This window comes from Podarcis raffonei, chromosome 9 (genome assembly GCF_027172205.1).
Source record: "Podarcis raffonei isolate rPodRaf1 chromosome 9, rPodRaf1.pri, whole genome shotgun sequence".
Taxonomy (NCBI): domain Eukaryota; kingdom Metazoa; phylum Chordata; class Lepidosauria; order Squamata; family Lacertidae; genus Podarcis; species Podarcis raffonei.
The window spans coordinates 76,468,119-76,601,975 of record NC_070610.1 but is presented as its reverse complement, the minus strand read 5'-3'; the positions used below and the strand labels follow the sequence as shown (position 1 = coordinate 76,601,975).

The 133,857-nt window shown below is 47.5% G+C and overlaps 1 protein-coding gene and 1 long non-coding RNA gene across 2 annotated transcripts; both read left to right on the top strand.

The window, feature by feature from the left end:
* Positions 1-17,746: 17,746 nt before the first annotated feature.
* Positions 17,747-115,527, top strand: ADAM33 (ADAM metallopeptidase domain 33). Its single transcript, XM_053402307.1, has 24 exons — positions 17,747-17,858; positions 27,839-27,921; positions 40,413-40,489; positions 58,930-59,008; positions 63,621-63,697; positions 71,489-71,678; positions 72,707-72,772; positions 74,520-74,591; positions 77,149-77,315; positions 78,224-78,308; positions 79,926-80,068; positions 82,786-82,963; positions 83,907-83,996; positions 84,539-84,734; positions 90,264-90,372; positions 92,990-93,194; positions 98,897-98,974; positions 99,524-99,632; positions 102,580-102,727; positions 103,675-103,792; positions 105,800-106,051; positions 107,769-107,932; positions 109,520-109,537; positions 112,198-115,527. The coding sequence occupies exons 1-24, from the start codon at positions 17,747-17,749 to the stop codon at positions 112,247-112,249; spliced, it is 2,868 nt and encodes a 955-aa protein (XP_053258282.1). The 3' UTR covers positions 112,250-115,527.
* LOC128420529 (uncharacterized) lies at positions 49,061-49,602 on the top strand. The gene is made up of 2 exons (XR_008332060.1): positions 49,061-49,378; positions 49,433-49,602. It is a non-coding gene; the product is annotated as an uncharacterized LOC128420529 (long non-coding RNA).
* Positions 115,528-133,857: the final 18,330 nt, after the last annotated feature.

Below are 133,857 nucleotides of genomic sequence, written 5' to 3'. Positions count from 1 at the left end.
TATTTGTTGGATGTCAAACTCAGCCAAGAGCATAAGGTCAAACAGATTCCTCACTGGCCTTGCAGACAACTTCATTGTCCAGAAAGTGGGAGAAGCAACAAGAGGAACAGCCATTTTAGATCTGGTCCTAACCCATGTTGATGACCTGGTTAGTGGGGTAGAAGTGGAAGGATCATTAGGCGCGAGTGATCATGCTCTTCTGAAGTTTACTATACAGCGGAAAGGAGCAGCCAAGCATACTAGGACTCAATTTCTCGACTTTAAGAAAGCCGACTTCATAAAACTTAGGGAAGTGCTGGGTGAGATCCCATGGACAGTAATACTAAAAGGAAAGGGAGTTCATGATGGCTGGGAGTTTGTTAAGAGGGAGATAGTAAAAGCACAACTTCAGGCAATACCAATGAGACGGAAACATGGAAGGTGCCTAAAGAAGCCAGGGTGGCTATCTAAAGAACTTTTAACTAAGATTAAAAAAGGATGTGTACAAAAAATGGAAAAGGGGGGAAACCACCAAAGAGGAATTCAAACAAATAGCCAGCACGTGTAGACACAAAGTCAGAAAAGCTAAAGCACAGAATGAACTCAGGCTTGCTAGAGAGATTAAAAGCAACAAAAAAGGCTTTTATGGGTATGTTCGTAGCAAAAGGAAGAACAAAGAAACAGTGGGGTCACTCAGAGGAGAAGATGGTGAAATGCAAACAGGGGACACAGAAAGGGCTGAACTCCTCAATGCGTTCTTTGCCTCAGTCTTCTCCGATAAAGAAAACAATGCCCAACCTGAAGAATTTGGAGCAAATGATTCAGCAGAGGAAACACAGCCCAGAATAACTAAGGAGATAGTACAAGAATACTTTAGCCAATGATTCTATGATTCATCGTGCAAAACTAAGTACATAGAATCATAGAATCATAGAGTTGGAAGAGACCACAAGGGCCATCGAGTCCAACCCCCTGCCAAGCAGGAAACACCATCAGAGCACTCCTGACATATGGTTGTCAAGCCTCCATGTTTAATCCACACAGGAAATTTCTATATTCCTGCAAACAATAGGCAGAACTGCATATAAATCTTAATTTAATTGTAAATGCTGACCTCTTATTAGGTTGGCTAAACCAGGTGAGGGTAGCCGATGGGTCTTAAATCCCCAGTGAGTTAGGAACTTGTCTATTCCCTGCATACAAAGACAGACTGGCAGATTGAGCGGATGAGACTAATAGTGGGTCAAGAAGGCGGTTTCTGCACCTGCTGTAGCGGGAAATGGAGGGGATAAACCCTGAGGAACAATCCATACCCCCTAAGGCTAAGGAGTTAACCCTGTACAAATCTGGAGTCCCTAAGATGGTTGGGTGACGTCTTCTGTTCCTCCTTCCGGCAACTTCTGCAGCCAAGTTGGTTCCAGATGTATTCTTTTGCTTTCATTGGGACGACACCAGCAAGGCCAAAAAGGGGGTGGGGTGGAGGATCTTGCCGTCCAGACAGCCCAGGACCTCCAGACACACTTCTCAGGTTTGCACCCTGCAGAAGTCACTTGGGTGCTGCATCCCAAGTCTGCATTTCCAGCATGTTCACACTGTGGGATGTGAAACACAGGAGCAGTCAATTACAACATTCCTAGAGTGTACATGTGTAGACATGGGGAGGAATGTTTGTCCAGCCAGCAGGTAAACTTCCTGGGACAGACTTCCTACGCATGTGACTAGAGGTGGGTGTGGCCTCACCTGTGCAGGTAATGATAAAAGCACAGGGCAGGGGCAGCCATCTCTCTCTTGGCTCTCTTCTCTTCCTTCGAAGAAGCAACATCTGCTAAGCTAAAGATGCCCTCTTGGCTCCCAGCCAAGAGAGGAGAAAGGGACTATCTTCTTATAAGATAGGATCCAAATGTATATTACTTCACTAAGTTTACGTCTGCCTTCTGGGATCTGATGTGAACAGAATGTGAGTAAACTCTTTTTATACTTTTGTAAAGGACTGTGTCGTGTCTTCTATTTTAAGAGGGAATAAAGGATAAATTACCAGAGTGATTATTATAGAGGCTTAAGCGAGCTTGAGCACACGCTGCCGTTGCAAACTTAAATTAAGGGGAATGTTTTACTCTGCTGATATTGGGAACTTGTTAACACAAATTGGATAAGGATATAATCAGTCAATATATCCTCTCCTGCATCCCTGAACATTCCCACACACACTCATCTCTCGGCAATGTCTACACTGGCTTGGCCATGTCCACAGCATGGAAGATGGCAGGATCCCCAAGGACGCGCTCTATGGGGAGCTGGCTTCAGGCTTTGGCAGACCGACTCTGCATTACAAAGATGTCTGCAAATGTTACATGAAGGCCGGTAACACCAACTCTGCCGTGCGAGAATCCCTTGCCGGCGACCGCAGTGCCTGGAGACAAGACAGCAATGACCAGAGGAGCTCAGAGAGAAGAAAGGTCATGGTGCATCAGCAGCACAACCAGACACCTTAATCTGCCCCAGCTGCAACAAAACATGTCTCTCCTGTATCAGTCTACTCTCCAACAGTTTAGCTTCACCACAGAGGCACACTGCATTGTCTCTTGAGAGATGGGTGCCAACAGAACCATAAATCATCCAGAGTGCGATATTTCCAGTTCATCCCCTTGCACAGCACAAGTGATCTAGTCTTCTAACTGCTTTGCTCTTTCGCAGCAGGGGACTACTGGCCTGCTGAAACATGACAAAAGTGGAAAGCAAGATACTTGAAGAAAGGCGGGCGTTTTCCTTTAACTGAGAAGTCTTTCTGTTTTCTGAACTCGGATGCACGAAGTGAGATATCTGACTCTTATCTAAAGACATCTTGAAAGAGGGAGGAGGAGGGAGAAACTGCACTAGGGCTCTCTTTACACCCATATGAAGTTGGAATGCTTGCTTACCCGCAGAGAACGCAGCCTGAATCTGTAAACAGGAAAAACATCTGAAGGCATGTCAGCTGAATTAGCACATGCAACCCGTGAGCGAGTGGTCTAGTCTGCCAGATACTTCTGGCCTAAACTCCCTTGAGTTTGCAAGTTGTACTTGCGAGTAATCTTTTATAGGGGATTTCATCTGTCACACTGAAACCCCTGTTCTCTTGCCCCGGCGATAGGATTTTATGCTGCAAAAGCGGAATTGCATAAAAGAGCGTTGGGAGTTCACCAGCGGTTCAGTAGCACGATCCATGAAGTTTGCTGCCTGCAAAGTCTTCAAAGATGGCAGTGCGGTAGTACAGTGGTACCGCGGGTTACAGACTCCACTAACCCAGAAATAGTACCTCGGGTTAAGAACTTTGCTTCAGGATGAGAACAGAAATCATGCGGCGGCAGCAGGGGGCCCCATTAGCTAAAGTGGTGCTTCAGGTTAAGAACAGTTTCAGGTTAAGAACGGACCTCCAGAACGAATTCAGTTCTTAACCCGAGGTACCACTGTACTAGTTTGAGACACCAGCTTTGAACGACAAAGGCCTTCCTCATGTGGTGTGACTGATGTGAGATCTTTCTGCGCCATTGTTTGGTGGTTTAATTCTAAACCAGAAGTGTTGTGCACTGTACACTCTAAGAGCCTTCCAGAGAGGAGGAAGGGGCAGAGAGTATGGACCTAGGATCATGGTGGTTTGAGACGGGACACAGCCCAGAAGAAGAAAGAAACTGGGAAATAATGGATGATGAAGAACCAGGAGCAAGATAGCAGTGAACAGAGACAGGAGTCTGATGTGTTAGAAACAGCAGCCAAGTGACCTGGTGTTTCTGGAGAGCCCAGGCGTGCCCTTCGCGTCTCGGAGCAGAAAGCCAAACAGAGACAGAGAGATTTCCTTAGCAGCCACCGTAGGTCGCAGGAGGCATTTGAGCCCTAGGAAGTAACCGCCAGGGGGGGTGCAGCGGCAATCTGAGCAACATGGACTCAAGTGTGAGGCTGTAATTCCACATCTTCCTGTGTTTCTGAATAATAATAATAAGAAGAATAATAAGAATTTATTTATACCCTGCCCATCTGGCTGGGTTTCCCCAGCCACTCTGGGCGGCTTCCAACAAAAAATTAAAATACAGTGGTCTGTTAAACATTAAAAGCTTCCCTAAACAGGGCTGCCTTCAGATGTCTTCTAAAAGTCTGGTAGTTGTTGTTCTCTTTGACATCTGGCGGGAGGGTGTTCCACAGGGCGGGCGCCACCACCGAGAAGGCCCTCTGCCTGGTTCCCTGCAACTTCGCTTCTCGCAGGGAGGGAATCGCCAGAAGGCCCTCGGAGCTGGACCTCAGTGTCCGGGCTGGAGGATGGGGGTGGAGACACTCCTTCAGGTATCCTGGGCCGAGGCCATGTAGGGCTTTCAAGGTCAGCACCAACACTGTAGATGAAAAAGCTCTCCCCGAGTCTCCGATGTTCACTAGGCAGATAGCCAGTGAGCTCTTGACAGCACCTCCTGACAGCCTATCAAAGCTCACAATTCTGTTTAAGGGATTCTTCTAATCTAATGATGGGGAACCGGTGGCCCTTCAGGTACTGGACTACAATATCCATCATCCCTGAAACTTCCAGGCTGGGGCAGATGGGAGTTGTAATCCAACAGCGTCTTGAGGGCCACAGAGCCCAACCCTGTGCAAAGCACAGCCTACTCCCAGAATCTCAGGAGAGATTTGCACCTTCCTTCTAAGTGATGCAGTCTTTCAGCTGGGCATGGAATAGATCAAGGGGACAGCAAGCCTGGGTTTAATTTTAAGTGATGCCCAGGACCTGGTGCAAGGTGTTAAGTGTTGTCGAATCCGTTGGCAACTGTGACCATAGTGCTATTAAATTACCGTATTTTTTGCTCTATAAGACTCACTTTTTCCCTCCTAAAAAGTAAGGGGAAATGTGTGTGCATCTTATGGAGCGAATGCAGGCTGTGCAGCTATCCCAGAATCCAGAACAGCAAGAGGGATTGCTGCTTTCACTGCGCAGCGATCCCTCTTGCTGTTCTGGCTTCTGAGATTCAGAATATTTTTTTTCTTGTTTTCCTCCTCCAAAAACTAGGTGCGTCTTGTGGTCTGGTGCGTCTTATAGAGCGAAAAATACGGTAAATTAAGTGGCCAACTGCCGAGAAAATCAGGCACGGTCACGTTTGATTTCAAAACAGGAAACTTCCTCAAAATGGGGATTGGCAGAAAACGGAAGTTGCAAAAGCAAAGCCAAGAGAGTCACTCCAAAATGCTTGAGAATTGTTTGAAGATGCAATATGAGGAGCTCAGTTGGGGGTTTGTACCACAGATCATGGCAGGTACCACAAGGGCCAAGACAAGGCTGACATGGTTCAGAAGCGGAATCAAAGGAGCTATTAGATGCAAGAAGGTTTCCGGGGGCGGCGGGAATGGAAGTCTTGTCCAAATAAGGAACGTAAACATTGGCCAAAAAAATTGCAAGCAGACAAAAAGGGATGCTAAAAAAAGAATTTGAGGAGCATGTTGCTAAAAACATAAGTACCAAACAATTCTTTAAATGCGTTAGGGCTAGGAGACTGGCTAGGGAAGTGTTTGGACCCTTGGATGACGAGGGAATCAAAGTAGATATGGAGATTGCAGAGAAGCTGAATGAATTATTTGCATCTGTCTCCACAGCAGAAGAAACAGGGCAGACCCTGGTGGCAGAAGTTAACTTTTGCCAGAATACTTGTGCACATTCAGAATGCCAGAATACTATGTATACACACACACACACACACACACACACACACACACACACAATTGTTATTGAATTTTCTGTTTTACAATTTAGAATACTCATTTAAACATCCTTAACATATCAATGACTTCCCTTCTTCTCTTTCCGTGGTTCATCTTGCATATCATAAATCCCTGCATATTTTACATAAACTAAACCATTCAGAGTTCCATTATTACATCCATCAAGACTCATTTACACTGTTGGAATTTATCTTAATGCTGCCCACGTTTTCAAGGGTACACAATTCCCCCCCCCCATATGTTCAATAAAAAAAAATCCAGTCTTCTCTAAATGTACGTTGTGGCTCGAGGACCCGATCCCCGTGTAGTGGAATGAAAACACAAGGACACGTAATATAAGGTTAATGGGCAAGAAAAGGCCACAACTTTATTGATTACAGCAAGTGAAAAGGTACTGGCTTAGGCATTGGATTACGTCAGTTGACTCCACCCACTCGAGGGGTGAGCCTGAAAGGGGGGGGTTTATTCACCAGTAAGTGGAGCCTGTTGATGCTAATCCAACAATAAGCTCTCCCCTGATGTCACCGAGGGTCGTGCCATGGCCCCCCGCCACGCAGAATACACGACCGCCAGATTCCTTTAACGGAATACCCATAAATTGAAGGCGTAGGCGATGGCCACACCTAGCCCTTCCACACACCACAACACTTTATTCCAATGCCTAACCTACCCACCAATACCATAAAAGTTGTGACGATTGCTACGAGGTAGGCAAAAAAACCACAAAGCCTAATGCCAAATGGAAAAATTCCTACCAGGCCCCCCGGACAACCAGGGCGACCAACCTAAGGTCCATAGCAAGGCCAAAAGAAAACAAGACCCTGAGCTCTAAGGGAGTGGAGGGTGGGTGACTCGCGATGGGACGACGAAGAATGAGGCCGCATGGCTGGCACAGCAGCGATTTACGCTGCCATCCACGCCCCCTCGCAGGCACCTGGTTGGGTGCCTGCCCGTGGGCATGGTGCCAGCCAGGCGAGTGGTGAGGCAGGGGGCTAACGCCCCCTGCTTGAGGCGGAGACTGGCTCCCGCCCACAACCACTCCCCTCTTTTGCAGGAGGAGAGTCTTTCTTCTTGTTCTCTTATTCTATATGTTAAGCTGATGGAATATGTGCAGCCTGCAGACTTAAGTTCCCATTCTTCTTTAAGTTGGGACCTTGCTCATTTTCCGTTTGGGGGCTAACAAAACACATGGGCCCATGACACTATAATGGCTTGGTTTCTCATGGTTGGGAAGCGAGCCTCACCAACTCGGGGAATGCAGATCATGTCGGTGACTGAGCTGGGCTCAGGTGTTCAAGGCTTTGTAAATAATAATAATAATAATAATAATAATAATAATAATAATAATAATAATAAATTTTATTATTTATACCCCGCCCATCCAGCTGGGCTTCCCCAGCCACTCTGGGTGGCTTCCAACAAAATATCAAAATACCGTAATACATCAAACATTAAAAGCTTCCCTAAACAGGGCTGCCTTCAGATGTCTTCTAAAAGTCTTCTACAGTGATACCTCGGGTTAAGAACTTAATTCATTCCGGAGGTCCGTTCTTAACCTGAAACTGTTCTTAACCTGAAGCACCACTTTAGCTAATGGGGCCTCCTGCTGCCGCCGCACCACTGGAGCACATTTTCTGTTCTCATCCTGAAGCAAGGTTCTTAACCCAACGTACTATTTCTGGGTTAGAGGAGTCTGTAACCTAAAGCGTATGTAACCCGAGGTACCACTGTAGTTGTTGTTCTCTTTGATATCTGGTGGGAGGGCATTCCACAGGGCAGGTGCCACTACCAAGAAGGCCCTCTGCCTGGTTCCCTGTAACTTGGCTTCTCTGAGTGAGGGAACCACCAGAAGGCCCTCAGCGCTGGACCTCAGTGTCCGGGCAGAACAATGGGGTTGGAGACGCTCCTTCAGGTATACTGGACCGAGGCCATTTAGGGCTTTAAAGGTCAGCACCAACACTTTGAATTGTGCTCAGAAACATACAAGGGCCTTGAACCTGTCTCAGGAGCAAGTGGGCACACATTCTCAGGTAACCACTGAATTCTCCTTCTATTAGCTCTGCTTGCAGGTATCTGCTACCTGGGGTCCTTCTGTGAATTGCCTGCACCCTAAATGAGTCTATAGTTTGCATTCCTTAATTTATTATAGCATTGCTGGGCCTGCCCAGCAGCATGGAGGAAACCCACCTGTATCATCAAAAGCTTATGCAGCTATTTCAAAACTCAGCCTGAAGAAGAAATTGACCTCTTTTCTGGAGATAACCACTTCCCTTCTGGTGGTGATGAGCCATTGACTCACCAGTTTTCTGAAAATATGTCAGTGTTTCTTCTTTTCATCTGCATCATCCCTCTTTCCGTTCTCTAGCTGCTGCTGTTTTTCATCATACTTGCAGGATGTCCACTTCCGAGGGTGGGGTTGAGAGAAACCGTGAAAGGGTAACTTCTGCCCTGAGAACCAAAAAATAAAGAAATTGAATTTTCCATCAAACGTTTCTGTGGCCCTTAAAGTGGTAATACGGGAGACCGCACGCATCTATCTCGGCTGCTCTCCCCACCCCACAAATCTCCCCAAATGGCTTCTGTGCTACACAACACATGCATGGGGTTTGGCTTCAGCAAAATTTAGCACCTTGCAGAATCTTTTTAATATTCCTTTTATTTATTTTTTAAAAATATCTAATTTCTAGCCCTTATGGGCAGGGGCCAGGAGATATCTAAGACTGCATCTTGAGCAGTGGTTCTCTTAAGTTATCTCCTGCTTGGACTACTGCAATGTGCTCTATGTGGGGCTACCTTTGAAGGTGACTTGGAAACTGCAACTAATCCAGAACGCGGCAGCCAGACTGGTGACTGGGAGTGGCCGTCGAGACCACATAACACCGGTCCTGAAAGATCTTCATTGGCTCCCAGTATGTTTCCAAGCACAATTCAAAGTGTTGGTGCTGACCTTGAAAGCCCTAAATGGCCTCAGTCCAGTATACCTGAAGGAGCATCTTCACCCCCATCGTTCAGCCCAGACACTGAGGTCCAGCTCTGAGGGCCTTCTGGCGGTTCCCTCACTGCGAGAAGAGAAGTTACAGGGAACCAGGCAGAAGGCTTTCTCGGTGGTGGCACCCACCCTGTGGAACACCCTCCCACCAGATGTCAAGGAAATAAACAACTATCTGACTTTTAGAAGACATCTGAAGGCAGCCCTGTTTAGGGAAGTTTTTAATGTTTAATGTTGTTTCATGTTTTTAATATTTGGTTGGAAGCCGCCCAGAGTGGCTGGGGAAACCCAGCCAGACGGGCGGGGTATAAATAATAAAGTATTATTATTATTAACAACTTCTTTTCCGCCAGAAAAATCGGGTGGATTGCTTAATGATTTTTCTGTCTCTGGTGGTAATTGTAATGCACGACACTAGGTGCTGCATGCTTTTCAATTGAACAAAGATTAAGCATCTTAATTCTTTAAACTGAAGCCCATGGAGGGACTTTGGGCCAGTTGCTCACTCTCAACCTATCGTACCTCACAAAGTTGTTGTGGGAATGAACAGAGGAGGGGGGAAACAATGTGTGCCATCTTGGAGAACGAGGGTGAGATATAAATGCAATTATTATTATTATTATTATTATTATTATTATTATTATTATTATTATTTAGCCACCCATCTGACGGGGTTGCCCCAGCAAATTAAAACACAATGAGACATCGAAAACTTCCCTGTACAGCGCTGCCTTCTGATGTCTTTTAAAAGTAAAATAGTTGTTTATTGCCTTGACATCTGTTGGGAGGGTGTTCCACAGGACAGGCGCCACTACCAAGAAGGCCCTCTGCCTGGTTCCCTGTAGCGTAGCTTCACTTCTTGCAGGGAAGGAACTACCAGAAGGCCCTCTGAAAATCAAAACAAGGGAGCGACACCAAGAAATGTGCAGATCGGTGCAGAAGTGAGGCTTACAAATGGGGCTTGTTCCCAGGTAAATGTGCTTAGGAAACCACTTGGGCTTTGAAGGAGAACCTTCCCCCTGGCGGTGTGAAATATCACAGCGGAAACGCCAAACAGAAGAATGTGAGGTTTTGGCAGCTTTCGGGCCTTTGTGACTATTGGCTGGAACTACACCTGAGAAAAATGAATTGAGCGGAAAACTGGGAGCGTGCGAATGCACAAGCCCAGGAAATAAATAGATCTGGGAAGGCACACAGTGCAATTCCGTACATCTTGACATTTCTCTCTCTTGGCAAAGCTGCTGAACTTGCTGCCTGCTAATCTCCTTTCTCTCCTTGGCAAGGTAAACATGGCTTGATTCCCCCACCAGGAATCACAAGTCTCTCCATCGTTTGGTCCATCAGCTCAGTTAACAGGAAACAAAAATTACCGTATTTTTCGCTCTATAAGACGCACCAGACCATAAGACGCACCTAGTTTTTGCAGGGGGAAAACAAGAAAAAAAATATTCTGAATCTCAGAAGCCAGAACAGCAAGAGGGATCGCTTCGCAGCGAAAAGAGCGATCCCTCTTGCTGTTCTGGCTTCTGGGATAGCTGCGCAGCCTGCGTTCGCTCCATAAGACGCACACACATTTCCCCTTACTTTTTAGGAGGGAAAAAGTGAGACTTATAGAGCAAAAAATACGGTAGTACAGTTGTACCTCAGAAGTTGAACGGAATCCGTTCCGGAAGTCCGTTCGACTTCTGAAATGTTTGGAAACCGAAGCACATCTTCTGATTGGCTGCAGGAAGCTCATGCAGCCAATCAGAAGCCCCGTCGGACATTCGGCTTCCAAAAGAACGTTCAAAAACTGGAACACTCACTTCCGGTTTTAGATTGTTCAGGAGCTGGAACCTCTAACTCCCAAGGTATTCAGGAGCCGAGGTACAATTGTACATGATTTACCCAGTGCTTTTTTTCTGGGGGTACACATACCCCTAAACATTTTGTGAATCTTTGTTGTTGTTGTTTAGTCATTTAGTCATTTAGTCATGTCCGACTCTTCGTGACTCCATGGACCAGAGCACACCAGGCACTCCTGTCTTCTACTGCTTTAATTATACGGACCTTTGTTGGCAAGGTGATGTCTCTGCTTTTTAAGATGCTGTCTAGGTTTGTCATTGCTTTTCTCCCAAGAAAAGCAATGACAAACCTAGACAGCATACTTTTGCCCATTTACTGTATTTATTTTTCCCAATATGAACTCTAAAATGGTGATTTTTCTCGAATCAAAATGAGAGTACCCTCAAACATTTTTAAAAGAAAAATAGCACTGGATTTACCCATGCATGCTGGGGGCAATTTTCCTGCCCTTTCACAATGGGTGGGTGCTTCTGAAGAACTCTGAGCCAATGGTTGCGGCCTCTTCTCGGCCAGTTAAACAGAGCAGTGTAGTGTTCTTGTTCCTTGTGGCTTTTTTTTGTGTGTGTGCAAAGGTCTGTTTCTTTGTGCTGATCCCAGATCTGGTGCTGAGAAAGCCGCACGTGTGATGAGCTTCCCAGAGGCATCTGACCCACTGGGTTAGAAACAGGATACTGGGTGGGCCGGGCAGACCAACTGTTTGGGTCTGATCCTGCCGAGTGCTCCATACACTTTTTTTTTTGTACAGTGAGATGAGATCATTGTAACAGCCGCTGAATCACTGTTCTGACCATCAGTGTATCAGCTCAGGAAATGGGTGGGGTTGCGTGGTACGAACTGCCTTTCCATTCTCCATCTCTCAGCAAAAAACGGTCGATAATAACTCAGGCTGCTTGTTTCTACATTAGCACTTTCCCCCTTTTTTGCATTTAAGGTTTTGTGGTGGCGTGTTCGTTTATTTCTGGTCCACTGACTGCAATAAAGAGATGATGATAATGATGGTTTGCGAGGAAGTAAGAATTGCAACCCCGCCTGAAAGGTCGGCTTGCTTGTGGCAAGGAAGGAGCTGGCAAAGGCGATGTGTGTTTTTTGGACGGCACACTTGGAAAGGAAAATAGGGCACTGGTTTAAATGCTTCCTGAAACCTCTTCTAGACGTACACACCCCCTGGCACCAGCTGGGAGAGGCACGGAGCAGGACTTTGACCCAGGCTGCAGGAATCACATACAGTGGTACCTCGGGTTACAGACGCTTCAGGTTACATACGCTTCAGGTTACAGACTCTGCTAACCCAGAAATAGTACCTCGGGTTAAGAACTTTGCTTCAGGATGAGAACAGAAATCGTGCTCTGGCGGCGCAGCGGCAGCAGGAGGCCCCATTAGCTAAAGTGGTGCTTCAGGTTAAGAACAGTTTCATGTTAAGAATGGACCTCCGGAACAAATTAAGTACTTAACCTGAGGTACCACTGTATTGGGGGGGGGGAAGTGGCCAGGATGTATTTTAAGCTTCCCTTCCCCTTCTGCAGAAGTACAGCAGCTTTGGCCGCCCCCAGAAATTCTTGCAACTGAAAGAACACAAAGAAGAGAAAAGAATGGGCAGGCAGGAAGTGATGAAAAAATAGCAGTGAAAGAAGGAAATTCAGGAGATTTTAGAAAAGGAGAAAGACAGCGAAGGAGCAGGAAATAGAGGTGGCTTGAAAAGAATGGGAGAGTAAAGGGTGCTCCCCCCCCCAATTATTTGTGCGAATAAATTACCGTATTTTTTGCTCTATAAGGCTCACTTTTTCCCTCCTAAAAAGTAAGGGGAAATGTGTGTGCGTCTTATGGAGCGAATGCAGGCTGCGCAGCTATCCCAGAAGCCAGAACAGCAAGAGGGATTGCTCCTTTCACAGCGCAGCGATCCTTCTTGCTGTTCTGGCTTCTGAGATTCAGAAATTTTTTTTTCTTGTTTTCCTCCTCCAAAAACTAGGTGTGTCTTGTGGTCTGGTGCGTCTTATAGAGCGAAAAATATGGTATGTTCCTTCTTTAAAAGACGATTGGAGATATTAATGGAGGAGAGGGTTTTCGATAGCTACTAACACTTGAGAGTGGGGGTTAGTCCAAGTGTGGGGAATCTTTGACCCTCCAGATGTTGCTGAACATAGCCAGGGATGAAGGAAGTTGGAGTACAGCAACACCTGGAGGGTCAAATGTTCCCCACAGCTGATTTAGCCAGTCCAACTGCTGTTGCTGGCACCTATGAACATAACCATTTGTCCACAAAGTACTTCAGCTATTAGGAAGAAGTAGAAGATTTAGACTGCAATCCTTTAAAAAAGTCTGCAACCCGGCATTGTGGACCTAATTAAAATTACAGGCTTTTGATACCAGCCTTTAGGGGGGGAAAACTATAATACATTGTTGCTTTCCTCATTTACCCCCAATGCACCCCAGGGATTGCTTTTTCTGAGGGCGCTGAAACCTGCTGAGGAACCAGAGGTATCTAATTTGTTACAGAGTTAGAAATAAGAGTTAGAAATCACTAACATGGTCTTATCTCTACTCATAAACTCTTATTTCTAATTCTGTAACGAATAATTGTGTTATACATATCTTTATGAGTTTGAGTTTGTAATCTGTTAGAGTTTGTAATCTCTATTTGAGTTTGTAATCCTTGTCAGAATACATACTTTTGAATGGATTAGTTTTTGTTACAATTAACTGTTGATTTGCGAGTAGGGACCACTCCCACTATTGAAACTTACATTGGCCTGACTTCTTGGTGTGCTTTTTTCTTGGTATGTTTAATAACAAGAAGGCCAACTTATTTAATGTCTCTGTGTGCAGGCATGTTTGTAGTGCAGCCACACAGCACCTTGGGATTTGTAGTCTTAATGACTGTGGCTGGTACCCATAGAGACTACTAGGGCAGAAGGCATGGATGCCAGCAATAAGTAGAGCAAGAACCAGTGATGGGCAGAGCCATTCCCTGGCTGATTTTAGGGAGGAAGGCGGGCAGGTGGGGACTGGCTGTGGGCAGATGGGGGTCGGTAAGGCAGTGCCCCCCTTGCTCCCGCGGACCACTCCCTATTGCTGGTTCTTCGTCGGCCTGAACACTTGATGTCTTACGCTTTCCGTTCAGGGCTGCAGCAGAGCAAGGGTTAAGACAGCATGAGAAGCAAAAAGGTCTTGCCTCCCGAAGGTTAAATGATCGTGGGAAAAGGAGGCGAATCGGCATGGGAAGGTCCAAACGGCATTGCAAGAATAAGGATATTGCAAGGATCTACGATGCTCATTCGCGAAAGCTTCGGAGCTGAGGCACATCGTCCGAGAACCCAGTGGAACGAGAATGAGGAAGTGAGGGAACACCGAATTTCGGTTTAAATTCTGCTCTAAATCTTTTCCGGGGGGAAGGCCAGTGCTGACTTCAAAGCTCACGCAGTCAAACCTTTCTCCACAACAGAGAAAGAGCAAAAAGTGAGGCATTGCAATGTTGCTATTAGGATTATTACACTTAATAACAACATTATTGTCTTAGTAATAATAAGGCATCCTTAGTTATCATATTTTTACTTCACAATAATATTTATTTAGTGGTAATAATAATAAAGCATTATCTGTAATAATATTAGTAATAATATTTACCTTCTAACCACCGTTTCAAGGTGATTTGTACATGAGATAATTAAAAACTGTTAAGTACACACACATAAACAGACAAGCAATACACCAGAAGCAAAACTGAAACACTAACAGGCGGATATTCGTCATGAAGACCCATTTACCCAGCTGGGAAAGCCTGAGAGAACAAAAACATCTTCAACTGTTTCTGGAAAGTTTAATGGTTTTATTAGGTTGTGTTTTTTAATTTAAAAATCCTGTTGTTTTACCAGTAACCCATCAGGGCCACACTCACACCAAGCATTTAAAGTCACGGCTTTTTTAAGAGTCATGGCTTCCCTCAAAGCATCATGGGAACTGTAGTTTGCTAAGGAGGCAGAGTGTCCTCAGGAGGCCCCCTCACACGGCTGCACCATAACAAACTACAGTTCCCATGATTCTTTGAGGAAACACACATGGTTGTTAAAAGTGGTGTTTAAGACTGCTTGAAATTTATGGTGTGGGTGTGGCTTCTATGTTTATGAAAAGCAGGATGGAGTCATAGAATTGTAGAGTTGGAAGGGATCCCGAGGGTCATCTAGTCCAACCCTCGGTAATGCAGGAATCTCAACTAAATCATACAGTCGTACTTTGGATCTCAAACCCCTCGGCTCCCAAACAATTTGGCTCCCGAACGATCGAAACTGGGGAGTGTTCCGGTTTTTGAATGATTTTTGGAAGCTGAACGTCCGGCGTGGCTTCCGATTGGCTGCAGGAGGCTCCAGTATGAGAGCCAGTATGGTGTAGTGGTTAGGAGCGGTAGTCTCGTAATCTGGGGAACCGGGTTCGCGTCTCCGCTCCTCCACATGCAGCTGCTGGGTGACCTTGGGCTAGTCACACTTCTCTGAAGTCTCTCAGCCCCACTCACCTCACAGAGTGTTTGTTGTGGGGAGGAAGGGAAAGGAGAATGTTAGCCGCTTTGAGACTCCTTCGGGTAGTGATAAAGCGGGATATCAAATCCAAACTCTTCCTCTTCTTCTTCTTCTTCCTGCAGCCAATCGGAAGCCACACCTTGGTTTTCAAATGGTTCCAGGAGTCGAACGGAACTCCCAAAACACATGCTGTTCGAGAACCAAGGTACAACTGTACGTGAAAGTTGGCCATCCGATCTCTGCTTAAATATCTCCAAGGAAGAAGAGCCTCTTTGGGAGTCTGTATCAGCTTATTAGGTTAAATGTATCAGTTTATTACATCTGGTTTTATAAGTGGCAGTATGGTGTAACGGTTAATGCTCTAACCCAGGCATAGGCAAATGCGGCCCTCCAGATGTTTTGGGACTACAACTCCCATCATCCCCAGCTAACAGGACCAGTGATCTGGGATGATGGGAATCGTAGTTTCAAAACATCTGGAGGGCCAAGTTTGCCTATGCCTGCTCTAACCACTGCCTAGGATATGGGTAGGCAAACTAAAACCCAGGGGCCAGATGCGGCCCAATTGCCTTCTAAATCCGGCCCGCGAACGGTCCAGGAATCAGCGTGTTTTTACATGAGTAGAATGTGTGCTTTTATTTAAAATGCATCTCTGTGTTATTTATGGGGCATAGGAATTTGTTCACCCCCCCTCAAAATATAATCGGGCCCCCCACAAGGTCTGAATTCGTTCATTCCCCCCCCTCAAAATATAGTCTGGCCCCCCACAAGGTCTGAGGGACAGTGGACCGGCCCCCTGCTGAAAAGGTGTGCTGACCCCTGTACGCTACAGCAGCAGCAAGAATACTCATTGCAAAGTATTGGAAGACACAAGAATTACCCACCTTGGAAGAATGGCAGATGCAAGTAATCGACTATATGGAAATGGCTGAGATGACTGGCAGAATCCGAGACCAGGGAGAAGAGTTGGTGGAAGAAGATTGGAGGAAATTTAAAACTTATTTACAGAAGTATTGTAAAATGTATGAATGCTGATGACATTGAATTAAAATGAAGGGGTTCTAGTAATAAGAGATAAAAATTAGAAATTTGGGAGGTAAAATAAATAAGGATAAAGTAGTAGGATACGAATTTGCTGAACTAATTGTTAAAAAGGGATATAAAAAAGGGAGGCGTGAGGAAGTCAGGAAAATAAGTTAATTGAAGATGAATAATTGGAAAAGAGTGATTTGTGTTTTTCTTATTCTACTTTTTGAGTGTTGATTGTCTTTTTTTTTGTTTTCTTGTTAAATGTTTGTATTTTATGTATCATGAAAGTTTGTATTGTTGTGTTTTATATTTTCTTTGTTTTTATTGTTTTACTTTTCTATTGTTAAACTTAATAAAATATTATTTAAAAAAAAATGGTTTGCTGACCCCTGGCCTAGGAGAACAGGTTTCAAATCCCTGCTTGGCCATTATGGTAAGTTCACTGGGTGACCATGCAGCAGTCAATGTCTCTAATCCTACTCTACATTGCAGGGCTGCTCTGTGGATTAAATGAGGGTGGGGGAGAAAACCACGCAAGACACCTTGAGATTCTTGGAGAAAAGGTGCGATATACATGCAACAAATAGAACCAAGCTTGATTTTACTTCCCTTCTTTGTTGCTTAGGGTGGCAAGAAAAACTCATTCAATTATACCAAGTGCAAACTTTAAATACAAAAAGCAGAATTAGGCATGCTTAAGCCCATTCAGTCCCAGAGACATTGAACGGAGTTTTGCTTTATATTGAACTGTGTCCAAAATGTAAACTTAGGAATGTTTTTTTTTTTGCAGGGGTGGGATGACAAATGCTGGCTTAGTTTATTCCTGAAGCCTTGTCCTTCTGCTAGCTAGGGACCAGACGAGAGAAAAGAACTCTGTGTGAGCTCAGAGGGTGGGTTTTTATTATGTTTCGGTTGTGCTGGCGCTGGATCATGGGCTTTGTAGTGGCAGGGCTGCACAAACAGCCACCCTCACGCGGGCCCCTTACGCCACGCTGCACGAAGGATTTCAAAAACAAAACGGAACAGGAGAAACAAACAGCCTATTGATTTGTTAAATATGTCGGGCCTTGGGGCATGTGTGGGTTCGCGCCCTGAGACCCGGCGTTTCGCAGCTGCTTCTGGGGCTGAGCCAGAGCTCTCTGCGCTTTGCAACAGCTGCCTGTCTCTATCCAAGAGCTTTGGCCACCTTCGCTTTGAACTTTTGTCCTGCCAAGATCGCCGGGGCGCGTCGGGCTTCGCGGGGACCAGGGTGTTGCCTGCGTGCGCCTGGACAGGCGCGCGTTCTTGGAAAGCGCACGCCTGCGTCTGCAAGGGAGAGAAAGGATCCCGGAGCTGAGATCTCCTTGCAGGGTGGGGTTGTTGGGGCAGGCGAGGAGGAGGAGGAGGAGGAGGAGGAGGAGGAGGAGGGCTCCTCTAAGCGAGGTGGGCTCTTCCCAGCCCATGTGGTTCTCATTAGAGTCGGCAGCCAAGGAACTCCGAGCTGGAGAGACCAAACCAGAGAGCGCGCGCGCGAGAGAGAGAGACAGAGGCTTCTGCAGGAGGGGAAGAGGGGAGCGAGAGGGCAGCAGAGAGAGGGATGTGATGACTGAGCGGAGGGAAGGAGAGGAAGAGAGTTGAGAGGGCAGGGGAGGCTCGAAGGAGACGGACCGGGGAGCCGTCTGGCATGGAGACGGGAGCGCGGAGACGGAGCTGGGCGCGCGGGGCGCTCCGGGGTCTTTTCAGCCTCCCTCTGCTGCTTCTTCTGTCCAGCAACGTTGACATCTCCAAAGTGCAAGGTAAAAAGAACAGCTGGTGGGTGGGTTGGGGGGTTAGTATGGGGCTTCCCCCTCTTCCTTCCCCACCCCGGTTAAAGAAAGGGGGGATTTCAGCCGGTTGTCTCCGCGGTAGGAGAAGGTTAGCAGGCGCTGGTGGCTTAAAAGGACAACGTTTAGCCGAGGTTGGAGGAGAAACAAGAGAGCCGAGAGATTTCTGGTTGTGGGGGAGCGGGTGCCCCTCACCCTGGCATCTGGGAGGGGGCGAAAGAAGGAGCTTCCACGCTGCCGTTGCGCGTTGGGATTATGGATCCGTCATATTAAGGGATAATTTTGGGCATGTGGGTTTTTTTCCGGGGTGTTGGCTGTGCAGGGTGAGTCTTCCTGGCTGGGCATGGAAACAGGTCTTCGCTCTTGTTTTGTTTCGTTTTGTGGCGCGGGTGGGGTGTGAGGTTGAGGGATTTGGGATGAATAGGCACCCCTCACCCCGACATCTGAGTTGGGACGGATATGAGCTCTTTGGGGTGAACGTGAGAACAGGAGGAAGGCTTAACAGGTCTGGTTGTTTTGGGAAAGAGGGGGTAGAGAGACCCCTGGCTTCTGTAGGGAGAAGCTGGGTGGGTATTATTATCTGCTGGGTGCAGATAATAATAATAAATTTTATTTATATCCCACCCTCCCCAGCCAAGACCGGGCTCAGGGCGGCTAACAGCAGATATAAAACAATTGGTTGAAATGCAACTTAAAATGCAAGATTAAAATACAACGTTAAAATGCAGCCTCATTTCAGCAGAAACTCAAAAACTTTTTTGGGGATGAAAATGTCACGTCTTCACCAAGGCTAACTATCCAGATGGATCTAGTGAGGGGCTATTTCTGGGTTTGGAGAGAGAGCCCCCACCTCTGTATCTGGGCACTACGAACAGTGAGCAGGAAGGAATTACACCCCAAATTACCAGTGTGCAGAATCAGTCCCATTCACCACCAGGCTTCAAGTTTGGGTGCCGTGTTTTAAGAGTTCAGACAAAACTTCGGCAATTCTAGCTGGGAGCCTTGAAATGTACCCCCACTCCTATGTGCTCCTGAATTCAGAGTAGCTCCATGGTTTGGAGCTGGTAGGGAGGGTGCAATCTTCAGTTCGTCTCGGGAGCCCCTCCACTCGGAGGTGCATTGGAGAATTGGTTACCTCTCTGCGCCTGTTGGCAGATTAGGTGGCTTGAATGATGGCAAAAGGTGGCGCATAAGAACCAGAGAAAAGCTTGGCTGCTGGATGACTCCAAAGGGGGCCATTCTAGTCCAGGACTGTCTAACAACAACAACAACAATTTATTACTTATACCCCGCCCATCTGGCTGGGCCTCCCCAGCCACTCTGGGCAGCTCCCAACAGAATATTAAAAACATGATAAAACATTAAAAACTTCCCTGTACACGGCTGCCTTAAGATGTCTTCTAAAAGTCAGGTAGTTGTTTATTTCCTTGACATCTGATGGGAGGGTGTTCCACAGGGCGGGCACCACCACCGAGAAGGCCCTCTGCCTGGTTCTCTGTAACCTCACTTCTCATAGAGAGGGAACCGCCAGAAGGCTCTTGGAGGTGGACCTCAGTGTCCGGGCAGAACGATGGGGGTGGAGATGCTCCTTCAGGTATACTGGGCTGAGGCCATTTAGGGCTTTAAAGATCAGCACTAACACTTTGAATTGTGCCTGGAAATGTACAGTGGGCCAATGTAGGTCTTTTAAGACAGGTGTTATATGGTCTTGGCAGCTACACTCAGTCACCAGTCTAGCTGCCGCATTCTGGATTAGTTGTAGTTTCCGGGTCACCTTCAAAGGTAGCCCCACATAGAGCGCATTGCAGTAGTCCAAGCGGGAGATAACCAGAGCATGCACCACTCTGGCGAGGCAGTCTGCAGGCAGGGAGGGTCTCAGCCTGCGTACCAGATAGAGCTGGCAGACAGATGCCCTGGACACAGTGTTCTTACAGTGATCAAGGGGGCGCCACAATGGGAAGCCCACAAACAGAACCTGAGTCCAATTTTGGATAGCGGTTCTCCAGAGTTCCATTTTGTATAAGGATTTGTCAGTGGGAACAGCTCAGAGGAAGGATTTGCCCAAAGAGGGAAAACACCAGGGGCACATTCAGCGTTCGAAATTCACCAGGTGCCGGCCACATTTTGCACCTGGCTATTAACCTCTTGTGACCAAGTGAAGATGACCGGGTATCAGGATGGCACCTGATGTCTCCACCATCTGGAGGCACATGCCTGGGGATCCTTGGATCTTGACTGTTTCCACACACTAGCAACACTTTCTGAAGAATTCTATCCGTTATATTTTATCTGCACAGTCACAATTAATTTTCGGGAAGCAAAAAGTTGTACAGTGGTACCTCGGGTTAAGAACTTAATTCGTTCTGGAGGTCCATTCTTAACCTGAAACTGTTCTTAACCTGAAGCACCACTTTAGCTAATGGGGCCTCCTGCTACCACTGTACCGCCGCTGCACGATTTCTGTTCTCATCCTGAAGCAAAGTTCTTAACCCGAGGTAATATTTCTGGGTTAGTGGAGTCTGTAACCTGAAGCGTATGTAACCCGAGGTACCACTGTACCTCTGTACCACTGTATAGTGGTACCTCTGGTTGTGAATGGGATCCGTTCTGGAGGCCCATTCCAACATGAAAAGCTTTCAACCTGCGCAGGTGTGTGGCGAGATTTAGCGCTTCTGCGCATGCGTGAGCGGTGAAACCCGGAAGTAACCATTTCCGGTACTTCTGGGTTGCCACGGGACACAACCTGAAAAAACGCAATGTGAAGCAAACGTAACTTGAGGTATGACTGTACTGAAAAATACGACTTTCGATCCGCCTTGCCCCAAACTGGCAACTAGACATTCAGTTTTCGCAGCTGTAATCCTGGTTTAAAGAGCCGCTCAGTGCCTAGCTGACATATCTGAGTTTCTAACACTTGGCACATTCACACAGTGCATCTAAAGTCCAGCATTATCACTTTAAGCAAAATCTGGAAGATAGCTACTAGCCATGAGGCAGCGATCCTTCTGAACACCAGTTCCTGGAAATCACAGATTTGCAGAGTGCTCTTGTGGCCGAATCCTGCTTGTGGGTTTCCTGCAGGCAGGTAAGGTAAAAAGGTGATGGGGCTCATCTGCTTGGCCACTATGAGAACACAATGCTGGACTAGATGGGCAAACTGGCCTGATCCAGCGGCTCCTCTTATGTCCCTTTGGGAGCTGTAGTTTGTTAAGGGTGCCGGTTCCCAGAGTGTTTTAACAATCAACCCTCTTTCCCAGGGAGCTCTGGGAACTGTAGTCCTCCGGGGGGGGGGTCTCGTATCAGCTCTTAGCTCCCTTAGGAAACCACAGCTCCCAATATGCGGAAGAGGGAACCACAACTGTTTAAAGTGGTACCACGCCGCTTTACGCGCATGGTGCAAATGTGGTTTGGGCCAGTTCTTACACGAAGAGCATTGGGTGTCCTTGGGGGACAAGGACAGGCGCCCATGCGCTGGTGTGCCTTGTTGGCTGTGATGCTGTGCAGCTGCTGATGTTTCAGCTTCCGTAGATGTGTTTCTGGGGGAAATTCCTTTCTTCTGGCTTGGGATTGCCAGAGTTTAGTTACGCTCCATTATGACTCTATATGGTCTAGTCTGGGACCGATTCAGAAGTGTCTGTCCAGCCCAGAGTCTCCTTCTCTGTCTTTGTGATGTTGGACAGGGAAGTCGCTTAGATCTTTGGACAGGCAAAACAAGGCAGAGAACTTTGCTAGAGTTTTTTTACTGTATTGAGATATTTGTAGAATAAATTTGGAAGAAACTCTTCCAACTTCTTTTCTTCTTGTTCTCCTTATTTTTTCTTTTTCTTTTTTCTTTTCTTCCTTTCCACTTTATTGTTCTTTTTCACCTATGTGTGCATATCTGAAATATATATGAATGTGTTTGCAATATTTTGCTTAAATTTTGTAATAATTAAGTTAAATAAAATTAAAAAAAGCTTTCCTACCTCTCTCACAATGCCTGAGCTCCTGGACACTCAATGAAGCTAAATATTGGAAGATTCAGGACACGTAAAAGACTAATAATAATAATAATTTATTATTTGTACCCACCCAACTGGCTAGGTTTCCCCAGCCACTCTGGGCGGCTTTCAACAAAACACTAAAATACAATAACCTATTAAATATTAAAAACTTCCCTGAACAAGGCTGCCTTCAGATGTCTTCTAAAAGTCTGGTAGCTGCTGTTCTCTTTGACATCTGATGGGAGGGTGTTCCACAGGGTGGGTGCCACTACCGAGAAGGCCCTCTGCCTGGTTCCCTGTAGCGTTGCTTCTTGCAGTGAGGGAACCTCCAGAAGGCCTTCGGAGCTGGACCTCCGTTTCCGGGCTGAACGATGGTGGTGGAGACACTCCTTCAGGTATACTGGGCCGATTTATTATTGCAGCACACAGTTAAACGGTGGAACTACCTGCCACAAGAGGCAGTGATGGCCACCAACCTGGAAGGTTTTCAAAAGAGGATGAGACAAATTCGTGGAGGAGAAGGCTATGGATTGCCACAGTTAGAGGCAGCAATGCGTCTGAATCCCAGGACTCAGCTAGACCAGTAAAGAAAAAGTGATTTACTGTCTATGTGTTGTATGTGTGATATAACATTGTGCCACCAGATGGCAACATGGAGTCCCGTTTTTCTCTCTACCGGTTTTCCCAATTTAAATTTACAACGCTTTGAACTGAAATCCTTCTCAGATGTTTCAGACTCTTCTTATGTTCTTATAATCTTATCATGAAGCGGTGTCAGCACCATGCAAGGAAATAAAGATGACAGCCAAACAGACGCTCATTGTCATATAAACCTCCCTTGCACAGAAATCGGAACAGATGCTCAGTAAGGGCTGGATATAATGGAACAACTGTATCAGCTTTGTGCCAGCAAAGCAGGATGGATGCTGAATGAACAGGTGTTTCGGAAGAGCCTCCTCTCTCTCTTCCCTTCCTTTTTGAACGAGATCTGTTTGTTGTCTTACCCGAGCCTTCAGTATGTGCTCCCTGAGGCTGATGGGAGTTGTAGTCCGAAGCTTCTGGAAGAGACCAGTCTGGCAGAGGCTGGACTAAGCTCTTTTCTCTCCTCCTCTTCCCTGCTTCCCCTTTCCTCTTCCAATCAGCAATTTGTGAGGAGCTGCAGGCTCAGCTTGGTGCCGATTATGAAGTGTGTTGCAATGGCATTTCTTTACCTGCAAATGAATCAGACTAAATGAGCCTGGATAGCTCGGTTGTTGAGAGCTGATCACGCCAAGGTTGCAGGTTCGATCCCCGTCCGGGACAACTGCATTGCAGGGGGGTTGAACCAGATAATAATAATAATAATAATAATAATAATAATAATAATAATAATTTATTTGTACCCCGCCCATCTGGCTGGGTCTCCCCAGATGATTCTCAAGGTCCCTTCCAACTCTACAATGCTATGATTCCAAATTCTTAATAAATACTAGATACAGTGGATGCTCGGGTTGCAGATGCGATCTGTGCAGGATGGACGTTCGCAACCCGCAGGGTTCGCAACCTGCAGCGGCACATCTGCACATGCATGAGTTGCGATTCGGTGCATGTGCGAAGCACGATTTAGCGCTTATGCGCGACCACCGAAACCCAGAAGTAACCTGTTGTGGTACTTCCGGGTTTTAGCGGTCCGTAACCTGAAAAAACACAACCTGAAGCGTCTGTAATCCGAGGTATGACTGTATAATCACCGGAACCTAAGAAAAGCCATGTAACTGGATTGGGCCAATGGCCCCTCTAGTCCAGCATCCTGTTCTCACAGTGGCCAACCAGATACCTGTGAAACCCACAAGCAGGATCCGAGCCCAAGAGCCCTCTCTCCTCCTGTGGTTTCTAGAAGGTAAGGTAAAAGGTCAAGGACCCCTGGATGGTTAGGTCCAGTCAAAGGCAACTATGGGGTGTGGCACTCATCTCATTTTTCAGGCCGAGGGATCTGGTGTTTGTCCACAGACAGCTTTCTGGGTCATGCACATTTCTGGTGCAACGGGACACCGTGACGGAAACCAGAGTGCATGGAAACGTTGTTTACCTTCCCGCCACAGCAATACCTATTTATCTACTTGCACTGGTGTGCTTTCAAACAGCTAGGTTGGCAGGAGCTGGGACAGAGCAACGGGAGCTCACTCCGTCATGGTGATTCGAACTGCCGACCTTCCGATCAGCAAGCCCAAGAGGCTCAGTGGCTTAGACCTTTTTTAAAAATAAAACACTGATAGGCATCAGGCCAATGGCCCATCTAGTCCAGAGTCCCGTTCTCACTGTGGCCAATCAGATGCCCATTATGGGAAAGCAGCAAACATGGTCCAAGCCCCAAAGCAACTCTCTGCTCCTGTGATTTCCAGTCGGTGGCATTCAGAAGCACTGCTGTCTCTGCTCATGCAGGCAGAGCTTCATGGACAGCAGTCATTGTGGGATGTGAAACACAAGAGCAGTCAAGTACAACATTCCTAGAGTGAACATGTTTACACATGGGGAGGAATGTTTGTCCAGCCAGCAGGTCAACTTCCTGTTTCCTTCTGGGCTGGGACAGACTTCCTCTGCATGTGACTAGAGGTGGGCGTGGCCTCACCTGCGCAAGTAACGACAAAAGCACAGGGCAGGACAGCCATCTCTCTCTTTTTGACTACATACATCAAAGAAGCAACATCTGCTTAGCCAAAGATGCTCTCTTGGCCTCCTGTCCAGAGAGGACAAAGGGACTGTCTCCTTATGAGATAGTTTCTAGGTGTATGTTACTTTTCTAAGCTAAGTCTGCCTTCTGAGATCCTATTGTGAACAGAATGATGTGTGAGTAAACCTTTTTATACTTTTATAGAAGACTGTGTCGTGTCTTTTCTTTTATGAGGGAATAAGGGGAAAATACCAGAACAGTTATTATAGAGGCTTTAGCGAGCCTGAGCAAACGCATCCGCCAAGTTTAAAAAGGGGAATGTTACTCTGCTAAATTGTGAACTTGTTAACACAAGTTGGAAAGGCTGTTATCAGACAATATATCCTCTCCTGCATCCCTGAACATTCCCACAGTCATCAATAGCTTTTTCTCCTCCATCAATATACCGATATAGATACAGATCTAGTCTAACCACTGCAAGAGCTTTGTGGAAGCAAATCAGGACAAATGCTTGGTAAATGAGTTGTCTGAAGGTAGCAAAAATGGGGCACTTTAAACAAACTTTTAGGAAGAGCGTTGTGGCCATGTGGGCAAAAGCTGCCTTGGTAGTGTGGCAGGCCATTGCGTACAATATTTGTTATTTCACAGAATCATAGAATTGTAGAGGTGGAAGGGACCCTGAGGGTCATCTAGTCCAACCCCCTGCAATTTGCAGCTGTCCCATATGCAGGGATCGAACCTGCAACCTTGCCGTTATCGACACCACGCTCAAACCAACTGAGCTGTTATGCATAAAATTTACACAAGGCTTGAATCTCAGGGGGTAGCTCAGTTGGTAGAGCAGGAGTCTCTTAATCCCAGGGTTGTGGGTTCGAATCCCATATTGGGCAAAAGATCCCTGCATTGCAGGGGGTTGCAGGTGACCTTGGAGGTCCCTTCCAACTCTACAAGTCTATGATTATAAAAACAAACAAACCCCCAAAGCAGCTTACGAAGGATAGACAGTAAAATCAAGAAATAATTACAAGTCTACCTTGCAGCATTCAAATGTTAAAATACTAGAACGGATTAAAATTATAAGATGATACACTGTGGGGTGAGTCCCAGGCATGTCTCTCCCCCCCCAAACTTCCTTTCTCTGGTTAAATTAACCAGTGCATGACCTCTTGCAAATCTTACTCATTTAAGTAGAGCTTGCAAAGGAAAATGTCTCCCGTGGGATCCTGAACAAGGTACAGCGTAGCCGTTTGAACCGACGTCTGGGCTCGTGTGCTTTGGTGCTTATGATCCTTTGAGATCTACTTATCCTTAATAGGCTTTTCAAGTCACCGAGAGAATATTTAATTGAGCGGTGGCAGGAAATTGGGGAGGCGGTGGCGGTGGCCAGGGAGATACATTTCTTAAGCCTATTTTTAAAAAGCCCTTTAGCAAGTTATCCCATTGAATTTCACAGTGGCTGTGTATTCACTTTCTGTCCTCCTGACCACAGATGTGAGGTTGATGGGCTGCCTGTTCTATTTCGGGGGACCAATCCCAGACTAATTTCCTTGGCACTTGGCTTCTTTTAGGATGCTGGGCCAGTCAAGGTTAATGGGGTCTCAAGATTTTGTCTGCCTTTCTGTTCAGGACAGAGCTGGTTTTTTTTGGAAACATGGGATGGCAGAGTTGGGAGGGATCCTGAGGAACATCTAGTCCAGCCCCCTGCAATGCAGGAATTTGCAGCTCTCCCTTGCGGGGAACTAACCTGCAGCCTTGGCATCATCAGCACCACACTCTAGCCAACTGAGCTATCTAGAAATGATACAAGAGGGACTGGTTGTTAAACACTCTGGGTCTTTTCCAGGGAGTCTTCTCTTCTCATGAGGTGGCCAAAGTATTGGAGCCTCAGCTTCAGGATCTGTCCTTCCATTGAGCACTCAGGGCTGATTTCCTTCAGAATGGAGAGGTTTGATCTTCTTGCAGTCCATGGGACTCTCAAGAGTCTCCTCCAGCACCATAATTCAAAAACATCCATTCTTTGGCGATCAGTCTTCTTTGTGGTCCAGCTCTCACTTCCATACATCACTACTGGGAAAACCATAGCTTTAACTATACAGACCTTTGTTGGCAAGGTGATGTCTCTCTTATCTTCTTACCACATACCAAAGAATGTGCATAATACAGAAGAGGACCACGCGCTGCATGAAGGTGCTCAGAGAGTCCTTTGTTTGCTTGCTTAATTAATATGCAATTAACCAGAGTCCTTATATGGAATCATAGTAGGGCGTTATCCCAAATGATTGGAAGGTACTTCATGCATATGTATAGTCTTAACTGATAAGGGGAAAGCATATTACAAAGCCCCCTTCTTTGGGAGCGTGCTCAGTCCTTTGGATTTTTTTTTAAAAAATAAATTTTATTAAGAATTTCAACATAACAAATTATCAAAACATATCATCTTCATCCCCCCCATTTCCCCCCTCTCCAAGAAAAACCCTCCCTCAGCTCCTCTCTCTGATTTTTCAACACCTGTTATTCTCTGCATATTGTAGAATTGTAAAGATCCTTAAATTATCTGTCTATTATGTTAACAATCAATAAATTTGTGTATGTTTATTCAAAACCTGATAAGGAGTCCAATTCATTTTGGGGGGGGGTTTAAAGTAATTTGTAAAAAGTTCCCATTCTTCTTTAAAGTCACACTTGTCCTTGTCTCGCAATTTGTGTGTCAGTTTCGCCAATTCTGCATAGTCCATCAACTTCTCTTCGACTCGCAAGGTGTTCAGGATCCAAGGTAAAACTATTTAAGAGTTTTCATCATGTCTCAAAGCACCCTGCTCTCCCATCCGCTCTGCCATTGAGTAATCCAAGTTGTTTTCTGGTTGTTTTGGAGACTTCTCAAGTCGGTGCTTCATGGCAGCTTTCCGAGTTCCCTTTAACTGTTTCAGCTTCTGCTATCTGGAAGACAGATCTAGATGCTATCGCTCTGCCACAAGAACAGTTTTCTTTCCTGCTTTCGGTCCCCTTCCTCTGTTTTTCTTGTGGGTATTTTCCCCCTGCAGGTATTTCGCAGAAAAAAACAACCCCAAAGGGGAAGTGAGCGGAGTTTTGAGTTTGCCTTCGGTTTCCAGATAAATCTCTGTTCCTGCTCTGCTCCCCAAACTACTTTTTTGGGAGGGGCCCTTCCTGCTGGTTTTCCTGTAGCTCAGTTTTGCCGTCCCTAAAATGGGCCATTTTCTCTCTGGGCAGGTGCAGAGGTTTAAATGATTCTGGCAAGGGATCGGGGTGGAAGATTTTGTTTCACTTAACTGGGTGTTTGAGTGTCTGTTTTCTACCCTCAGGACTGTCACCGCAGGGAGAGTTTGTCCGGCCGCGATGGATCTCAGGAGGACGGAATCGGCGGGATGTTGGCGAGGCGGAAAAGGTCGGATCTTGCCTTCCTCTGTTTCAATTCCTGCCGATTCCCTATTTCTTTTCTTTGTTGCCTTGATCGGTGTTTTATTGTTTTATAATTGTTTCTGCTTTTGGTGTTATAGGGGGTTTATTATGTTTTATTGCACTTTGTGACTGTTGAGTTTATTGTGTGCTGCCCTCAGATCCGTCCAGATGAAGGGAATTTTAGCATTTTTAATAGATAATAATAAATAGCATCTTGGACTTTGGAGGGGGACCAAGGATATCCTGTTCCAGTGAAGAAGACGTAAGTTCTCTCGGGATATGACAAGCAGGTCTTGATAAAGTTGCTAGGGTCACTTGTGTAGCGTACATCACAATTTCTTTTTTTCTTTCTTAAATTTGTATACTGCGCTTCATCCGTAGAACTCAGGGCAGTTCGCAACATTCAAAATACAGTGGTACCTCTGGTTGTGAACGGGATCCGTTCCGGAGGCCCGTTCGCAACATGAAAAGAGCGCAACCCGCAGCAGCGTGTCTGCGCATGCGCGGGTTGCGATTCACCGCTTCTGCTCAAGCACGTGACGTCATTTTGCGCTTCTGCGCATGCGCGAGTGATGAATCCCGGAAGTAACCCTTTCCGGTACTTCCGGGTCACCGTGGGACGTAACCTGAAAGAATGTAACCTGAAGCAAACGTAACATGAGGTATGACTGTACAAGATGAAAACACAAAATTCATAATAAAGGCGAGTGGGGGGGGAGCACAAACCAATACCCCCCCTCCCACAAACACATTTAAAAGGCATTCTGTTTATTTATTAAATTAAAGCACCCTTGGATCACTTTAAGAGTGGTGCCTTACCTCAAAGGATCATGGGAACTGTAGTTTGTTCAGGGCGCATGACCTTAGCAAACCACGGTTTCTTGGATTCTGCATGACTGTTAAAACGATGCAAGAGTCAGACTATGGAACTCCCTGCTACAGGAGGCAGCAATGGCCAGCAACCTGGAAGGCTTTAAAAGAGGACGCGACAAATTCATGGAGCCATTTCCAGTGGCTTCCAGCAACTGGTATCGAGAAGCATTTCTCTCTCTCCACTCTCTGTATGCAAAGTTTAATTTTATAAACCTCTCTCTAGCTATCTCTTGCTCAAAACAAGAATCGATGTGCATTTGCGAATATAGTCCAAGGGTGCAGCGCCTCTGAAACCAGCTGCTTTGTTCCTGCCGAACAGTAGTGATTTTCTCTAAAATGATATTTATGACAACTACGATGATTCGTCTGGCGCCGGAAAACATCAGGCACTTGCGTAAAACTCATAACAAGGCAAACGCTGCCCTGTGGGGCTCACAATCTTATTTAGAAGAGGAACAAGAATAAATGGAACTGATTTCTGTGTGTGTGTGTGGCGAAAGCTAAAAGCAATTAGGCATAAATGAGCTTTTTCCCTTTTCTTTTTTTTAAGAGCGAGGAAAGCAGGATGAGTATTGGCTGTTGAAGAGTTCCATTAATAAGTCTAAAAGCGCCGTGCAAGAAAGAGGGGCAGGTGGGAAATCAGAGGGCTTGAGAAAAGAGACAGAGAAGCAGGCGAATGTGAAAACCGATTTGGAGAAATGTATTTATTTGTTGCATGATGACATGCTTTTGGTATCTCGTGTGCATGTTGGTGCAATGTGAAGAACGGGTTAAATTGCACAGCGCTTGGGCTCAGGTCTTGAAGACCACATCCCCGTGCCTGAATGCTCAGAGATAAGGATGCCAGGTGCAGGGGGTTACCATAGCAACACCAGCAACATCGTGCATCGCTTGCTGTGTCATTCACCCTGCCATGGGCTCAGGAAACGATTAAAGCCGTTTCTGCACTTAGGCGTATTGCTTTCATTATTGCCCTGATTCATGTCCTGTTTGCTGTCAGGGTCTGACTCTGAATCGGTAATTTGCCATGTAGTGCCTGGATTTCTGAGGTAGAAATCCCCTGAACATGGAAGCTCTACTTAGGGGTAATCGTCGGGGACGGATGCATGTTTCTTTTAAAAAGTTTTTTATTGACTGTTTTTACACAACAAATTATTCCAACAATTGTATTTTCCCCCATTTCCCCCCTCCCATCTCCCCCTCATACCCCTCCCCTCCCCCATACGACTTCCCTCAGTTCCTCTTTCTGATTTATTAACACATATTATTCTCTGCATGTTATAAAAATGTATAAATCTCTCAGTTATCCATCTATTATATTAACAAATAAATTTGTGTATGTTTATTCAAAACCTGCCGAGGAGTCCAATTCATCTTGTTGTTTCTTTAAATACTTTGTAAAAGGTTCCTATTCTTCTTTAAAGTCACAGTTGTCCTTATCGCGCAGTTTGTGTGTCAGTTTTGCCAGTTCCGCATAGTCCATCAATTTCCCTTGCCACTGTTCTTTTGTCGGAGTTTCTTCATTCTTCCATCCTTGTGCTATTATGACTCTTTCTGCCGTTGTTGCGTACATAAATATGTTCTTCATCTTCCTTGGCAGGTCTTTTCCTACAATCCTTAACAAAAATGCTTCTGGCCTTTTTACAAATGTTATTTTGAACATTTTCTTCAACTCATTATATATCATTTCCCAGAATTTTTTTGATTTCTCTACCATCCCACCACATATGATAAAAAGTCCCTTCTTTTTCCTTACATTTCCAACAAATATTTGAGCCGGTTTATGCATGTTTCTAACTCTCTTTTAATACTGCCCAGGTTGCTGACAGCCCTGGTGAAACCATTTTGACCTGGGCAGTCTCTTAAAATGTGTGTCACAAGAACATAAAGAGAGATTGCTGCCATTTTCAGCAACTGAGAAGCATTGCTGCTTCTGATTGTGGCCTAGTAGCCATCAATAGCCCTCCTCTCCCCAAATTTGCCTGGTTCTCTTTCGAAATAATTTTTATTTGATTTTACAAGTATAAGTTTATAACAGTACCAATTACATATCTGTACAAAGAGATTTCTTTGAATCTCGCCACTTCCCCCTCCATCTCTTCCATGGGTTCTATTGTGAACATTTTCAACTACATATTATTTCGTAATCTATATTTTGTATTCATCCGTATTATCCACAATACCTGTTGCATTTTTTCATCTGCTTTCAGTGGCCTCCCAAGTAAATTATATATTTTCCCCCATATTTTTTTTTTACTAACAAAAAGTTTTATTTATAAAGAACTACAATTCAACACCAACGTAGAAAAGTTATGGGAAATTATGCAAGCACAAATTAAGTAACTGGCTTCATTCTTCACCCTTCAGACACCAATGGTAGAATTGGGAGCGATACCATTAAACCATTGCATATCTTCTTCTATAGGTTTAAAGATTAAAATAATAAGCAAAACAGACTCAATAGCTATTTCTAGTTAGAAACACTCTGTAGAAGAGTAATATTGTCTCCTTTTAATGATTCGACCCAGCTGTTTCCTTGATTTTGTCTCTGCCTCTGCCTGGTTCCCTGTAACTTGGCTTCTCATAGCGAGAGAACCGCCAGAAGGCCCTCGGCGCTGGACCTCAGTGTCTGGGCTGAACGATGGGGGTGGAGACGCTCCTTCAGGTATCCTGGGCCAAGGCCGTTTAGGACTTTCAGGGTCAGCACCAACACTTTGAATTGTGCTCAGAAACGTACTGGGAGCCAGTGTAGGTCTTTCAAGACTGGTGTTATGTGGTCTTGGCGGTCGCTCCCAGTCACCAGTCTAGCTGCCACATTCTGGATTAGTTGTAGTTTCCGGGTCACCTTCAAAGGTAGCCCCACGTAGAGCGCATTGCAGTAATCCAAGCGGGAAATAACCAGAGCATGCACTACTCTGGCAAGACAGTCTGCGGGCAGGGAGGGTCTCAGCCTGCGTACCAGATGGAGCTGGTAAACAGCTGCCCTGGACACAGAATTGACCCGCACCTCTATGGACAGCTGTGAGTCCAGAATGACTCCCAGGCTGCGCACCTGGACCAGGGAGTCTTCCACACCTGCCCGCCCCCTCTCCCCCAAAAACAGTATTTCTGTCTTGTCAGGATTCAACCTCAATCTGTTAGCCGCCATCCATCCTCCAGCCACCTCCAGACACTCACACAGGACCTTCACCGCCTTCACTGGTTCTGATTTGAAAGAAAACACCCAGCCCAAACCCCCTGATGATCTCTCTTCTGGCCTTGTCCGGCAGCTGGGCTGGGAATGACCCCCGACAGGACAAGCCGACTTAGGCGGGACCAGGCAGCCCTTTTCCCCATTCTTTTAAAAAGTTTTTGTCTTCGTGGTTCCTGAGCTTTCCGGTCAGCTTTGGCGTTTTGGCGTAGTCCATCAGCTTAGTTTGCCGTTTCTCTCTGGTTCCTTGTCTTTTGCCTGGTCGTATTTTGAAGCTGGCCAAGCTGGTGGCCCTCGCTGCCTCATGTGGCAGGGAGTCCCACAGTCCCACAAACTTCTAACATGTCTGATGTGACTGAGACACACACATACAGAGCAGAAAAACCTCAAAAACAACCCGTTGATGTGTCTTTTATTGCCCTGCTCTGTCCTCTGTCCGTTTCAGTCATGACACGGAGAGAGGCTCTTGGTTTCCGCAGCTATATATAGTCCCAAGTGCGGTTGCCAGAGGGGAATGTAGGCCAAGCATCTCCAGGTTTTTTTAAATTTTTATTTTCACCCTCTCCTCCTCCCCCGGGACTTGGCATTCTTTGGGAAGGCCGCAGCGAGGGTATAATTTTGGGACGAATATTCTTGCGGCCGTGTTGTTCTTACTCGCAGTGCCCAAAGGCCGGTTGCAAATCCTTCAGCCGCTCAGAGGAATTACAACGAAGGAGGGTCAGGCCCCTGGTTCCTTTCTAGGAATCTGATCGGCCTCCAGCTGCGCAGGGCAGCCTTTGCCAAGCTGGTGCCCTCCAGAGGCTTTGAACTACAACTCCCAACCATTGGACTACAATTCCCATCGTCCAAAGCCTCTGGAGCTGCCGGGTTAGCAAAGGCTGCCCTAAGCTATTCTGTAACCCTAGTATCCTTGCAGCTGTTAAATCCCTGTAGGTGAAATTGCATGCGCTGAATGTTTAGCACCTGTGAGGGGCGGTTTCAGCAAGACAAAGAAGGGAGAAGGAGGGCTGAGGTCAGGCCTAGACCTGATTTCTTCTTCTGGATTTTAGAAAGAATTTGATTTCTGCAGATATTTGTTGGTGCTGCATTGTTTATTCATTTGCAAAAATAATTGCATGCCACTGTGTCATTAAAAAAATATACTAAAGTGGCTTACGGCATAAAATATAAGACAATAAATACCACAAGAAAGTTAAAAACGGGCCTCAGTTAACCATTGTGGATAGATGTATTTGTAACTGCCTGGCATAAGAGAAACATTTTTAGCAGGAGTTTTCAAGTTGGCATCGAAGGCACCTGCAGGATTTCTAGTGGCAGGGGGGTCCACAGGACCAGGCCAATGGTGCTAAAAGCTTGGTTTCTCATTGTTGTTTCTCGTTGTTCATGGTTTTTGTTCTTGACAGTAAGAGCTGTTGGGCAGGGGAACAGATTCCCTGAATGGCCATCTGTTGGGGATTCCTTAGCTGCAATTCCTGCGTTGCAGGGGGTTGGACTAGATGTCCCTTGGGGTCCCTTCCATCTTTGCAGCGCTGTGATTCTGTGATTCTTTCCTGTAATGCCTGGGCTCCCAGCACAGTGAGAACTCAGCCACTTATCTGAGCTGGCAGTGCAGACAACACAGTGCTATTCTTTTCTCTATTTCTACCATTCTGACATACACACATTTCCCCCTAATACTTGTTTTGTATACATTTTTATTTTTATTTTTGCCTGGAAGACTGCATCACAAAATTCAGAGAAGGGCAAATTTTGAGGGTTGGCTGAGTTCCCCCCAAAGTGTGTGAATCATGGAGGGCAAATGAGCTTCGCTTGAAAATGTGAACTGAACACATTTCTCCCTGCATCTCAAAGCGCAGGCCCAGAGAATGCATTGCCCTGAAGGTGGTGATTGGTTTGCTGTACAGTTTAGCAAGGCCTTGGGGTTTCCGAGTCTGTCTGTCTGTCTGTCTGTCTGTCTGTCTGTCTCTCTCTCTCTCTCTCTCTTTCTCCCTCCCTCCTTCTCCTCCTCCTCTTCTTTCTTTCTTTCTTTCTTTCTTTCTTGAATAGAGAGTTCTTTCTTTCTTTCTCTTTCTTTCTTTCTTTCTTTCTTTCTTTCTTCCCCCTCCCCTCCCCCTCCTCCTTTTTACTCTCTCTGTCCCCCTCTCTCTTTCATCTCTCTCTCCCTTTTTTTCTCTTTCTCCCTCCCCCTCCCTCCCTCCTCCTCCTCCATCATCTTTTTCTTTTCTCTCTCTGTCCCCCCCTCCTCCTCCTCCTCCTCTTCTTCTTCTCCTTCTCTTTCTCTCTCTCTGTTCACAAAACCAGATGAGGAAGTGGTGAGATTGTGGAGGAAGCTGCCACCTCATTTTTCACAGCAGCTCAACCACCACACAGGTGTGACAGGAAGGGAAACTGAGTCAGTCCATGGGCAGGATCTGCTAGGTGGGTGAGTCTTTTAAAGCCCCCATTAGCATTTCCTTGCCATTTTTAGCCCTTTCAACAGAAGAGCCTGCAATTCACACTTGTTCAACTTTTGCACTACAGTTTTCAGTTCAAAAAGATGTACCAAGACATTAAATTATGCCATTTGCATCTCTCCTCAGAGGAGCTCGAGATACCGTACAAACAGTCCTCCACACACCATCCACACAACAGTCCTGTGAGGTAGGCTGGCTCAGACACTGTGGCCAGCCCCAGGTCACTCAGTGAGTTTCATGGCTTAATGGGAAGATTTGAACCCTGGTCTCTCAGGCCCTAGTTAGACATTCTAAGCCAGGGGCCAGCAAAATTTTTCAGCAGGGGGCCGGTCCACTGTCCCTCAGACCTTGTGGGGGGCCGGACTATATTTTGGGGGAACAAATGAACAAATTCCTCTGCCCCACAAATAACCCAGAGATGCATTTTAAATGAAAGCACACATTCTACTCATGTCAAAACATGCTGATTCCCAGACCATCTGTGGGCTAGATTTAGAAGGCGATTGAGCCAGATCTGGCCCCCGGGCCTTAGTTTGCCTACCCATGTTCTAAGCACTGCACCCTGCTATCTCTAGATGTGTTAAAAATGAGTCAGTTGTCTTTGAATATTTTAGGATAAAGCACACTTAGAGAGTGGGACGTGGGTGGCGCTGTGGGTTAAACCACAGAGCCTAGGACTTGCAGATCAGAAGGTCGGTGGTTCGAATTCCTGCGACGGGGTAAGCTCCTGTTGCTCTGTCCCAGCTCCTGCCAACCTAGCAGTTCGAAAGCACGTCAAAGTGCAAGTAGATAAATAGGTACCACTCCGGCGGGAAGGTAACCGGCGTTTCCGTGCGCTGCTCTGGTTCGCCAGAAGCGGCTTAGTCCTGCTGGCCACATGACCCGGAAGCTGTACGCCGGCTCCCTCAGCCAGTAAAGCGAGATGAGAGCCGCAACCCCAGAGTCGGCCACGACTGGACCTAATGGTCAGGGGTCCCTTTACCTTTACACTTAGAGGTACATACACTGAGATGAAATACATATTTCTCATGTGATAAATAAGATGTTTGGTGCATATTTTCATAGAACCATAGAATTGTAGAGTGGCAAGGAACCCCAAGGGTCATCTAGTCCAACCCCCTGCAATGCAGGAATCCAGCATCCTGTTCTCACAGTGGCCAACCAGATGCCCCAGTCAGAAACCCGTGAGCAGAATTTGAACACAGGAGCCATCTCCCCTCCCGCAACTAGTATTCAGAAACATCGCTGCCTTCGACTGTGGAGGCAGAGCAAAGCCATCATGTCTAGTCGCCATCAATAGCTCCGTCCCCCATGAATTTTCTTTTAAAGCCATCCAAGTTGATGGTCGTCACTGCCTCCAGTGGGAGGAAGTTCTGTAGTTTAACTCAGGCCTAGGCAACCTTCGGCCCTCCAGATATTTTGGCCTACAATTCCCATCATCCCTGACCAGTGGTCCTGTTAGCTAGGGATCATGGGAGTTGTAGTCCAAAACATCTGGAGGGCCGAAGGTTGCCTAGGCCTGCTTTAACTCATAGTTTAAGTCTCCTGAATATTTCAATGATCAGCTTTACCAAGGGTGGATCTACATGCAGGAAAAACACACACGCTGTAAATAAGTCAGAAATTAAACCTTTATAACAAAAGAAGAAAAAAACCGATATGGAAAAATTGCACATTTTTTTTGCTCTCCAGCGCCATCTGCTGTTGCATGTTTACAATGCATTTAAAACACCTTTTTGACTAATGTAGCTGAGTCCCGAGGGTCCACAAGTTGTAGCATTAAGAGAGAAGGAGGGAAACCTTTCACTCTCTGTTTTTCCACGCCGTGGAAAACTTTATATACATTGACCTTGTCGTCTCTTCCTTGCCTTTTTCTCTAAACGAAAAAGTCCCGAACGCTGCAGCCGGTCGGCTTCCTTGTCCATCGCCGTTTCCCTAGGCTCTCTGCTGTTCACGTCTCGGAGAGTGAGAGCCCAGAGGATTCTGGGAAATCAGTGTGCGCGCACAAGTGATACTGTGCGAGTGTGTGTGTGTGCAAATGCTTCCCTCTCCCTTGCAGTCTCAAGGTCAGCTTGGCTTGGCCTTGAGCTCAGGGCTTAGATAAGTGACCGATAATTGCTTCCTTTTTTGCTTTTCTTTGGCTTGACCCTGCAGCAAAGGGGCCGCCTTCTGCCAGGGACGGATTTAACTCTTGGAGGCGTGAAAAATCCCCAGCGTTGGGGGCGGAGATCTAGGGTGGTTGCAGGACTCGCACTGCCGTAAGGGACAGGAGTGGAACATTGCCAGCAGGGCTAAATGCCAAGTGTGACATGAAGGGCTCTGTTATGCCAGGAATGGGGTGGCGAGAACGAATTCAGTGTCGTTTTCTGAGGCACATCTGATTCCGATGGGCAGGGCTCAGTGGCTTTCTCCCTGTCTCTCTCTGTGTGTTTGTGCAATGTGTATTTGTGTGCACGCATTTTGAAGCCTTGGCAAGCCCATCCTTACCGAGTGGCTGGCATTTTGAGAGGCAGCGCCGCGCAGTGGTTGGAGTGTCCGACTTGAACCTGGGAAAGACCAGGGTCTGGAACATGGGTAGGCAAACTAAGGCCTGGGGGCTGGATCCAGCCCAATCGCCTTCTAAATCTGGCCCGCGGACATTCCGGGAATCAGCGTGTTTTTACATGAGTAGAATGTGTCCTTTTATTTAAAAGGCACCTCTGGGTTATTTGTGGGGCCTGCCTGGTGTATTTACATGAGTAGAATGTGTGCTTTTATTTGAAATGCATCTCTGGGTTATTTATGGGGCATAGGAATTCATTCTTATTTTTATTTTCAAAATATAGTCCAGCCCCCACAAGATCTGAGGGACAGTGGACCGGCCCCCTGCTGAAAAAGTTTGCTGGCCCGTGGTCTGGAACCTCACTCAGCCATGGGGTTGACCTTGAGCTCAGTCATTGCCTCTCAGCCCCTCCTCCTCCTGCTAAGATTTCCAGCAATTGGTAATTGGAATATTGCTGTCTTCGGCTAGGGAGGCAGAGCCGAGCCGTCATGACTGATAGCCATCAATAACCATCAATTGATCGAATCCCCTTGTAAAACCACCTAACTTGGTAGCCGTCATTGCCTCCGTAGTTCCGTAGTTTAACCGTGCTACATGAAGAAGGGCTTTCTTCGCAAGAGATGCAAATAATAATAATAATAATAATAATAATAATAATAATAATAATAATTTTATTTATACCCCGCCTTCCCCAGCCAAGACTGGGCTCAGGGCGGCCAACACCCGATATAAAAACAATTGATTGAAATACAACTTGAAAACAAGATCAAAATACAACATTAAAATGCAGCCTCATTTCAGCAGAAACTCCAATCAAATACTTTTGGGGGATGAAAACGTCAAATCTTCACCAAGGCCAACTATCCAGACTGGTCCTACGTGGGCCAGAAAAAAGCCAGGGAAGTCCCCAAATAGGAGTTCCATCACAGAAGGAGAAACGAAAAAGGAAAAGAGGGGAAGGGGATCAAGTTGATTCCAAGCCAAAGGCCAGGCGGAACAACTCCATCTTACAGGCTCTGCGGAAAGAAATCAGATCCTGCAGGGCCCTGGTGTCATGAGATAGAGCGTTCCACCAGGCCGGGGCCAGTGTTGAAAAGGCCCTGCCTCTGGTTGAGGCTAATCTGACTTCCTTAGGGCCCGGGACCTCTAGGGTGTTCCTATTTGTGGACCTTAAGGTCTTCCGCAGGGCACACCGGGAGAGGCGGTCCCGGAACTTCGAGGGTCCTAGGCCATGATAAAACCACAGTGGCTGTTTCTCCGCACTGCAAAAACCTTCCTCCTGGGCCTTCTCCCTCTCCCCCTCTCTCTCTTTCCTGTGAAAACTCTTCCGCAGGCCAGCCTGGGCTGCCAGACGCTTGGCGTGCCTTGCGAGGCTGACTCAGTCCTTTCTCCTCTCGCAGTTATTTTTTATTTTTAAACACCTGTTTGTCATCTGGTGCCTGGAAGCCGAAGGGCCTGTTTTCAGTCTCGGCTGGGGTGATGCATTCTGCAGTCACCCGGAGGTAGCGCAGGAAGCCGCGAAGGGTTGGGCACCCCTTTCATTAGAGAAGTGTGCGGGTGCACAAGAGAGAGAGACTAGCTTGTTTCTTTCCAACACACTGACCTTGCGCGACCTTCGACAAGTAGCTCCTGTTGATCTTCAGTGAAAAACATAGGAATGCATCTTCTCTCCCCAAATTGCAGCATGCTGGATCTGCATGGCGACCCGTTAGGTGCACGGCAGCCCCTCTGTCCCAAGAGTGACTAGTGGGGTGCCACAGGGTTCTGTCTTGGGCCCGGTCTTATTCAACATCTTTATCAACGACTTGGATGATGGACTCAAGGGCATCCTGATCCAATTTGCAGATGACACCAAACTGGGAGGGGTGGCTAACACCCCAGAGGACAGGATCACACTTCAAAACGACCTTGACAGATTAGAGAACTGGGCCAAAACAAACAAGATGAATTTTAACAGGGAGAAATGTAAAGTATTGCACTTGGGCAAAAAAAGAGAGAGGCACAAATACAAGATGGGTGAAACCTGGCTTGAGAGCAGTACATGTGAAAAGGATCTAGGAGTCTTGGTTGACCACAAACTAGACATGAGCCAACAGTGTGACGCGGCAGCTAAAAAAGCCAATGCAATTCTGGGCTGCATCAATAGGAGTATAGCATCTAGATCAAGGGAAGTAATAGTGCCACTGTATTCTGCTCTGGTCAGACCTCACCTGGAGTACTGTGTCCAGTTCTGGGCACCACAGTTCAAGAAGGACACTGACAAACTGAAACGTGTCCAGAGGAGGGCAACCAAAATGGTCAAAGGCCTGGAAACAATGCCTTATGAGGAATGGCTAAGGGAGCTGGGCATGTTTAGCCTGGAGAAGAGGAGGTTAAGGGGTGATATGATAGCCATGTTCAAATATATAAAAGGATGTCACATAGAGGAGGGAGAAAGGTTGCTTTCTGCTGCTCCAGAGAAGCGGACAGGGAGCAATGGATCCAAACTACAAGAAAGAAGATTCCACCTAAACATTAGGAAGAACTTCCTGACAGTAAGAGCTGTTCGACGGTGGAATTTGCTGCCAAGGAGTGTGGTGGAGTCTCCTTCTTTGGAGGTCTTTAAGCAGAGGCTTGACAACCATATGTCAGGAGTGCTCTGATGGTGTTTCATGCTTGGCAGGGGGTTGGACTCGATGGCCCTTGTGGTCTCTTCCAACTCTATGATTCTATGATTCTATGAAATCCGGGTCTTTTAAAGCAACATGCAATAAACATGCATGCCACTGAGTCGTCATACCTCGTGTTATGTTTGTTTCAGGTTGTGCATTTTCAGGTTGCGTCCCGCAGCGACCCGGAAGTACTGGAAAGGGTTACTTCCGGGTTTCGCCGCTCGCGCATGCGCAGAGGCGCAAAATGATGTCACGCGCATGTGCAGAAGCTGCGAATTGCGACCAGCGCGTGAGCAGACGCGGGTTGCGTTCTGTTCAGTTTGTGAACGGGCCTCCGGAACTGATCCCTGCAAGGATGCTTTAGCTGAGATTCCTTCATTGCAGGGGGTTCGACTAGATAACTCTGGGGGTCTCTCCCAACTCTACAGTTCTTTGATTCATTGTACCTGGGTGCCAGTGGACTGATATTCTTTGCGGCAGGAATTATCTCTTTGGGTATAATGAGATTCTGCCTTACCTCCTGTGACATTTTGCCTCTTGTGTCATTGCTAGGGGAGGTCATCTAGAGATCTGGGGCACACTGTCTGTTCCCGGCAGCTGGCACCCAAATCTCCTCCTCCTTTCTTTCTGTGTTAGGTGTGCTGGCATCAGGGGGCTACCTGGCTGGCAGAGGTTTCCCATCCTTTGCCCAGAATTGGGGAACTTGCTGGAATCTGGCATCAGAAAAGGTGTTCGGTGTGAGCTGATATCTCTCCTTCTCTTCTGCAGACTCCATTTCCTGCCCGTGGAGAGGTAGCAGTGACAGTAGAAGGCAAGGGTCTCATTTTGGTGCTGGAAAGAAACCAGTAAGTATTACGTGCCTGTCGAAGAGCCCACTTACTAGGAACTCCCAGAGGGTCAAGATCGTGCACCCAGAAATGCCGGAGCTCTGAATACAGTGCGCCAACGGGAGAGGAGTTGTGTCCCTTGCGGAGTTTGTTCTGCTCCTTGCCGGGGATGACAGGGGCCGAGGGCAGAGTGCTCCTGTGTTCGAATCCTGCTTGCAGACATCTGGATGGCCACTGTGAGAACAGGATGCTGGACTAGGTGGGCCATTGGCCTGATCCAGCAAAGGCCCTTCTTGCAGTCTTAAAAATGTGCTGTCGAGGGTGTGTTTCGGGGAATGCAAATATTCTTTAAAAGTTGGTATTTTTTTAAAAAGTGTTCCGGCCCAGGACGTGACACCAGAGCTTCCAGAAATGGCTGGCTCGCCCAACATACCTTGCTGTAACACCCTGTTGCAAAAACACCGGCTCCTTTTGATTTGAGCCATGGCTCAGAGCTCTCAGTAGGAGCATGCATGTTCCTTGCGGAAAGCTGAGCCCTCGGCTGGAGCAGAGATGAATTCCTGCTGAGTCTGGGCTGGGACATTGGTGGGCTTTGCCAGGGCAGTTTCTCTGACTTCCTGAAAGGATAAGATCAGACCAAGGGCCCACCTGGTCCCGAATCCTGTTCTCACAGTGGCCAAAGGGAAACCAACATGCAGGATTCGAGCACAAGACCCCATTCTCCTCCTGTGGCTTCTAGCAGCTGTTATTCAGAAGCATTCCTGCCTCCTCTCTTCCATAAATCTGTCAAATGCTTTTTCCAGCCCTCCAGCCTGGTGCCCATCACTGCATCCTGTGGCAGGCAGTTCCACAGTTTAACCCCTGACAAATTCACAGGTGGTAGACATGCCCATTTTCCATCAGCAATGTCTAGGCAACACGATGACCATGTACATACACAACAGACAATCTTTATAGAATTCTTTCAGACCATAAGAAGTACAAAATGAAATCTTTAGTCCCAAAGTCTCTGAAAATCTTTAAATGAAGCGAGGCACCAGACTTTGTACGATGATAGACAAGCTGTGAAGCTTTGTGTATTCAGCAAATACAGTGGTGCCCCGCAAGACGAAATTAATTCGTTCCGCGAGTTTTTTCTTCTTGCGAGTTTTTTGTCTTGCGAAGCACGGTTTCCCATAGGAATGCATTGAAAATCAATTAATGCGTTCCTATGGAGACCACCTTCAGACCAGGTCCGGGGACAGTCTGTCCCCGGACCTCTTCTGAAGGCAGGCCAGGGGAGAACGGCAAGCTCCAGGGACAGAGGTGAAGGGGCAGCGCTCCTTCGCCTCTTTCCTCGAACCTCTTCTGTGGGCAGGCGGGGGGAGAACGGCTTTTCTTCCCACCGCCAGCCTTCAGAAGGCTGTTCTGAAGGCTGGCGGTGGGAAGAAAAGCCCTTCTCCCCACACCGGACTTCAAAAGAGCTGCGTGAAGTCCGGCGGGGGTCCAAAGGATTCCCTCCCAGCCCGCCCCGCTCCGCTAAAGTTTAGAGGGAGCCTGTGGGGAAAAACTCAAAAAAAAATTCGTTTTGCGAGAAAGGCCCATAGGAAAATTTGTCTTGCGAAGCAGCTAAAAAATCAGAAAACCCTTTCGTCTTGCGCGTTTTTCGTTTAGCGAGGCATTCGTCTTGCGGGGTACCACTGTATGATGTCCAACACTGAACAGTGATTCCGGATATTGACTACTGTTTTGTAGAATTCTTCGTCAGCGTGGTGGGAGGATATAGAATTGCTTCATAAACCCATCTTATTTTGAATGAATGTATGTAAATGAAAATATCAAATGCTGTGGAACAGTGCTCATGTAATATTGTAGTCAATGCCCATTTTCCAAACTGAGGATGGGAGTCCTTTTCGCCCCGACGGATCCAATTCCTCATGGACTAACTTCTCAGGGGCTTCCGCCATGGGTTTAAATTTTTTAAAAACATCTTTATTGAAAGTTCAAAAAGTACATAACTATGTGTGCACTAAACATTTTGCAACGTAAACAAAAAGAGAGAAAAAAAAGGAGAAACAGAACCCGTGTAGAAGGGAAAATGAAAGGGGAAGGGGGAAAACCCCCAAAACTGTATATTTTACAAGATTGTTATTGTACTTCACCAGATCTTAAACCATTACTGTATTTGTAAGAATGGATTCCAAATATCATTGAATTTGTCCATGGCAAGTCTGGGTTTCTATGCAAGTTGTTTGTATGTTGTGAGTTTGTATGTCTTCAAAACAACTGCAAAAGGGTGCCGCATTTTTATTTTTCCAATTCATCACTATCCGTCTTTTTGCTGTGGTAAGGGCATGGAGAGTCCACTCATATTGCCATATTGTCCTTTGCTGCGCCATGTTGGTTTTGGGCAGGGCTAGAGAGAAACGAGGGCAGAGCCATGGGTTGCGTTGCTGCAGCAGATGGAGCGAATCCACTTTGAGGAAAGCACTGAAGCGTTGGGGCCCTTTTAAGTTTAGAGCAGGTGTCGGCAACCTAAGGCCCGTGGGCCACAAGAGGCCTATGGGGGTCGTTTAACCGGCCCACGGACCCTCTCTGCCTGCTTGGTTGGCTAAACCGGCGAGGAGCAGAGTGGGGACCGCCTTCCTCGACGCTGGCTGGCTTTCCATTGGCTGCAGGAAGCTCCTGCAGCCAATGAGAAGCTGCGCACGCCTCCTCCGCGCCGGAAATAGCGTTTGCGCATGCGTGAGTCTGCGGGACCGTGAACCGGCCCAAGCCACAAAAACTTTGCCAACCCCTGGTTTAGAGAAACGGCAAGTTAAGAGGAAAATTCTAGAACTATCGTGGTAGAAGAAACTCTGAGGGTGATCTCAACTTGATCTCGACTAAAGTGTGATAGAAGCTTGCAAAATGATGGATAAGGAGAAGTTTTTCTCCCTTCTGTTGTAACACTCTTGAATTTTGGAGTTTCCGGGGCAGACGACACAAACTTTGCCCCCGTAATGCAGCGGGTTTTTTGTGTTTTTTTGTTTAATTATTTTTTATTAAAGATTTTCTTGATTTACAAAAGTGTTTGCAATGTCTCTCTCTCGTATTCCCTCCCCCCCATGTAACATTTTTACAAATCAGTTTCATTTGTTGAGACATTAGGAAGAAAAAGGGGAAAGAGGTGGGGGGGTGGAAGATGGGTGGGGGTGGGGTCGGGTGGCGATGTTTCTATTTTCCTTAATATATGTAGGGTTTGGTGTCAGCGTTGCTTGGGCAGGTTCTCTGCTGTGTGCTTGTGTTCCTTTGGTGGTGAGAGAGGTTGGGGTTGGCCTAGGGTGTGGTTGTTCACTTGTGGTTGGCTGTGGTGGTCTTTGTTTTCATGTGTTTTGGATCAGGTTAGCCATAATGATCTGTATGCTGTTGGTGGATTCTTTTCATTGTCTTGTTGGGCTGTGTGTGTGATGAAGGGGAGCCATACCGGGGTGAAGGCGTCTTCTTCTATCTGTCCCCGTGTCAGTTTCAGTTTATTGGTTAATTTTTCTAGTAGGGCTGTTTCCTGTACTATTTGGCACCATTGGTCCATGCTTGTTCCTGACAGGTCTCTCCAGTGTCTGGCTATGATGCTTCTGGCTGCTGAAAGTAGGTGGGTTATGAGTTCTTTGTGGTGCAAGTGGGCATTATTGTCTTCCCATAATGCAGCGTTAAACTGTGGGATCTTCTCTCAAAGGAAGCTGAAATATACTTGGCGTCGAGAGAGGATTTCATGCTCTTTATTCAGCTCATAGTGGTGAGAAGGAATGAAACTTCCCCCAAAACATCTAGCTATATATACATTATTTACACAATGGGCTACACGTGATTGGCTAATTCTGGGATTCTCCTGTAGGCCAATCAGGTTGTGGATTCACTTCCATCTGGAGCTGGATTGGGTGGCTCCTGCAGACCAATCATACTGCTGCATTGTTCTAGGACCAATCAGACTGCTGCATTTTGGATCCTATTCAACTCAGTACATAACAGAAGCAGAGGTTGGATGGCTTTAGAAGATCAAACAAATTCATGGAGGATGAGTCTCTCGATGGCTACAAGCCATTGTGGCTCAGCTGTGGCTCCACAATCCGAGGCAGCAGTGTTTCTGAATGCCAGGGACTGGAAGTCACAGGAGCAGAGAGTTGCTTTGGGGCTTGGACCACGTTTGCTGCTTTCCCATAATGGCCGTCTGATTGGCCACAGTGAGAACAGGACCCTGGACTAGATGGGCCATTTGGGCCTGATGCATATCGGTGTTTTCAAAAAGAAAAAGTTCTCTTCTTATAACTCCCGGGAGTGTCTTGCCAAGGACATCAGAGCATCACTCAGCACCTAAAAGACTACTGTCCATGAAGCTCTGCCTCTATAGTCACAAGCAGCAATGCTGAGGGATGCAGGAAGCTCTGTGGTCTAAACGACTGAGCCTCTTGGGCTTGCCGATCAGAAGGTTGGCGGTTCGAATCCCTGCGACGGGGTGAGCTCCTGTTGCTCTGTCCTAGCTCCTGCCAACCTAATAATAAAAAATAATAATAACTTTTATTTATACCTCACCCTCCCCAGCCAAGACCGGGCTCAGGGCGGCTAACACCAGGTATAAAAACAATTGATTGAAATACAACTTAAAAAACAATATTAAAATACAGCATTAAAATACAGCCTCATTTCAGTAGAAACTCAAATCAAATCAAACCTAGCAGTTCGAAAGCACGCCAGTGCAAGTAGATAAATAGGTACCACTCCGGTGGGAAGGTAAACAGCGTTTCCGTGCGCTCTGGTTTCCGTCACAGTGTCCCTTTGCGCCAGAAGTGGTTTTGCCATGCTGGCCACATGACCCAGAAAGCTGTCTGTGGACAAACACCAGATCCCTCGGCCTGAAAAATGAGCGCTGCCTTTGACTGGACTTAACCGTCCAGGGGTCCTTGACCTTTTACCTTACCTGCTGGAAACTGCAGGAGCAGAGAGTTGCTTTTGTGCTTGTATCCTGCTTGCTGGTTTCCTATAGTGGACATCTAGTTGGCCGCAGTGAGAACAGGACCCGGGACTAGATGGGTCATTTGGGCCTGATGCATATTGGTGTTTTCAAAAAGAAAAAGTTCCTCTTATAACTCCCGGGAGTGTCTTGCCAAGGCAGTTACCAGGACATAAGAGCATCGCTGGGCACTTAAAAGACGTAACAGATTACAGTGGTACCTCGGGTTGCATATGCTTCAGGTTACAGACTCAGGTAACCCAGAAATAGTGCATTGGGTTAAGAACTTTGCTTCAGGATGAGAACAGAAATCGTGCTCTGGCGGCGCGGCAGCAGGAGGTCCCATTAGCTGAAGTGGTGCTTCAGGTTAAGAACAGTTTCAGGTTAAGAATGGACCTCCGGAACGAATTAAGTACTTAACCTGAGGTACCACTGTAATCACTAGGGTGTGAAATGAAGAGAGACATTGCAGTTGCCTCCCCCAACTTGCAGCCCTGCAGATCTGGAGGGCGCCGGGTTGGCAAAGCCTGATTTGCAAGATTAGCCGTTTGAACTGGAATCTGCCCGGAACCCGCCTTGCCACTGCCACCCCGGATCACCTTCCCTTTTGGCCGCCAACTGCAGCCCCGTCGAAATGCACGGTTGTGAAAACATACAAGAATGGAGCTGGTTTTGATTTGGGGGGGAAGTTGAGCTCACAAGGAGAGAGAGAGTTTGACAGGCTCGCTTGAGTTTCTGCCGTCAGGGCACGGCCAGGTCCTGCAAACTGAGGGGAATTTGCAGCCAGGGAAATGGGGGGGGGGGTTCTCTTGGGTGGGGGGGAGAGAACCAGGACCAGGTGGAACTTGAAGAAGTGGCAGTATGTGCCACTGGAAAAGAATGTGGTTTTCTCTTCTGAGGAAAGGAAGGAGCAATGAGTCAACTTGTTGCTTTGCTGTGGTCAGTCTGCATCTGTGCTTCGACGATATCCATGCTAGCGGGAGCTGACAGGAGCTGTATTGCAGAAACGTTGGACCGCATGTGACTCGGATACTTCTGGAGCACGGACTGGACACAGGAAGGCAAACGCCAATTCAGGTTTAAAGCAGTTTTTTTTTTTGGTTCGCATATGCAAATCAAATGGTGCAGAGCAATACATTGCAATCTGCACACCCCAATCAGGGTGCACCCACTTTTTATAGGCTATGCAAATAACCAGAGAGTGAAACTGAAATACCGTATTTTTTGCACCATAGCACTCACTTTTTTCCTCCTAGAAAGTAAGGGGAAATGTCTGTGCGTGTTATGGAGTGAATGCCTGGGGGTGGCGGGGGGGATCTGCTGCAGTCGTGAGCAGAGGATCCATGGTTCCCCTTCCTTCCCTCCTCTGTGGTTACAAAGCATGGATCCACATGGATCCTCAGGATTTTTGCATTGGGCTACTCCAAACTCACTGTCAGATCACATGTCTGTGGCCACAGCATGAACCACAAAAATCATATATCACTATTTCGTTTAGAATATTTTTTTTCTTGTTTTCCTCCTCTAAAAAGTATGTGCGTGTTATGGTCTGGTGCGTGTAATAGAGCGAAAAATACGGTATACTCAGAGTCGCAAAGTGATTTCATGCTCTTTATTCAGCTCATAGTGGTGAGGAGGAATGAATGAAAGTCCCCTCAAAGTATCTGCTTTATATACATTATTTACACAATAGGCTGCACATGATTGGCTAATTCCGGAATTCTACTGTAAGCCAATCAGGTTGTGGATTCACTTCTATCTGGAGCATGATTGGGTAGTTCCTGCCAACCAATCATACTGCTGCATTGTTCTAGGACCAATCAGACTGCTGCATTCTGAATCCTATTGTCTAGGACCAATCAGACTGCTGCCTTTTGGATCCTATTGTTCTAGGACCAATCAGACTGCTGCAGTTTGGATCCTATTCAACTCAGTACATAACAGAAACTCTACATTCTTATCCAATCAGGCTCTAAGATTCCATGTTTCTCCTTTTGAAGGTTTCTTTGTTTGTCTGTCTACTATGGCCTCACTTTCTTGTAACAGTTGCTTTGTTTGTTTGCTTACTATGGCCTTGCTCGTTTTGCAACAGTAGCATGATAACTGCATGCTGGAATTTCTATTTCTGAGGCCCTTCAAATCAAGGGGACCCCCAGGTAGGGCTTGAGGGTTTTTTTTAAGAATGCTCCCTTTCAACAAATTTTCGGATGTCGGCTCCTAAGATGAAGAACAGTGGGGCTCGCTATGGAAATCGTAACCAATGTATGATCAAGCTCAGTTGGATAGATCATTTGGTTCAAGCACGATGCTGATTATGCCAAGGTTGCAGGTTCGAACCCTGTAGGCAGTGCTTGGATTTAAGGTAAAGGTAAAGGGACCCCTGACCGTTAGGTCCAGTTGCAGATGACTCTGGGGTTGCGGCGCTCATCTCGCTTTATTGGCCGAGGGAGCCGGCGTACGGCTTCCGGGTCATGTGGCCAGCATGACTGAGCCACTTCTGGCGAACCAGAGCAGCACACGGAAACGCCGTTTACCTTCCCGCTGGAGTGGTACCTATTTATCTATTTGCACTTTGAGGTGCTTTCGAACTGCTAGGTTGGCAGCAGCAGGGACCGAGCAACGGGAGCTCACCCCGTCGTGGGGATTCAAACCGCCGACCTTCTGATTGGCAAGCCCTAGGCGTTCCATTGCTGGATTTAGGTATAAGCTAAACAAGCTGTAGCTTGGGGCCCCACTCTCTTGGTGCCCCCCCAAAAAATGAAAAGGAAAAAACCTGGATGTACATTTCCAAAATATAAGTTAAAAAAATAATAAAATAATACCTACATACAGCAACAGTGTTTTGTGTTGTATAGGCTCCTATGATGTATGTAATGGGCCCTGCCTGCTAGCCTGCTCCCTAAAATATCACTGGTTTGCTTATTTCTAGATATAGGGTGCCTACATTCTGCATGGACTGGTTGCAGGGCAATGTGTTGCAGGGCAATAGGCTTTAGATACCTATTGCCGCAGGTCCATAAATTACTATACACAGTCATACCTCTTGTTATGTTCGGTTCAGGTTGCATCCCGTGACGACCTGGAAGTACTAGAAAGGGTTACGCCGCTCGCGCATGCGCAGACGTGCAAAATGACGTCATGTGCATGCACAGAAGTGGAGAATCGTGACCCGTGCATGCGCAGACGTGGGTTGCGTTCCTCTCAGGTTGTGAAGTGGCTTCGAAAGGATCCCATTCACAACCAGAGGTACCAACCACTGTAGCATATATTCAACACAGAAAACAGTGACTATTTCTTGTTGACAAAGGACAGCTGGACATATAAACGTCTCTACTTCTCAAGATGCTGTCTAGGCCTGTCATTGCTTTTCTCCCAAGAAGCAGGCGTCTTTTAATTTTGTGGCTGCTGTCACCATCTGCAGTGATCATGGAGACCAAGAAAGTGAAATCTCTCAATGCCTCCATTTCTTCCCCTTCTATTTGCCAGGAGGTGATGGGCCCAGTGGCAATGATCTTCGTTTTTTTCATGTTGAGCTTCAGACTATATATATATATATATATATATATATATATATATGTTTATAAATGTACCAACCAAGCACATACATAGATATGTGGACCACATGTCTGGAGCAGCAGAGGAGGACCTCCCTGAAACCATTTTGACTCCCAAACTGACCAAATGTTTTCTCTGCAAGGTCAAGGAAAATGGAAAAGCCTCCCCATTGTCTTTTCCTTCACAAATCCTGTCTTAAGGGTATGTCTGTGTATGAATAGGGTGAGCCTGTGGCCTGGCTCAGGAACTAAGTATTTGTCACTACAAAAGACTGGCTAGGCTCCCCAGGGTATCCAATCAAGTAAGCATTAACAGGTAACCTGCCAGACAGGAGATAAACAATGCACTCAGATTTCTGTTGTAGACCACCCCTTTCTGTGATGTAGGTATGATGTTTCTTGGGGTGGTGGTCTTGAGCTACATCCCTTTCTGTGATGTAGGTATGATGTATCTGGGGGTGGTCTTGGACTCCAGGGCGGGCAATTTAAAATGTCTATATAAGGGCAGGCACACCTTTGTTTGGGGTCCTCCTCCTTTCCTGCGTGTGAGGGGAGCACCCTGTTGCAGCAGTTCAATAAAGATCAGGCTTATGAGCTGCTTTGCTTCCCAATATTCTCTGGTTGGCATCTGTTATTTTCTCCAACCGATGGAGAACCTGCAAAGGACTCTGTAAGGGCTTTTGTGTCCCCCATAAGGGAATAAGGGCAGATTTTTGTTTATTACACTTGGCATGGGGCGTCTCTTATGAGAGCTTTTTTCAAAATGGCTGCCGCTGACTGTGGGCGCCAGTTCGCTCCCGGTGTTCCCTCGAATGGCTTCCCTCCATGCACCCGGGCATTTGGGTTCCTGCTTTCGTTACAGAGGGGCTGGCGGGAATTCTTTTCTCAAATCTAAGGGCGGCTTGTGCAACCTCTGCTGTTTGGGTCCTAAGGGGCTTAGAAGGGACGAAACGTGCCAAGAGTTAAAGTAAACACATTTTCTTGAGCTGGAGTCATAATCAGACTAAACACCAGCAGTTGAGCTGGAAACACCAGCAACGCAGTTCTTGCTTTGCAAACATTGTGGTCAGCTTGTCCGAGCTTTTCTTTGCAAACAGGACAACCACAGCAAACAGCTTTGGCAACACAGCAAAGGGCAGGTCTTAAAATCTGCAGATCGAACGACGCAACCCTGTAATCGCAGCACCATTGCAACAAAGACCAGATGAGCAAGAACAGATTCGCCATCCTTTTGCCAACTTAAATATGCATTAATAATAATAATAATATCCTGCCCATCGGCTTCCAACAAAAGATTAAAAATACAACAAAACATCAAACATTAAAAGCTTCCTTAAACAGGGCTGCCTTCAAATGCCTTCTAAAAGTCAGTTAGTTGTTTATTTCCTTGACATCTGATGGGAGGGTGTTCCACAGAGCGGGCGCCACCACTGAGAAGGCCCTCTGCCTGGTTCCCTGTAACTTCACTTCTCGCAGGGAGGGAACCACCAGAAGGCCCTCAGAGCTGGACCTCAGTTTCCGGGCAGAACGATGGGGGTGGAGACGCTCCTTCAGGTATTTGTTGTTGTTTAGTCGTTTAGTCATGTCCGCCTCTTTGTGAACCCATGGACCAGAGCACACCAGGCACTCCCGTCTTCCACTGCCTCCCGCAGTTTGGTCAAACTCATGCTGGTAGCTTCGAGAACACTGTCCCACCATCTCGTCCTCTGTCGTCCCCTTCTCCTTGTGCCCTCCATCTTTCCCAACATCAGGGTCTTTTCCAGGGAGTCTTCTCTTCTCACGAGGTGGCCAAAGTCTTGGAGCCTCAGCTTCAGGATCTGTCCTTCCAGTGAGCACTGAGGGCTGATTTCCTTCAGAATGGAGAGGTTTGATCTTCTTGCAGTCCATGGGACTCTCAAGAGTCTCCTCCAGCACCATAATTCAAAAGCATCAATTCTTCGGCGATCAGCCTTCTTTATGGTCCAGCTCTCACTTCCATACTGGGCTATTATGCATAGCTTTGATCTCTCTTGTGCAAAGTGCTAACAGCCCAGGAATACTGTTCAGCTTCCCAATAGAACAATTGTGCATCTCCTTCCTTTCCTTTCTCCCCGCTGGATGACTCTGCCCTGCTCGCTGCCCTTTGCAAGACCTTAGCTCTCTGCTATCTGAGAAGGAGCTGCCAAACTCAAAGAGTGGTTCATCTCACCATTTTCTTAGTTTTTGGGCTAAAACTAGGCACTGATGTTTGCCCCTCCACTTTCCCCTGGGGGAACCCGCGGTGGAGTGCTGAATCGGAACAAACGGCAGAGTGGATTGCTGTTTGTTCCGATTTAGTGTAAAGAGCGGATTTCGTCTTTGCTCTCCCGCTTTCCCCTAGAAAACCTGCTCTTTAGCACTAAATCGGAACAACAGCAATCCAAGGAAAACCCCTGCTGTTTGTTCCAATTCAGCACTCCACCACGGCTTCCCCCAGGGGAAAGCGACAGAGCAAAGGCGAAACCGCTTTGACCCCATGCTTTTCTAGGCACAGGGCAAGCAGGAATGTGGATGAAAACCTTGATTTCTGGGCTCCATTCAAAGTGCTGGCTTTGACCTCTGAAGCCTTTGGCGGACCAGGACCCCAATATTTCAAGGACTGCCTTTTCCCCCAGGAATTGACCCGGACCCTGCACTTGTCCCCTGAGGCCCTTCTCTGTGTGCCCAGAGGCTGGCAACACAAGAACAGGGCCTTTTCAGTGGTAGCTCTCTGCTTATGGAATGCTTTCCCCATAGAGGATATCTTTCCCTCTCTTTTTGGTGCAAGGGAAAAGCTCTCCTTTTTACACAGGATTTTGGCTTTTCACTTGAAGGGTTTCAGGTATTGGTGGCCTCTTTTAGAGATCTGTGTTTTGTTTGTATGGGTGTGGGGTTTTTTCCAGCGGTTTTTATTGGATGGATTTGTTGCAATTGCTTGTGGTGTTTCAGTGGTGTGTGTTTTTGATCGCTTTTGTGAGGACTAATAATCATCATAATTTGTAACTGAGCTTTCTAGGCCAGTTTCCAGTAACCATCAATACGAATGTTTAGGAAAAACATTACCAGGGAGGTGAAATTAATAGCAACAAAATTCTAAGCCTAAACTTCTGTTTCCAAACCTAGCACCTTCTGATCCGAGTGAGGTCTTTGCGCAGTTTTCACGCTTGTGATCACTTCTGTCCCTCTGAAACAATTTCTGGAGGTGTTTTGGGTCTTGCCCTGCAGCCAAAGACGCTGCTCTCTCCTGGACCGCAGTGTCCTTTGCTTCCCGACAACCTCCACTCGCTGCACATTCTGGAATGTTATTTCATTTCTTTTATACATAAATGGATTTGTAGACGGGCTGGGTGGGGGGGCGGTTTGTCACGGAGGGAGAGGCGAGGAGGAAAGCAGAGAAAAACAAACAGAGTCGAGACTCTGCTAATGCTCAAGGCGGCTGCCAGCACCCCTGCTGAAAAACCTCGCTTAGCTTGGAGATCAGCCGAGGCAGGAAGTGTTTGGGAGATAGACTTGAGCTTAGAAAGCACTGCCAAGGTTGGAGAGTTTGTTGCGGCTCTATCTCTCGCTCTCTCCAAAGCAGCCAGGAGAAGACGAGAGAGGAAGGAGAACCATAGAATCGCAGGACCACTAGATGACCCCTGTTTCTGAGCTTACCACTCTGCAAGCTGGACGGGGAAGGGTGTGGGGTGCAAGCTTGCCAAAGATGCCTCAGAGATTTGGTCCGCTCCACAGCTCCCTCTTCCCACACAAACACCCCAGAATAGGAGGCTGGTCCCTGAGGGCAGTGCCTTGACTTAAACCTCTATCAGTGGGGGGCTCTACCTGTCGTTGGCTCTGGCGCCCCCTACTGCTGGTCTCCACTCCTCTTGCCCAACCGGTCTATGCGCCAGGATTGCATTGCCCCAGTTCAACTCTAGATGGTGATGTTTAAGCTGCTGGGAAGGTGGGCTTTGGAGAGCCCACAACCCTGCAAAGTTGTCCGTTCTGCAGTCAAGCAGTGTCACAGAGGCAACAAGCTAACTCTCTCCCTTCCATCCCACGGACCCAATCTAAATTGCCACAAACACCCTTCTGGTTTTTGAGAAAGAAATATAGATGAGGAGCACTGCATCCGAAGCTCTCCTCCCACCAACACGGCACATCTGATGCCTGCCAATTGAGACCAGGCACCCTTGAAAATCCTGCGAACCTAGCAGTTCGAAAGCATGTTAAAGTGCAAGTAGATAAATAGGTACTGCTCTGGCGGGAAGGTAAACGGCGTTTCCGTGCGCTGCTCTGGTTCGCCAGAAGTGACTTAGTTATGCTGGAAACATGACCCAGAAGCTGTACGCCGGCTCCCTCGGCCAGTAAAGCGAGATGAGCGCCCCAACCCCAGAGTCGGTCACGACTGGACCTAATGGTCAGGGGTCCCTTTACCTTTACCTTTATCTCCACATAGGGCCAGGAATGACCCGTACCTGAAACCCTCAGGGTAAGGCAGCTTCCTATATTACCGGGATTTCAAAGGCAGAATTGATCAGCTTTGGCTGGTGGCCCAGCTATGCCCCTATCAGGACAGGGATAGCCTGACTACTGTTGTCTATGCTCTGGTAACCTCAAGGTTAGTTTACTGCAATGCGTTATATGTAGAGCTGCCTCTGAAGATGGTTTGGAAACTTCAGCTAGTGCAGAATTCATTGGCCAGGTTGCTCACCGGACTTCAAGACGGTTTGAGCATCTTACACCAATTGTGGTCCGACTCCACTGGCTACCAATTGGTTTCCGGGCTCAATTCAAAGTGCGGGTTTTGACCTATAGAGCCTTAAATGGCTGAGGTCTGCAATACCTCAAGGACCACCTCTTTCCATATGAACCTACCCAGACCCTGAGATCGTCTTCTGAGGTCCTTCTTCATGTGCCTGCTCCTCGAGAGGTGTGGAGGGTGGCAACACGAGAACAGGGCCTTCTCTGCAGTGGCTCCCCGTCTGTGGAATGCTCTCCCTAGGGAAGTTCACCTGGTGCTTCATTATATACCTCTAGGCGCCAGGCAAAAAGGTTCCTTTTTAACCAGACCTTTGGTTGATCTTATTGACACCCAACACCCTTTAAGAATGTGGCTTTTTGGGTGTGGGGGTTATTGGGTTATTGCTTTTGGTTTGATTTTATATGTTGTGGTTTTCTTGTGAACGGCCTGAGACCTCCTGGTATAGGGCGGTGTATAAGTTGAAAGGTCCGTATAGTGAAAGCTCTGGTTTTCCCAGTAGTGAGGTATGGAAGTGAGAGCTGGACCATAAAGAAGGCTGATCGCCGAAGAATTGATGCTTTTGAATTCTGGTGCTGGAGGAGACTCTTGAGAGTCCCATGGACTGCAAGAAGATCCAACCTCTCCATTCTGAAGGAAATGAGCCCTGAGTGCTCACTGGAAGGACAGATCATGAAGCTGAGGCTCCAATACTTTGGCCACCTCATGAGAAGAGAAGACTCCCTGGAAAAGACCCTGATGTTGGGAAAGATTGAGGGCACAAGGAGAAGGGGACGAGAGAAGACGAGATGGTTGGACAGTGTTCTCGAAGCTACCAGCATGAGTTTGACCAAACTGCGGGAGGCAGTGGAAGACAGGAGTGCCTGGCGTGCTCTGGTCCAGGGGGTCACGAAGAGTCGGACACGACTAAGCGACTAAACAACAAAATAAGTTGAATGAATGAATAATAATAGTACAGTGGACGCTCAGGTTGCGAACGTGATCCATGCAGGATGCACGTCCGCAACCCGCAGCACCAGAAACCCACAGTGGCACGTCTGCGCACGCTCAGGTTGCGATTCAGCTCTTCTGCGCATGCACGACTGCCGAAACCCGGAAGTAACCCGTTCTGGTACTTCTGGGTTTCAACGGTCTGTAACCCCCAAAAATGCAACCTGAAGCATCTGTAACCTGAGGTATGACTGTAATAATAATAGGTGTCTGGGGGATCCAGGCGCTTTGACCTTGATCTTAGGGAAGTCAATTGAAAAATCACGTTTTTTGGTGGGGTTTTTTTTGGGGGGGGGTCTTCCTAAAAAAGAGCTCAGCAGCTTTTGGGGTGTCCTGGTTTTTTTACTTCTTGAAATCTGGCAGCCCTATAAGGTACTGTATGAAGAAAGACTTTGTTTGGTTTGCCCTGCCGTTATCGGCCCTGGAAGAAAAGTAAATTTTCTCTGCTCAGATTTGTAAGTCTCCTTCATGTCTTTTCCCTTGGAAGTCTTTCCTCCGGCTAAGCTGAAAAGCCCCGAACGCTTTACCCTTTCCTTGCGGAAAAGGCAGCGCCAATCCCACCCCAGTTGTCTAGGGAGCCCTCGTCGGAGAGCAAAGCCATCTTGACTTTTGCGTCTCAAAAGAGCCTGGGAAAAAAGAGCAGGCCTTGCTGTTATCTGCTGGGTCTCCCCCACCCACTGCCCGCCCCATGGCAGCCCCCCACCCCCCAAAAAAGCTTGCAGTGAATCCCATCGCTGCCTTTTTCCCACAGCTGTCCGCCGTCTCTCAACAGCCGTGCTGGGAGGCTCAGGGAATGACATCCAGCCTAGCTTTGCCGCTGACAAATCACTTCCCGATGTTGGAGAGGATGATAAAAAGCCAGGAATGGAGACAAGAGCATTAATCAAAAGCAGAGGCCGGGATGAATTCTGAGTCTCTGCCTCCCTTGCCTGGCTCCCCACTTTCCCTTCAGATCATCAATGGTGGGAGAAAACAGGCCCTTTGGAGAGGCGCTCGTGGGATCAACTTTGCTACTTGATCCGATAAAGGGAGGCGCCGAGCCGCTGGGAATTGTCAAAGTGGCCGGAGAAAGGTTTTTTTTTTATCCCTCTCTCATCATGCTAGATCTCATGGACATTCAGTGAAGCTGAAGGTTGAGAGATTGAGGACAGAAGGAAGTCCTTCATGCAGCATATAGTTAACCTGTGGAACTCCCTGCCACAGGGATGTCCACCAATTTGAGCTGCTTTAAAAAGAGGATTGGACAAATTCATGGAGGAGAGAGAGGTTCAGGGGCTATTATCCATAATGGTAATTCCAAATGCGGATGTGGAGAGGGCTCTTGTGTTCGAATCCTGCTCGAGGGTTTTGCACTGGCATCTGGTTGGCCATTGTGAGAACAGGATGCTGGGATAGCTCAGTGGGTAGAGGGTGAAACTTAATTTCAGGGCCATGGGTTCGAAAGATTCCTGCATTGCAGGGGGCTGGACTAGATGTCCCTCATGGTCCCTTCCAGCTCTATGATTCTATGACTAGGCGGGTCACTGGCCTTATGTTCTTATGGTTTCTCTGGGGCTTGCCCTAGATATTTAGGGGCTAGAAGTGGAAATCCAAGAGGCAGCTGCAGAAAGCAGAGAGATGTTCTTCAGAAGTTCTGAATACGGCCCTCCGCTTCTCCCTGCCTGGCCCTTTGAATTCTCATCACGCCTCTCTTTGCACTCTTCTTGAGTGTATTCATTCAATTTTATTTATGCATTTTTGATCACATTTGGATACACTTGTTTTCATGCATTTATCCTCTCCTATCTGATTGTTTGTGGACTTCCCAACCTAACTTTCCTCGACATCCAAGCTTGCCCTCTTTTTCTCTCTGTTCTGAACTCTATATTTTGTTTGGTGGTGCTCACAGATTTATCCCTACTTGTAGGTTTATATTTATACCCAGCGCTTTTTTCCTGCGGGTACGCTCAAAGTCCAAGGAATATTGTTTTATTGGTTGTCGTTTTTTTGCACTTGTAGCCCACCTTTTTGTCCAAGGAGCCTTATAGGGTTCTCCCCTTCCTCACTTAACCCTCATAGCAACCCGGGGAGGAAGGTGAGGCCAAGAGTCAGGGAGGAACCCCGAAGTTCACCCAGCGAGCTTCACAGCAATTCGAACCCTGGTCTCTCCCAGGTCCTGTTTATTTTTTCCTTTTCTATTTATTTATTACATTTTTTATTGTTTACTTAACATAATTGTCACAAAATATAAGCAAAATATTGCAAATACATACATACATATAGATTTCAAATAAGCACGTATACATGAAAAAAGGAACAAAATAAAAAGAAAAAAGAAGAAAAGAAAAAAGAAGAAAAGAAGAAAAGTTGGAAAAAATTCTCCCAAGTTTATTCTACAAATATCTCAATACGAAAATAATAATAAAAGTTCATTGATTGACTTCCACCGCTTACACTGCACTTCCTATATACATTTTAAGCAAGACTGTATCTGTTACTCCATATTTTCCCTATACAATCTCACACAAATATTCTAATCAATAAGTTTTCTAAACCTATTTATGTATTACATTTGTAACCCACCACTTAGTTCACAGCGTATTCTGATGCTCTAACCACTAAACCCCACTTCCTGCGCCCAATCCTCTGCAGACCGACTCGCGCAGTGAATCAGGCAAATGGTCCCATCCTGCCCACTCTGAGCAACTCCCTGTCTCCAAGTTCTGGGGCTGTGATGCCCGGAATTGCGCCACATCATCCGACGTTACTCACATCTCCTTAATCTATGAAAACCACTTAAGTCAGCTTTCCTGGGTAAAGGAGTCATGCCTTAGTTATTTGAAACAAAATTAGTACCCAGGATCTACATCAGTGACTGGAAGGGAAGGTTTTGCTTCATGAAATCATCCTCCCTCTCCATTCTTGTGCCTCCAGATGGATGGCCCTGAGTCAGGAACCCGGGGGGAAGGACACAAGGAGTTAATCTCAGTGGTATTTTTTTGGGTGGGGGGGGAATTGTGATTCATCAGAGAGAGATCCTCACCCGACTCCCCGGGTGCCTGGCTTAGCGAAAAAACTGCCACATCGCTCCATTTAAGGCAGTTCTTCAACTGACCCCTTTGGCTGTGTTTTGTGTTCTGAGTTTTGGGGGGTGGTGGGAAGAATTTCTGGTCTCTCGAATCGAAGGAAAACGGAGCGCCTTCTCTGTTAGTGACGGCCTCGGTTCAGAAACCTGCAAAAATCCTTTACTTAAGGCAGAGCCAAGTGGGATTTTGGGTGGGAATAAATGCTGTTTCAATGCAACCGAGGGTTCCTGTGTGGACAGCCTGTTTGCTGAGCCGTACCTGAATTTGTTTTATACGTGTGAAACATACTCGGAGTCGAGAGTGGATTTCATGCTCTTTATTCAGCTCATAGTGGTGGGGAGGAATGGACGTTCCCCCAGAATGTCTGCTTTATATACATTATTTACACAATGGGCCCCAGGTGATTGGCTAATTCCGGGATTCTCCTGTAGGCCAATCAGGTTGCAGATTCACTTCCACCTGGAGCTGGATTGGGTGGCTCTGGTGGGCCAATCAGACTGCTGTATTCTGAATCCTATTGTTCTAGGACCAATCAGACTGCTGCATTCTGAATCCTATTGTTCTAGGACCAATCAGACTGCTGCATTCTGAATCCTAATGTTCTAGGACCAATCAGACTGCTGCATTCTGGGTCCTATTGTTCTAGGACCAATCAGACTGCTGCATTCTGGGTCCTATTGTTCTAGGACCAATCAGACTGCTGCATTCTGGATCCTATTGTTCTAGGACCAATCAGACTGCTGCATTCTGGATCCTATTGTTCTAGGACCAATCAGACTGCTGCATTCTGGGTCCTATTGTTCTAGGACCAATCCGACTGCTGCATTCTGAATCCTGTTGTTCTAGGACCAATCAGACTGCTGCATTTTGGATCCTATTCAACTCAGTGCATAACAACGTGCTATTGTTTTTGCATTTGCCACGGTTTTCTTTTTATATGTCCAATGGTTTTGTACACAGTTTCTGTTGCCTTCTGTTGAAAATGCTTGGAGGTGCTTCATTATTCCTTTGGGGCACGGGTTGGGCTAGATGTCTCTTGGGGTCCCAACTCTACAAATCTGAAACATGAGTAATAATAAAAGGTTATGGATAGGAACATCATGCACATATTTCATCCGAGAACTCACTCTCCCTTTCTTTCCCAGCAGGCTGCTGTCACCAGATTATACGGAGACTCATTATGCAAAGGGTGCGCAGCCCACGACCATCTCACCCAACCTCACGGTAAGTAAGATGCGTCAGGCTGGGTAAATTGGCGATGTTGAGATGTGCAGCGCCAGGGCAGCGCTTAATTCCTTTATCAAGTGCATCGATGTGCCACCTGGCTTGAGAGCACTACATGTGAAAAGGATCTAGGAGTCTTGGTTGACCACAAACTTGACATGAGCCAACAGTGTGACGCGGCAGCTAAAAAAGTCAATGCAATTCTGGGCTGCATCAATAGGAGTATAGCATCTAGATCAAGGGAAGTAATAGTGCCACTGTATTCTGCTCTGGTCAGACCTCACCTGGAGTACTGTGTCCAGTTCTGGGCACCACAGTTCAAGAAGGACACTGACAAACTGGAACGTGTCCAGAGGAGGGCAACCAAAATGGTCAAAGGCCTGGAAACGATGCCTTATGAGGAACGGCTAAGGGAGCTGGGCATGTTTAGCCTGGAGAAGAGGAGGTTAAGGGGTGATATGATAGCCATGTTCAAATATATAAAAGGATGTCACATAGAGGAGGGAGAAAGGTTGTTTTCTGCTGCTCCAGAGAAGCGGACACGGAGCAATGGATCCAAACTGCAGGAAAGAAGATTCCACCTAAATATTAGGAAGAACTTCCTGACAGTAAGAGCTGTTTGACAGTGGAATTTGCTGCCAAGGAGTGTGGTGGAGTCTCCTTCTTTGGAGGTCTTTAAGCAGAGGCTTGACAACCATATGTCAGGAGTGCTCTGATGGTGTTTCCTGCTTGGCAGGGGGTTGGACTCGATGGCCCTTGTGGTCTATTCCAACTCTTCTATGATTCTATGATTCTATGATTCTATGATTCAATGGCAGCCTTCTCTGGGTGGCTTACAAAGAATAACACATGAAACGCAGTAACATGAGCTTCGAGGAGGAGGAAACCGCCAAACTGATAGAGAAAATAATAATAATAATAATAATAATAATAATAATAATAATAATAATAATATTTTATTTATATCCCACCCTCCCCAGCCAAAGCCGGGCTCAGAGCGGCTAACAACAGTAAAAATAGCACAGTTTACATAAAGTCACAGTCAATTAATTTAAATACATTCTAAAATCAATTCAGAATCAAATTAACAGTAACCATTGGCAACCAGATAGAGCTGGACAGCAAGTATCAATTTAAAATGTGGGGTTTTTTTGGGGTGTGTGTTGGTTATTGGGTGGTTGTTTTTATTTTGATTGTGTATTTTGTGGCTTTGTGTTTTGATTTTATTCTGTGAACCACCCTGAGGCCTCTGGGTATAGGGCGGTAGGTAAATTTAACAACACCACCACCACCAACAACCAGCGATAAGTAAACGAATTCCAGCATAAAACAGAGAGGCAAAACAATCTCATGCAGTGGGCACTGAATCCCAAGAGCAGGCGCCGTCAGAAATCACGATGCGGCGAGAACCGAGAAGCCAGGCAATGCCTGTCCATCACTCCATCCTCAGAAATCAGGATGGTCCCTCCATCTCAGTGCTTGGTGAAAAGGGTTTATTTGTGAAGATACAGAAACCCCAGGCTGGAGCAAATTAAGAGATTGCTTTGGAATGACTAATCCTGCAAACCAATCATAATTTTTTCACGACCACTTAACATGGCTTAGTTGGCCTTTAATTGGCTCATTGCGATCATTTATTGATTTTCAAAGCTCTGTAAGAATACACAATGTCCTGAAGCATGGCCTAATGGCATGATTGCGGGAACTGGGGTTGGTAATGGCCTGGACAAGGGCCAATAGAGCCTGATAAAGACAGCTGTTGGTAAGTCCTGGGAAATATGGATGGGAAAGATTGTGTGGCCTGTTCTGCATGCCCGCTGGATGACAAGTTCACAGTCTAGAGCCGATATTTTCAACCTTGGGTCCTCAGATGTTGTTGGATTACAGCTCCTGTTGTTCCTCGCTAGTAGGACCAATGCTCAGAGATGATGGGAGTTGTAGTCCAACAACACCTTGGGACTGGTTGGGGCTGATGGGAGCTGTAGTCCAAAACATCCGGTGGGCACCAGGTTGGCAAAGGATGCCCTGCAGAAACTAGTATTCATCATCATCATCATCAAATCTTAATTGGCATCATTTACAAACATTCAGAATAAATAGGTCAGTGCAACCTTATCGCCGTTTCAATAATACAGTCATTTGCTAAAAGGGAAGAAAAGGAGGCAAGCAATTTCACCTCTGTGGGTCTCCGGCAAGGGCAGGATCCTGTAGCGTATTTCGGCGGCAAAAAATCAAATAGAGGAACTTAGCTACTGTCTTGATGAGCTCCTGAGCTCTCCCCTGTAATAGGAAGGATATAACCTCTGTCTCTGGTTTCCATATTGGGATACAGAGATGGTCTAAAAATTGTTGGCGGAGATCATCATGCGTTTTACATTTAAAGGCCATGTGAGCTAGAGTTTCCACCAGGTGAGCATCGCATGGGCAGTTCCTATCTCCTTCTGCCATACCCGCAAACCTACCCCAAAGGAGGTTAGAAGGGTTAGAATTGAACCTAGCCAGCGAAGAAGCCCTTCTTTTTTGTGGGTTAAACAAAAATTGTTGATAATTTGGGTTAAATCCCTGCGCCCAAGAGAGTTGAAAGTAAAGAAGGGAACATATTTTTTCCACTACTGAGATTAGTTTGGAAAAGCCACAGCACCCAGGAGATCCTCTGAAAGCCCAAGTTGCCGTGTTCTTGTTGTTTAGTCGTTTAGTCGTGTCCGACTCTTCGTGACCCCATGGACCAGAGCACGCCAGGCACCTCTGTCCTCCACTACCTCCCGCAGTTTGGTCAAACTCATGCTGGTAACCTCGAAAACACTATCCAACCATCTCGTCCTCTGTCGCCCCCTTCTCCTTGTGCCCTCCATCTTTCCCAGCATCAGTGTCTTCTCCAGGGAGTCTTCTCTTCTCATGAGGTGGCCAAAGTACTGGAGCCTCAGCTTCACGATCTGTCCTTCCAGTGAGCACTCAGGGCTGATTTCCTTAAGAATGGATAGGTTTGATCTTCTTGCAGTCCATGGGACTCTCAAGAGTCTCCTCCAGCACCAGAATTCAAAAGCATCAATTCTTCGGCGATCAGCCTTCTTTATGGTCCAGCTCTCACTTCCATACATCACTACTGGGAAAACCATGGCTTTAACTATACAGACCTTTGTTGGCAAGGTGACGTCTCTACTTCTCAAGATGCTGTCTAGGCCTGTCATTGCCCTTCTCCCAAGAAGCAGGCGTCTTTTAATTTTGTGGCTGCTGTCACCATCTGCAGTGATCAAGTTGCCATAACTTTGTGCAAAACAGTTGTAGCCCTGGGGAAGGGAAGGAGTCGGATGGAACTTTGCTAAGTAAAGTATCTTTGTCAGCTGAAAAACAAATGTTTAGCCAACATAAAAGAAAACTTGTTCAGGCAACTGTCTCTGGCTTATGTTGGCCTCCCTCTAAACACAGGGCTGCGTAAGATACGCAGCATATCTTACAACAAAAATCTTACATAGAAGGGCTGCCTGCACTTTCTTGATTGAAATTCCTAAGTGCAGTTTAGCTCTAACTTTAGCATTAAAAACCTTGAGGGCAGGAGGGATGTGTTGGTTACCTTTTGTTGCAAAGAAGCACAAGATGGCCTGCATAGACAGCTTGCTGGCATTTACCGCCGTTGCGCAGCGAACTAGTATTCAAAGGTATACTTTTCCTGAACCTGGAAGCTCTATACAGCAAAATCCACATAGCACATGCGGAATGGGGCAGCTGATATTCAGCCTGCAATTAAAATTGAGAAAGTGGAAACAATAACAACAATAAATTTCTTTTAACAATCACAATTTGCACTTTCCTAAACGATGCACAAAGCAAACCACAGCCACCCTTCAACGTTCTCTCAATTTTGCAATGGGTAGAGACGTCACCTTGCCAACAAAGGTCCGTATAGTTAAAGCCATGGTTTTCCCAGTAGTGATGTATGGAAGTGAGAGCTGGACCATAAAGAAGGCTGATCGCCGAAGAATTGATGCTTTTGAATTCTGGTGCTGGAGGAGACTCTTGAGAGTCCCATGGACTGCAAGAAGATCAAACGAATCCATTCTTAAGGAAATCAGCCCTGAGTGCTCACTGGAAGGACAGATCGTGAAGCTGAGGCTCCAGTACTTTGGCCACCTCATGAGAAGAGAAGACTCCCTGGAGAAGACACTGATGCTGGGAAAGATGGAGGACACAAGGAGAAGGGGGCGACAGAGGACGAGATGGTTGGATAGTGTTTTCGAGGTTACCAGCATGAGTTTGACCAAACTGCAGGAGGTAGTGGAGGACAGAGGTGCCTGGCGTGCTCTGGTCCTTGGGTCACGAAGAGTCGGACACGACTAAACGACTAAACAACAACACAACTCAAATGCATATTCTAGAGTTAGGTTTACACTAGAGTAAAGGGGGGTTGGGATAAAATTTAGACTGATAATAATGATTTTTTTAAAAAAAATCCATGATGGAATTTTGCTGCTTTTCAAAATCCGAAATCACGACACCCTGGCCGGTTTCAGTTCATCTGACCGCCTCTCAGATTTGCGTATAAAATCTGCACAATTTTCTCTGCAGAAAACAACCAGCCTAACCCACAGTTCCCATCTGTTCCCTCTGATTCCAGGAACACTGCTACTACCATGGCCACGTCCGAGGGTACGAGGGTTCCTGGGTGGTCCTCAGTACCTGCTCTGGAATCAGGTAAGAAAAGTGATGCAGGGAGACTGGGCTCTAATAGCCACTGGTCCTCCCTGTGAGGACGGTCGTCCTTTTGCACCTTCTGATATCCCTAAATCCTTCTGGGCGACTTGGACAGAGCTTCCTTGCTCTTCCATCATATCAGTCTTGGAATTGACCAGCGATTGTGTCTAGCGTTTATCCGGAATCTTTGGCCTGGTTGAATTTTGTTTGTCTCTTGGCATGAAAATGGCCCCTGAAGATTGTATTCATTTTTTGGGGGGTGAGCGATTTAAAGACTTCTTAGTCGTGGTGGTTTTGCCTTAAAATATCATAGAATTGTGGAGTTGGGACCTTGAGGGTCATCCAGTCCAACCCCTCTGCAGGAGGAATATGCAGCTGTTCCATGCGGGAATCGAACCTGCAACCTGGGCACTCTAATTAACAATATCGCCATATATTTATTAATTACATTTATAGCTCACTTTTTTTCTCCGAGGAGCCCAAGGTGGCGTGCATGGTTCTCCCTCTCCTCGCTTTAATCTCCACACAACAACCCTGTGAGGTAGGTTAGGCTGAGAGGCAGTGACCAGCCCTTGAGGTCACACACAGTGAACTTCATGGCTCTGCAGGGATTCAAACCCTGGTCTCTTCCAGGTCTTCGGCTGACACATAGAATTCTAGAACTATAAGAGTTGGAAGGGACACCAAGGGTCATCTAGTCCAACCCTCTGCAGTGGACTCTAACCACTACACCACACTGCCCATTCCCCTCGCTGCTATGTATACCTGAAGGAGTGTCTCCACTCCCATTGTGCTGCCCGGACACTGAGGTCCAGCTCCGAGGGCCTTCTTTCTGGCGGTTCCCTCATTGCGAGAAGCCAAGTTATAGGGAACCAGGCAGAGGGCCTTCTCGGTGGTGGCGCCTGCCCTGTGGAACACCCTCCCACCAGATGTCAAGGAAATAAACAATTATCTGACATTTAGTAGACATCTGAAGGCAGTCCTGTTTAGGGAAGTTTTTAATGTGTGACATTTTAATGTATTTTTAACCTTTGTTGGAAGCCCCCCGAGTGGCTGGGGAAACCCAGCCAGATGGACGGGGTACAAACAATGAATTACTATTACTTACTACTATGTAAAAAATTCACCCCTTACACAAACTTTTTCAAGAGCTAAGTCCCAGCACCAAATTACATAGGGTGTAAGAATCGGATCTTTTGTTTGGTCATCCGTTTACCTTTGAATTCCCTTCTGCGACATATCAGGCAGACGCCATCTCTTATCTTTCTAATGATTATTTCAGACCTTCCTTCTTTTCCCAGCAAGCAGACACTTTGAATCTGGTCTGTGTCGGCACTGGACGAAACCGTGTTTCTGTATATTTTCATTGTATCGTTAAATCGCTTTGGGGTGTTTTATGGGAAGTGATTTGCGAAATAAGGGCGTAAACCATTTCCCTTCCAAACTGGCCCCACAGGGTGGGGGTATGTGTTTGGATCCTGGCTGGTTTGGGGGAAATCCACTGTGACTTTTCCCCTTGCCCAAACCCCAAACCTTGGGGTGGAGGAATGAAATGACCTCCAGTTGCTTTTGATAAGGGTATTTGGGATGTTATCTCAAGAAGAATAGGATTAGGCCCAAGGCTATCAGGCAATTCAACTTTATCTCATGAAAGCCAGTTGAACAATCGCTCGGAGTCATTCTGTCCCAGAAATGGAGATGGGGTTTTTTTTGGGGGGGTCCTCTTGCTATTTCCTCTACCCTCAGAAGCTCAAGGGGAGCCCTGTGGGAGAGGGCCTTCTCTGTGGTGGCCCCTGACCTGTGGAACTCCTTTCCACAGGAGAAAGGAGGAAATACATCTTCATCGCGCAGCTTCCAGAGGATGCTGAAGAGTCACCCCTTCACCCTGGCTTGCCTTGTTTTTAGGACTGCAAGTTGTTTTAAATTGCTTCCAATATTGTGCGATAAATAAACAAGCAACTTTTTACCCCCCCCCCCCACTGTGGGACGCATTCCCATTCCAGGTTTGTGGAAATCTGGTGGTGGGTGTGGCCAGACGCAAAAGTGGCCGGAGCAATTGGTACGTCTCCTCCCTCCCTCCATCCGGCAGGCTGTGATTCCAGCATGCAAAAGTAAGGGACCGCATAGAATCACAGAGCTGGAAGGGACCCCCTGGGATATCTAGTCTGACCCCTTGCCTTTACTTATTTATTTATTGAATTTGTAAACCGCCCTTCCTCTGAAGATGCTGGGGCAGTTTGCAGCAGAAAATTACAAAAAGGGGAATACAAAATGCGCACTAAACCACAAAACCACAAAGACCTCTCCATCCTCCTTCCGGAAAAACGTAGTTCGAGGTCTCTGTGGCGCAGTGGGTCAACCAGAAGGTTGGTGGTTCGAGTCCACCCAGGGACGGCTGTGGGCAGGACCCCTGAATTGCAGGGGGTTGGGCTAGATGACCTTTGGGGGTCCCTTCCAGCGCTCCAGTTCTGTGATTCTGCGTTCCAGCCGGGCCAAAGTGCTTGGGAAGGACGCAGAGCAAAGTTGGCGAGGGGTTTAGCCCCGAGCACAGTGTTTCTTGGTGGGGAGCACCCTGAGGGCCTGAGAGAGGGCTGCATTTGGCCCCCAGGCCTGAGGTGTCCCACCCCTGCGTATCTTTTTTAATGGCAGCCCAAACCCTCCCCACTGGGAGAGTTGCCAAGCGCTAGGACCTCAAGGGGCTGAGTCTTCCTTCCCCACCCGGTTCGACTTACTCCCCGGATGCTGTCAAAATCTGGCTGTGGAAAATTTGCCAGAGCTGAAGGCCCAAGGGGGAGGGGGAGGAAGTGAAGGGGGGTTCTCAGCAACCCAAATATGATCCTTTCTCTACTCCCCCCACTGCTTGTCTAGGTGTGCAGCCTGGGAGTCATTCTGGACTCACAGCTGTCCATGGAGGCACAGGTCAATTCTGTGTCCAGGGCAGCAGTCTACCAGCTCCATCTGGTGCGCAGGCTGAGACCCTCCCTGCCCAAAGACTGTCTGGCCAGAGTGGTGCATGCTCTGGTTATTTCCCGCTTGGACAACTGCAATGCACTCTAAGTGGGGCTACCTTTGAAGGTGACTCGGAAACGACAACTATTCCAGAATGTGGCAGCTAGACTGGTGACTGGGAGTGGCCGCCGGGACCACATAACACTGGTCCTGAGAAATCTGCATTGACTCCCAGTATGTTTCCGAGCACAATTCTAAGTCTTGGTGCTGACCTTTAATGTCCCAAAACGGCCTTGGTCCAGTATACCTGAAGGAGCATCTCCACCCCCATCATGCAGCCTGGACATTGAGGTCCAGCTCCGAGGGCCTTCTGGTGATTCCCTCCCTGTGAGAAGGGAGGTTACAGGGAACCAGGCAGAGGGCCTTCTCGGTGGTGGCGCCCTCCCTGCGGAATGCCCTCCCATCAGATGTCAAGGAAATAAACAACTACCAGACTTTTAGAAGACATCTGAAGGCATCGCTGTTCAGGGAAGTTTTTAATGTGTGACATTTTAATGTACAGTGGTACCTCGGCTTAAGTACTTAATGCGTTCCGGAGGTCCGTTCTTAACCTGAAACTGTTCTTAACCTGAGGTACCACTTTAACTAATGGGGCCTCCTGCTGCCGCCACGCCGCCGGAGCCCGATTTCTGTTCTCATCCTGAAGCAAAATTCTTAACCTGAGGTACTATTTCTGGGTTCGTGGAATCTGTAACCTGAAGCGTCTGTAACCTGAAGCGTATGTAACCCGAGGTACCACTGTATTTTTAATCTTTGTTGGAAGCTGCCCAGAGTGGCTGGGGAAACCCAGCCAGTTGGGCGGGGTACAAATAATAAATTATTATTACAGTGGTACCTCGGGATGTGAACGGGATCTGTTCCGGAGCCCCGTTCGCATCCTGAAGCGAACGTAACAAGCGATGGCGTGTCTGCGTATGTACGGGTCGCGTTTTGCCGCTTCTGAGCATGCGCGTGACGTCATTTTGAGCATCTGCGCATGTGCGAGCGGTGAAACCCGGAAGTAACGCACTTCGCTACTTCTGGGTTGCCGCACAGCGCAACTCGAACGCGCTCAACCTGAAGCACATTCAGCCTGAGGTATGACAGTATTATTATTATTATTATTATTATTATTATTATTATTATTATTATCACTCCCAACCCCGCAGTTCCTTTCACAAGAAAGGAGATTCCAACTGAATATCAGGAAGAACGGCGAGAGCTGTTTGACAGGGGAACGGTCCCTCTCAGGAGACTGTGGGCTCTCCTTCCTTAGAGGTTTCAAAGCAGAGTTTGGAGGGTTGGGCTGGATGATCCCTGGGGGTCACTCGCAACTCCACAACTCCAGGATTCTGTGACTCAAAATAACTCCTGGGCCTGAGCGGCATCTTGAGGAATGCCGGCGGGTGAGGTCATCTCTCAGCTATGCGCACACGCTCTCTCACACATACACAAAACTCGTTCTGGAGTCAGGATGTCAGCGGACATTCAGATGACTCGCGCTAGCTGGAGGGTTGCCCTGTGCCCTTCTCGCTGGAGGCTGTGGCTGAACTGGGAGGGTGGTCTAATCTCTCGCAGATCTCATTTCTTGCATCTTGCAAGGGTCCCTCTGTTTCCCCTGGCCTAAGGGCTGCAGCTCAGCAGCAGAGACCCTGCTTTTCCCACAGAAGGTCTCGGGTTCGATTTCTGATGCTAGAATCGCCAAACAGGGCTGGGAGAGCAGCTGCGCGTCAGTGTAGATGATACTGAGCCAAATGGACCCAATGGTCTGACTCACTGTAAGGCACCTTCTTGTGTCCTCTCTGTCTGTTTGTCTGTCTATCTGTCCTTTCTTCAATCATAGAATTGTAGACCTGGAAAGGGATCCTGAGAATCAGCAAGGTCCCACCCCCTGCAGGAATATTCCACTGTCTCATTCCAGGATCGAACCTGCAACCAGTTCCTGCGCTTGTTCTCTAGCTGCATTGCAAATCGTTGCAAAGCTCCCTGATTTCCACAAACCCCTTCTTGTTTCTAAATGCTTAGAAAACACCTGAGATTCTTTAGATGAGTGTTGGCCAAACTTGGCCCTACAGCTGTTTTGGGACTACAACTCCCATCATCCCTAGCGAACAGGACCAGTGGTCAGGGATGATGGGAATTGTAGTCCCCAAACAGCAGGAGACCCAAGTTTGGCCAACAATGCCTTAGATTTATCTCCTAGCAAAAACACAAGCTGGGTTATTTTTGTCTGTTTCCCCACCCCAACGGGGGTCTGTCTGTCTTTCTGTCTGTCTTTCTGTCTGTCTGTCTGTCTGTCTATCTACCGTGTTGTAGGATTGGAGTTTTCAAAGGGTGCCTGCTCTCAGTTGTGCCGTGTTGGTGGGAGGAGAGCTTCGGGTGCGGCGCTCCCCATCTATTTTTCTTTCTCAAAAACCAGAAGGGTGTTTGTGGCAATTTAGATCGGGTCCATGGGATGGAAGGGAGAGAGTTAGCTTGTTGCCTCTGTGACACTGCTTGACTGCGGAATGGACAACCTCGCAGGGTTGTGGGGTCTCCAAAGCCCACCTTCCCAGCAGCTTAAACATCGCCATCTAGAGTTCAACTGGGGCAATGCGATCCTGGCGCATAGGCGGGGCCTGGGGCCCATTGAGACTGGTTGGGCAAGAGGCGTGGAGACCAGCAGTAGGGGGCGCCAGAGCCAACGACAGGTAGAGCCCCCCACTGAGAGGTTTAAGTCAAGGTCAATGCGGCACTGCCCTCATGGACCAGCCTCCTATTCTGGGTTGTTTGTGTGGGAAGAGGGAGCTGTGGGGCGGACCAAATCTCTGAGGCATCTTCGGCAAGCTTGCACTCCACACCCGTCCCCGTCCGGCTTACAGAGTGGTAAGCTCAGGCCAGCCACAACAGAAGCACAGACATTCCTTTCCCCTGGAGTAATTGTGGAAAGCCAGAACAACGTAGTTTGGAGAAAAACAAAGTTTTTAGGACTGGAATGTGCAGGCTGGGTGCATTTATTCATCGTTTGCTTTGTCTTGACCTATCTCCCTGCCGCCTGCCTCGCAGAAACACCAGCCCTGGCTCTGTGTGGCTCCCAACAGCCCTGCAAGGCGGGCAGGGCTGAGATGTGGGGACTGGGCAGCATCTTTTAATAATAATAATAATTTATTATTTATACCCCGCCCATCTGGCTGGGCTTCCCCAGCCACTCTGGGCGGCTTCCAAAAAAATATTAAAATACAGTAATACATCAAACATTAAAAAGCTTCCCTAAACAGGGCTGCCTTCAGATGTCTTCTAAAAGTCTGGTAGTTGTTGTTCTCTTTGACATCTGGTGGGAGGGCGTTCCACAGAGCGGGTGCCACCACCGAGAAGGCCCTCTGCCTGGTTCCCTGTAACTTGGCTTCTCACAGGGAGGACCAGAAGGCCCTCAGCGCTGGACCTCAGTGTCTGGGCAGAGTGATGGGGGTGGAGGCGTTCCTTCAGGTATACTGGGCCAAGGCCGTTTAGGGCTTTAAAGGTCAGCACCAACACTTTGAATTGTGCTCGGAAACGTACCGGGAGCCAATGTAGGTCTTTCAAGACCGGTGTTATATGGTCTCGGCGGCCGTTCCCAGTCACCAGTCTAGCTGCCGCATTCTGGATTAGTTGTAGTTTCCGGGTCACCTTCAAAGGTAGCCCCACGTAGAGCACATTGCAGTAGTCCAAGCGGGAGATAGCCAGAGCATTCAGCTTCATGGCTGAGTGGAAAGTTTGGTCCTGAGCCTCCCCGTGTTTGAGTCCCGTTCTTTAGTCTCATCTCCTGCCACGTCGCCCACCAAAATTTCGAGCCACGCAGGGTTTGCTTTGCAATGGTGAAGTCTCCAGGTTCACGGGCATCTCCAGTTTAAAAACACAGGTGAGCTGGCAGGCGGTGGGGAAACGATTGCTTGAGAAGGCAGCTACTGGCGAAGTTGTTTCCCCACTATTAGGTAAAGGTAAAGGTACCCCTGCCCGTACGGGCCAGTCTTGACAGACTCTAGGGTTGTGCGCCCATCTCACTCTATAGGCCGGCAGCCAGCGCTGTCCGAAGACACTTCCGGGTCACGTGGCCAGCGTGACAAGCTGCATCTGGCGAGCCAGCGCAGCACACGGAACGCCGTTTACCTTCCCGCTGGTAAGCGGTCCCTATTTATCTACTTGCACCCGGGGGTGCTTTCGAACTGCTAGGTTGGCAGGCGCTGGGACTGAGCGACAGGAGCGCACCCCGCCGCGGGGATTCGAACCGCCAACCTTTCGATCGGCAAGCCCTAGGTGCTGAGGCTTTTACCCACAGCGCCACCTGCATGCCCCACTATTATCAGCCTCATTATCACCCCCCCATCTGCTGATTCCTGCCTTCCACACAACCATTTCATCCCATTATAACACTAATAAACAACACAAACAGGAAAACAAACAAATCCTTGAATAATAATAATAATATTAATAATAATAATAATAAAAACAACAACAGCTACAGCTGCTGCTGCTGATTTTGAATTGAAATAATTTTTATTTCGTTTTACAAGTCTAGACATCCATCTTTACAGATTCCTCCAAATCTCTGGACTTCCCACCTTCCCCTCCTTGAGTCCTACTGTCAACTTTTTCAACTGCATATTATTCAGTAGTCCATCTTTTGTATTACTCCATCATCTCCATAGTATTTGCTACATTACAAGTGCTATTGCAACCCTGCTCCTGTTTTCATCTGCTTACAGTGGTCTCCAAGATAAATTATAAATTCCCCCCACTCTTTGTTAAGAGTGTTGTTCCAATTGTGCTCTTTTGTTCTTCCGCCAGTGGCCTGATCATGCTCAACCACAACGATAGCTACTACCTGAAACCCCCAGCCAGCCCAGACTCTGAGCCTCACGTCGTCTATAGGGCAGAACACCTGCCAATCAAAGGCGGGACCTGTGGGCACGGTGACCAGATGCAAAGCAGCGTAGCCGATATTGCCCGGTCCTTCAAACGGTCTGCACATCAGCGGGTAAGACTTTGCGCGTGATAAGTGGACAGGGCAGCATCCCAGATTTGGAATCTTAACAGGTTTTTGTTCATCTCACCTTTCCAGCAAGGATAGGGGAATTGAATTGAATTCTAAATTATATTCCGAAAACGTGGGAGATTACAAGTGGTCAAAAATAAATAAATGGATGCACCGTACTATATTAGAAAGAAAAAAACTTGTTTTGATGAATTGGAAGAGCCGCAAAAAGATCCCATTGAGCACATGGATTGATAATATGGACAGATTAGCTACATACGAATGAATTGCATGTCGACGCAAATTAAGGATGGATAAATATGAAGAAATCTGGAAGGAATATTTAAGTGATAAGAGGCGGATAGTGGTGGGAAGTAGGGGGAGGAGAGAGTGGTGGGAAAATATTGTTAAAAAGGTGTAGTCATAGGTATATTAGTGTATTCAAATCTGAATTGTCAAATTGTGTTATTAGTCTTGTTATGGTTTTTGTTGTATGTGTCTTTTGCGGTTGTTGTTTGTATTGAAAAAATGATTAAATAATTTTTTAAAAAACGAAACCTTTCCAGAGCTCCAGGTGGCCATCCCTAGCTCTCTCCCACCCCACAACAACCCTTTAAGGTAGGTCAGACTGAGAGGCAATGGCTGGCCAAGCTTGCCCACCAAGCTTCGTGACTGAGCGAGGATTTGAACCCTGGTCTGGCTCCCGGGGCGCGAGTCGCGTCCAGGCTGTGCCAGTAATTCATGGAAATGATTCAACCATATACCAGAAATTTAGGTTAGCACCACCGAAATCCACCTATACCAAAATGAACATTGTTTTCCATTGTACTGTAGGTTTTGAAAAAATAAAATTTTATTTTACGGTTTCTTGTTAATATTTTGAATGAGACATATCTGAGGACACCAAAATATTTTCAGTGCTTAGGGCCTCTAAAGGTCTTAATCTGGCCATGGCGTGGATCACAACAATAGTTGCTTTTCCTTCCTTAATACCTTCCTTCCTGGTGGCACTGAGCAAATTTGTCTTTCAGAAAAGGAGAGATGCCTGGAGAACCCTCAAATACATGGAGCTCTTCATTGTTGCAGACTACACCCTGGTGAGAATTTTTGCTGTCAGATTGTTGTTGTTTAGTCGTTTAGTTGTGTCCGACTCTTCATGACCCCATGGACCAGTGCACGCCAGGCGCTTCTGTCTTCCACTGCCTCCCGCAGTTTGGTCAAACTCATGTTAGTAGCTTCGAGAACACTGTCCAACCATCTCGTCCTCTGTCGTCCCCTTCTCCTTGTGCCCTCAATCTTTCCCAACATCAGGGTCTTTTCCAGGGAGTCTTCTCTTCTCATGAGGTGGCCAAAGTCTTGGAGCCTCAGCTTCAGGATCTGTCCTTCCAGTGAGCACTCAGGGCTGATTTCCTTCAGAATGGAGAGGTTTGATCTTCTTGCAGTCCATGGGACTCTCAAGAGTCTCCTCCAGCACCAGAATTCAAAAGCATCTATTCTTCGGCGATCAGCCTTCTTTATGGTCCAGATCTCACTTCCATACATCACGTTGCTGTCAGGTAGCATGGGTAGAAAGCGGGTTTTGTACCATTCCTCTGTGAACTGAGTGGTCCAGTCATGCAGAGACTCCAAAGCCCACCTTCCCAGCAGCCCAGGTCTTGCCAACCTGTGTGCCCTTAGCCTGGCTTTGTGGCGCACAGTGCTTCATGAGAAGAGGCAAGATACGAGGGTCCACAAATGCATTCTCCAGCTTTCCCCTGGAGAGTGTGTCTTTCCCCCGAGAGATGGCCCAGCATCGAGCAGGAGCCCTGCTCTCCTTCTGTGCTTGGAGAAACATCTGGACTCCCGGTGGTCCTAGGTAGGAGAGAATGAGGAGAGGTGGTCCTCAACGCTGCACTGAATCTTGGAGATCATTGGAGAGCCAGGGGCTTCATGAAGCTTCCTGAATGCCCAAAGGTCAGGTCAGGTCCAGTGTCCTCTTTTGCCGACCAGATGTCCCTGGCAAGACCACAAGCAGAACAAGTCTTCTGCTGTTGTTGATGCCCACCTGTTTCAACCTGGTCCCTGCCAGATGTTTTGGGCTACCAGCTCCCATCAGTGATGGCTGGGGATGATGGGAGTTGTAGTCCAGAACTACACCAGGAAAGCACCAGGCAGATGAAGGATGGTCTGGAACGGTGGTTCTCAAAGTGGGCGGTACTCCCCCCCCCCAATGGGGCAGTGGGATTGGATCGAATTTGTTGAATGAGTTAAAGTGATTGGTGTCAATTAGATTCTGGATAAATGTGAATCAGCTGTAACTGCTTTGAATTTTAAAAGTGTATTTTGAATTTTTTTGTATCCAGGATTCTTGGGGGAATGCTTTGAATGTGTTGTTGTTGTTACTTTTATTATCTATATACTTCCCTTCATCCAAGGAAGGGGGGTTATTGTATTGTATTGTTCTTGTTTTCATTATGTATTTTGTGTTTTTAACTTGTATTTTTATGTTGTGAACCACCTTAAGGTCTGCAGATGAAGGGTGGTATACAAATATAATAATAATTCTTACCAGGTCATGCAAACTGCTATTCTGAATAATGCTTCTTCTAGGGTAGGGGGAACTGGGGGTGAGTTTAAGGAACCAAAGGCTTGATAAAGTTTGGGACCTGCTGGTTTGGATGAAGACAGATCCTTCTGAATTTAAGCGCAGTCATTCTCACATATTCCACGCATCGTGGGGGAAGTAATTCTTCAAAGAGCATCCAGCAGTGTGTGTTAGTTTCGGCTTAAGAAATGTCCCTAAATTTGTTCCTTTGCCTCTCTTTTTCTCCCTTTCCCCTTTCTCTTCCACCGCCTCCTTCCCAGTTTGCATCTCAAAAGCAAAATCTGGGGCAAACCAAGCAACGGATCTTGGAGATCGCGAATTACGTAGACAAGGTAATAGAGACAATCAGCAAAACTTGGGTTATCCGCAGCTACCTATTCTGAACATCAAGGACATAAGCCCATGAAAAGAGGCCTGGAGCTGGATAGCTTGGTGGGTTAAAGCATGATGCTGACAACACCAAGGTTGCAGGTTCGATCCCGGAAGGGACAGCTGCATATTCCAGCATTGCAGCATCCTATGATTTGATCAGGATCAGGCCATAACCTTGGCGTTATCAGCACTGCACTCTTACCAGCCGAGCTAATGGAGGACCGCTCCATTCTGAAACCTGAAGAGGTGCTATAAGTCAGCGCAGACCAAGCTGCCCCCAACCTGGTGCCCTCCGGATGTTTTGCACTATGACTCCCATCAGCCCCACCAATGATCAGGGAGCGGTGGTCAGGTCTGCTGGGAGTGGTTGTCCACAGCAGTGGTGGCTGGTGCAAATCAGACCTGGTAGGGCAGGAGGCAGGGAGTCCGACACTAGGTGGCGCCAGAGGCAATGAGAGCCCAAGCCAAGAAATTCTGGTTTAGTCCTCTTCCTTCGGGATGAGTTCTACAAGGCCAGTGCAGAGACTATGGAAGGGGAAGCTGGCCATCTGGGCTGGATGTAAAGGAAAAGTTAAGCACTGAGATTAGTGGGGCAGGGCCCCACCTGCCCTAATGGACCAGCCGCCAGTCCCAGGGGTGTGTGGAGGACCATAGGCTTAGGGCCCTCGTATTTATGGGACCGCCTCTCCTGGTCTGCCCCGCAGAGGACCTTCAGGTCCATGAATAACCATAGTTTAGAGGTCCCGGGCCCTAAGGAAGTCAGACTATCCTCCACCAGGGCCAGGGCCTTCTCAGTGGTGGCTCTGACCTGGTGGGATGCTCTGTCCCATGAGACTAGGGCCCTGCAGGATTTAACCTCCTTCCGTTGGGCCTGTAAGACAGAGCTATTCTGCCTGGCCTTTAATTTGATTTCAGCCTTCTCTTTTATTTCCCTTCTCTTCCCTCCCCCTCCCCTTTTATGAAGATCACCCGCTCTGAGACCCCATAGCTAATTCTCCCCTGGCCTCCTCGCTGGCCCAAGTAGGACCAATTCAGCTAGCTAGCCCTGGTGACTATCTAATGCTTATCAGATGGATTTCCCCCAAATTGATTTCTGAACTTTGAATTTTATTGTTATTCATGTTTTTATACTGTATTTTCTGCTGCTTCTATAATTAAGTGTTTAAATGTGTTGTTAGCTGCCCTGAGCCCAGTTTTCTGAACCGGGAGGGGCGGGGTATAAATAAAAAATTATTATTATTAATTATTATTATTTTGCCCGACTTAACAGTGTTGGGGGGCTAACAGCACGCTTATTTATTTCGTATAGTAAAGTTATACACGGCTTGATTTCAAAAAGCAAAACCCTCCAAGCAGCTTACAAAGAGAACAAGCCAATAAAACTATCAGTAAAAACAACTGGAAGCCAGGATATCTGTCAGTTAGAGCATGAGGCTCTTAACCTCAAGGTTATGGGTTCGAGTTCCACACTGGACAAAAGACGTTTGCCTTGCAGGGGGTTGGACTAGATGACCCCAGTGGTCCCTTCAAACTCTTATGAACTCTTTAAAACTTGCAAAAGACAAAATCCGCAATAAACTAAGAGCAGATTAAAACATACGCCAACATTCTAAATGTGTTTTTTTTGGGGGGGGGGAGGTTATTGGTTTTAAAATACATATTGCATTTTTACGTGGTGAACCGCCCTGCGATCTTCGAACGAAGGGTGGTATACAAATTTAATACAAAGCAATGCTAATAATGTCCAGGAAGGCTTGCCTGAGAAACAAAGAGGCCTTTAGCAGGTGCCAGAAAGTGTACAGTGAAATTGCCTCAATAGGCGGTGAGTTCCAGAGGTGCTGCCACACTGAAAGATTGATTTCTTACAAATGCAGAGCGGGGTATTATCTGGCACCTGTAACAGGGCCAGCTCTACAGATTGAAGTACAGTGGACGCTTGGGTTGCAAACGTGATCCGTGCGGGATGCACGTTCGCAGCCTGCAGCGTTCGCAACCGACATCTGCGCATCTGCACACACGTGGGTTGCGATGCGGCGCTTCTGCGCATGCACAAAGCACGATTTAGCTCTTCTGCGCATGCGTGACCGCTGAAACCCGGAAGTAACCCGTTCTGGTACTTCTGGGTTTTGGTGGGTCTGTAACCCAAAAAAACGCAACCTGAAGCGTCTGTAACCCGAGGTATGACTGTAGTCAAGTGGGCAAGGTGATCTTGCAGGTGAACTATGGGTCCATTACATTGGTACCTCTAGATACGAACGGGATCCGTTCCGGAGCCCCGTTCGCATCTAGAAGCAAACGTAACTAGTGATGGCACGTCTGTGCACGCACGCGTCGCTTTTCGCCGCTTCTGCGCACGCGTATGGCGTCATTTTGAGCGTTTGCGCATGCGCAAGGGTTGCCGCAGAGCGCAACTCGAACGCGCTCAACCCGAAGCGCATTCAACCTGAGGTATGACTGTATTATTGTTGTTGTTGTTTTTGTTGCTGTTGTTACTCTCTTCCTGCTCCTCTTCCACAGTTTTACAGGTCCCTGAATATCAAAGTGGCCCTGATCGGCCTGGAGGTCTGGACCGAGAGGGACCAGTGCAGCCTGAGCAGCGATGCTCACGCCTCGCTCATGTCCTTCCTGCAGTGGAAAAAGTCTCTGAAGGCCCGGAAGAAGCACGACAATGCCCAGCTGCTGACGTGAGTCATCGTTTCAGAAGCAGCCATCGATAAGCTGGCTCATGCTAGGGGGCGGGTTGTGTGTGTGTGTGTGTGTGTGTAGGGCACTTCCCCTGCATTTTAATGAAATGATCCACCCATTATTATTTTTTTCCCAAACCGGTACGTGAACTGAAATGCAGCTATCCTCCAGAATTCGCGCTTCTCTGAATTTGCAATGCAATTTTCCTTCCACAGTGTGTGTTGTTATTGATTGCATTTTCCCGTTTATCCTGGGAACCGTAGCTTAACCCTCATGGATCTACAAATCCCCGGCACCCTTAGCAAACTACAGTTCCCAGTATTCATTGAGGTGGGAAATGGGCTCAGAGACATACCCACACCACTGATTCAAATCATCCCTTCTTCCCAGGGAATACTGACATTTAAAGTGGAAGAGGTAAGGTTAGGTAAAGGTAAAGTTAAAGGACCCTGGATGGTTAAGTCCAGTCAAAGGCGACTATGGGGTTGCGGCGCTCATCTCGCTTTCAGGCCGAGGGAGCTGGCATTTGTCCACAGACAGCTTTCCAGGTCATGTGGCCGGCAGGACTAAACCACTTCCGGCACAACGGGACACTGTGACGGAAGCCAGAGTGCATGGAAACGCCGTTTACCTTCCCACCGCAGTGCTGGGAGTCGGCCACGACTGGACCTAATGGTCAGGGATCCCTTTACCTTTCTACGCATGAACTATAATGCCAATTCAATATAAAATCCAAAGTACATACTCCATCTATATGGTGAATGGAATTGTATAACAACAATAGCTATGGAGCAGTGGTCAGAAAGTTATGTAACCACTGCTACTGACTGCATGTTGCAAGAAACCTAAAAAACCGACCTCAGGTCTCTTCCCTCTGTTTTCCCCGTTCCCTTTCCTGACTCCACAGCGGGATGACCTTTGTCGGGACGACCATTGGGATGGCGCCGCTGGAGGGCATGTGCAGTGCGGAAAACTCCGGCGGGGTGAGCATGGTAAGGACAAGATTGCCGCTCCTCGATCCTTCTCTTGCTATCTAGAGCCACCTTCCGGAACCTGGTTGCTGTTTTCGACTACAACTCCCATCAGCCGGCTGGGGCTGATGGGAGTTGTTATGTATTGAGTTGAATAGGATCCAAAATGCAGCAGTCTGATTGGTCCTAGAACAATAGGATTCAGAATGCAGCAGTCTGATTGGTCCTAGAACAATAGGATTCAGAATGCAGCAGTCTGATTGGTCCCAGAACAATAGGATTCAGAATGCAGCAGTCTGATTGGTCCTAGAACGATAGGATCCAGAATGCAGCAGTCTGATTGGTCCTAGAACAATAGGATTCAGAATGCAGCAGTCTGATTGGTCCTAGAACAATAGGATCCAGAATGCAGCAGTCTGATTGGTCCTAGAACAATAGGATTCATAATGCAGCAGTCTGATTGGTCCTAGAACAATAGGATTCAGAATGCAGCAGTCTGATTGGTCCTAGAACAATAGGATTCAGAATGCAGCAGTCTGATTGGTCCTAGAACAATAGGATCCAGAATGCAGCAGTCTGATTGGTCCTAGAACAATAGGATCCAGAATGCAGCAGTCTGATTGGTCCTAGAACAATAGGATTCAGAATGCAGCAGTCTGATTGGTCCTAGAACAATAGGATCCAAAATGCAGCAGTCTGATTGGTCCACCGGAGCCACCCAATCCAGCTCCAGGTGGAAGTGAATCCGCAACCTGATTGGCCTACAGGTGAATCCCGGAACTAGCCAATCACGTGGGGCCCATTGTGTAAATAATGTATATAAAGCAGACATTCTGAGGGAACTTCCATTCCTCCTCACCACTATGAGCTGAATAAAGAGCATGAAATCCACTCTCGACTCCGAGTATATTTCAGGAGTTGTAGTTTCAAGTGACAGGATGGCAATCTGGTTGGGGAAAGCTTCTCAACAGCACCTCCTTCGACTGCGCAAAATTATCCTCTTTGTTAATGGAAGGAAGAGGCACTTCGCCTTGGGGGAAGGAAGAGTCGGGTTCTGCCGGGGGCAACCTCAGTTAGCCGCCGGTCTCAGTGTCTTTGGGGTTCCCATCCCATATCTGCAGGGAAAAGGCCCCAGATATTGGAGAATCTTTGAATTGTAGGGTTGGAAGGGACCAGCAAAGGTCATCTAGTCCAACCCGCTTCGATGCGAGCATCTGCTTAAAAATCGCCAATGGAGGAGAGTCCGCTGAACGTATCGACAAGCATTGTTGGGTTTTAGGGGCAGGAACAGGGTAGATTTGGTTTGGTTTGTCTAAAAGGGGTTCTGCATCCAAACCTGAGCCCCTGAAATGTGGCCCTGATTTTGCTTGCATTTCAGGGGGTTGGACTGGATGACCTTTGGGGGCCCCAATCTATTCAGTAGCTTAGGGCCTCATCAAACCTAAATCCGGCCCTGCTGAAGACCTACCTCTTTCCCCTCACTGTGTGTTTTCAGGGACCCCACCAAAAAATTCCTGGGATTGTAACCTGTTTTAGTTTTGATTGAATTGTCGCAGCCCTGGGACCTCCTGGCAGAGGGCAGGGGATGAATTAGGCGATGATGATAATGAAAATGATGACCACAATCCTCTGTCCCAGGACCATTCAGAGCTCCCCATTGGAGCGGCCGCCACCATGGCCCACGAAATCGGCCACAACTTCGGCATGAGCCACGACCCTGAGGGATGCTGCGTTGAGGCCACGGCGTCCCAGGGTGGCTGCGTCATGGCTGCTGCTACTGGGTAAGAAGGTTTGGGGCAGGGAAACCAAAGACGAGCTTGTCAAAGCCTCAGTGACACACTGGGCAGTGTTGTTGTTGCTTAGTCATTTAGTCGTGTCCGACTCTTCGTGACCCAAGGACCAGAGCACGCCAGGCACTCCTGCCTTCCACTGCCTCCCGCAGTTTGGTCAAACTCATGCTGGTAGCTTCGAGAACACTATCCAACCATCTCGTCCTCTGTCGTCCCCTTCTCCTTGTGCCCTCCATATTTCCCAAAATCAGGGTCTTTTCCAGGGAGTCTTCTCTTCTCATGAGGTGGCCAAAGTCTTGGAGCCTCAGCTTCACGATCTGTCCTTCCAGTGAGCACTCAGGGCTGATTTCCTTCAGAATGGATCGGTTTGATCTTCTTGCAGTCCATGGGACTCTCAAGAGTCTCCTCCAGCACCAGAATTCAAAAGCATCAATTCTTTGGTGACCGGCCTTCTTTATGGTCCAGGTCTCACTTCCATACATCACTACTGGGAAAACCAGAGCTTTAACTATACGGACCTTTGTTGGCAAGGTGATGTCTCTGCTTTTTAAGATGCTGTCTAGGTTTGTCATTGCTTTTCTGCCAAGAAGCAGGCGTCTTTTAATTAGATGCCCACTTTAAACAGCCATTGCTTCCGCCCCACTGGGAACTATAATTTGTTAAGAGCACTGACAGTTGTTAGGAGACCCCCCTATTCCCCTCTCAGAGCTACAATTCCCAGAGTTCCCTATGGAGAGGGATTGATTGTTAACCCACCCTGGGAACTGTATTTTCCTTTCTTTATTTTCCCTGCTGCCATCCAGAACCCCAGGAGCCAGGGGCATGGCACTACCAGCCCCAGAAATTAAATCCGGTTTTCTTGCAGCCAGCAAGGATGCAAAAATGGAGACAGATGTACAATGGCGAGAGAAGGGGGGGCGAATCGAGTGCAGTTGTCTTTCGGAAGCAAGCCACATGTTGGGAAACAAGGGTCTTGTTCCGTATCTGTCGGACGTGTTGAGAGGAGCCGGCACAAAACAGTGAAGCCTTTCTCCTCTCCGGAAAGCGCCCGGCACGAGGCTGTTTATAGACTTAAAGACACGGAGGGTTTGGGGGCCCCAGTGCTTGTGTCCGTGCCGCCGATGTTGGCAGCGGGATCGGCTGTCGCACAAAAGAGCCGTTGTCGAGGGGGAAGGAGAAATGTCAAGGGGACCACGGGGCTCGGATTTCAAGGCGGTTCAGGGCACCAAAATAAATCACACGGAGGAAGTCAGTTTTGGAGAGAGGGTTCTGGGCTGGATGGGTGCAGTGGGACAAGGCTTCTTCATGCACAAGCCACACATTTGGCAGAAGCCCTGGCTCCATGGTAGAGCGCCATCCCAGGAGACTGAGGGAGAGGCAGTGGGGTGTAGTGGTTAGAGCAGTGGGTCCCAAACTTTCCGGTTCCACAGACTCATCTCCTGTGCCCACCCTACCTTATGAAAAGCATTATTCATTTTTTAAAATAAATTTTATTAAGGTTTTTAGAGACAAAAACTTAACATCGCCACCCTGTTTTTAAGAAAACCAAACCAAGACTTTTCTCTAGATACAATAAAAACACAAAAAGGAGTGAGGGAGATAAATAGAGTAGAAAGAGGTTAAAAGAGTAAGATTGAAAAATCAGATTCAGAAAATAAAGAACTTCCGATTCTTTACGTTTCTGCTTTAAAAAAACTATTCACTTTGTCCAATCAAATCTAACACCCAACAAAGCCACTTTCCGTAAACAAACATTATCTTCAATCCTCAAATCCAGATATCATTATTTCTTTTTCTTTCTCATGCAAAAAAATCAATGAGGAATTTCCAATCTTTAACCAATTTAAAATAAAATAAACAATATATATAGTTTGCACGTCCCACCACGGAAATTAATAACACAATAAAACAGTGACAATTTACGGCACAGTTAAAACTGCACAGTTTAACTAATTCAACAAAATGCATGAACTTGATCCAATGATGCCAGCTTTTTGCAATCTGAAAGTCCGTTACGCCTCAAGCGCCCCTCTGCTTCTGCTTCTGCTTCTTCCTCTTCTTCTTCTTCTTCTTCTTCTTTTTCTTCTTCTAATAGTAATTATTATTATTATTATTATTATTATTATTATTATTATTATTTATTATTTATACCCCGCCCATCTGGCTGGGCCTCCCCAGCCACTCTGGGCGGCTTCCATAAAAACCAAAAATACAGTAAAATATCACACGTTAAAAACTTCCCTAAACAGGGCTGCCTTAAGATGTCTTCTGAATGTCAGGTAGTTGTTTATCGCTTTGACATCTGCTGGAAGGGCGTTCCACAGGGCGGGCGCCACTACCGAGAAGGCCCTCTGCCTGGTTCCCTGTAACTTGGCTTCTCGCAATGAGGGAACCGCCAGAAGGCCCTCGGCGCTGGACCTCAGCGTCCGGGCAGAACGATGGGAGTGGAGACGCTCCTTCAGGTATACTGGACCGAGGCCATTTAGGGCTTTAAAGGTCAGCACCAACACTTTGAATTGTGCTCGGAAACCTTCTTCTTCTTCTTCTTCTTCTTCTTCTTCTTCTTCTTCTTCTTCTTCTTCTTCATCTTGTGTTTTCATCTTGTGTTTTTAAGTTGTGAACCTTCCTGAGATCTATAGAAGAAAGGCGGTATGGAAATTCAATTCATCAATATTGAGAGTCGCCCCTCTTTGCCTGTGTCTCTGCAGCCACCCCTTCCCGAAAGTTTTCAGTTCCTGCAGTCGGAAGCAACTAGAGAGCTACTTCCACCGAGGGGGGGGCATGTGTCTTTTCAACATGCCTGACACCAAGGACCTGGTGGTGGGCAAGAAATGCGGCAACGGATTCCTGGAGGACGGCGAGGAATGCGACTGCGGGGAGGTGGAGGTATGTCTTTGCGGCATCAGAATTTCTGTACTGAGAGGTGCTGGGGCCAAATAATAATAATAATAATTTGTTATTTATACCCCGCCCATCTGGCTGGGTTTCCCCAGCCACTCTGGGCAGCTTCCAACAGAATATTAAAATACAGTAGTCTATGAAACATTAAAAGCTTCCCTAAAGAGGGCTGCCTTCAGGTGTCTTCTAAAAGTCTGGTAGTTGTTTTTCTCTTTGACATCTGGTGGGAGGGCGTTCCACACGGCGGGTGCCACTACCGAGAAGGCCCTCTGCCTGGTTCCCTGTAACTTGGCTTCTCGCAGCAAGGGAACCGCCAGAAGGCCCTCAGCGCTGGACCTCAGTGTCCAGGCAGAACGATGGGGGTGGAGACGCTCCTTCAGATTGTTGGGATACTGCCAGGGAGATAAAGTCCATCTGAGCCCCCAAGCTCGGTGCCGGACGATCCATCGACCTCCCGTAGTCACGCAGTATCAGCAAGTTAGCGACACTAAGCCTCAGGCTTGTGTATACTCTATCAGCAGAATTCACACAGCAAAAGTTGCACAGCAGGACAGCATATTTGCAGTTTATTCAGCGTAGGTCAGAACAAAAGAAGACATGACCGTCTGCTCCGACTGCTCAGGCAAACAGCAGAAAACGAAAGGAACAGACAACATAAACATCCTGTGAGACAGGAAATACGCAGACTCTGTGACTCACAAAGCCTGCTCCCTTTTAAGGTGGAACGGAAATATCCCAACACAGATATGCTGGACCGAGGCTGTTTAGGGCTTTAAATGTTCCTTTGATTGTCCTTGAATTTTCCCTTCAAGCTTGCCACCCTCTGCTGCCACAACTGTGTGGCATGCCACACCCTCGGAGAGCCTCGGCTTTAAGAGGGCTATTCCAGGCGATCATCGCGGTGATCATTCTTTTCCCTCTCTCTTTCCAGGAGTGCACAAACCCTTGCTGCAACCCGCAAAACTGCACCCTGAAAGCTGGGAGCGAGTGTGCCCACGGCGACTGCTGCGAAGGCTGCAAGGTATGCCAAACCATCTCGCTGTGATTCCCCCATTTCCAGGACCAGATGGGGTCCCTTCCAACTCCCCAGTTCTGTGATTCTTTATCAGGCTAACGAGGGGAGAGAGAGAAGAAAGAAACACACCTGTAGAAAAACCACAACACAACCCATTGCTTTTCAACTGGGTGGCGCTGTGGTCTAAACCACTGAGCCTCTTGTGCTTGCCGATCAGAAGGTTGGCGGTTCGAATCCCCGCGACGGGGTGAGCTCCCATTGCTCTGTCCCAGCTCCTGCCAACCTGGCAGTTCAAAAGCACACCAGTGCAAGTAGATAAATAGGTTCCGCTCCGGCATTTTTGTGCGCTCTGGTTTCTGTCACGGTGTCCCATTGCGCCAGAAGTGGTTTAGTCCTGCTGGCCACATGACCCGGAAAGCTGTCTGTGGACAAACGCCAGCTCCCTTGGCCTAAACGCAAGATGGTCTTGGATGCTAAATACGTCAACTTAAAAGCCATCCAGCTTAACTGCTCAATAACTCTCTCTCTTGTCTTCATCTGTTCTGTAGCTCAAGACAGCTGGGACCATGTGCCGAGAGCCGGCCGGATCCTGCGACCTGCCTGAATACTGCACAGGGGCTTCCCCCTATTGCCCCAGCAACGTCTACCTCCTGGATGGCTCAATGTGCTCCTATGGGGAGGCTTACTGCAACAACGGCATGTGCTTGACCCACGAACAGCAATGCATCCAGCTGTGGGGTCCAGGTGAGCGCCTCCCCTGCCCCACACATATCCTTCCCTCTCTGCACCTTTTCTACACAGGGGTGGAATCTTCTGAGAATCGTGAAGCCAAGCTCACCGGCACAGATTCCTTTTCTAATGCCCTCCTTGATCTTGAGAAGCAAGATTATTATTATTTATAAAATAAACCCCAGTTCTGCTACAAATACAATGATCTCTTTTTTAAATGCACGGGTAATAATAATAATAATAATAATAATTTATTTTTATTTTTTTTAAATGATATTTTATTAGATTTTAACAGAAAAAAGGTTACAGAACAAAAAATAGAAAAGTAAAAAAACACAAAAAAATACAAAAACCAAATTTAACATAAAAAAGTAAAAAAAAAAAAATCCCTCTTTTCAGCTTCTTACCATTCATTTACTTATTTTCCTGACTTCCTCTCACCTCCCTTTTTTGTATTCCATTTAGAAGTTGGTTCAGCAAATTCACACCCTCTTATTTTACCCTTAATTATTTATCCTCATATATTGTCACTTCAGATTTTCATCTAATATCAATCCATTCTTACAAGTTCTTATTTTACCTTGTTACTAGAACTGCTTTGTTTCATTTCAACATCATTACCATTTAAAAATTTTACAGTTCAATTTACCATTAATTTCTTTAACCTTATCTTACCTTCTGAACCTTAAAGTTTTAGAATTTAAACCATATTTAAACTTAACTCCTTCAAACCTTTCTGCTAAAGCCAATTACTTCCTTTCCAGCACATTTTAGTATTTCATTAGTATTACACTAATTCCAAAAGTAAAATAGTTTATAAAAAAGAGATTCTTATTCTGAGTTTATCCAACGTCCCTTCTTCCTGGTTTCGGATAATGTCAGTCCTTAGACCATTATGTTCTATCCATCAATCGGGTGTTCTAATATCAGAGGCTCTCAAGTCCCTTCTGTGCCCTCTCTGCCGGTTTTCTTGTTCCTGTTTATATTTGCACGCATCCCTGTCCCTTATTGGGTTCTTGCGTATTTTCTTCCCTTTCTCCTTGGGGAGTGAATCTCCGGGGAGCTCCATACAGAAATATTCTCCATTTCCTTTTATCAGATTGTCCCATTCCCCGATAATCCACTCCCCAATATTTGATTTGTAATCCAAAAAGTAGTTGTTCCAAGAATGATCATCAACTTGTTTCACAGTCCCACCAGAGCTTATGACTTCCTTAACTCCAAAGTTTAACAGATGTTCTCCAAGTTCAATCTTCCAATGTTGCAGCTTTTGGTCATGCGGGATTTTAAGTCTCTGTATCTTTTGAGGTGCAATCGCAACCTCTTCCGTCTTCCTCTGCGCTTGGACTTGCCTTGTTGAACCAGTTTCCTGTATTGGCTGTTGTGAGGTTTCTTTGACTTCGTTTCCTGTTAGTTCATCTTTACTAGCTGGGGCAGATATAAGATCCAACTTTTGGTTCATCAAGATCACTTTCTCATCCGACTGCTGCAGCACAGCATTTATTTTGCCAAGGGCAGTAAGTAAGGCTTCCTCCATATTCATTTTCTGTCAAGGTCAAATAGCTGGTCCCACGGTCTGATTTTCACAGATGTTATATCTTCCCTGTAAATTACAACAAACACACTTGCTAGCTCCCTCTAGGGGATACAGTTACTATTTAACGTCCATCTTTAAAGTGTATCCAACAAAGGGAAATTTACTTTCGATTTTCAGATTCTTTGTTTCCTTTCAATATAATGCAGACAAGCAGAAAGCAGCATTAGAATTATTTTATTTCTCTTTTAGTTCTGTCTGTCAGTAATTTCCCGTTTTCAATTAGTAATCATCACCGACAATTTCTGTCCTGACATTCCGTTCCCAGGTTTGGGACGATGGGAGCTTGTATTCTTTCACTCTCTTTGCAGGATTAAAATGTCAAAATTTCTTCCCCCCTTTTCTCCTGCTGTCAAGGGTTTTTTTTATAGTTATAGATGCAGGAATTTTCAATCTTAAAATCAATTTTTCTGGCTTTTTAGCTTATAAGATCTTTGCTTCGGACTATTTACAAAAACGGGAGGCGGACTTCCTGTTTACATCTTCCCGCTTCGGTGCCAAATTCAAGGTTGTTCCTTTGATCAAAGGGGGAATTCCTTTGATCTCCCGATCTTTCAATTGTCCTACTCACAGGTTGTTGTTTAAGAGCCGAATTGTCACAGGAAAAAGGACAGCGCTCTCCGACATCAGCTGTGCAGCTTCGCTCCGCAGAAGTAGCGATTGACTCACAGCACCGCGCCAGCACCCCCGTCTCGCTCTGGAGCCCTTTGCAGGGTTCCTTTGCCGATGGGGGGGGGCGTAAAAGGTGCCCGCCGAGTCCCACGGTCGCAGGCTTCACCGCCTGCGATTTTCGAGAGGGTCCCCGCTTCGCTGCAGCGGTAGGACCCGATTTCTGCGGGGCTTTCTCCCTCTAGATTAGAGGGAATCCGCCATTGTCGGTGGAGCCGCCTCCGGAAGTCCTAATAATAATAATAATAATAATAATAATAATAATAATAATAATTTATATCCCACCCATCTGGCTGGGTTTCCCCAGCCACTCTGGGAGGCTCCCAACAAAATATAAAAAACACTATAAAACATCAAACATTAATAATAATAATAATAATAATAATAATAATAATAATAATACATTTTATTTATACCCCCCAGCCAAGACTCAGGGCAGCCAACACCAGGCATAAAAACAACTGATTAAAATAGAACTTAAAAACAAGATTAAAATGCAGCCTCAATTCAGTAGAAACTCAAATCATGTTCACTTCCCTAAACTTCCCTAAACAGGGCTGCCTTCAGATGTCTTCCAAAAGTCAGATAGCTGTTTATTTCCTTGACATCTGGTGGGAGGGCATTCCACAGTGCGGGAGCCACTACTGAGAAGGCCCTCTGCCTGGTCCCTGAAACTTTCTTCTCACAGGGAGGGAACCGCCACAAGGCTCTCGGAGCTGGACCTCAGGGTCCTGGCTGAACGATGGGGGTAGAGATGCTCCTTCAGGGATGTTAAGGAAGGGGTAGTACCTCTGGTTGGGGGCATATCACGCTACCTCTGGGGTAGTTTGTCCACCTTTGGTCCCCATCCTGCACTCAGCTCTCACCTGTGACTCTTAGAAGCTGTCAGCATGCAATATGGGCCACACTCTGGGAATGGCTTTGACTGGCCGGCTAAACCAGGTGATGGGAGCCAGTGGGTTGCAAACCCTTGTTGAGTTAGGGACTCAGCATGCAAAGACAGGCTCTGGCGCGTTGAGCGGATGAGACCAAGAGTGGGGCCAATGGTCCAGAAGGCGGTGTCTGCACGTGATGTAGGGGGAAGTGATTCTCAGGTGGGGCTCGTCCACCTGAGAAAGAAGCCTATCTAGGAGAAGGAAAGCTCTGGCCCTAAATTTGCGGGATATCTTCAGAAGAAGAAAAAGTAAGCAGCAAACTCTAAACAAATCCACTCTGTCCCTAAGACAGTTGGATGGCGCCTTGTATATCTCTTTCCGGCAGCTCCTGCACCAATTGCCTTCTCTGCTTTCCTTTGGGCCATACTTCCCAGGCTTGCTCTTGGGACACAGGCGGTGCTGTGATCTAAACCACTGAGCCTCTTGGGCTTGCCAATCAGAGGGTCGGCGGTTCAAATCCCTCCGACAGGGTGAGCTCCCGTTGCTCTGTCCCAGCTCCTGCCAACTTAGCAGTTCAAAAGCACGCCAGCACAAGTAGATAAATAGGTACTGTTGTGGCGGGAAGGTAAACGGCGTTTCCATTCATGCACTGCTCTGGTTCACCAGAAGTGGTTTAGTCATGCTGGCCACATGACCCTGAAGCTGTCTGCGGACAAATATTAATCTTTGCATACCTTCTTTTAAACTTTAATAAAACCTACTGAAAAAGATGAGGGTGGCACTGTGGTCTAAACCACTGAGCCTCTTGGGCTGGCCGATCAGAAGATTGGCGGTTCGAATCCCTGCAATGGGGTGAACTCCCGTTGCTCGGTCCCTGCTCCTGCCAACCTAGCAGTTCGAAAGCATGCCAGTGCAAGTAGATAAATAGGCACTGCTGTGGCAGGAAGGTAAACAGCGTTTCCGTGCTCTCTGGTTTCCGTCATGATGTCCCTTTGCACCAGAAGTTGTTTAGTCTTGCTGGCCACATGACCCAGAAAGCTTTTTGTGGACAAACGCTGGCTCCCTTGGCCTGAAAGCGAGATGAGCACCGCAACCCCATAGTCGCCTTTGACTGGACTTAATTGTCCAGGGGTCCTTTACCTTTACCTTTTTATTACCCAGGCTTGTACCCCAGAGAGGTCACTTTGGCACTGCTAACACAGCAGTTTGATGTCACCCTCAGAGGCGCACTCCATTGCTTCTTGAAACACACGGGTGCCAACAACGGATGTTATTACGTGTACAGTCATACCTCATGTTATGTTTGCTTCATGTTATGTTTTTTCAGGTTGCGACCCGGAAGTACTGGAAAGGGTTACTTCCGGGTTTCACTGCTCGCACATGTGCAGAAGCGCTAAATCGCGCTTCGCGCATGCGCACAAAGGCCAAATCATGCTGCGCACCTGCCCAGATATGGCACTTCAGGTTGCGCGCTTTTCATGTTGCAAACAGGCCTCCGGAACAGATCCCGTTCACAACCAAAGGTACCACTGTATAACATATGCACGTTATACAGATAGACACCTATTCCACAGCTTGAGGTACAAGGAACAGAATCTCCCCCGATAGTAATCTTAAGTGATTTTGCAGATTATACTGCGGCGGTTAGTCTTTCAGCTAAGCACCTTCCGAGTAGTTCAGCACTTCAACAACATCTTGAACATACCACAGTATTTATGGGCACCAGATTGTGCATTTTGGTTGGAACTGACCGTCCACATATTTTATTTTAGCTAAGGAACAAGCACCATCTTCTGGAGAGTTTGGGAGTTGCAGTTTGGGTGTTGTCATGCTGGCTTTGTGAGAAAAAATAATGTATGTGATTACAGGGTTTGATAATTTGTTATGTGGAAACTGAGCAATAATTTAAAAAACAACAACAACAAAACGAGTAAGTTAAGCGAATCTGGATATGCAGAAGATATTCAATAAATTTAAGAAACTGCAGAAAGGGGGAAGGAAGTCAAGTTTTGAAATGTCAAAATGATTGCAGAATCAGTGAAATGCATATCTTTGAAAAGTATAAAAAATAAATAAATTAGAAAGCATTCCAGACATACACACCCTCTCCCAGAACCTGGCGGGCCTTGAAAGTAGAAGAGCAAAGAGCTCAAAGACAGAGGGCATGTAGATGATGTTTATGATGAATGAGGAAATGGGAGAGTCACTTGGGACAACGCTATTATCCAAGAGGCTGGGTTCCAAAGCCTCTCTCTAAATACTGAACAAAAAGCAGATGGTCAGAAACTTTCCTTGTCTTTGTACGTTCCTGGGCACCCGGTTGTGGGAGTTGCTTGCGAATGGAGAGATGTGCTTTTTGGTGGCCCCATCTCATTGAGCTCACTTCAACTCTGCTTCCACCTACAGGTGCTTGGCCGGCTCCTGACGCTTGCTTCCGGGACGTCAACCGGGCGGGCGACATGTACGGCAACTGCGGCAAGGACCGCCACGGCAACTACGTCAAGTGTGCGTGGAGGTGGGTGCTGGTCTGGAGGCACCACGATGTGCAGACTCTGGGCTTGTCTAGTTGACCAAAGCTGAACTTTGGCGACCTCCAGTTCTTGTTGGTCTCCCTTAAAACCACCCAACATGGCCAGCAATCAGGGATGATGGGATTGTGGTCTGGCAACGTCAAGATTGGCCACCCCAGGTGTTGAGATGCTACCCTAAATCCCCGCGGAAAGGGCAGTTCTCAGCATCCCACGCCTGTCAGTCTAATCCCAGAAGAAGCCAGATATTGTTGAACAGCAACTTCTATCATCATCCCTGAGCACTGGCCATTTTGGATGGAGCTGATGGGAACTGGAGTCCAAGCTCGCCTGGAAGGAGCTAACATGGCTATCCCGTATTTTTCGCTCTATAAGACGCACTTTTCCCCCTTCAAAAATTAAGGGGAAATGTGTGTGCGTCTTATGGAGTGAATGCAGGCTCCTTAGCTTCAGCGATAGCAATGCGAAGCCTCCGAAGCGCAGAGAGAGAGCTCCCCCCGCGCCGCGGAGGCTTCGCATTGCTTTCGCTGAAGCTGCCTGAAGCCCCCGGAGCGCAGCGGGAAGTCCCGCTGCGCTCCAGGGGCTTCAGGCAGCTATCCGCAAGCCTTCAGAGCGCAGCAGGAGTTCTCGCTGCGCTCTGAAGGCTTGCGGATAGCCGCCTGAAGCCTGGAGAGCGAGAGCGGTCGGTGCACACCGATCCCTCTTGCTGTTCTGGCTTCGCTTCGCTGGAGAGGCACTGCACAGTTTTCCCTCTCTGCGCAGTGCCCCTTCAGCGAAGCGGGAGGAGAAATGGAAGGGGCTCTGTTTCTCGTGCCGCTTCACTGAAGGGGCGCTGAGCAGAGAGGGGGAGAATTCCCCCCCCCCTGTTCTCCCCCTCCTATGGTCTGGTGCATCCTGTGGTCCGCTGCGTCCTATAGAGTGAAAAATACAGTAATCTAAGCCAAAATAGCTGTACCCCACACTTCAGATGAAGTTACCAGGGCAGTTTATACAATCAAGGGGATGGCGTGACCAGGATTTATGTTAAGGGGGCTACAGGACCCCAACCTGTCCTCCTCATCTGTCTGGCACTGTCTATCGCTCAGCCGGCTTGTCATTTGTGTCACGAGAAGGTGCCCCAACATCATCCAAGTGACTTCAGCAAGCATTTCCGTTTCAAATATTCTGATTATTTCTACTTTTAGTTAAGTATTTTTATTTATTTGCTTGATTATTTTTTTTTGGGGGGGGGGAAGCAGCTGTCCTCCACCCCAGGCTGGGCCCATGGGAGTGATTTCCCCCATGAAGAAAGGTTATAGCGTTTGGGATTTCTGAGTTTAGAGAAAAGGCTAGGAAGAGGTGAGGAAGTTCATAAAATTTTACGCGGGGTGAAGAAAGTGGACAGGGAAACGTTTTCTCTCTTTCTCTCTCATAGCACCAGAAGTCAAGGGCATTCAGTGAAGCTGAATGGTGGATATTTCAGAACAGATAAAAGAATGCAGCACAATAGTTAAACTATGGAACTCCTTGCCACAGGAGAAAGGGATGGCCACCAATTAGGCAAATTCATGGAGGGGAGGGCTGTGGGTGGCTACTAGCCAGGGTAGTTCTTCTCTGCCTCCAAAGTTGGAGGCAGCAATGCTTCTGAATATCCATTGCTGGTAACCACAAGATGGGAGAGGTGGTCTTGTGTTCGAATCCTGATGGCGGGTTTCCCATAGGCATCTGGTTGGGCACTGTGAGAGGAGGATGCTGGACCTAATGGTCCCTTGGCCTGTTCCAGAAACTCTGCTCTTACCTTCTTACTTCCTGAATGGGGTAACTGTGCCCCTGAAGGACCAGGTGCGCAGCCTGGGAGTCATTTTGGACTCACAGCTGTCCATGGAGGCGCAGGTCAATTCTGTGTACAGGGCAGCTGTTTACCAGCTCCATCTGGTACGCAGGCTGAGACCATCCCTGTCCACAGACTGTCTCGCGAGAGTGGTGCATGCTCTGGTTATCTCTTGCTTGGACTACTGCAATGTGCTCTACGTGGGGCTACCTTTGAAGGTGACCTGGAAACTACAACTAATCCAGAATACGGCAGCTAGACTAGTGACTGGGAGCGGCCACCAGGACTACATAACACTGGTTCTGAGAGATCTGCATTGGCTCCCAGTACGTTTCCGAGCACAATTCAAAGTGTTGGTGCTGACCTTTAAAGCCCTAAACTGCCTCAGTCCAGTATATCTGAAGGAGCGTCTCCACCCCCATTGTTCTGCCCAGACACTGAGGTCCAGTGCCGAGGGCCTTCTGGCAGTTCCCTCCCTGTGAGAAGCCAAGTTACAAGGAACCAGGCAGAGGGCCTTCTCAGTAGCGGCACCCGCCCTGTGGAACGCCCTCCTGTCAGATGTCATAGAAATAAACAACTATCTGACTTTTAGAAGACATCTGAAGGCAGCCCTGTTTAGGGAAGCTTTTAATATCTGATGAATGATTGTATTTTAATGTTTTGTTGGAAGCCGCACAGAGTGGCTGGGGAAACTCCGCCAGATGAGCGGGGTATAAATAAATAAATGATGATTATGATGATGAGCGGCTAGCCTTCAGGTCCTCTCCCAGCTCCTATGTTCTCGTTCCTTCTAGAGATGCCAAGTGCGGGAAGATCCAGTGCCAGAGCTCGGCTGCCAAGCCCAAAGGGACCAACACCGTTTCCATGGACACCACCATTCGCTTTAACGGGCAGGAGATCAAGTGTCGGGGGGCGCTGGTTTACGCCACCAAGGATGACGAGGGAGACATGTCCGACCCGGGGCTGGTGATGACGGGGACCAAGTGCGGAGATGGAATGGTGAGGGTTTTCCGGGAGAAACGGCAGAGGCACCCAAACCCAGAGGGTGCGCTTTATAACGCAATATCAAAAGGCCGCTGCGTAAAGTTTGATGTTTTATTATGGTTTTTCAATGTGTTGGAAGCTGCCCAGACTGGCCAGAGCAACCTAGCCAGATTGAATCATAGAATCATAGAATCATAGAATCATAGAGTTGGAAGAGAGCACAAGGGCCATCGAGTCCAACCCCCTGCCAAGCAGGAAACACCATCAGAGCACTCCTGACATATGGTTGTCAAGCCTCTGCTTAAAGACCTCCAAAGAAGGAGACTCCACCACACTCCTTGGCAGCAAATTCCACTGTCGAACAGCTCTTACTGTCAGGAAGTTCTTCCTAATGTTTAGGTGGAATCTTCTTTCTTGTAGTTTGGATCCATTGCTCCGTGTCCGCTTCTCTGCAGCAGCAGAAAACAACCTTTCTCCCTCCTCTATGTGACATCCTTTTATATATTTGAACATGGCTATCATATCACCCCTTAACCTCCTCTTCTCCAGGCTAAACATGCCCAGCTCCCTTAGCCGTTCCTCATAAGGCATCGTTTCCAGGCCTTTGACCATTTTGGTTGCCCTCCTCTGGACACGTTCCAGTTTGTCAGTGTCCTTCTTGAACTGTGGTGCCCAGAACTGGACACAGTACTCCAGGTGAGGTCTGACCAGAGCAGAATACAGTGGCACTATTACTTCCCTTGATCTAGATGCTATACTCCTATTGATGCAGCCCAGAATTGCATTGGCTTTTTTAGCTGCCGCGTCACACTGTTGGCTCATGTGAAGTTTGTGGTCAACCAAGACTCCTAGATCCTTTTCACATGTACTGCTCTCAAGCCAGGTGTCACCCATCTTGTATTTGTGCCTCTCATTTTTTTTGCCCAAGTGCAATACTTTACATTTCTCCCTGTTAAAATTCATCTTGTTTGTTTTGGCCCAGTTCTCCAATCTGTCAAGGTCGTTTTGAAGTGTGATCCTGTCCTCTGGGGTGTTAGCCGCCCCTCCCAGTTTGGTGTCATCTGCAAATTTGATCAGGATGCCCTTGAGTCCATCATCCAAGTCGTTGATAAAGATGTTGAATAAGACCGGGCCCAAGACAGAACCCTGTGGCACCCCACTAGTCACTCTTCTCCAGGATGAAGAGGAACCATTGGCGGGGTCTAAATAATTAAATTAAATTAAATTAGGGTTACCTAAATTAAACTAAATTAAATTAAACTAAATTAAAAGTTTAAACTAAATTCAACTAAATTAGGGTTACCAGATGTCCCCGGTTCCCGGGGACAGTCCCCGGATTTGCAAATCTGTCCCTGGACAAATTCTGTCCCCGGAATGTCCCCAGATTTGCAAATCTGTCCCCGGGAAACGTGGCAGTGGCAGCCTCCACAGCCCGGAGCCAGCCTGGTAGCGCAGTTGGCTCTGGCTGGCTTCAGGAGCTGCTCGCTGCCTGCTGCTATGGCGCCTGCCATTTTTCCTTGCTGAAACTTCCGGCGAGGAAAAATGGCGGGCGCCACAACAGCAAGCAGCTCCTGAAGCCAGCCAGAGCCATCTGTGCTACCAGGCTGGCTCCGGGCTGCTGCCTGCCGCTGCCGCCATCACTGCCAAAGGGGAACCGGGGACATCCGGTGGTACAGATCTCCTGCCCCCTTCCCCCTTTGTTTTGACTGAGGCTCGGGAGTTGTGGGCGGGTGGCCGTTGCCCAGTTTTTTAAAAACTCTGCACATTTATGTTTCGTAGGGTGCGAAAGAAGGGCTTTGCACCTTTATGCAATAAGCGTGTGTGCTTGGGCCCAGGGTCTTTTGCCTCACCATCCCCACTACTGACTCCCTGTTGCTAAAAAAAAAGGGTCCCTGGATTCATTGAAAAAAAATCTGGTAACCGCGACTTCCCTCTAATGGCGGATTCCCTCTGAGCTCTGGAGGGAATCGGCTCCGCAGGAGTTGGGTCTTGCCGCCGCGGCGCCGCGGGGACCCTCAGAAATCACAGGCGGTGAAGCCTGTGAACTTGGTGACTCGGCGGGCACCATTTGCGCCCCCCCGACCCGTGAAGGAGCCTTTTTAAAGGCTTCGGAACGGGGGACGGGGTGAGTGGCGCGGTGCTGAGAGTCGACTGCTTCTCCTGCGGAGTGAAGCCACATGCCATGCTCGGAAAGCGCTGACTTCTTCTTGTGAACAATTGGACTTTAAAAGCATCAACCCGTGAGTAGTATGGAAATTGGATTTATAAAGAAAGATTTTTTCTTTTTTGAATTAGGCACAATCGGGGAAGGCGCAAACAGGAAGTCCGTCTCCCCTTCTTGTAAATAATCTTAAGCAAGGATCAGCTAACTAAGGTCGAGAGAATTTTTTTTTGTTTATTGGATAAAAGACATTAATTTCACGATTTGGCAGTATAAGTAATTTTACTGGAGGATAAGAGCTAATTTTGGGAGCTGAAGTGCCACCCCCCCGGACCCGGGAGTGATCCGCGAGAGAGCCTGTTGAAGAGGTATTGAAGAGTTTGACAGCTGTCAAATTAGCTGTCAAAGCTGAAAAAGGGAACTTTGTTTTTGTTGTCTCTGCTGGTCATACTTGTTACAACTTGGTTATAATTTGTTGAAAACAAGGAAGAACTGATACAAACTAACTTGACTTTTGGATTTGAACTGGAAGGAATATTAAGTAACCAAAATCCCTCTAGAGGGGGTTTTGGGACATTACAAGAATGGCTGAAGGAGGGAAAATACAAGCTAAATTGGACAGAGTTTTTGTTCTCTTGGGAAAGTTACAAGGCCAAATTGATGTTTTGGCTACAAATGTTGCAACTCTGGATTTAACAGTAAATAAACTCATTGAATTTGATAAGGACTTGACTCAGGAAGTCCATGCAGCTGGACAAGAAGAGAAACTTCAGAGCTTTGAGAGTGTGGAGAAAGAGATATATGTTGTTCCTGAGGAAAAGGAAGGAGGAGCTGTAATGGTGCAGATGACAAAGGAGAGCCAGAGGCCTGACATGATGGTTACAAAGGAAAATAAGAACTTGATGTTGAAAATCTGGTTTGAATTGGAGACTGAAGAATGGAGAGATCTCCTTATGTGGAGATCTGAAGACCTATGGATTACAAATCTGATTAAGGTGGAAGTTGGAGCTTTGGGGACATTTGGACTTGAAAGGAGTAAGAAACAAGATTCGGGCTCCACTTTTAAGTATGGAGGTCTGGCTGGAAGAAACATGGACCCCATTTGGCTAGAGCTTCTCCGAGATCTGGTGTTTAATATTAAGGACTATCAAAAAAACCGGCAGAGAGGAAGTGAGAGAGAATTAAGAGCCTTGGACGTGAGATCTCCAGGCTGATAGTAGATTAAGACTGATGGACACTGGTTGGGGATTGAAACCGGGAAAGGGGGGGGTGGAGTTTGGGGATCCAAAGGGTGCAGAATTACCGTATTTTTCGCACCATAGGACGCACTTTTTCCCTCCTAAAAAGCAAGGGAAAATGTGTGTGCGTCCTATGGAGCGAATGCAGGCTTTCGCTGAAGCCTGGAAAGTGAGAGGGGTCGGTGCGCACTGACCCCTCTCGCTCTCCAGGCTTCAGGAAGCTATCCGCTAGCCGTGGGAGACCCAGCTCTCCCACGGCTAGCGGAGCGCTGCATTAATCCCGAAGCTTGGGGCGTGCGGAGCTCAGCGCGCCCCAAGCTTCTGGGTGCCGGCAAGGTCTCCGCTAGCCATCTAGACCTTGCCGACACCCAGAAGCTTGGGGCGCGCTGAGCTCTGCAGCCCCAAGCTTCGGGATTAGCGCTCCGCTAGCCGTGTCTAGGCTGCGGATAGCAGCCTGCTTCCCGGAGCGTCGGGCGCCCTGAAAGCAGAGCACCCGGCGCTTCGGGAACACATCCGCAGCCTAGGCAACCCTGCGGGAGGTCCCGCAGGGATGTCTAGGCTGCGGATAGCAGCCTGCTTCCCGGAGCGTCGGGCGCCCTGAAAGCAGAGCGCCCGGCGCTTCGAGAACACATCCGCAACCTAGGCAACCCTGCGGGAGGTGCCGCAGGGATGTCTAGGCTGCGGATAGCAGCCTGCTTCCCGGAGCGTCGGGCGCCCTGAAAGCAGAGCGCCCGGCGCTTTGGGAACACATCCGCAGCCTAGGCAACCCTGCGGGAGGTCCCGCAGGGATGTCTAGGCTGCGGATAGCAGCCTGCTTCCCGGAGCGTCGGGCGCCCTGAAAGCAGAGCGCCCAGCGCTTCGGGAACACATCCGCAGCCTAGGCAACCCTGCGGGAGATCCCGCAGGGATGTCTAGGCTGCGGATAGCAGCCTGCTTCCCGGAGCGTCGGGCGCCCTGAAAGCAGAGCGCCCGGCGCTTTGGGAACACATCCGCAGCGTGGGGAGCCCTGCAGGAGTTCCCCGCAAGGCTCCCCAAGCTGCGGATAGCAGCCTGCCGCCCGGCGGGCGGGGCGCCCTGAAGCAGAGCGCCCCGTGCGCCAGGCAGACATCAGCCAGCCCCACAAGCTCGGGGGACAGCAGGGAGGCGCAGCGCCACTATCCCGCTGTTCCTCGACCTGGTTCGGTTTCCCTGACCTGCTTTTGGGGGGGAAATAAAGGGAAATTTTTTCCCCTTTATTTCCCCCCAAAAAAACTAGGTGCGCCCTATGGTCCGGTGCGTCCAATCGTGCGAAAAATACGGTACAATCTGTTTTTGCTTTTATTTTGTTTTGCTATTTGTATGAAAATTGGGGAAGTCGTGGAAGGGAATTTGGGTCGACTTTAGAAAAAAGTTTTAAGAATGAGAATTGATGTAAATATTGATGTTTATAAGGTAAAATTGGCTTTTTAAAAATGAACTAAATAGAAAAAGGTCAAAAATTGGGGATAAGAACTTGTTGAATTAACAATTTGAATTGGAATATAAGAAGGGGAGGTGTGGGGAAGTCCGGGAAATATGTTACAGGAAAATAAGGATTGTAAATTGTATGTGTTTTAAATTTTTTTTGTTTTTTTGATTTTTTAATGTATTAAAGTGGAAAATTTCAATAAATATCTTCTAAAAAAAAAAAAGAGAAAAAAATCTGGTAACCATAAATTAATGCCTGAGTTTTCTTCATAATACATTGGTCCTTCTACCCTTTTCTGATGGGGCAACTTAGGATGTGGATATGAATATGGTAGTCACCTATAAATGCACATTACTTTGCCCTCTTGTGTGTTTCTTGAACTGTGTTCTATTATATTTCCTTTCTGTGGTTTTTTTTTTTTTAAACTGAGGGGACCACCAAGTTATGAAAGTGTTTGTTTTCAGCTGATATATGTAATAAAGACTGACATAAAGAGGGGAAAAAATAAATTGATCAGGAAGACCAAGACTTTAATAAGGAACGGGGAATTTTTAAAATATAATTTATCTTAAAAACCATGGTAAACAGTGAAAATTGTTAGTGGGGTTGGAATAACACTTGTAATGTAGCAAAGTTCTGCGGACATAATGGAGATACAAAAATTTGGATTCATATAAAAGGAAAGGATTAACAAAAGGACCCACAACAGGGAGGGAGGAAGTCCAAGGGATTCTTTCGAATCTTGTTTTTACATATTATGTTATTATGTGAATGTAAATATTAATTTGGAAAATGAAATGAAATGAAATGGCGGTGTTGAACTATTGGGGCATTGCAAGCCTGTCTGACTCGGAGGCCATTCTGATTGCAGGTTTGCAAGGACCAGCGCTGCCTCAACGCCTCTTTTTATGACCTGGACAAGTGCACCTCGAAATGCCACGGCCACGGGGTGAGTCACCAGCTGCCGTCTTAGCTTCTCTTCTGGGAAAGGGCTCTAGCTAAGGGGTGTTGAAGAAAAACAACGACACACCAGTGGGAACTAGGCATCCCCTCCAAGGCGTCATTTATTCATTTTTGGCGGGCTCAGGAAATCATTCTGCCTGAACATTGAGGGCTCACAATTGCATCTTGAGCAGAATTCGAATACTGTACCAGTTTCTGGAAACCGCATGCGTGTGGAGGGGGGGTTTGTCAGAGGAATCTGCTTGACTGCTGTGAGGACATGATGCTAGCCCAGCAATGGCCAAAGTTGTCCCTCCAGCTGTTTCGGGACTACAACTCCCATCGTCCCTAGCTAACAGGACCAGTGGTCATGGATGATGGGAATTGTAGTCCCAAAATAGCTGGAAGGCCAAGTTTGACCCAGCATAGACTTGTGCTGCATGATAGGCTCTCTTCATTTTAAGTTGAGCGCATCTTGGTGGGGGTTTTTTTGGGTGTGTGTGCCTGCAAACGGTACTTTGGCAAGCTTGAGCCTCACTCTGCAAATCTCTTCCAGGTCTGCAACAGCAACCGGAACTGCCACTGTGACGCAGGGTGGGCTCCTCCATTCTGCGAGAAGGCGGGTCTGGGAGGCAGCGTTGACAGTGGTCCCGTGCAACACGATAGTGAGTCCCGGGAGGCGCTGTGTGCGTGTGCGTGTGTGTGTCGTCTCTCCCACTCCCCGCTATTGCAAATCCAAAGGGTGCAATGCTCTGGAAGCCAGAGAGACTGAGAGCCCCAGGAGTGGAGAACCACAGGCAACGAGGACTGCATGTGGACCTCCAGTCCTCTTTACGTGGCCCTCAGGTCTCTTCCAGGCCACACACACCCTCCCCAGTCGCACCCTTCTGGAGTGTGTTTTCCTGGCTGGGATGTGTCCTTGATATCTGTCAATGCCTCTCCTAAGACGAGAACAAGTGGATTCAAATGGCAAGGAAGGAGAATCTGACTAAACATCACGAAAAACTCTCTTCTTTGGCGATCCCTCGTAGCCAAGTAAGATTGTCTTCCATAAACACCATTTTAACAATGAGTCCGTAAGTGACTGTGGAGGCCAATTCTGGATCCACACGTCCTTCCACAGTGGGGACATAGGTTTCCGGGTGGGAGTTGATCACGGTGAGGGTTTGCCAAGCGTGCCTTCCTTCTAGCACGTTTCTCCCTTGCGTCCTGAGTTAGAGCATCTTCAAAGCCCCTGACACCTTTGTTTGGTAAAGACTGTTCTCCAGCCGGAGCCCCCGCAGGCCAGTGTTTCCCAATTGTTGGTGTTTATACATGTGCAGATGCGCCTCTGCGGGTTGCGAACGCTGCGGTTTGTGAACGTGCTTCCTGCACGGATCACATTCGCAGCCCAAGCGTCCACTGTATTATTATTTTTATTAGGTTTATATACCGTCCTATACTCGGAGGTCTCAGGGCGGTTCACAGAAAAGATCACAACATATATAATCAGAATAAAAACAACAACCCAATAACACTCCCCCCCCCAAAAAGCCACATTTTAAAAGGGTCTAGGATGTCAATTAGGTCAACCAAAGCCCTGGTTAGAAAAGGGTGTTTTTGCCTGGCGCCTAAAGGTGTGTAATAAAGGTGCCCGGCGAACTTCCCTGTGGAGAGCATTCCACAGACAGGGGGCCACTGCAGAGAAGGCCCATTTAGTTCTGATTAAACATCGGGGAAAACTTTGACAGTGCCGGAGGTTGTGGACTCTTTTTCCTTAAGGTTTTTAAGCAGAGGTGGGATGACCATCTGTCTCGGATGCTTTAGTTGAGCAATTTTATGATTTGCTTGCCTGAATGGAGAATAGGGAGGGCTCTGTTTGTGAGAGTGAAAACCAGCCTACTTGGCAAAGCCCAAATGTAAATGAGTTGCTCCTTCTACCTTTGCTTCTGGCCCCTGGAAGGCTCCCCAGAAGGCAATCTGGCTCTCTGGCTGCAAATGTCTCCTCCTCTTCATGCCACACCACAGTCATTGGGAAGAATCGCCCTGTTTCATGGAGATCTTCCTTGACAAAGAAATAGTGAAATATTGACATATAGTACAATGATAGCTTGTGATGCCTGGTTATAGAGAAGGAAGGAATTGGTAAATTAATTTTGGCCAGTGCAATGTGGCTATAAATTGTAATTTGCCTGTTAGAGTGATGGAGCACAGATTTTTTTTTAAAATACTTCTGCTGTGTTTTATGGCCTATTTATAAAAATGAACATTAGCCGCTTTAATATATCCCATGCTTTTGCAAAATGATGGGCTTCTGTATCTCCAACCCCCTTGTTTTCTGTAAGGGCAACAAGCCTCAAGGTGGAGGTTTTCCTCCAATGCCTCTCCTTTAAGCGTGAACCTTAGAATCCAGTGTGTCCTTGTTTAATTTTATTAGGCTGTGCTGGTTCTGAAGTTTTTTTTATGGGAAAAGGAAAACCCTTTTAACCACAAGTGGTTATTAAATGGTTATTTTGCATTCTTTCCAGTAATGAAACACCCCCCCACACCCCTGGATCAATGTTTTGATAAAAAAAAGCCAGATTATTAAAATTCGGTCCAAATGAGCTATATCAGTTTGTGAATCAGTTGAAAAGTGAAACCAACAAGTTTAATTTTGAGCTGGTGGGTGCCACTAGTTTTAGAAGTCGTGTTGTGCTGCTAAACCAGCCTTTACCAACCGGGGGCTCTCCAGATGTTTTGAACTACAACTCCCACCAGCTCAGTCCAAAACACCTGGAGGGCACCAAGTTGGCAAAGGGTGAAATATTATTATTATTATTATTATTATTAGTAGTAGTAGTAGTAGTAGTAGTAGTAGTAGTAGTAGTATTAGAATTAGAATTTATATACCGCCCTATACCTGGACGTCTCAGGGCGGTTCACAGAATAAAATCAAGATATAAAACCATGAAATACCTAACAAAAATAAAAGCAACCCAGTGAGTGAAGTTCCTCTGACGATAGCAGAATAGAGCCTCCATAAATAGGAGCATTGGTTTACTGAGTACCCAGTGATATACTGTGTGGGCAGCCGCAACCAGATTCCCCTGCTCCTGAGCTTGCAGTTGTTTCACATAAAGGTAAAGGGACCCCTGACCATTAGGTCCAGTCGCGAACGGCTTTGGGGTTGCGGTGCTCATCTCGCTTTACTGGCCGAGGGAGCAGTCGTATGCCTGCAGACAGTTTTTCCAGGTCATGTGGCCAGCATGACTAAGCCACTTCTGGCGAACCAGAGCAGCGCACGGAAATGCCGTTTACCTTCCCGCCAGAGTGGTACCTATTTATCTACTTTTACTAGTGTGCTTTCAAACTGCTAGGTTGGCAGGAGCTGGGACAGAGCAACGGGAGCTCACCCCGTCGCGGGGATTTGAACCACCGACCTTCTGATCAGCAAGCCCAAGAGGCTCAGTGGTTTAGACCACAGCGCCACATAGAATCCTATAATTGTAGCCTTGGAAGGGACCCGAGCATCATTAGCCCAGCCCCCTGCAATGCATGGCTTAGATTGACAACCTGTGTCATAAACCAAGCCCATCCCTCTACGCGCCTTGGTTTCATGACCGTTTGCTATCCCTGTGCCTCTTCCTACAGATCACGAAGCCGTCCTGATCGTCCTGCTGCTCTTTTTCTTCCTGTTCCTGCCGGCTTTGTCCCTCGGACTCTATTGGTACTACCGGAGGGAGAGCTCTCTCCTCAACAAGTGGTTCAAAGGCTTAAGAAAGAGCCACGAGACCTACAGGTGAGCAGAGACCCAGGAGGCTGCCTTCCCTCTTTCTTGGGATTTCCCAGGCCTTGCGCTAGATCAGAGTTTCCCAAACTTAGGTCTCCAGCTGTTTTTCTGGACTACAACTCCCATCGCCACTAGCTAGCAGGAGCAGTGGTCAGAGATGATGGGAACGGTAGCCCCAAAACAGTTTGGGAAACCCTGTTCTAGAGGGGACGTCCACTTTCGTCCTCTCGGTTGCCCCTTCCTTTGAAGGAAAACCATTCTGTAATAGAAATAAGCCTCTCGTTGCACAGAGACCAAGACATCTGGGAAAGGCCCATACAGTCATACCTTGGGTTACAGATGCTTCAGGTTGTGTTTTTTTGGTTTATGGATGTGCCAAAATGGGTTACTTCCAGGTTTTGGCAGTCGCACATGTGCAGAAGCGCTAAATCGCACTTTGCGCATGCGCAGAAGTCCCAAATCGCAACCCGCCCGTGTTCAGAAGCGGCGCTGCGGGTTGCGAACGCTGCGGGTTGCGAACATGCCTCCTGCACGGACCACGTTCGCAACCCGAGCGTCCACTGTACTCTGCTTTACCTTCAGAAGGTCTTGGGTTCGATTTCTGCATCTCCAGGCAGGGCTGGGCATGTCCCCTGCTTGAAAACACAGAGGGCTGCTGGGAGTCAGTGTATAGACCGGGGGTCGTCAACCCAGTGCCCACGAAAGCTTTCACTGGTGCCTCTGGGGAGGTCCTGCACAGCTCCCGGGTGCAAATTCCTCCAGTGCGAAACGGCCATAGGTGGGCACTCTAGAGCTCAGAGTTTGCATTTGGCCCAGTTTCAGGTGGGCCTTGTTAGAAGGTTCCATTGTCCTTCTCCCACCTCTCTCTTTTCTCCCTTCCTCCTCCGTACAGATCTGGAGTGAGCCCCCCCATTTGCCAGAAATTAACTTCCATTCCCTTTGGTATTTCCCGGCAGGAATGGAGCTGTCAATCGGAAGGCAAATCAGGGACACTCGAACTCAGCCTTCACTTTGCAGGACATTTCCACCTCTTCTTCCTTCTCCAATAAAACTGCGGCCAGCAGTTCCAGCCAAGTGAGTATGCTCCTGAAATGTTTCATATATACAGTCATACCTCTTGTTACGTTTGCTTCAGGTTGAGCGTTTTCAGGTTGCGTCCTGCAGAGACCTGGAAGTACCGAAAAGGGTTTCGCCACTAGCGCATGTGCAGAAGCACAAAATAACGTCACACGCATGCACGGAAGCGGCGAATTGCAACCCGCACGTGCGCAGACGTGCCACTGCGGGTTGTGTTCTTTTCATGTTGTGAACGGGCCTCCGGAATGGATCCTGTTTGCAACCAGAGGTACCACTGTGTGTGTGTGTGTGTATATGTATGTATGTATGTATGTATGTATGTATGTATGTCTGTGTGTGTGTGTGTGTGTGTATTTCAGATTAATACATTTCATCAAATTTACAATCATCTTAACATTTCGTTTTTTTGTTTTTTTAATAGATATTTATTGAAGTTTTCAAAAAATAGAGAAAAAACAAAAAAACAATTAAAAACACATAAAATTTACATTCCTTACTTTCAATAACAAATTTCCTTGACTTCCCCACACCTCCCCTTCTTGTATTCCAATTCCAATTTTTAGCTCAGCAAGTTCTTGTCCCCAAATTTTATCTTATTATATTTAATTCATTTTAGTTAACCAATTTTAACTTATAAACCTCAGTCTTTATACATCAGTACTTATTCTTAAAAATCTTTTTCTAAGGTCGACCCCAATTCCCTTCCACGAATTCCCCATTTTTATATTAGTAGCAAAACAAAATAAAAGGAAACAGAGTATAATTGTACATCCTTTGGATTCCCAAAGCCCCACCCCCCCTTTCCCGGTTTCGAACCCCAACAAATGTCCATCAGTCTATCTGCTGTCAGCCTGGCGACCTCACGTCCGAGGCTATTAATTCTCTCTCAATTCCTCTCTGCCGGTTTTTTGGATAGTCCTTTGTATTGGACACCAAATCTCGCAGAAGCTCTGTCCCAATAAGGTCCATGTTTCTTCCAGCCAGACCTCCATATTTAAAAGTTAACTCATCTTAACATTTCGAAACTTGACTTCCTTCTCCCTCTTTCCACAGTTCCTTAAATTTATTTTTTATTATCTTCTGCACATCCAAATCAACTCATTTATTTGCTCATTTATTCATCCACTTTAAATATATACTCTTATGAGACTGCAGGTTATTACAATAATCCTGCCAATGTTCTTATCTGTTTACAATTTATCTGCATATATTCAATAAACCATTTCCATTCTTTTATTTTGTTACCTTGATTTCTTATTCTTCCGGTGAGTTTTGCCATTTCTGCATATTCCATAAGTTTTTGTATTCCATTCTTCCTTTACTGGGACTTCTGCTTCTTTCCATTTTGGGGCGAGTAACATTCTTGCTGCTGTAGTAGTGTACGTAAACAGAATTCTATACAGTTTAGGTAGTTCCGTCCCTATACAGTCATACCTCGGGTTACAGACGCTTCAGGTTGCAAGTTTTCGGGTTACGGACGCGGCGAAACCCGGAAGTACTGAAACGGGTTACTTCCGGGTTTCTGCGCTTGCGCAGAAGTGCTAAATCGTGCTTTGCGCATGCGCAGACGCACCGAATCGCAACCCACATGTGCGCAGACGAGGCACTGCGGGTTGCGGACGCTGCAGGTTGCGAACCTGCCTCCCACACAGATCATGTTCACAACCCGAGTGTCCACTCTAATTCCCAAAAGAAAAGCTTCTGGGTTGTTTTTTAACAAACCTTTGTATGCTCCTGAAATCTTGATGCAAGCAACCTCGAAACCGTGCCGCAAATTGGGGACTGGTTATCAGACTCTCGACTCAGGCGGTCTTCTTCCACTGTGCCCAACCCTAATTTAGAAACTGCTAGAAATGTGCAGATTTTAAAATAACCGCTCATATGAGGAGGGGACAGGATCGTGTCCACTTATTTGCACCTTCGCTCTGTGGAACTGCGGAAACTGCCTCCGCCTTAAACGAGGGGGAAATTCACCTTTGCCTTCTCTCTCTCTTCTCTCTACAGGCAACAAGGGGTGTTTTCCCACCCAAACCAAACTCTCTCCAAGGCGCTTCCCACCCGGTCAACGTGGTCCGCCCTCTCCGCCCTGCCCCTGCCCCGGTTGCCGCTCTCCCGAAAGACCTCAAGCCTTCCAGGCCGCCTCCGCTGCCTTTCAACAAATCCCCTGCTGCAGCTGCTGGTGCGAAATTCGGCACGCAAAACAAACTCCCTCCACCGAAGAAGCCTCTTCCCACCAGCCCCGTCAGGACCGCGTTGGTGAGTCTGGAACAGGCCTCAGGGGAGTCCACCCTTTCAAGATCCAGCTGTTTTTGAACTACAGTTCCCTTCGTCCCTGACCACTGGTCTTGCTAGCTAGGGGTGGGAATGTTGTGGATATATTGATTAAATATTATCCTTCCTCACTCACGCTAGTGGATCAGTAGCAGAGTACATTCACCTGTATATAGCAGGAAGCTAGTTGGTAAAATCGTTTGAATCTCTTTACTTAAGCAATCAAGTCTGGCTTGTCCAGATTGGATTTGTTCCTGGTAAATCCCCTTTGTCCCCTCTTAAAAAGAATAAAGACACAACAGTCTTTTCTTAAAAGTACAGTCATACCTCAGGTTACAGATGCTTCAGGTTGCGTGTTTTTGGGTTGCGCACCGTGCTCAATCTGGAAGTACCAGAACGGCTTACTTCCAAGTTTCGGCGCTCATGCGTGCACAAAACACTAAATTGTGCTTTGCGCATGCGCAGAAGTGCAGAAGCACTGAATCGCAACCCGCACGTGCGCAGATGCGGCGCTGCAGGTTGCAAATGCTGAGGGTTGCGAATGCTGTGGGTTGCGAACGTGCCTCCCGCATGGATCACGTTCGCAACCCGAGCGTCCACTGTAATAAGAAGTTTACTTACATTCAGTTCACAGTTGGTTCCCTGAAGGCAGGCTTAATTGGTAGCTACAGAAGAGAGTTTGAGTTCATCCCATATGGGGATGAGCCCATGTGCTGTTGGCTGAGAGCCAGCAGACAGCAAAATACATCAAATACACGCCCATCTACCTGGCCACATGCAGGGAGAAGATGCTCTAGACAGGTGTGACAGGAAGTCCTCCTGGCTGGAGTAACATTCCCCTGTATCTCCACTCTGGGCAAACAGGAAGTCTCGTACTTGACTGATACAGTGATGTTACATCCCACACTAGTGATGATGGGGACCCAATTTTGGGAAACTGTGACCTAAAGGAAAAGTGATTTTTTCTCACCAGGAGCTGGGGCGGTTTCCTGCTCAGACTGAGGAGCAACCTCTCAGTTCAGGCTTTTATAGGACCTGGTAGGCAGGGATTGGTCCTCAAAGTCAGCTGATGGGATGTTTGGTTCACTGCTTGGATTACTTTTCATGACAATATGGAAGTTTATAAAATTTGCACCGCCCGGAGACGTATTGCACTACACGAGACAGCTAATGAAGCTGACAGCTGGAAGACTCAGGACAGATAAAACGCACAGCGTCATAGTAATAGAAGGGCAGTGTAGGAAGGGACCACGAGGCTCATCTAGTCCAACCCCTTGAAATGCAGAAATCTTTTTGTCCAACGTGGGATTCGAACCCATGAACCTGAGGTTAAGAGTCTCATGCTCTACCGACTGAGCTATTCCAGCAGTGCAAGGTCACTGCAGGAGGCAGTGATGGTCACTAACTTGGATGGCTTTAAAAAAGGGTTAGATATATTTATGGAGGAGAAGAGGGCTACTGATGGCTATTGGCCAGGCTGGCTATTCCTTGACTTCCTAATCAGAAGCAACAACGCTTTTGAATACTCGTTTCTGGGAACCACAAGAAGGGAGAGTTGCTCTTGTGGTCGAACCCTGCTTGCTGGTTTCCCACAGGCCTCTGGTTGGCCACTGTGAGAACAGGATTCTGAACTAGGTGGGGCATTGGCCTTATCCTGTCCTCTTCATTTGGCAGTCTCTGACCATGTTTCCTTCCCTGCTAGGTCGATCCAAAGCAGAGGCCGCCACGCCGGCCGCTCCCGGGGAACCCCCTCCTGGCTAAAGAACTGCCGCCAGCTCAGGGTCAGGCCTTGCTGGTCATGGTGCCTCCAGCCAATACCAAGCCGGCAGGACTCAATGCCATGAGCCCCCTCTCCAGACCGCTGAAGTAAGTTTGTTTATCTATTAATTTGCTTAACACATTTGATCATTAGCACCTCTAAGTTACCAAAGAAGCCAGACAACAAGGATTGGAGTTACCACAGAAGTGGGGTGACGGGAGCAAGGAGGGGGCTGCTGCTGGAAGAATATAAGGTAAAGGTATATTGGCCAAACTTATTGGTGTTTCACAACTTTCTGACTAGTTGCAGGACCTTAGCCAGACCTAGCAGAGTAAACGCAGAATCCACAGAAGCAATTGGCGACTTGGCTGCAGACAGGATAGACGAAGCAGGAACCAGGAACTTGTAGTTAGGTGTTTATTATATACAGTGGACTATTTACAGGAACAGAACACGGATCATAGAATAGAATCATAGAATCATAGAGTTGGAATAAACCACAAGGGCCATCGAGTCCAACCCCCTGCCAAGCAGGAAACACCATCAGAGCACTCCTGATCTTTAGCTAGCTCTCTCTGACACGACTCACAACTCCTACACTGACACACAGAACTCTGAAATACTGAACTCTGAACTAACGCATTCCAGTTAGTAGGCCATTAATTATCACTCTCTTCAAAGAGCTTGACCAATCAGGGAGCTGTCTCCATGTCTCTGTTATCACCAGGCAGACTTACTCCTTCAGATTGCCTTCTTGCTGTCTGCCAAACCTTAATTGACTCTGTGTGAGTAGCTGCATGTACACAGTTTCCCAACAAGGTAAAGGGACCCCTGACCATTAAGTCCAGTCGCGGACGGCTCTGCAGTTGTGGCGTTCATCTCGCTTTATTGGCCGAGGGAGCCGGTGTACAGCTTCCGGATCATGTGGCCAGCATGACTAAGCTGCTTCTGGGGAACCAGAGCAGTGCACGGAAATGCCGTTTACCTTCCCGCCGGAGCGGTACCTATTTATCTACTTGCACTTTGACGTGCTTTCGAACTGCTAGGTGGGCAGGAGCAGGGACCGAGCAATGGGAGCTCACCCTGTGGCAGGGATTCGAACCGCCGACCTTCTGATCAGCAAGTCCTAGGCTCTGTGGTTTAACCCACAGCACCACCCGTGTCCCGTTGGAAGAATATAGATGGGCAGAAACTGCAGTATCAAGCAATCGTCTTGGGGTTCTGGCCAACTGTTTTCCCTGGAACCATGTCTGGGCTTAACAGTTCTCGTATCATTTTTAGGAATTCTGAAAGAAAGCGTCTTGTGGGCTTTTCGCCTTGGCAGTTTGTGTTTTTGTGGTCTGTTGGAGACTCTGTTGGGGTTAAGCTCTGCACAGAAAACAGCTGTTTAGCAGAGTTGCCTTTACTAGGCAAATACCAACATAGACCACTTTCCATGCACACACTATTTGTAGGTGTTACAAGTCATCTCCTCTCTCTAAGCCCAGAGAGGGTCTTTTGCTTCCAAGTCCTTGGTTCACTTGCTTGCAAAGTCCTATAACTGAGAGAGTGTTCTTGAGTTATGAAGTCTGGCAATTTTCCAGCTCGAGACCAGGAAAGTTGGTAGAGTGCCTACGCCTGATATGGGTATAGCAGCAACAGAATCTGTTTCCAAACCATTAACGAAGACTCTTTGTTTTTTTCCCTCCACACAGGCCGGTGCCACCTCAGAGGTGAGTAGGACCTTGCCCCTGCTGCTGTTGGAGGGAAACCCCATTTCCTGCCCTCCTGATGTTTGCTTCTGCTGCTTTTATTGTGCATTACGGAAGTCTTTTCTGTACGAGGGTCGAATTCCCTCATGTGAGACCTTCCAAGGGTCGCTTGCCCTGTGGTGGGTGGGGACCCTGGGAAAAGCGGATGAGGCCTTCAGCGCCGTTGGACTACAACCCTGATAATTTATTTTATTCATTTTTTCATTAAGTTTCAATACCACCCTTCCTTTGAGGATCCTAGCGCAGTTTGCAGGATAAACGCACAAAAAGACATAATAATACAATAGCAATACCTTTATTAACATAATAACAAATAAAACAATACAGCGAAACACTACAGAAAAGCCTTTGTTCTTGTGTTGCCATCCTCTGGACCTCATGGAGGAGGCACACGAAAAAGGGCCTCAAATAAAAATTAATAAATTTATTTATTTATTTATTTATTTATTTATTTATTTAAATTTGTTTAAATTTATTTAAATTTATTTAAATTTATTTAAATTTATTTATTTATTTATTTAAATTTATTTATTTATACCCCGCGCTCCCCAGCCAAGACCGGGCTCAGGGTGGCTAACACCCAATATAAAAACAAATTGATTGAAATACAACTTAAATACAAGATTAAAATACAACGTTAAAACATTAAAATACAGCCTCATTTCAATGAGGATTGCAGAGTCCAAGAGGTTCATATGGGGAGAGGCGGTCCTTGAAGCATTGTGGTCCTGAGCCATTTGAGGATTTATAGGTCAAAAGCAGCACTTGGGGCCCAGAAACTAACTGGCAGCTGCTTAAGTCAGGTGTGGTGTATTCAAACCCTGGTGAGTAACCTGGCTGCTGAATTCTGCATGGGCTGAGGCTTCTGAACCACCTTCAGAGGCTGCCCCACTGCAGTAATCTAACCTAGAGGTTACCAGGGCATAGATGACAGAAGTTAGGCTACCCCTGTCCAGATAAGGGTGCAGCTAAAGACACAAGATTTACCCACCCTGGAAGAATGGCAGATGAAGGTGATGGACTATATGGAATTGGCGGAAATGACTGGCAGAATCCGAGACCAGGGAGAAGAGTCGGTGGAAGAAGATTGGAAGAAATTTAAAGACTACTTACAGAAATATTGCAAAATTAATGAATGTTAGAATGATGTTGGATTGAAATTAAGTGGTTTCTAGCTGTAATGGTATAAAAGAATATGAAAAAATGGTTTTTTAATAGGTAAAAATTTAATGCTATAATAATTTAAGATTAAAGATCAGGATAAAATAAAGAGGGAAAGGAATTGCTGAACTAATAAATTGAACTGGAATACAAAAAAGGGAGGTATGAGGAGGTCCGGGAAACAAGTAAATGAAAAATAAGCGATGAAAAGATTGAATTGTTTTTTACTATTTTTATTTTGTATTTTTTCTTTTTCATTTTGTAATATTGTAAAAACCTGAATAAAAATTTATATATATATAAAAAAAGGGTGCAGCTGAGTCACCAGCTGAAGTTGATGGAAGGCACTCTGGGCCACTGCGGCTACCCGAGCCTCGAGCGACAGCAATGGACCCAGAAGTACCCTCAGTGGTGTGCAGTGAAAATTTTCGTAGGGGAACAGTTAGGGTTTTGGGAAGGAGGTGCCGGGCCTCTGACAGGTTGTAGTAATAATAATAATAATAATAATAATAATAATAATAATAATAATAATATTTATTATTTATACCCCGCCCATCTGGCTGGGTTTCCCCAGCCACTCTGGGCAGCTCCCAGTCGAGTGTTAAAAACAATACAGCATTAAATATTAAAAACCTCCCTAAACAGGGCTGCCTTCTAAAGATAAGATAGCGGCTTACTTCCTTCACATCTGCTGGGAGTGCATTCCACAGGACGGGCGCCACCACCGAGAAGGCCCTCTGCCTGGTTCCCTGTAACCTCGCTTCTCGCAGCAAGGGAACCGCCAGAAGGCCCTCAGCACTGGATCTCAGTGTCCGGTCTGAATTATGGGGGTGGAGACGCTCCTTCAGGTATACTGGACCGAGGCCATTTGGTAGTAAGTAGTAAGTGAATAACAATGTAGGACAGTGATCCCAGATAATCTGACTGTTTCGCTGGAATCTTCTTCAGCACCACCCATACATTAGAAAAATGCACAAGGAGCAGTGGTCATGAGGATATGTAATATGTAATATGTTATTCACTTACTACTTCGGCACCATGAACGCCTAAAACGTTCTACCGCTTAGCCCACAGGATAGTATCTATTGCTTTGTTTCAACTATAGACTTATTATACATCTATGGACTTTCAAAGATTGACAGACATGTGTTCATTTGATTTCAAATATATTAGAGAATTTACAAGTGTACACATTTTGTTTTTGTTGCACTAAATCATGTATATTATGCAATAAGAATTGCAGTGCTATCTAGTATACTGGTCTTCGTGTTGCTTGTGTTGTTTGCTGTGTAAAGTTTGCAACACAGGGGTTTGTTGTTCTCTATTAGCCTAGATGCTGGGCTACTTTCCCTCCCCCTGTAGCCTATCAGCTAACATGGCTTACTTGGGACTCTGCAGTTCATCTTTGTTCTCCTGGTATCCTCCTGACTTGTGCTGACCATCTTCTTCTGCTTCTTTAGACCCGTTCCAGGCCTGAAAGTCCAGACAGCGTCCTTCCCTTTTAAGAAATGACAACTGTGGAAACGAGAGTCCCGGCTGACCCTCGTCAGGCTCCTCCTTCCTCATTTGCACTACTCCGGCCAACGCGGGGAATTTTTGCTACCAAAGACTGTTCGTTTTTGTTTTTTTTTTAAAGAGAGAAAATAGGAACTGTTTTCATCCATAACGAAGAAGGGAAAGGGGTGGAGGCTGGGCCCGGGGGGAAAACGGTACTTTTGTGTGATGGCTGGCTTTGGGGATTTGGGACAAAATAAGTGATTGGGGGAGAAGTTTCATGTTGACGTGCTCGCAGACCGCTGCCCATCAAGGACTTAACGTCTGCCTACCTCCGGAAGCAGGTTTTTGCACTGAGCCTAGTTCTGATCCACACCAACTGCCCGCAAGCTGTGGACTGCTGTTAGCTACCTCTGTGTTTTGCACAACCTCACGGGATGCACAACCTCTCTCTCTCTCACCGCTGGGATCTGAGTGCTGGACATCGTCCCCCTTATAGCTGGCGTTACAAAACTTTGTTGGGACTGTTTTCTAAAAAAATGTATGGTGCCCTTGGGGCAAAGCAGCTGGGGCTATGGGAGTTGTAGTCCGAAACATCTGGGTGGGGGCACCAGGTTGGGAAAAGCTGGTGAAATTCTCTCGCATTAAAAATAATAAGAATCCAGCTTCATGAGCTGGGTTTGAGTTTCGGCTGGCGCACGGTGCCAACGCCTGCCATTTTGTTCCACAGCTGGCTGCCAGGGTGTCCGGTTTCCAAGCAGAAAGTCCCAAATTCAGTCCTGGACGTCTCTGGGTTTTAAAAGGGAACAAGGCAAAATGTGACTCTCCTCTACCTGAGCCGCTGGAGAATTGCTGCTGGCAGTCAGAACTGGTAATACTAAGCCAGACAGATTTATAATCTGACCTGGTACAGAGCTATTCTCATTGTTCCAGGCAGTGGTGAGACTTGTGACGCTTATGGCCATGGTGAGTTGTGTGCCTCCCATCGCAGATGAGACAACACATGCAATCTCACAACCCATTAAGTGCAAATGCTAAGACCCAGAGCAGACCATGTGTTTGCCCATCCTGAAATAGCTGCTAAAGGACTGTCAAGTGTCACCTGGGGTAGTGGCATTTAAGGATGCTCTTGGCTTGCATCCCAGCTCCAAGCTCAGGAGAAGGGCAGGCGGTCTTCCATCTGGCTGTCCTGCACCTCCAAAGCCTGCCCACGCTGTCAAGGGTGACCCCCAGTTTGGAGGGAGTTGTGTGTGCACCATGCTCAGAGAGATGACCCTCTGCCCTCTTGCCTGCTGAGGAAGTGTTGGGGGGGCTCAGCGTGCTCACCAGAGCAAGGAGAATTTCATTTCCCCCACCTCTGGTCATTTCTCGGCTTGGTTTCCTGAGCTGGAGACAACCTCCGTTTAGGTGCCTTTCAGCTAACAAGACAGAAAAAGAAAAGAAAAGATGGAAAAGAAAAGAGAAACGCAAGATGGGTGATGTGTTATTTTGGTGCTCAAGTAGTTGATCCCAGGTCATCTTCCTCCATGAAGCATCTTTGTCTCTCTGGGGTCTCCTCCGTCCCTGGAAGAGATGAACTGATCCCTGAGTCTCAGGGCTTCACTGAGCCTGTCTCCAGCCCTAGGACTCCTCTCGTAACAAAAATAGGAAAGACGACTCACTGAGACTGTGACGAGTGCCTTTCTCCTTCCAAACAACAACCGCAGTCAATGTCCAACATCCTAGGGTCGGGGCCTGAGAATGTGACTTTTGGACAAATATGAAACCCATCTCTGTGTTCAGAAGCATCAATAAGTTCTTGGTGGGAGACCTGCAGTCTCCAGGAACTGACATTTTTTTCCTGTGAAACCGTAGTGGGCGGGTGGTTTTCCTTTTCTTTTTGGGAATGACTCCACGGCATTGCGAAGAGGTTATTCCCCCTTGGAGTTTGGGTCTGGACCACTCATTTGGTCGAAGCTTGACATTGCCCTCTTCTTTGCTAAGCCAAGGCTTGCATTTCTGCTTTCAGTGCACGAGGGGGGAACTCAGAAAACTTAACCCTCTAAGAGCTTCGGGGGGTTTTAATTAAAAAAAAATGAAAGTTTCTGGATCTCAGGATGCCGTAGGAGGAGATTGCAATTCAAGGCCAATTCCACTCATGACTCTTGGATTTTCTTTTGTTGTTGTTGTTGTTTAGTCGTTTAGTCGTGTCCGCCTCTTCGTGACCCCCTGGACCAGAGCACGCCAGGCACTCCTGTCTTCCACTGCCTCCCACAGTTTGGTCAAACTCATGCTGGTAGCTTCGAGAACACTGTCCAACCATCTCGTCCTCCGTCGTCCCCTTCCCCTTCTGCCCTCCATCTCCCCCAACATCAGGGTCTTTTCCAAGGAGTCTTCTCTTCTCATGAGGTGGCCAAAGAATTGGAGCCTCAGCTTCAGGATCTGTCCTTCCAGTGAGCACTCAGGGCTGATTTCCTTCAGAATGGATGGGTTTGGTCTTCTTGCAGTCCATGGGACTCTCAAGAGTCTCCTCCAGCACCAGAATTCAAAAGCATCAATTCTTCAGCGATCAGCCTTCTTTATGGTCCAGCTCTCACTTCCATACATCACTACTGGGAAAACCAGAGCTTTAACTATACGGACCTTTGTTGGCAAGGTGATGTCTCTGCTTTTTAAGATGCCGCCTAGGTTTGTCATTGCTTTTCTCCCAAGAAGCATCAATAATCAAGGTCTGCATATGTACTGGTGAAACTCTGCAGTCAGCACATCCCAGTCCAAAGGCTGCACCACAACATCTTCTGCAGTATTTTTAGGGAAACCCAAGGCAAGCATCGCAGATTGTGCAGTGAACTTGCTTCAAGTGCAGAAGACAATGAATGGGGTTAGGGAGCATAGCTGTCAACTTTTCCCTTTTCTTGTGAGGAATCCTATTCGGAATAAGGGAATTTCCCTTTAAAAAAGGGAAACGTTGACAGCTATGTCAGGGAGGGTGTTGCAAATGGTTGCGAGGTTGAGATTTCAGTGCCTCGCACAGTTCCTGATTCCTCTCCCTGACCTTACAGTCCTTCCCTTGTCCCTCCCACTGCCTTGCATATTGCTGGAAATCTCCAAAGGCTTTCTTCTTCTTTAATAATGGCCTTGCAGGTGTGCATCATCAGCATCAATGCTCCTCCCCGGGTGTGGGTTTCCCTTGTGTTCCTGTTGCGGTGCCCTCGCAACAAGAGGTTCTCCTCCATGGGCATAGAGGGGGCTGCAGGAGGCCCTGCCAATTTTGCACCCAGTTGGTGCACATTGGGAGCGGGAGGGCAGAGAGCAAGGGAAACAACAGCTCCTGGAGGATAAGATAAGCTGGACCCAAATGCCACCAAAACTCCTTTTGACATTCAGTGAGCTAGCCAAAGAATGAAGACATTGGGACAGTTCTGAGACTTGAAAGATTGGAATGCTCACAAGCACTGTGGTTGGAGAAGGTTGGGTGAGATTCTACCCCTGGATTCGAGGTGTCAGAGCAAATGACAGGCAGAGCGACTGTTGGTTTGCATTAAGGCAGGAAGGTAGGTGGGGGCTGGCTGAGGGCGGACTGAGCGTGGTGGGGCAGGGCCCCATTCACCCCCCAATGGACCACCAGGTTCTGTTGCAACTTCTGGTGGTCTCTAGCCACAGTTAGTGTTTCAGATGAGCTAGCAGGATCTTGCCTTTGACGTGTGGTCCAAAGATGGCGAGTGGTCCTTCTCCTCTGTGTGTACGGCGCTCCTGTAGGTCTGAAGCCGCAGTGTTTCTGCTATGCACCTTTCTGCAAAATGTTTGTGCCTTCAACATGAGGACTTTGGAACCCCCGTTTCCCTTCTGAAGGGTAACAAGGAAATAAAGGGCTTTTTTCTTATTTAAATCTAGATGGGTGCGTGTGTGCCTCTTTTTTTATTTAAAGTTTTAAAACCACAGTTATTACACCACCATCAAATGTTAAGTGCCATAAGTCATAATGACAGGTTCCAATACATTAAATCCTACCGCTATATATTAGAAAGATTAATTTAAAGCAAAATGCATTTTCTGGTGCTTGGTTTTTTTGGATATGGAGCAATAAGCCATGCTTTCTGTAATCTTCTGCGAAGATATTTAGTGTGCTGGGCCCGGGGGTAACCCATGAAACGCGGTCCAGGACCGGTCCAGAATCCAAAGTTTCCACTGGGAGAGAGTCTGACAGGGCCGAGGCAGGACACGGGGCAGGAAACAAGGTCAGCTACAGGATCTAGTAAACAGCAATGTTGCTCCCGCAACCTGGGGTGAGGTCCGACAGCCTTTTATCTCTGTTGGGGTAACGGCCGGTCCTGATCCTCCGGTGACTCACCTCCCTGTTTCACCTGAAGGCGAGCACTCCTCCTGCGAGTACTCAGGTCTCTCCTTCTCTCAGACCTCAGTCTCTGCAGCTCGGGAGACGTTGGTGGGTTACTAGACCCAGGGGCCACCTCAGACTCCCCTGACCCAACAGTGGAGCAGCTGTAAGTGATGGCCCAGCTGAAGGCAACGAGGTCATCCCCGCATCTGGAGCCAGGGCAGGCTCAGGCCCCTGACTCAGCCCAGCTGGTGTTTGTTGCAAGGGAACCTGTGCAGACTGGGGCTCTTCAGGATCAGGCCCCAGACTTGGTTCAGATGATGCCTGAGGCAAAGGATCCGGTGCAGACTGCGTCTCCTCTGGTTCCGAGTCCAAACCCGAGTCCCAGGCCATCACATTTAGGATGGTTTGGAGGTCATAATCTACAACAGGGGTCGGCAAACTATGGAACGTGGGCCAAATCCAGCCCAGTTGCCCTCAGGATCTGGCCTGCGGACAGTCCGTGGATCGTGTGGATTCCTTCATTAATTTTGTTGGTTGTTTTTTTTTTGCACCATTTTTTGGGGGGGCACCATTTCCCCCTCCCTCTTACACACCACAGCGTCTCCTCCCTCCCTCCTCCTGGCTTCTCCCCATCCTGCGTAGAGGAGGAGGGGGGCTGGGTTGAGCTGGTTGAGTGCCATTTTGAGCAGCGCCTCTCTGAAGCCAGTCAGCCCTTTCACCGGCAGCACCATAGGTAGGCAGGGGGAAGGTAGGGGCTTGGGGGGAGAGCGGTCTGACCCGCCACAAGGTCTGGTGGACGGTGAACCGGCCCCCTCCCAAACAAGTTTGCTGACCCCTGATCTAAAAGGTAAAGGGACCCCTAACCGTTAGGTCCAGTCGTGACCGACTCTGGGGTTGCAGCGCTCATCTCGCTTTACTGGCAGAGGGAGCCGGCGTACAGCTTCCGGGTCATGTGGCCAGCAGGACTAAGCCGCTTCTGGCGAACCAGAGCAGCACACGGAAACACCGTTTACCTTCCCACCGAAGTGGTACCTATTTATCTACTTGCACTTTGACATGCTTTTGAACTGCTAGGTTGGCAGGAGCAGGGACCAAGGAACGGGAGCTCATCCCGTTGCGGGGATTCGAACTGCCAACCTTCTTATTGGCAAGCCCTAGGCTCTGTGGTTTAACCCACAGCACCACCCATGTCCCATAGCACCACCCATGTCCCATACCCCTGATCTACACGTCTACAATTCTATCCTGGCCGGCCAGTTTACTGTCCAGTTCGCTGTCCACTTGCTTATCTTAATGTGCAGCTGGCACCAGATGGCAGCAGAGTGCCATTGTCCCAGCCAAGCGCTTAAACCTGTGGCTGGGTCTCAAAGCGTTTGCCAGCCTTCCTCGGGGACTTGGTTTCCTTTGTGTGCAAATTTCCACCCGTCTCATCTCCAAATCCTATTTAGATGGTCTTTGTCGTGAAACAAATCGAACATCTCTGGCGAGTTCTGGAGACCGTCTCCGTCTACGGAGTCAATTTTCTTCAAAGTCTGCAGGGAGACAAAGAGGCCGTGGTTGGAGCTGCAGCTGAAAGATTCCCTGTGGACCGTCTGCTTCCCTGTCTGCCCCAAAACGGACAGAGGAGGAGACCAGATCCCAACCAGAGTCAACCTATACAGGGGGCAAAGGGCCCTGATGCCAGTGCATGAAATGTAGGTGCTGATCTTGAACTGTCTACCACTAGGGGACAGCACAATGCCTCCGGTCAGAGGTTTACAACCTTTTTGGGTCCATGGCTCCCTTGCCCAACTACATTATTTCTGTGGCACCCCTGTGGGGTTCAGGAGCCTGGTTAGGTCACCCCTTGCCTGCAGAGCTGGCAGCCTCTCACCCTTTTTTGAATACCCTCCCTTGTGAATAGAATAGAATTTATTATTTATACCCCGCCCATCTGGCTGGGTTTCCCCAGCCACTCTGGGCGGCTTCCAACAGAGTGTTAAAATATAGTGGTCTGTTAAACATTAAAAGCTTCCCTAAAGAGGGCTGCCTTCAGATGTCTTCTAAAAGTCTGGTAGTAGTTGTTCTCTTTGACATCTGGTAGGAGGGCGCCGTCCCCGCGGTGGGGTGCGCTCCCGTTGCTCGATCCCAGCGCCTGCCAACCTAGCAGTTTGAAAGCACCCCCGGGTGCAAGTAGATAAATAGGGACCGCTTACTAGCGGGAAGGTAAACGGCGTTTCTGTGTGCGGCTCTGGCTCAGCAGAGCAGCGATGTCACGCTGGCCACGTGACCCGGAAGTGTCTCCGGACAGCGCTGGCCCCCGGCCTCTTGAGTGAGATGGGCGCACAACCCTAGAGTCTGTCAAGACTGGCCCATACGGGCAGGGGTACCTTTACCTTTAGGAGGGCGTTCTACAAGGTGGGTGCCACCACCAAGAAGACCCTCTGTCTGGTTCCCTGTAACCTCACTTCTCACAATGAGGGAACCACCAGAAGGCCCCCAGAGCTGGACTTCAGTGTCCAGGCAGAACGATGGGGGTGGAGACGCTCCTTTAGGTATACTGGGCCGAGGCAGTTTAGGGCTTTCAAGGTCAGCACCAACACTTTGAATTGTCCTCGGAAACGTACTGGGAGCCAATGCAGATCTCTCAGGACTGGTGTTATGTGGTCCCGGCGGCCACTCCCAGTCACCAGTCTAGCTGCCGCATTCTGGATTAGCTGCAGTTTCCGGGTCACTTTCAAAGGTAGCCCCACGTAGAGCGCATTGCAGTAGTCCAAGCGGGAGATAACCAGAGCATGCACGACTCTGGAGTATTCCCTCCTCTTCCCTCTCCTTGGGAGTCCTCTGGGCAGCCATTGCTGCTGCCCCTGGTCTCCGAGATGCCCCACCTACCCCAAAGTGAGATGCCTCTTCACACTGCCTCACAGGGGCCTGGGAAGCACCCCCTGGCCAGCCCCAGAGGCGCCATTCACCTGGGGAGCTTGTAGCCAGGGCTGCTGCAACAAACAGCTGTGCAAGCCTTGGGGCGGCAGAGATGTGAGAGAAAATCAGAGGAAGGAGGGAAGGAAAGAGGGATGCAGGACAGTGTTGCCTGTGGCACCCCTGACCAGCATTCAAGGCTGGTGCTACAGCACACTGGTTGAAAACCAATGCACTATTATTTCCACAATATTATTTCCACAATATGAGATGGCATTTTGATGAGGGCAATGCCCTCAGGATGCTGCATTATTTGTTTGCTTGTTTAATTTGTATTCTGCCCTATATCTGCAGCTCACAGGGAGGTCTACAACATAAAATCGCAATATAAAAACACACAATAAAAACAAAAACTAGAAGAGCTCGATAATTCCCCTCCCAACACAATTTAAAAGGGTATTAAGCCAAGGCCTGTTTTCTCCTGCTCCGGAGGGTAAGACTCGAACCCAAGGCTTCAAGTTACAAGAAAGGAGATTCCGACTAAACATCAGGAAGATGTTCCCTGTAACCTCACTTCTTGCAGTGAGGGAACTGCCAGAAGGCCCTCGGAGCTGGACCGCAGTGTCCGGGCTGAACGATGGGGGTGGAGACGCTCCTTCAGGTACACTGGACAGAGGCCATTTAGGGCTTTCAAGGTCAGCACCAACACTTTGACTTGTGCTCGGAAACGTACTGGGAGCCAATGAAGATCTCTCAGGACTGGTGTTATATGGATCTCGGTGGCCACTTCCAGTCACCAGTCTAGCTGCTGCATTCTGGATTAATTGCAGTTTCCAAGTCACCTTCAAAGGTAGCCCCACGTAGAGCGCATTGCAGTAGTCCAAGCGAGAGATAACCAGAGCATGCACCATTCTGGTGAGATAGTCTGCGGGCAGGGATGGTCTCATCCTGCCTACCAGATAGGGTTGGTGAACAGCTGCCCTGGACACAGAATGGACCTGCGCCTCCATGGACAGCTGTGAGTCCAGAATGACTCCCAGGCTGCACACCTGGTCCTTCAGGGGCACAGTTACCCCATTCAGGATCAGGGAGTCCTCCACACCTGCCTGTCCCCTGTCCCCTAAAAACGGTACTTCTGTCTTGTCGGGATTCAACCTCAATCTGCCAATAATAATAATAATAATAATAATAATAATAATAATAATAATAGTAATTTATTTAAACCCCGCCCATCATCTCTGGGCAGCTCCCAACGGAATTAACAACAACAACAACAACTCATGTGTAGAGTAGACTGGAATGGGTCAGGATGAGACAGTGTTGCCCCATTCCTCTTGTCTCCTTTTACTTGTCTCCCAATGTCCTGCAGCGGGTTAGACTAGATGACTCCTGGATGTCCCTTCCCTCTCTACAATTCTATGCCTTTCACTCTTTTGGTTCCTCCTCCTCTGCCTGTCCTGTCTGAGTCCTTGATAAAGAATTCCCCCTTTTTTAAAAAAAGAAAGGGGAGCCCTCCTGCTGAGTCTTTTCCTGGATTTCCCATTAGAGGCGATTTGCATGTTGCTGGAAAGTTTTGCTTATTAATCAGTGCTTAAGCAATTAAGTAATTACCACCAGTGCTGTTGCCAACCCCCCCCCCAAACCCTTCAATTGTTCGCTTTCTGGCCTCCACCCAGCGGTCGGCTGAAGCTGCATAAGCACAAAACCCCAAGCAGCTGCCAGGCGGATGTCGCAGCAATATAGAGGCAGTTGCGTTTGTGTCTTGTGCTGCAAACACCCGGTCCTCTTCCCTGAAGCCGTCGACAGGGCTGGATCAGGCCCCAAGTGCTGAAAAGAAGATGGTGCAGATTCTTCTTCTTTCTTCTTTGGCGATCCCTCATAGCTGGGTAACATTGTCTTCCATGAACACGGTTTTAATAGTGAGTCCGTAAGTGACTGTGGAGGCCAGTTCTGGATCCACACGTCCTTCCACAGCGGGGACATAGGTTGCCAGGCGGGAGTTGATCATGGTGAGGGTTTGCCAAGTGTGCCTTCCTCTTAGCACGTTTCTCCCTTTCATCCACCGTTTGAGAGTCTTCAATTCCATGACACGTTTGGTAAAGGCTGTTCTCCAACTGGAGCGCTCGCAGGCCAGTGCTTCCCAGTTGCCGGTGTTTATACTACATTTTTTAAAAGATTTGCCTTGAGACAGTCATTAAAGCTCTTTTGATGACCACCAGCATTACACCTTCCATTTTTAAGTTTGGAATACAGTAGTTGCTTTGGAAGACAATAATCAGGCATCCACACAACACGATGAAGCAAAGATTACCAGCGTCAAAGCTGTCTGTATATTCCTTATCTATCAGCGCAACTGCATTTTGCCCCAGAAGAGAACTTTGCTTTCATCCAATTTCCAAAAAGGTAGCTCTGCTGGTCTACAGCTGCCAAACCAGTCAAGAGTCTTGAGGCATCTTAAAAGGCACAAGAAATCTGCTGACAGGAGTCCACTTTCGGAGGTTGCGGCGCTCATCTCGCTTTATTGGCCGAGGGAGCCGGTGTACAGCTTCCGGGTCATGTGGCCAGCATGACTAAGCTGCTTCTGGTGAACCAGAGCAGTGCACAGAAACGCCATTTACCTTCCCGCTGGAGCAGTACCTATTTATCTACTTGCACTTTAATGTGCTTTTGAACTGCTAGGTTGGCAGGAGCAGGGACCGAGCAACGGGAGCTCACTCCGTCGCGGGGATTTGAACTGCCAACCTTCTGATCGGCAAGGCCTAGGCTCTGTGGTTTAACCCACAGCGCCACCCGCGTCCCGCTAAGGTTGTAGATATGTGTAAATAAGACATCTCCATTTACCTGAAGGCTACAGTCATACTTCGGGTTAGAGACGCTTCAGGTTGCGCGTTTTTCCGGTTATGGACGCGCCCAAACCCGGAAGTACTTCTGGGTTTCGGCAGTCGTGCATGCGCAGAAGCGCTGAATTGCAACCTGCGCATGCAGAGATGCGCCGCTGTGGGTTGTGAATGTGCATCCCGCACAGATCATGTTCACAACCCGAGTGCCCACTGTATGTGGTTCAATTAAGATAATAATACTATTATCCCCCTGGGATAGCTCAGTCAGGAGAGCAATAGACTCTCAATCTCCGGGTCGTGGGTTTGAGCCCCATGTTGGGCAAAAGACTCCTGCATTGCAGCAAGTTGGACTAGATGACACTCGGGTCCCTTCCAACTCTACAATTCTATGATTCTGGGAAGAGCAGTGTGCTGGATCAGGCCAATGGCCCATCTGCTCCAGCGCCCTGTTCTCACAGTGGACACAACCAGATGCCCCCAAGGGGAAACCTGCAAGCAGGATTTGAACACAAGAGCCCTCTCTGTTCCTGCCCTTTCTGGCAACTGGTATTCGGAAGCATTACTGCTTCCAGCTGTGGAGGCAGAGCATAGCCATCCTGGCTCCTATCAATGGATGACCCTCTCTTCCATGAACCTGTCTACTCCTCTCTTAAAGCCATCCAAGTTGGTGGTCATCACTACCTCTTGTGGCAGTGAGTGCTGGGATGCTGCCAGGAGAGGGGGGCAATTGGCAGGCCCCCAGCTGGCTCCAGCCACTGGCTAGCAGCCGGGTGAAACTCCAGTTCTCGAAACAGCATCAAAACTGTGACTCAAGCCTCAGAAGCTTAAGCATGCAAGCCAGCAGAGAAAAGAACTCTTTGCAATGGAAGAGGCGGACAGAGACATGTGTAAGCATTATTTACAGCATTTATTCAGCAGCAGGACAAAGGAGAAACCTGTCTGCTTCCCTTTGTGTCCAAGCAAAACAGCAGTACAGCAAAAGCAATATACACGTACAACGGAAGTTCCCAGCAGACTGTGCTGGAAGTAAACAGACATATGACACTACAACTCCACATGCTGGTTCTAAAGGTGGAATGGAACTGTATCCTAACAGTGAGTTCCATTGCTTAATTATGCAATGTGTTACAGATAGGTAGCCGTATTGGTCTGCCATAGTCAAAACAAAATTTTTTTTCCCTTCCAGTAGCACCTTAAAGACCAACTAAGTTAGTTCTTGGTATGAGCTTTCGTGTGCATGCACACTGCAACCTGCGTATCTGAAGAAGTGTGCATGCACACGAAAGCTCATACCAAGAACTAACTTAGTTGGTCTTTAAGGTGCTACTGGAAGGAAAAAAATTTTTTGTTATGCAATGTGTGAAGAAGTCCTTCCTAGAATCATAGAATTGTAGAGCTGGAAGGGACCCCAAGAGCCATCTAGTCCAGCCCCCTGCAATACAGGAATTTCTGTCCTGAATCTTCCAACGGCCCTGCATACTGCAAAATTTGGTTGCAGACCCCGTTTTGGGTTTTTTTGCCACCAAGGGAAGGGGAGAAAAAAAGAGTCACTTATAAAAGACTCCAGAGAGCTTGGAAGTGGTAATGGAGAAAATATTTGCTGCAGGAAACTGTGTCTCATCCATTCATCACTTTTTATCTTAACCGCCCCCACCCCAAAATTCTCACACAGTGCAGTTGCTTTCCAGGCTTCTTTCAAAGGCTTTGGCGGCAGCAAGATCTCTGCTCCTGCACCCCCAGTGCTTGCCATTAACCGAAGAAGAGGAGGGGGGTGGAATTGAAAGCGCAGCTTGAGTTAATTCATGCCTTCAAAGTAATATACGGGAAACAGGGACACATAATATATATACGTGTATACCTAAATATACGACGGCCCTCCAAACATATGGCTCCGGAGCGCCACTGTCGTTCCCCGTGTCGCCTCGAGCTTCTTCCTTGTCTTCTTAACTTGGGGGAAGCAGGAGGGAGGAGGGGAGAATTGCAAAGATATAAATGCCTTTCAACTCGCAGCACTGCGAGGTGCCAGAGTGAGGTATCTGTGCGTGCATGTGCGAGAGACGTGGGAAATAGAAACCCCTTGGCTCGATTAAGTTTGGAGCGCATGGCAGGGTTGCCGGGTGAAACAGTTTTACCTCCTCCTTTTCTTTGCGATTGTAAAATCGCAGACTTGGAGGGGAACCCAAGGTATGGTTACCAGATTTTTTCCAATGAATCCGGGGACACTTTTTTTTTGAAGCTGAGTAGCAACAGGGAGCCAGGAGTGGGGATGGTGAGGCAAAAGACCCTGGGCCCAAGCACACATGCATATTGTATAAAGGTGCAAAGCCCTTCTTTTGCACCCTGTGAAACATAAATGCACAGTTTTTTAAAAACTGGGCAATGGCGTGCTGTCCGCCTGTAACTCCCAAGCCTTCCCTGATCTCCTGCCCACTTCTCCCTTTGTTTTGACAGATCGGGGGAGGCTTGGGAGTCATGGCTGGCCGGCCGTTGCCCAGTTTTTAAAAAACTCTGAGTAATAATAATAATAATAATAATAATAATAATAATAATAATAATAATTTAATTATACCCTGCCCATCTGGCTGAGTTTCCCCAGCCACTCTGGGCAGCTCCCAATCGAGTGTTAAAAACAATACATTAAATATTAAAAACTTCCCTAAACAGGGCTGCTTTCAGATGTCTTTTAAAGATAAGATAGCTGCTTATTTCCTTCACATCTGAAGGGAGGGCGTTCCACAGGGCGGGCACCACTACTGAGAAGGCCTTCTGCCTGGTTCCCTGTAACTTGGCTTCTCGCAGGGGGGGAACTGCCAGAAGGCCCTCGGCGCTGGATCTCAGTGTCCGGGCTGAACGATGGGGGTGGAGACGCTCCTTCAGGTATACAGGACAGAGGCCGTTTATGTTTCGCAGGGTGCAAAGGAAGAGCGTTGCACCTTGCTTGGTGGAGAAACCGTGTGCCTTGCGCCCCTCCTGGGAAACTCCTGAGCCTATCCTGATCTGTCAAAACAAAGGGGGAAGGGGGCAGGAAATCTGTACTGCTGGACTGTTAGGATATTTCCGTTCCACCTTAAAAGGGAGCAGGCTGTGAGTCACAGAGTCTGCGTATTTCCTGTTTCACAGGATGTTTCTGTTGTGTCTTTGCTTTCGTTTCTCTCTTGTTGCCTGAGCATACCGAAGCAGGCAGTCATGTTTTTCTTTGTTCTGATCAATGCTGAATAAACTTGGAAAAATGCTCTCCTGCTGTGCATCTTTCGCTGTGTGAATTCTGCTGATAGAGTGTGCACCAGCCTAAGAATGTGGCAATCTATTTCTGAGGCTTCGTGTCGCTAATTGCTGATACTGCATGTCTACGGGAGATCGATGGATTGTCCGGCAGCCGGCTTGGGGGCTATGATGGACTTTGTCTCCCGGCAGTATCCTGCCGAAGGTGAACGTCCCCGGTTCACCTTCGGCAGTGGCGGTGGCAGCAAGCAGCTCCTGAAGCCAGCCAGAGCCAACTGCGCTACCAGGCTGGCTGCGGGCTGCTGAGGCTGCCGCTTCCATGTTTCCTGGGGACAGATTTGCAAATCTGGGGACATTGCGGGGACGGAATTTGTCCAGGGACAGATTTGCAAATCCGGGGACTGTCCCTGGGAACCGGGGACGTCTGGTAACCCTACCCCAAGGGTCCTCTAGTCTGACCCCCCCTGAAATGCAGGAATCACAACTAAAGCATCCAAGGCAGGTGGCTGTCCAACCTCTCTGAGGAAGGAGACTCTGCCACCTTCCAAAGGAGTCCGTTGCTCAGACAGAAATGCAGATCTCAGGCTGAACAAGGCCCCAAATCTTCTTTTGGGAAATAGTGCATACAGTAGCTTCCTTTTGAGTGCATTTGTGCAAGAAATGGCTTTTCCCACCTTTCCTCCCCCGTTGCTCAAGTTGTAGGGGTTAGGCTTCTCAAGGATAACAAATGTGCCGGGTGTTAAGGAATGAGTCAATTCTCTGTAAGTTGGTACGGAAGGTTATTTTCCCAGGATGCAGCTTCCGAGTATCTTATCTCAGCTGCCAAGCAGAGTAGTGCTGGCCTGCATCAGAATCTCCAATGACAGCATTCTGTTGTGGAGAATGGTGGAGATAAATACATTTATTTATTTTTTGCTCTATTTTTATTTGTTAAATTTGTATCAAGCCCTTCGTCCGAAGGTCACAGGGCAGTTCACAACATTGAAATGCAAAATGAGAACATGTAACCAACAATTACACGGTGCTGCAGGACGCCGGTGGTGCTGTGGTCTAAACTACAGAGCCTAGGGCTTGATGATTGGAAGGTCAGCGGTTCGAATCCCCGCGAGCTCCCATTGCTCAGTCGCTGCTTCTGCCCACCTAGCAGTTCAAAAGCACATCAAAGTGCAAGTAGATAAATAGGTACCACTCCAGCGGGAAGGTAAACGGTGTTTCCGTGTGCTGCTCTGGTTCTCTAGAAGCGGCTTAGTCATGCTGGCCACATGACCCGGAAGCTGTACGCCGGCTCCCTTGGCCAATAAAGCGAGATGAGTGCCACAACCCCAGAGTCGTTTGTGACTGGACCTAACAGTCCCTTTACCTTTACTAACCAACAAAAACCAACAAAACCAAACCAATAACCTGTTGGCATTTCCATTCCACCTTAAGGAACAGACATGGGATTGTTACATGTCACATGTCTGTTTACATTCCAGCATAGTATGCTGGGAACTTGTGTGTATAGCTTTTGCTTTTAGCTGTTCTCTCTGAGACAACATGAGAGAAAGTTGACATGTTTCTATGTCCTGATTTATGATTAATAAATCTGTAGTTGTAGTACGCTTCCACAAGCCTCACGCCTATTCCGTATGTGCAGTTCGATCTGCTCATAGTGTGCCCTGGCTGAGTAAGCCCGGGTCGCTGATTTACGTTGGAGCAGAGGCGATGGTTCTCGCAGGAGGACAGTTGGAAGGGAACGGCCCAGCCAGGGCTAGCGAGCTGGCCTCCCGGCCCTCTGCATGCTGACATAACCTCCCTCCCACAAATACATTTAAAAGACCATGGATTGTTTAACAGCAAATGGCCTGGTTTTGCCTGGCACCTAAAGATATGCAATGAAGGTTCCAGGCAAGTCTCTCTGGGGACAGTATTTCACAAGTGGGACTTCGATACTACCGACCAAGATAGTCTTCTGGAGCAGCAGTCTGAGTTGGGTGTGGGTGACACCGCTTTAGGGTGGTTCCATTCCTACTTGGATGGACATTTTCAGAGAGTGTTGCTTGGGGTGTGCTCTTCAGCCCCATGGAGCCTTCAATGTGGGGTTCCTCGGGGTTCAATTTGCTGATTAACATCTACATGAAACTGCTGATAGGACAGCCGCAATTCCCCAGGTTGGGGGAATGGTTGAAAAATGATTGTTGAAGACAGAACTAGGAAGCCTTGTGAAGAAGAAACAGAAGTTGCAGGACATCAACAACTTTGAACTTACCGAGAACTTTAAGTCAGGTCTCTGAAAGCTGAAAACCCTCTCTGGGCTCAGAGAAAGGAGCTTTTTTTTTTTAAAAAAGCAACTATGTATAGTGTGTGCATACGGTGTTTTGTGTTTACTAAGTAAAACAACCTCTGCTATATTTTGTCTGCTGTGGGAAGTTTCATCACTTTGCTGAACTTCTGATTGCGTGCAGTCACCCAACAGGTAATTGGGCACAAACATCTGACAAGGGATTACCTTCAGGGTAAGTTGGACGTCCCATCAGGGGCTGGATTGGGTGAGACAGATCTGAGCTATTGGGAGCCAACCGTTTTGGTATGTTCTTGTGCCCACGCTGTTAAAAGGAACCTTTTGCATTTAAAAGAGATCTTGAGCATCTGAAAATCCCAGTGAATTGTGGCCCATGTCAATTAGTGGAAAGGGAGCATGTGTGATTCTGGATTTTCTATCAAGGGGAACTGCTGTTCGTAGTAAGAGAAGCTACAGAAGACTTTGCCAATCTGGTGTCCTCCTGATGTTTCGAATTACAAATATCACCAGCCCCAGCTTTAATCCTCTTGCTTTAATCCCCTTCTGACATCAGTGTGGGACCAGTACCCCAATCCACACCTGTAGCAGCAGCCTGTACACACAAGGCTATTTGAACGTCTCTAGGTGTTAAAAGGGGGGGAGGCAGGTTAGCACTGCATTCTTACATAAACTGAAAAGGTTCTCTGTTGTTCCACATATATTTCCTCTTTCTGATTCCTTATTTTGGCTGTGAGTTCCACCATTTCTGAGTACTCCAGTAGCCTGAGTACCTATTCCTCCTTTGTTGGGATTTCTGGTGTTTCCCACTTTTGTGAGTAGAATATTCTGGCTGCCATGTTGGCACACAAAAACAATTTTACCAACTTTTGTGGGACCTCAACTCCACATACTCCCGAAAGAAATGCTGCTGACTTTGGTGGCATATCTGTTTTGAACATCTTTTTCAGTTCTTTGTATATCATCTCCCAATGCCCTGTTATTATTATTATTATTTGCGAGTCCACCAGGTATGGAAATAGGCACCTTCCACCTGCATACACTTCCAACACTTATTTGAAACTGATCAATACGTGCATCTTAGCTAACTTGCACGGTGTCAACTCGCATTCGCATTTCCCCCTGCAATATATGTGTGTGTGTGTGTGTGTGTGTGTGTCATGATCTTCAGGGAGGTTACTTATGTTCTGATGGACTGTGTAGTTCTGAGTGTTCCTCTTCAGGTCTTAGGGCTTATCAACACTTCCCCTTGTCCCTCTTCTTTTCCCCATGGAAAATCGCTCTTTAGCCCTCAGTTGGAGCAATTTGCCCCCCCCCCCGATTGCCATTTGTTCTATCACTAAAGAGAGCATTTTCCCTTGGAAAGAAGAGGTGCAAGGGGGAAATCGCTTGGCCCCGTGCTTTCTAGACATGGCCCCAGCTGAAGTGTGGACAAGCCCTTAGCTGTATATGCAACCCTGTTCTCAACAAGACCTGCCCCTAAGAGACAAAACCCTCTTTGTTCCTTACTCCTCAAATTATACTGCTTTTTTTCTTCAGTAACATATAGTCATACCTTCGAAGTTGAATGGAATCTATTCTGGAAGTTTGTTCAACTTCCAAAACATTCAAAAACCAAATTGCAGCTTCTGACTGACTGCAGGAAGCTGCTGCAGCCAATCACAAGCCACAGAAGCCCCGTTTCGATGGTCGGGTTTGCAAACTGGAACAGTAACTTCCAGGTTTGCAGTGTTTGGGAAGCAAAACATCTGAGTTCCAGGGCGTTTGACAACCAAGGTACAACTGTATTATCAGGACTTATTTTTCTCTCTGGACTCTATCTGCATCACTAAATGACTTTGCTAACACCCACTTCCCCCAGAGTTGTTTAAAAAAAGTTTGAGAAACTTTTCTCTGTGCTCCAACTTGCTGCAAACTCTCTCTCTTGGCCCTCCCAGCAGCATTGAACATGCCACATTCAGGAGACAAGGGAGAGAGATTTCCAGGCCATTAAGGAAAGCATTCCTCATCATTAAGGACCATTAATATTCCTTTGTCAAGTCCCCGGCTGCCCATTAGTCTCTCAGGCAAAACTACCGAGATAGACCCATCCATGCTGATCGAGATCTCAAAGCTTTTTGCAAATATATTCCTGCACCCCCAAAAGTCGCAAAGCCAGCTGTTGCTGTATTTTGAGGTCCGCATCTGCAATCAGCTAGCCAAACATGGCCGCCTGGTCTTGGAAAAGTAGCTCTTGACTACATTGCATGGCAAAATTGGGTTTGCAGTCACCTGCTGTGTCAGCATCGCTTGGGTTAGGAAAGTCAGGTAGCCTGGGAGACCCTAATCAAAGAAGTCCTCACCCAATATAATTCCCTGGATCATCTCAGCTTTATTACGATTATGATCATTGCTCTTTTTTACATGAAAGTGTCTCAAAGCAGCTTACACTGCAAGACTAGAAATAACAAGAAACATAAGAGAAGAATTACTTTGTGCTAGAGTCCTGGGTTTCATGTGGTCCATATGGTTCGTAGAATCATAGAAGTGTAGAGTCAGAAGGGCCCCCTAGGGACATCTAGTCCTACCCCTTGCAATCCAGGAATCTCAACTGAAGCTTGAATCCTGACAAGACAGAAGTACTTTTCTTGGGGGACAGGGGGCAGGCGGCTGTGGAGGACTCCCTAGTCCTGAATGGGGTAACTGTGCCCCTGAAGGACCAGGTGTGCAGCCTGGGAGTCATTTTGGACTCACAGCTGTCCATGGAGGCGCAGGTCAATTCTGTGTCCTGGGCAGCTGTTTACCAACCCTATCTGGTAGGCAGGCTGAGACCCTCCCTGCCCGCAGACTGTCTCGCCAGAGTGGTGCATCTCCCGCTTGGACTACTGCAATGCGCTCTACGTGGGGCTACCTTTGAAGGTGACCTGGAAACTAAAACTAATCCAGAATGCAGCAGCTAGACTGGTGACTGGGGGCGGCCGCCGGGACCACATAACACCGGTCCTGAGAGATCTGCATTGGCTCCCAGTACATTTCTGAGCACAATTCAAAGTGTTGGTGCTGACCTTTAAAGCCCTAAACGGCCTCGGTCCAGTATACCTGAAGGAGCGTCTCCACCCCCATTGTTCAGCCCAGACACTGAGGTCCAACTCCGAGGGCCTTCTGGTGGTTCCCTCCCTGTGATAAGTGAGGTTATAGGGAACCAGGCAGAGGGCCTTCTTGGTAGTGGTGCCTGCCCCATGGAACACCCTCCCATCAGATGTCAAGAAAATAAACAACTACCTGACTTTTAGAAGGCAGCCCTGTTTAGGGAAGTTTTTAATGACTGATGTTTTAATGTATTTTTAATCTTTTGTTGGAAGCCGCCCAGAGTGGCTGGGGAAACCCAGCTGGATGTGCGGGGTATAAATAATAATAGTAATAATGATAGTAGTAGTAATAATAATAATAATAATAATAATAATAATAATAATAATAATCCATGTGAGACCCGAATGCTGGATTGGACATGTCCTGGGCTTTGACCCATCAGGGTCTTCCTGTGCTCTTATGGCATGCTAACTTTCTGTGCAGATGGCTTTTTGTTTATTTGGAAGAAAATCTGGTCCTGTGTGTGACTGCTGGCCCTGAAGCAGCACGTTGTCCCAGAGGCAAGTCGGCTCCCTCCGTGGGAAGAACGTGGCTGCAGCTCTTGGCATGAAAACAGAGATCTTAATTTGGCTCCCACCAAGGTGAGTGCATGTGGGGCTTTTCTACACGAGGTTGGGCTTAATGGATATAAAATGAACAATAATTTGGTAAATGGGCTCATTTTCCACTGGGCCTGAACGTTGCAATAGCAGCTTCTATTTTTGGTTCCCCCCCGGAAGAAAATAAAGGAAAGCCAACGCCGGAAGATGAGAGTTGAGTTATTGTGCGGGATTCAGGTAGTGCTGGAGCAATTTCCTCCCCTCGCCCCACAAGCTCTAAGGATTGGACGGCAAACGGGTCTTTACTTCCCTGTATGATTTCTCAGCTGGGAACTCGACTATTACAGATATACAGGTAAAGCTCAGCCTGGTCTCTACAGAGCCATTTAGCCTGCTGTTTTATTGGCACTCTATTTCCCTCTCGCACTCACACGCACAGCTACTTTTTCATTTTAATGACGACCATGGGGGGAGTGGAAAGAAAGGGGGAAAGGCGAAGTCTCGGCCATCTTTGGCGCTCGCTCAGAAAGAGCTGTATTTTTCTTCTGCCTCCCTCGGAACGAAGCGGAAAGAAATCAAGTTAAACAAGAGGAAGGAAAAGGCCGCCCAGCGGTCTTTAATCAGAAGAGGCGCTGATGAACAGCACAGTTTGCAAGCCCTTTCGGTTCCCTTCCTCCTCGACCTTCACCTCACCCGCCATCACTCCTGTGGGCCTTGACGTCGCACCGCAAAATCACGGCCGCCGCAAAGAACCGCTCAGCCATCTGGAAAACCACTTATTGGTTCAGACATGCTGTCGGCCCCGCTGCCCGGAGTCGCAAACAATCAATTGGGAAGCTGTTGCTTCATTAATTTTCAAAATGTGCTCTTCATTACCGGGGACAGTTTGCCGTTCTTTCGATGAGCCACCGCCAGCTTGGATGGCTTTAAAAAAGGCTTAGAGCAAGGGTAGGCAAACTAAGGCCCAGGGGCCAGATCCGGCCCAATTGCCTTCTAAATCTGGCCCACGGATGGTCCAGGAATCAGCGTGTTTTTACATGAGTAGAATGTGCCCTTTTATTTAAAATGCATCTCTAGGTTATTTGTGGGGCAGAGGAATCCGTTCATTTTTTCCCCTTCAAAATATAGTCTGGCCCTCCACAAGGTCTTTGGGACAATTCCTCCAATTCAATTCCAATGAGAATTCAATTCCTCCAATGAGACGAATAGCGACGCCAAACTGCGGAGGAACAGAAACAGTGAAGAGGCCTGGAATGGAAATCGATCCCGTCTTCTCTCCCTTCTGTCAACCAAGCTTGTTAACCAAGGAGAATTTTGCTCCCAGGTATTCGATTGTTCCCACTTTTCATTTGCAGAGAAGGCACATTTTGTGATTATACTGCAAACCAAAATGCCTGGCTTCTGTGGGAATGTACAGGGATGCAGGAGAGGATATTTGATTATAGCCTTTCCAATTTGTGTTAACAAGTTTCACAATTTAGCAGAGTAACATTCCCCTTTTTAAACTTGCAGCTGATGCATTTGCTCAGGCTCACTAAAGCCTCTTAAATAATTGTTCTGGTATTTCCCCCTTATTCCCTCATAAAAGATAAGACATGACACAGTCTTCTATAAAATTATAAAAAGAGTTTACTCACATTTTGTTCACAATTGGATCCCAGAAGGCAGATTTAGCTTAGAAAAGTAACATACACATGGAAACTATCTCATAAGGAGACAGTCCCTCTGTCCTCTCTTGGCTGGAGACCAAGAGAGCGTCTTTGGCTAAGCAGATGTTGCTTCTTCGATGCATGTAGTCAAAGAGAGAGATGGCTGCTCTGCCCTGTGCTTTTGTTGTTACCTGCGCAGGTGAGGCCACGCCCACCTCTAGTCATATGCAGAGGAAGTCTGTCCCAGCCCAGAAGGAAACAGGAAGTTTACCTGCTGGCTGGACAAACATTCCTCCCCATGTGTAAACATGTTCTCTCTAGGAATGTTGTACTTGACTGCTCTTGCGTTTCACACCCCACAGCTTCTTGGTGCAGAAATGCAAACCCACAGAAGGAATTTAGAGGAAACGACACACATGGGAACTTTTTGAGGCTCGTCCCCCACCCTAGAACGCCTCAGCTTTGATGGAATCTCATCTCCAGCGGCAAAGCATCTATGCAGAAGGACAAAAGAGGTCACCTTTCTTTTTGGGAGGACTCAGAAAAACATGTCTGAGGCATGCACAGGTTCCACTCTCCTCCTGTCTAATTCCTTCCTCGTCTTAACCAGAGAGGTGTCATTTAGATTCTATTAAAACAAAGCCTTCCATTAAGCACCGCAGCACATCCTTGGGGTCACGCGACGCAGCCAATCGCAGGAGAGCCATTAGCGCGGCAGAAATGACAGGAGGGAAACATAGCAGAATGTTAAGT

What these genes read in the sequence shown, in the direction of transcription:
- ADAM33 (XM_053402307.1), top strand. Translation starts at nt 17,747, where the DNA reads ATGGAGACGGGAGCGCGGAGACGGAGCTGGGCGCGCGGGGCGCTCCGG. An exon ending in GTCATGGCTGCTGCTACTGG is followed by an intron (nt 80,069 to 82,785) that starts GTAAGAAGGTTT and finishes GTGTCTCTGCAG; the next exon opens with CCACCCCTTCCCGAAAGTTT. An exon ending in CGAAATGCCACGGCCACGGG is followed by an intron (nt 98,975 to 99,523) that starts GTGAGTCACCAG and finishes AATCTCTTCCAG; the next exon opens with GTCTGCAACAGCAACCGGAA.